The following is a 142,444-nucleotide window of genomic DNA, read 5'->3' on the forward strand; positions in this document are numbered from 1 at the left end:
ACCAGTTTTGTTGCCAAATGATATTTTAAAACTGAATTCCCCCTCTAGCCCAGGTGTATACAAATGAAGGTGTTTGCGAAAAGAACCTTTTTTTGTGGGGCTGTGCGCACAGGTAAACAAATACCTGCGCACATGCCCACAATGGTGTGTGGAAATGCTAAAGGTCGGTCCCTTCCAACTCTATGGTTCTGTCAGTCCCTGATGTGAATATACTCACCTGCATGTTCTGGTAGCTGCAATATACAGTAGCTCCTCCTTCAGCCACCATTGTGACACACAGGTATGAACAACTGCAAACAGGGAAGGCTGCTCTATGAGGGCAAATGGGGCACCGTCCAACCAAAATCTGCTGTCAGCCAGTCCCCACTGGCCCACCATCTTCCTTACAACCAGTCCAGAAGGTAGAACTGCTTGTCAGCTTCCTCCCTATTAGTTGGTAAACCTCGCTGTGAGGAAGATCTATCAGCAGTGCCGGTCCTACCATTGGGCAGACTGAGGAAGCTGCCTCAGGCCGCAGATGCTGGATGTGTTGCTGCGCCGAAAATTATCCCATGTTCCCGCCACCAATTCTCCCACCAATTAATAAGAAAGCAAACTCCTTTGAAAACTACCATAGGAGAAAGAAAACAGAATTATGAAATTCTCATGAGCGGGGGAAAATGCAGCAGAGAATCTTGGGAACTGTAGTTTGTTAAGGGTGCTGAGCTGCCAGAGCTACAATTCCCAGCACCCGCAACAAACGGCAGTTCACAGAATTCTCCGTGACTATTAAAACCGTATAAGAACAATTTAAATGGATAGCGGGAAGTGAGTTTCATCTGCAACGTATTGAAATGGTGTGTTGTACCTTTACGGAAAATAGTTTGGGAAAGACATGGGAGAGGCCATATTTTTCTGTAACTCCCATTATTGTGAAAAAAAGAAAGCGACTGGGTTTTCCTTCCCTTTCCTTTTCTCGACAGTTTGCAGGAGCAGAGTTTAGTTTGTTGCAAGCACAGCTCTGTCAGTTAATAAAAGAAGCCTGTGTTGAAGAATTCAAGCTTCCACAAACCACCATTCCTAGTAAGACAACCTTAGGTGTTGCAATAAAACCTGCCAATCTGGTCAGCTTTCCTATGTGGGAAGCCAGCGGGCAGAGAGGATAGCACCTTGCCTTTTGCTTCAGGCAGCAAAAAAAAAAGTGTCCTGGACCAGACTTGACTAGAAGGGAACAGCTTCAGCCTGCTGCACCTGCCTTTGATAATTAAGCAATGGTCTGGGACAGGAAAAAAAAACCCCACCCTTCCCATCCTTTGCAAGGAACAGACTTGCAGAGAGGGTGGGTGCTGGATCGGAGTGTGCATACGATCTCAATTAGGTCTGCAAACTTTTTCAGCAGGGGCAGGGCCATCTCAAGCAGGTCGGCCGCCCTGGCGCTGAGGCATGCAGATCGCTCCGGTGCCCTCGCCCTCGCACAGCGCAGCACGGTTTCCGTGCGGCTTCGCCGTGAGCCCGCCGGCCCGGCGCCCTGGCGCCCCACGCCACTGGGACCTTACCTAGAGCCGGGCCTGAGCAGGGGGCCAGTCCACTGCCCCTCAGATCTTGTGGGGGGCCGGAGTATATTTTGAAAAAATAAAAATAAAACAAATGAATGAATTTCTATGCCCCACAAATAACCCAGAGATGCATTTTAAATAAAAGGACACATTCTACTCATGTAAAAACACGCTGATTCCTGGACCGCCTGCGGGCTGGGTTTAGAAGGCGATTGGGCCGGATCCGGCCCCTGGGCCTTTGTTTGCCTACCCATGATCTCAGTGATCATGGTGGTTGAGCCATTAGGGCATTTTGCCCACAACCAGCCCTCTCCTGCCCACCACCTGACTTGTCACTGCTGTAGACTCTTTACTGCCAGTCTCCCCGCCTTCCCTGCCAGCCCCAATGGGCACCAACTACTACTGCTAACTACCAACTACTACCCACTACTACTGCTAACTACCAACTACTCCCTAACACCAACTACTACCCACTTTTCATCCAAGGAACTCTTCCTCCACTTTTTCTAATCCTCACAACAACCCTGTGAGGTAGATTGGGTAGACCCAGGGATGAACTTTGCCGGTGAGCTTCAGTGGGGAATTTGAACCCTAGTCTTCCAGTCCCAACACTCAAAACCACAACACCACACTGGCATCGACTGTGAGAGGCAGTGTGGTGTAGTGGTTAGAGTGTCAGACTAGGATGTGGGAGGTGCGGGTTCAAATCCCCACTCGGTCATGGGGACCTCGAGCCAGTCACTCGTTCTCAGCCTGACCCAACCTCACAGGGTTGTGGTGGGGATTAAATGAGGAGGCAGGGAACCATGGAAGAAAAAGGTGGGATTTAACGTAAAAAAATTAAATAGGCAGTTCTCCCTCCACTCTTCCTCAACATCTTTCAAAGACCTGAAGAACAGGAGGGAAGAAATAGGAAGCACACTTGTGCAAATCTCCTGTCAGGGCCCTTGCTGGGGGTCCACTTTCCTTCTTGGTCATTTCAGGCCTGCCCCACCCCCTGTGATTTGGCTCTTCAGACAGGAAATCCTCCATTGTCTCAATTCCTCAGCCCAGGCTCTGGGTCAGCCTGCAGCTTGCCTTGGGCTGGGCTTCAGGAAGGAAGCGTGGAGCCTTCGGTCTGTGCAGCCCTGGCCGCCCCCACCAGAGCCATGTGAATGGGAGGGCCCTTATCTCCTGGCGAAGCCTTTCCTGTGATGCAAGCAGGGGGCGGCGGGGAACGCTTCTGTGTTGGCCAGTAAATCTCAGCCCACAAATTCCCCACCGCCCGGCTGGCATCCTCCTCTCGCTCCTGAAAGGGAGGGCTCACGTTGGCTCCATGGCTCACTTTGTTGGTACCCCGTAGAAACTCTGCACCTGTTGATCCCTCCCTCCACCCTGTCACATTGAATAAAATATTTGAAGGGGGTAGGTAAGCCCCACATAATCAATCACATGACACAGTGCATGCACACCATTTGAATGACAAGGCCCATCAACTTTCGGGGGGGGCAGCATCCTCAAATATTTTATTGGGGGAGTGAAGGGACCTTGGCCCCTAGTAATTTGTTCCTGTGCCATCAGGCCATTGCTTATTCTTATTTCAACCATCTTCCGAGGAGGTCAAGGCAGTATCCATAGCGCCTCCGCTCGCAACAACCCTGTGAGGTAGGTAAGCTTGAGAGTCGTCAACTGGCCCAAGGTCACCCAGCAGGTTTGGTAGCTAAGGATGGGGAGGAATGAGGCTCAGGGCTCTCTGGTCTAAGTCCAACATCCTGATCCACTACACTTCAACTTCAGACTGTCCAAGATGCATAGAGTCTTATTGGCTAGACTAATGTTGCCTACTCTGATTGTCAGCAGCTCTATACAATCTCAGGCAGAAGAGCTGTGCTCCTCTGGATCTTGGGGTGAAGTTCAGCAAGTGACCTTGAACCACTGTATTCTGCTCTGGTCAGACCTCACCTGTAGTACTGTGTCCAGTTCTGGGCACCACAGTTCAAGAAGGATACTGAAAAGCTGGAAACGTGTCCAGAGGAGGGCAACCAAAATGGTCAAAGGCCTGGAAACGATGCCTTATGAGGAACGGCTTAGGGAGCTGGGTATGTTTAGCTTGGAGAAGAGAAGGTTAAGGGGTGATATGATAGCCATGTTCAAATATATAAAAGGATGTCATATAGAGGAGGGATAAAGGTTGTTTTCTGCTGCTCCAGAGAAGCGGACACGGAGCAATGGATTCCAGCTACAAGAAAGAAGATTCCACCTAAACATTAGGAAGAACTTCCTGACAGTAAGAGCTGTTCGGCAGTGGAATTTGCTGCCAAGGAGTGTGGTGGAGTCTCCTTCTTTGGAGGTCTTTAAGTGGAGGCTTGACAGGCATATGTTAGGAATACTTTGATGGTGTTTCCTGCTTGGCAGGGGGTTGGACTGGATGGCCCTTGTGGTCTCTTCCAACTCTATGATTCTATGATTAGATGAACCACCTGTTTTCTTCCTCTCAGCCTAAAATCCATCGCAGGATAGTTGACAGCATGCAGTGGATGGCAGAGCTATATTTCCCAACTTAGCTAAGGCCTGAAACTCAGACCCGGGGGCCAAATGTGGCCCTCGCAGCCTTTTGATCTGGTCCTCAGGACTCACCGCGCACCACACACCTGCTCCCCTGCCACACCCCTCACTGGCCCCTTTGCATCCTGGGTATTTTTTGCCTGGCTGGAATGTGCCATTGAATTCTGCTTGGCAGGGGGTTGGATTGGATGGCCCTTGTGGTCTATTCCGACTCTATGATTCTAATCCTGATTGTGCCTCTTACTTGCCTGGATGGAGGACAGAGTCAGGCTTACAGGTAGGTAGCCGTGTTGGTCTGGATCGAAGTAAAATAAAAAAATTCCTTCAGTAGCACCTTAAAGACCAACTAAGTTTTTATTTTGGTATGAGCTTTCGTGTGCATGCACACTTCTTCAGAGTCAGGCTTGTGTGTGTTTGTGTATAAACTAGCCTACTGTACAAAGGTAACGCTTGTGGTCCATGCCCCACCTGATTTTGCCCCTGATGCCATCCATGTGGCCCCTGGAAGAAGGGAGTGTGGCTCAAACAGGTTCCTGACCCCTGCCTTAGGCCACACTTTGGAAATGCCTTCCTGAGCCTCTTGGAGGAAAGCTAGCAAGAAATAGCATGCAGTCATATAGCAAGTCAATAATAAAGAAACAGAAGCCAGCCGTTGAACTTGAGACTTTTCGTTATACAGCGCACAAGCTTTACCTCTGAGCTCCTGTTAAATTCCTGCCAGGGGAAAATAATAATAACAATAATAACCTAGCAAGTCTATTTCTCTCCACCGCCCCTGTCCTTGCACAGACGATCTGTTCTGACGTGCGTCGGTCCTCCTGACCACCGGGCCCGGCGAGCAAAGGGTTAACTCCGGGCCCACTGGGGCTGCTGATATATGCCAGTCTGTGAAGGGCGGTTCATTAGAAAGCCTCATTAGCTCCTGGAAGGGCAGGCAAGGGGAACTCTCTGGGGCCTGTGTGTGGGCAGCGAGGACGCTAATTAGCGACACAGGAAGATGGGTGATTGATGGGAAAGGAGAGAGCGTGGGTGGGCGCGAGAAAGGAGCAGGCAGGGATGGGTGGGAGGCAAATCTGTCGAGGGGTGCACCCTGCTCCCCACTTCACCAACCATGCCTTGTATTTACATCACTATTTGAATAATAGTAATAATACTCCCTTCTGGGCCAGATGCGATTTTGACATCCAGCTGGCGTGCTTGTTATCCAAAAGTACGTACATTTGTATGAACCAAGTAAAGAAGCTGAAGTGGGTATTGTAGGAAGCTGTCTTCGGTACATCTAGCTCATTATTGTTTACACTGACTGGCAGCAGCTCTCCGGGGTTTCAGAAGGGGGCAGTCACAGCCCTACCGGGAGATGCCAGGGATCGAACCTGGGACCTTCTCCTTGCAAGGCTCTACTACCTCATGGAGGCGAGGGCTAGCGATGGCCATTATCCATGATGGTAAAAAAAAAGGTAAAGGACCCCTGGACGGTTAAGTCCAGTCAAAGGCGACCGTGGAGTGGCAGCGCTCATCTCGCTTTCAGGCCAAGGGAGCCAACTTTTGTCCACAGACAGCTTTCTGGGTCATGTGGCCAGCATGACTTAACCGCTTCTGGCGCAACAGAACACTGTGACAGAAACCAGAGCGCATGGAAATGCTGTTTAACTTCCCGCTGCAGTGGTACCTATTTATCTACTTGCACTGGCGTGCTTTCGAACTGCTAGGTTGGCAGGAGCTGAGACAGAGCAATGGGAGCTCACTCTGTTGCGGGGATTTGAACCGCCAACCTTCCAATCGGCAAGCGCAGGAGGCTCAGTGGTTAGACCACAGCATGATGATGGCCACAGCTCCATGCAACTGATGAAATGCTTGGCTCAGGGGCCACCAAGAGATGGCCAACCGAGTGGCAATTCGCTCTGTGCTTTCAGCAACTGGGCAAAGAGCAGTTGCAACCACCGCGGTAGCTGCTGGCCCTATCTTTGACCATTTGTTCTGTCTGTAGCAGATAGTTTACTCTTTTTTTTTTTTTGCCTCTGAATTTCTTGCTGCGATAGCACAGGCTCTCTCAGAGCCACTTTACCCAGAATGCTTCACCCTGAAAAGCGACACATACACACACACTGCTTGGTCCTTCCTAGAGCAAGTCAACTAGGCGGTGGAGAGGCTGGCAAAAAGATTTGCCAGGTGGGTGGGCAGTTGGCAGCAGTGGCAGGCAGTGGTGGCTGGTGCCACAGGGCACTGGCGTAGGGGGGGAAGGCCAGGGGCCCAAGTGTAGGGGGCACCAGAGCCAATGAAAGAGGGTTCTACAAGGATAATACTGAGGCTAAAGAGGAGGAAGCTGGCAGCCAGGGCCACCCCCTGGAGATGGGGAGGTCGCAGCGGACTGAAGGCAGACTGAAGAAGGTAGAGCTTTGCTCCATTCCTAAAAGACCACTCAGCCTGGCAAAACCATGAGGCAAGCAAGGCCTTGGGGCACAAATTGGCCACTGCTCTGCACCTGCTGCCTGAGGCAATTGCCTCAGCTTGCCTAATGAAAGGGCCTCTGGCCCTCCAAGTTGCTGCTGGACTACAGTTCCCATAATTCCTCCTGCCCATTGGCCATGCTGACTGGGGCTGATGGGAGTTGGAGTCCAACAACATCTGCAGGGCACCATAGTTGACTCCCCCTCCTTTAGACAATGTTGAGCTAGAATAGATGAACCAACTGTCCCACTTGGCGTATACAGTGGTACCTTGGTTCTCAAACTTAATCCGTTCTGGAAGTCCGTTCCAAAACCAAAGCATTCCAAAACCAAGGTGCGCTTACCCATAGAAAATACAGTGGTACCTTGCAAGACGAATGCCCTGCAAGACGAATTTTCCGCAAGACGAATGCGTTTTGTGATTTCAATGAAGACTCGCAAGACGAAGTTTCCTATGGCACGCTTCGCAAGATGAATTTTTTTCGTCCCATAGGGTGCCTCGCAAGACGAATTTTTCCCCCTGTCTTGCGAGGCACCCTATGGGAAACCACACTTCAATGCGTTCCTATGGGAGCCGCTTTGCAAAATGAATTTTTCACTATACGAAGCGACTCGCGGAATGAATTAAATTCATCTAGTGAGGCACCACTGTAATGCAAAATGGATTAATCCGTTCCAGACTTTTTAAAACAACCCCCAAAACAGCAATTTAACATGAATGTTACTATCTAATGAGACCATTGATCCATAAAAGGAAAGCAATAAGCAATGTGCTGCAGCCACACCATCAATCAGTCAGTAGCTGAACTGGGTTCCACACAGTCACAAAAACAAAACAAAACAAAGCAAAAGAGCCACAAAAACTAAAACGCAAAATAAATAGCAAAAACACACAGTGTAACACTCAAAACAGAAGTGTGGCCCTCAAAACGGAAGTGTGGCACTCAAAACGGAGCATGTTCAACTTCCAAAAAAAGTTCGCAAACCAGAACACTTACTTCTGGGTTTGCAATGTTTGGTTTACAAGTTGTTTGAGTACCAAGGCGTTTGAGAACCAAGATAGCACTGTAATGTCGGCTTTCTAATGTCAGAGAAGGTGCAGTAAGAATTTTTTGGGGTACGGTGGGTCTCTGGATATGGCTCGGCATAAGGTCCCCATGTCTCCCAGAGTTTATTCCTCTCTCACCATTCCACAGCAGAAATCCAGGTTGTGTTTGTTGGTCTCCCATTCAGACACTGATCAGGTCTGAGCCTGCGGAGCTTCTGCAAGTTTGCTATATCCGTTGCCCTCTGACCTCACCCTGGAGCCAAGTCACCCAATTCTCTCTGCATGAATCCTCCAGCCGCTCTCCTCCGTGGGTGGAACTCGCCAAACAAGCTCTCCTCAACTCAAGGCCTCCTTCAAACTCCAGCTTGTTCCTAGAACCAGGGCGAGGACATGAAAGGGAGATCTCTATCCCCTCCACTGCCTGCCTCTGCTTCCTACTCCTCCCTCGCCCAAACATGCGCTTGTGTTGTCTAGTGAGGGTCACGGCGGAAGCAAGGAGGAAAGGAATTCGAGAGGGAGAATGTGGCTGAACCGAGCAGCTGGGGAAGGCAGGCGTCTTCTGGACTAAAGTCCTAGTGGGAATACAGAGAGCAGAAGAAGAGGAGGTAAGAGGCTGTCGTTTGGTGGTCTCTGGGGCAGAAGGGTGGGGGACATGCCCTGAGTGAAAACTCATATAAGGGGAAAGGGTGTCTTCTGTCTTCAGTTCACCAGCCTGTCCCCTCCACGTTTGGGGCATCCTGGAAATGCCTGTGTGGGCAAGAGAGAAATACAGTCATACCTCGGTTTACAACCGCCTCGGTTTACAAACACTGCGGACCCATCTGGAACGGATTAATTCACTTTCCATTACTTTCAATGGGAAAGTTCGCTTCAGGTTAAGTACGCTTCAGGTTAAGTACAGACTTCCGGAACCAATTGTGGTTGTAAACCGAGGTACCACTGTACAGACCTAGAAGAAGCTAGCGGACAGAAACAAAGGAAGAACATAGATCTGATGGTAGGAGTTAGACAAACATTCACAATTTTATGGATAGGGAATAGGTAATGTAATAAAAGGAAAAAGTATGAGATTTATAGAAGATAGCAGAATATATAAGGAGGTAAATAAATCAGAAACGGAAGCCGAGGGAAATCCAAAAGGGGGGAGGGAGATAGGTTTATGTAATTTGTATGTTATAAGTATATTTGTAATGAGAGAAAAGAAAAATTAATTTTTTTAAAAAAAAAGAAAGAAGAAGCAGCGGATTTGGCAGAAATTCCCTTGTTTGATTCTGCCAACAATCTCGCCATAGGCAAAGGATTCTGGGAAGCTGTCTAGGCCAGGGAGATGCTGCAGGAAGGAGAAGAGCAGGTGTTTCACCTTCGCCGTGCTTCTAATTGGTGTTCTGCATTTTGAGCTGGCTGAATCCAATGCAGGTTGCAAAATGAGGACAAACCCTTAGCCTGCTCCCGCCAACCCAATTGCCACCAATATACTTCTGCAATGCTTCCAGCCTAAGGCGGCAATGTCTTTTTAGCACAGCACAGCGATGCCCTGAAGGCTCCCAAATTATGAGCTGGGGGATTGCTTCATCTGCCTGGCATTGCTTCATGGAGTGGGGGACCAGATGTTGCTGAACTCCCATCATTCCCAGCCAGCACGGCCAAAGGTCTGGGATGATGGAAGCTGGAGTCCGGGCACACCTGGAGGACCAGGGATTAGGTGCTCCTCATCTACACAAATGAAAGTTCAAGGCTCAGGGCTTGGGTTTTCCAATGTAAAAGGCTGTGAGAGCCATGAGCATGCAAGCCAATGTGGGCTTGCAGGGGCGTACCAAGCATCAAAACTAGGGGGGGCAAGGGGCGGGGCCAAGGCATGGGAGGGGAGGGGCCACAAAGTGGGAACATGGGCGAGAGCGGCGCTGCCGGCGGGGCTGGTGGGCAGAGCCGGAGGCGGAGCACAGACCAGCGGAGCGTGAGTTTGGCGTTCCTGCCGGCACGGCGCGCCCTCCAGCTTTCCTCCACGCTCTCTGGTTCCCCGCCTTGCTTGGCCTTGCTGGAGGGCGCGATGGGGAGCTGGAGGGAGGGCGCGGTGCGGTGGGTGGGAACGCCGAACTTGCGCTGTGCTCTGCCTCCGCCTCTGCCCACCAGCCCCGCCGGCAGCGCCGCTCTCGCCCACGGCTGCACTGGCCCTGCTTCTGGGGGGGCAGCTGCCCCCCTGCCCTGCGCTGGGTACACCCATGTGGGCTTGTTAGTTTTGTCCCTGTTCCTTAGCTGTTTTCTTTCTTTTTTTACAGCGCCTTGTGACATTTGGGGTGGGGTGGGTGATCTCCACAGAAGCCAGTGTCTGGGGGAGGGGGCTCATAATTTTACACCTGGGGCCACAGTCCCCCTGGCCCCCCATGCCATGCCAAATGTCCCTATTTTCCAGGGACATCCCCCAATTTACAGAAGCCACCCCAGTTTCTGATTTCATCGAAGAATGTCCCGCTTTTCCTTAGGACGTCTCTATTTTTACCAGAGAAATGCTGGAGGGTATTGAGTTACGCAACCCTCGAGCCAAGGCGATAAGTAAATATGCAACCTTTAGAAGACACCTGAAGGCAGCCCTGTATAGAAAGTTTTACTCTGTTTTTATATCTGTTGGAAGCCGCCCAGAGTGACTGGAGCAACCCTGTCAGATGGGCGGGGTATAAATAATAAAGGTAAAGGACCCCTGACTGTTAGGTCCAACCATAAACAACTCTGGGGTTGCGGCGCTCATCTCGCTTTACTGGCCAAGGGAGCCGGCGTTTGTCTGCAGACAGTTTTTCCGGGTCATGTGGCCAGCATGACTAAGCCACTTCTGGTGAAACCAGAGCAGCACACAGAAACGCTTTTACCTTCCCGCTGGAGTGGTACCTATTTATCTACTTGCACTTTGACGTGCTTTCCAACTGCTAGGTGGGCAGGAGCTGGGACTGAGCAACGGGAGCTCACCCTGTTGCGGGGATTCGAACCACCGACCATACCTGCTAAGTTGCTGTCAGAGAAATAAGGGACCGGGCCGGAAATAGCAGACCGGAAGTAGCGCTGCCGCCATTTTGGAACTGGGCGGAGCATGCTCAGAAGTGACTTTTGATGCTGCTTTGCCCAGTTCCAAAATGGCCATCGTGCCAGAAGTCGCACTGCAGCCATTTTGGAATTGGGCAGAGCAGCACCAAAAGTCGCTTCTGAGCATGCTCCGCCCAGTTCCAAAATGGTCGCCGCGCCAGAATAAACAGGGGAAAAACAAAAAAAATCTGTTTTTTCAGCTAGGAACAGCTGGAAAAAACATGGATTCCCCGGGGAAAACGGGAGACTTGGCAGCTATGCCACCGACCTTCCGATCAGCAAGCCCTAGGCTCAGTGGTTTAGACCACAGCGTCACCCACAGCCCTAAAATTGTAATAATACAATTGTTATTATTAGGGAATAGGTTGTCCCTATTGTCACTTGAGAAATCTTGGAGCATATGGAATCATGAGATCTACTCTGTACCCTGCTACGTGTGTGTATGCCGAGAGTGCAGAACCTCAAGAATGGAGGCTGAATGTGGCCCTCAAGGCCTCACTATCTGGCCCTCAGAACTGCCCCATTCCCCCCCTAGCTGGAATGTGTCATTGGATTCTAATAATGCCTCTCTCTTGTTTGCATGGAGGATAGAAAGGGGGGTGAGAACAGGTGTAGAAACTAGCCTGCTGTACAAAGGTAACATTTACACTTGCTTCTTGGCCTACTTTTGCCTCTGGCCCTGCCTACCACGGGCATGTGGCCCTGGGAAATCTGCCCAGAAAGGAATGTGGCCCTCAGGCAGAAAATGGTTCTCCACCGCTGGTGTAGGTTCTTCACCAGAACTTGCTGCATGTAGACTACAGACTAGATCTTGCAGGGACTGGTCCATAGACCTCAATAACAATAACCTCTGTTTCGCTCTACGCTTCTGCGTGTCCTCAACCCACATTGGCACCTACAGCATTCAAATTTCGTTCCAATATTTCTCTTCGGCTATGAGCGATTGACCTTAGGGTGGGATTGCCTGGTTCAGCCAGTCGATCCAGTCTACTGGTGTGTTCTGGAACCTGGCCTTATCAGTGGGCGCCTATAAAAGGTGAAAGGGCTTTGCATAGGTATGCCTGTGTCTTTGGGGTAGGGAGGGAGGAGGAATTGGAACCTGTAACGAATTGACATAGTTTTAATTTTTTTCCCCAAGCCTGGCTTTGCAAGGGTTAAACCCACATCCAGCCTGATTGACTGGACATTCTAATGGAGGCGGTTCTGCTTGGAGCTTAAAAAGAGGGAGGAGCCATTCTGTCCATTGGAGAGCACAAGGGAGTGGGAGCGTGGGTGGTTGCAGGGTCAGGGTAGGGTAGGGTTTAGATGAGGAATAAGCAAGTTCCATGTTACGTGTTTAAACATAAGCAATAACTTATGACAGTAACGAAGCTTGTACACGCATGAATCTTTAAAGCAACCATTATGAATTTAAGTTAATAAACTTTCATCGTTTATGTGCCAAGGAGAAATCGTCTTTCTTATTTCCAGCACGGTATCGAAAACAGTATAGGTAGAGGCTCTTTAAACTTCCCTCAAGAGTGGCGTCGATAGTTTGTGTCCTTGAGTAACACGGTATAGGCTGAAGGTGGACAACCCGGGGTGTCACTAAGTTGCCTAAGTGGATAGGCAAGCTTTTAGAGCAGAGGCTTGACAGGCATATGTCAAGAATGCTTTGATGGTGTTTCCTGCTCGGCAGGGGGTTGGACTGGATGGCCCCTGTGGTCTCTTCCAACTCTACGATTCTATGATTCTATCTATGAGGGATTTCAAGCTGAGGGAATCTCTTCACTGGGGACAAAGGGGTTAGTCGCACAAACAGCCTCGAGTTTCATAAGATACCTGGCCACATGTGTTGGAAGCAAACTCCACCTATTAGTAAACCCAAGATTGAAGAGGGGTTTATAAATGATCTGTAGGGAAATAGGGAGGTGGATTTTGCCTCAGGATTCCCTAGGAGTTCCTTTAGTAAGTGAGAGAGAAGACGGGTTCCCCAAGTGCTCTTTTAATAATAGAGTAAGAGGGACAACCATCACACCTTTTTAGCATTAGGTAGACGGGATCCGTCGCAGAACCCATCTGCATTTGAAGGTGAACCTGCCTAAGCCACACTTTCCCATGCAATGCAAAAACTGAAACACAGACATTCTTCAAAATTCTCATTTCTCCAAATTTGGCAATGCCATAATCTATTTCTGGCCAAGTAATGTATGCAACATTTAATATACTAGGTAGGGTGATGTATTGGGTAATGCATGTATTGGTGAAAATAACATACCCCAAATGCATTATTATAGGGGAAATGGAACCTGATGGATATCCAGGCCAATGGTCCCTGTTCTCACAGTATCCAACTTGATGACTGTGGGGAGCCTGCAAGTAGGACCACTTCCCCCTCCTGTGTTCTCCAGCAACTGGTGTTCAGAAGCATTACTGCCACCTGCTGTGGAGGTAGAGCATAGCCATGATGGTTAGTAGCCATTGATAGCCTTCGCCTCCAAGTTATTTGTCCAATTGTCTTTTAAAGCCATGCCTCCTGTGGCAGCGAGTTCCGCTGACCATACGCTGCATGAAGAAGTACTTTTATTATCCTGAATTTTGAAAACTTCTAGTGTGTCACCTCTTACTTAGAGAAAACTAAAAAGTCCCGAAAGCGGCAACCTTTCTTTTCCGAGGAGTTGCTCTGTCCTCTTGATCCAATTCAACAATATCCATTTTGTGGGTAGGCGACCAGATTCCAGCATTCCAAATGTGGTTGCGGCGTAGATTTGTACAATGGCATTATGATATTGACAGTTGTATCCTGAGGATACAAGCTTTTCACAGCGGCTTTGAAAAAAAAAAGTGCATAGAATCATAGAATCATAGAGTTGGAAGAGACCACAACGGCTATCCAGTCCAACCCCCGCCAAGCAGGAAACACCATCAAAGTATTCCTGACATATGGCCGTCAAGCCTTTGCTTAAAGACCTCCAAAGAAGGAGACTCCACCACACTCCTTGGTAGCAAATTCCTCTGCCGAACAGCTCTTACTGTCAGGAAGTTCTTCCTAATGTTTAGGTGGAATCTTCTTTCTTGTCGTTTGAATCCATTGCTCCGTGTCCGCTTCTCTGGAGCAGCAGAAAACAATATTTCTCCCTCCTCTATATGACATACTTTTATATATTTGAACATGGCTATCATATCACCCCTTAACCTTCTCTTCTCCAGGCTAAACATACCCAGCTCCCTAAGCTGTTCCTCATAAGGCATCGTTTCCAGGCCTTTGACCATTTTGGTTGCCCTCTTCTGGACACGTTCCAGCTTGTCTGTATCCTTCTTGAACTGTGGTGCCCAGAACTGGACATAGTACTCCAGGTGAGATCTGACCAGAGCAGAATACAGTGGTACTATTACTTCCCTTGATCTAGCTGCTATACTCCTATTGATGCAGCCCAGAATTGCATTGGCTTTTTTAGCTCCTGCATCACACTGTTGACTCATGTCAAGTTTGTGGTCTACCAAGACTCCTAGATCCTTTTCACATGTACTGCTCTCAAGCCAGGTGTCTCCCATCCTGTATTTGTGCCTTTCATTTTTTTTGCCCAAGTGTAGTACTTTACATTTCTCCTTGTTAAAATCCATCTTATTTGCTTTGGCCCAGTTGTCTAATCTGTTAAGGTCATTTTGAAGTGTGATCCTGTCCTCTGGGGTATTGGCCACCCCTCCCAATTTGGTGTCCCAATCTAGCATTAGGCTAGATTGCAAATGCCTCGCACTCTCCACCACCCAGGCCCGGCCAAAGAAGAAGCTGGATAACAGGGAGGGTCAAGACTGCATACAGAAATAAGTAACTTAAGAGAGATTCGCATTCAAATGCTTGCGAATTTTCACGAGTTTCATTTCCCTCCACGTTGCTGTGGAAATGTGGAGAACTTAACTTCAGATTTTGGAAGAAAACGGGAAATGCCGATAAACCGACAATTGACAGATTCGCTCACCCCTGGTTGGGGATGTGAGGCCAGTTTCATCCTCCAGGTTAAAAAGGGAAAGTGATCCAGGATGGGGGTGGGGAAGCAGCATCTTGTTCCATTACGGAATTCCCTGGGCAGCGAATTTCCCATCAGCCCTATTAGTATAGCTATTTTGCGGTTCCCCTTCTTCGTCGCCTCCAAGCCAGCTGGTAATAACTTCTCCGCAGGTCTCCGTCCAAGAGCAAGCAGCTCTGGCGGCCCCGAAGCACTCGGCTACGACTCGGGAGTCGACAGTGTAGTAATAATGAGTTTTCTGGGCCTCGGCCAAGTGCCTAATGGCATCTGCGCCGTGGCGTCTTTATTGACTGCGCTGAGTGCTGCTGACTTATACAGTATATAGGAATGGCGAGGAAGGCTGGCGGAGGTGAAGAGAGCTGAGCATTGGGGGAGTTCGGAAGAGGAGAGAGGAGGGCGAGGCTGGAATTGTGTGAGGTGGGTGGGTTGGGGTGGAAAGGGGCTTTAAGTTCCTTCCCTGCTCAGTTTAGGTCATAAGATCATTCTCCATTAAATGTCAAAATACTTCCCTCAGTCATCTTTAGTCCCCACTCAGGCCCCATAAACCAGCACTGGCGGCAGCAGCAGCAAAGAGTTTTTTTTGGAACCATGAAGACTAAAGCACAACTGCAGGAATCTCAGGTTAAATGCAGTCCTCCATTCCTCTGTTTCAGCCCTCCAGACTCTCCTCAGGCCGCTACTCTGACAGGCCCTGCCTTAAGCCCTTCTTGCATACTTCTGTCTGCCTGGAATGTGTCTTTGAGCCCTGTTCATTCCTCTTGCTTCCCTGGATGGAAGCGCAAGACAAGAGGAATACGTGAGTGTGTGGGGAAGCTAACCCACTGTGCAAAGGTAAAGATTACATTCGCTGCTCAGCATGCTTTTATCTCCGGCCTCATCCAACCACTGGCATACAGCTCTCGTAAAAATATATGGCCTTTGGGCTGAAAAAAATGTTCCCCCGCCCCGGATGACAGCACAAGCGTTTGTGGAAGCAAATAGTCTCGCGACTAACTACATTAAGCGATTTGAATGCGCTATAAACATGCAACACCAGATGGCGCCAGAGAGCAGGAAATTCTAAAACATGCTTTTCCATAGGGATTTTTTCTTTTGTTAAAGTGATCTAATTTCTGACTTATTTATAGCATTTTCCCCACCTGTGTTTAGATCCACCCTAGCTTTAACACATGCATGAATGGCTGTTGGGATTCTGTCATATATCTCTGAGGAAGTGGGATCATTCCCACAAAAAATGATGCCGTAATACATCGTACTTTCTAAGATTTCAATTTGCGCTAGGGGGATTGCTAGTCTGTGCTTTCAGAAAGCGCTTGTTTAGTATGTAAACCTGGGAGCAGCATGGGAGCTTTCCAGTGGGTGAGGAAGAAACCCGGCCCCTGCATTTATCATAGGAGGCCCTTCTCACTGTGTTCCCTCTGAGGGAGGGAGGTGCAGAGGGTGTCAACAGAAGAACAGGCCTTCTCAGTGGTGGCTCCCCGCTTATGGAACACTCCCCAAGGAAGCACATCTGGCACTATCACTTTAGGGGCCAGGCAAAAATTTCACCAGGTGTTGACTCTTAATTATCTGTGGCTTCCTTCAGTGGGTTAGATGCATTAGTCTTGCATTTTTATACTGTAAATACAAATGCATTTTTAGCTTTTACTCTCTTTTAGTTTTACCTTGGTTTTAATGTATGCACTATTGCTGAGTTACTTTAGATAAAAAGTGCAATGAGTAACAAGAACAACCACATTCCCTCCACCATTTCTCCGATGAAAATAGGGACATCCTATTCCATAATAATAATAATAATTTTACTATTTAAACCTCACACATCTGGCTGGACACTCTGGGCAGCTTATAAAAACATAATAAAACACTAAACATTTTTTTTAAAAAAAAATCCTACGCTATACAGGACTGCCTTCATATGGCTCAGGAAGTCACATAACTCCATACCCTCCAACATTTCTCCAATGAAAATAGAAACGTCCTAAAGAAAAGTGGAACATTCTGGGATCAAACCAGAAACCGGGACAGCTTCTGTAAATCTGGGACTATCACTGGAAAGTAGGGACACTTGGAGGGTCAGCAACTACCTCAGACCTGGAGGCCAAGTGTGACCCTCAGGCCTCTCGATTTGACCCTCCTCCTTAGCCAACTCCACATCTCTCACGGCCCCACTCTTGCTCACCCTCCTTGCATGTTTTTGCCTGGCTGGAATGTGTCCTTAAACTCTGAGAATGCCTTTTGTTTTCCTGGATAGATGGAGAAGGCCGTGTGAGTGTGAATAGAAGCTACCCATGCAAAGAGGCAGGGCCGTCTTAAGCCCACCCCTGGCGCTAGGTCCCTCCAGCGCCCCCCTCCAGAGCCTCTCCAAGGGCCCGGGAGTGCCAAGCGGACCGCGGCAGCAGCGGGAGGCCACCTCCGAGGACTCCGCGCTGTGCCTCCTTCTCGTTTCCCCAGCGCTGGGTTCCGCTCAGTCAAGCTTCGCCACCAGTGCGCGCACCACGGGACCAGCAAGAGCTGCTTGGGCGCTGTGCGCGCGCTGGTGGCGAAGCTCGACTGAGCGGAACCCAGCGCTGGGGAAACGAGAAGGAGGCGCAGCGCGGAGTTCTCGGAGAAGGAGCGCAGTCCTGGCCAGATCGCCGGAACCCTGCACTCACTTGGCGCCCTTCCAGTGCCCTCCAGCGCCCGGCGCCGTGGTTCTCCGCGCCACTAGCCTCTATGGCTAGGACGGGCCTGCAAAGAGGCACACCTCCCAGGGCAGGTGGTGCAATCTTTCTTCTCGGAAGGTTTAGGCTTTGTCACTTTTTGATTTAAAAGCAGAGTCTTGTCAAAGGACCGGACCTAGGGTGAGATGTCGATTTCTCCTCCTCCTCCTCCTCCTGCTGCTGTTGTGAATCAGCAAGGAAAAGGAGGGGCAGGAAATTTCACAATTTCCGCTCTCATCTCATGCAGCTTCTGCAGAGAGAGGGGGCTGGGATAGGAAAGCAAGGGGGCAAGAGAGTGGGATGCAAGCCTCTTTGGCGTGGGTGATTTTCTGGGTTTAAATATTATCGTATTTTTTTTCCTCAGGAGGGAAGGAGCAGTAGACGCTGCACCCCCCCCCCCCACCTACCTGCCTTTTTTACTCGCAACAACCAGCACTGCCTGTCAGTTTCCTCCTCCTCAGGCTGTGTACACACCACCAGAGTGTCAATGCACATGTGAGTCACACAGATCTGATTTTCCCCACGTGCGCTTTTGGGGAAGTTTGTCCACACAGGACCACTTTCCATTCAACTCTGTCTTAATGTTTCCAGTTACAGGTAGGTAGCCGTGTTGGTCTGAGTTGAAGCAAAATAAAAAAAATTCCTTCAGTAGCACCTTAAAGACCAACTAAGTTTATATTTTGGTATGAGCTTTCGTGTGCATGCACACTTCTTCAGAAGTTTCCAGTCCATGCAAGTGGGCAATGCTTGATGGGTTGCGATCAGTGTCGGATTTATGTATAAGCTAAACAAGCTATAACTTTACAGCCCCACTCTCTTGGGGGCCCCACAAAAAAAAAATAAAGGAAAAAAACCTGGATGTACATTTCCAAAATGTAAGATAAAAAAACACTTTGATAAAATACATATTTTGTTATGTATAATGGCTTTAAATACCTATTAGGCCCAGAAATTACCATATAGCAGGCACATCCAACAGGTAGATTGTGATCTACCAGTAGATCACTGGGTGTCTGTGGTAGATCATTGGTAGATCACTGGCTCCCCACCAAAGAAGCTCAACAACTTTGACCTGAACCCCCCCAAAACAGGGCTTTCCTTCCTAAAAAAGCTCAACAACCTTGACTTGAATCCCAAAAAGGGGGGTAGATCACTGCCAGTTTTTAACTCTGAGTAGATCACAGTCTCTTGGGAGTTGGCCACCACTGCCATATAGCATATATTCAACACAAAAAAACAGTGGCAAATTGTTGTTGACAAAGGACAGTTGGGCATATAAAGGGCCCCATTACCTTCAGTAGGTTAGGGCCTCATCAAACCTAAATCCGGCCCTGGTTGCGATACCACCTTATGGCTTCCTCCAAGTCATTCTGGGGGCTGTGGTGTGTTAAGGGTGCTGAGAGTTGTCAAGAGGCCCCCATTCCCCTCACAGAACCACCATTCTCTTTGCCAATTCATTTCCGGGTTGCTAATTCAAGATGCTGACATTAGGGTTTACAGAGGCCCCAAATCTCTGGAAAACCACCTCCTTCCCTACAAACCCTCTCAGGTGCCTTCAGAGGCTTGGGGTGGTGGCAGCCCAGAAGAAGGCATTCTCTGTTGTTATAAGAAGAAAAAACCTACTCTTTTTCCCTTATGGGGTATCCAAGAGCCCGTATAGAGTCCTTAAGTGGGTTCCCTATTGGTAGGAGAAAATAACAGAGGCCAACCACTGGTCCTGTTAGCTAGGGATGATGGGAGTTGTAGTCCCAAAACATCTGGAGGGCTGAGTTTGCCTATGCCTGATTAAGTGGGGTTTTGTTCCTGACATACCAGACTTTGTGGAATCCAGCTACCAATTGTCTGAGGGCAACATTGTGTGGATGAACTAAGCAAATGCAGACAGAAGGTGCATCAAATCCACTTTAAACTACTTCACGTACACAGTCTTAGTCTCAGGTTTCCCCCTTGTATAACTCAGCAGGGAGGAAGATGGGGACAAAACTAGAATTAGTTGGCCCCGCACTTGTGCTTGCTTTTGGCTCCACCTGTCACATGTTCGGGCTCCACCTCCTGTTGGCCTCTGAAGCCTTCACAGCTACCTGTCCCGATCCAGCAGCCGCCACCACTGGGAGCTGGCTAGGAATTGTGGTGATTCCACACCTTGTCCTTGGCTTGTCATCATGTCCTATTAAGCCCCAGCTTTCGCATCATCAGATGCAAACGAGGGTGGCCAGATGCAAAGGAGGCTTCAGCTCTCTCACAATAACCTTTCGTTATTGTGCAGAAGAGGGGAAATGTGCCAGGTACGGTTTGCCGTAAAGTTCAAAGGTGAGAGAAGCCTGCTTGTACTACAACCCTTAACCGACTCATATTCTCGTGTATGTATAGGAAGGGTTGATTTTGTCCCTCTGTGTTTTTTAAAATAAAGTTTCAGGTTTCTAGTTCTCAGAGTTACAAGGAATGTCCAGGACAAAAAACCCCACAGTTCCCCCTTTTAAAAATGTCTTTCTTTCTTTCTTTCTTTCTTTCTTTCTTTCTTTCTTTCTTTCTTTCTTGCTTGCTTGCTTGCTTGCTTGCTTGCTTGCAGGGAAGTTTATTTATTTATTTATAGTTTTCAAGTTTATACATTTCACTATTTTTTTACCTTTCACTAATTTTACAATCATTTCGACGGTTCAAAACTTGACTTCCCTTTCCCCTCTTTCTGTGGTTCCTTAAATTTATTTTTAATATCTTCTGCTTATCCAAATTAACTCAATTTACTCATTTATTCATCTTCTTTAAACATATACTCTTATAGAACTGCAGGTGCCAATGTTTTCATCTGTTTATAATTTATCTGTAAATATTCAATAAACCATTTCCATTCTTTGGTTTTTTTTTTAAAAAAATGTTATCTTGATTTCTTATTCTCCTGGTAAGTTTCACCATTTCTGCATATTCCATAAGTTTTTGTATCCATTCTTCCTTCGCTGGGATTTCTGCTTGTTTCCATTTTTGGACAAGTAACATTCTTGCCGCTGTAGTAGCATACATGAATAAGTTTCTATACTGTACATTCTAGGCAGTTCTGTCCCTATAATTCCTAAAAGTACACACACACACACACACACACACACACACACACACACACACACTTATCCTTCCACAAAAAATGTCAGGATGGCATAGATGAGGACATGTTCTCATTTTAGCCTCGCAACAAGTTGTGATAGTGTATCTGAATCCAACCATTACATCCCAACAGCTTCCCTGTTGGTACCACCTCTGTAGAGAGATGTAACTGGAGTCTTTCAGGGTACTCCTTGCCATCAGGATGCTAAGAAAAGTTTTCTCTGTTGAATTTCTACTATTGCTAGCATTCATTCTTGAAATGAATAAATAAATCAATCTAGAATTTGAATGGCAGGGCCCTCTCGATTTGGCAGAGCTCAGAACAGGTCTGGGGGGGTTGAGGCAGGAAACAGAGACTAACCATTTAGGGGCAGATCTGAAGCTGGGATTTGTTCAAGCTTGAGTGGTGTAGCCATAGCTGTCAAGTTTTCCCTTTTCTCGCAAGGAAGCCTATTCAGCATGAGCAAATTTCCCTTTAAAAAGGGGAGAACTTGACAGCTATAGGTGTAGCTCAGTACAAAATCTGTCTGTTTACCAAAAAATTGCAGCAGTTTTTCTTTTAAAATGCATTTTTCAAAGCAGCGACTGGATGGTCACTTTATCAGGGATGCCTCAGTGGTGGGTTTTCTTCATCGTCAATGGCCTGGGCCATATGATTTGTGGGTCCCTTTCATCCCTTTTTATGTGACTCCTAAGCCAGGTGGTATATTTCTAGTGACACATATAATAAGAATGCAAGTGCGCCATCACACAGCAGTAGTTTGTGTGGCTGCCAACAGGTGGCGCTGCAAACCATAGCAGCTTTGCTCCTCCTAGCCCTCTGCTGTGGAAGCCCAAATGTATTTATTGGCCTGAAGTGGTTGGTATGAGTGCGGGGGGAGGAGGCCCAAAGTGGAGGGTGGTTTGAACAAGCTATAAGGGAGGCAGTTGGCAAGGGGGTTGGCCAGGGGAGTGAGCAGGGGCACAGCCCCTAGTCAACACTGTCAACACCTCCCCAATCTCTGATGAGTGAGAGACTCCATGGCTTCCAGGTGCTCACCCAGGTTCAGTTTCCTTGGAATGAAGGACAGCGGATACTGTGGGGTCTTTAGGATATACGTATATAGAACCTGAGCATGGGATGGAGGGGCTCACAGCAGGGGCGTACCCAGGATCAAAACTGGGGGGGGGGTAAGAGAGGGGAAGAGAGAGGGAAGGAAGGAGGGAGGGAAGAGAGAGAAGGAAGGAAGGAAGGAAGGGAGGGAGGGAGGGAGGAAGGGGGGAGAGAGAGAGAGAGAAGGGAGGGAGAGAGAGAAAAAGGAAGAAAGAAAGAGCAGGGAAGGAAGAATGGAAGGAAGGATGGAGTTCCCGCCCCCCCCCCAGCTCAGGCTGCTCCTCCCCCCTCCCACGTTCCTGTCACTGGCTGCAGCTGCGGAGTGGGCAAAAACAGCCCTATTTCAGGCTGCTTCTTGCCCTCCCCACATTCCTGTCGCTGGCTGCAGCCGCAGAGGGGGCGAAAACAGCTTGATTTCCATAACCCGCAGTGACTTTTCCCCTTCAGTTTTCTGATTGAAAAAGTGCGAGTTATGGTCCATAAAATACGGTATTATTATTTTTTGCTTCTGGGGGGGGGCAGCTGCCCCCCTGCCCCTCGCTGGGTACACCCATGGCTCACAGCATCAACACCCCAAAAGATCTTGCTTCCCCACCGGCTGCAGCTTCGGATGCAGCACAGATCAATGATGGCACTGTGTCTCCAGCTTCCAGCATGCTTTAAGCTCAGCTCTCCACCCACTCTGCCTATTTTTCTTCTATCTACCTGTCACGTGAGGTTGGGTTCCATGTTCTATGGCACAGAGCAACTCCTATGGTTATGCTAAGACTTAACTAGCAAGCCACAACTCAGACTGACCCTGCAAACTTACACCAATACTTTTCTAACACCATCATGGCTATACCTGGAGTTTTAGAAAGCAATGGAAGAACAGAGAGACAAAGGATCAAATACGAAAGCCTGGCTGGAGACAATATTAAAAATAATGCGAGCCGCAGTAAACCGCGTGAGAAAATAGCAGAACAGAAGAAAGACAGGCTCTAACATTGGGAAGAACTTCCTGATGGTGCCAGCTGTTTGAGAGTGGAACAGTCTGCCTCGAAAGTGGTAGACTCTCCTTTGTTAAGCTGAGGTAGGATGGCCACTTGCCAAGGGGCTCTGTGCTAGATTTCCCTCGCTATGGACACTGGAGCCCTGCGGAGGGAAAGCGGTGGCAGTATTCCTTAAAGCAGGCAGATGTTGAAGGCCCAGCCAGGTTCTTCTGTGAAACGACTGTCTGTTGGTTGTGTTTGGGGAAATTGATGGGCCATCTAAATGGGACGAAACTGTCTTGCGACCGCGAGGAACAGGATGACAAGCGTGAAATGACATTAGCTGTACAGCTCATTAGTGGCTCTAAATCTGTCAGGAAGCTGCCGGTTCCCTCTGGTCTCATAAGCAGCCTAGTTCATGCAAATGTTTATTATTATTATTATTATTATTATTATTATTATTATTATTATTATTATTATGCTTTTTCGTTTCCAGCCTACTTTCCCTTTCTTCTGGGCCCTTCCTCCTCACCAGCTTCCTGGTGGGATCGTCGCAAGCACATACATACACTACAAAAACCGTTTATGTCTCAGCAGTTGAAACAGGTTCTGCTATCCAGTATCGGTTTCCCCTTTGTCGCAAAGAATCACAGCAGGTGGAGGAAACAGATGCTTTTGATGTCTCGGCTCCCAAAAGGGGCTCCGAAATGATCAAGAGGACTAGAATTCTGAGCTGAGAGTAAACAATGGGAATTCCGCAGCCGATTCTGTGACTAAGCTTCTGTTGGGTAAATGGGTGCAATTCAGAAACTTGATTTCTTTGAAGTACAGTACTGAATTGGAAAAGAATAGCTGAGACACTGTGTAACAACTGCGTCATGAGTTATATGGCCCTTACGGACAATGCAGCCTCCCTTTTAAGTGTTTTGTCGGAATTGCTTGGTCTTTGATGTGGACAATGCAGAAAGCTCTAATGGACGTTTGTTTGCTCCAAGCCCTTGGGATGTGAGTCACACCTGCATTCTATTTCAGGCACGGTGAATGTAGCTCGCGGGCACCAATCCCTGCTCCTTTCTTTCCCTCGGTCTAGGGCAGAGGTGGAGAATCCTTCTCAGCCTGATAACCACGTTCCCTCATGCAGAATCTTCCAGAGGCCGTATGCCACTGGTGGGTGGAGCCAGAGGCAAAAGTGGGTGGAGCAATAGCTGTGCACAGGAAGCTGAATTCCAGTGACACACAAAAGTCAGAGGTCTCTGCACCTCAGACCTCACAGCTCTCCAACAGTCATTCAGAAAAGCATCAACACAGCTCAAGGACACATTTCAGCCAGACCCAAACATTCAAGGAGGGTGTGGAGCAGGACTAATGTAGCCTGGAGTGGGGGAGGTGTCCTGGAAAGGGAGAATGGCCTAGCAAAAATCTGAAGGGCCAGAAAGAGAGATCTGAAGGACCACAGTCAGGGCTAGCCCACTCACAAGGCAAGGTGCCCACTCACTGCCTCAGGCGGCAAGATCCACAAGGGCAGCTGATGGTGATCTGCACCCGCCCCACATGCTCCTGATGTAGATCTTCCCTCACCATAGCTGTCCACTTTTGGATTTGAAAATAAGGGATCAGCAGGTTCACCTGTCCTAGGGACAATCTACTGCAGGCATCCCCAACTTCGGCCCTCCAGATGTTTTGGACTACAATTCCCATCTTCCTCGACCACTGGTCCTGTTAGCTAGGGATCATGGGAGTTGTAGGCCAAAACATCTGGAGGGCTGCAGTTTGGGGATGCCTGGTCTACAGTATATCTAACAATCCAGGATAGCAGCGGGAAACGGCGCTGGAATAAGGAAATTTCCGGCAAAAAAAGGGAAAGTTGACAGCTGTGGCTTGGAGTAAAGGAGTTTCCTGCAAAAAGGGGGAGGGTTGACAGCTATGTCCCTCGCCCCTTTTTCTTTCTTGGGGAGCAGGGTGCCATTTTGGCAGTCAACATTTGGGCCTGAGATTCCCTCCCACCAATCTAGGCCAAACCCTGCTGCCAGGGAATTGTAATAAACCCTGTTTAATAAGCCTGCTTCATTAATAATGCCTACACATGGAGCCTGAATGATGACTCTGGGGTCAGAACAGCACAAGAGATACTTAGAAGAGGCTCAAGCTGGTTCACCAGGTGGGTTGGGAGGAGAGCCATGAGGATCTGCCTTGGATTTTGTTCAAAATTAAAGCATCCTCAATTAAAATACACAATAAAACAGCCAAACAAAAATAGGGCGGAATATAAAGTAGTGCTGAGAAGAATGTCAGCGTAATAATTTCGGCTGGCCTGGTGGAAAAATGTCTCCTCTCCCCCTCTCCTCTACTGGTGCTGCTCTGGGGGGCGGGGGGTGTTTCTCCCACCCCACAGAGCCAATTGCAGGGAGGGAGAATTGCTCTAGCGGAACTTGTTGCATTGCTTTGTGCAACTATTTAGTTAAATATGGCTCTTCCCATTAAAACAGGGGTTGGGGAAACCCAGTTTAAATGATAAAACCTTAAGTTCAGTTTAAGGGTTTGTTGGTCTAAATGTTTATGACTTTAGGAGCGAGGAGTACGGTAAGTGTTGTTATAAGTCTCCAGTAAAGAGTTGGATGAACGTGTAAAGTTGGGGGGGGGGGGAACCACTGCTATGCTTTAAGAATTTGAAGGGAACATTTAGAAAGTAAAAGGCTAGGGCTTGTGACAGTTTACTGCTGTGGGTTTTATGAGGTCCAAAGATGGAAAACTAAAACAAAATCAAGTGCTCTTGTGCAATGCGGTGTTCTTCAACCTTGGGGCCCCAAATGAAAAAAAGCCTCCATTTGACAGTGGCAAAGGCAAGAAAACCGAGCTCCTTTGGATCAAGGTCTTGCATGGGCCATAGTGAATCCCAAAGGGCTTCCAAGGTGTTGACATTTTGAGGTGGGATTCCATTGCATAAGAGCAAATCCAAGTTGTGCCACTCAAGGATTTCCCACACTTGTTTAGGGAAGCTTTTAATGTTTGATGGATTTCTGTATTTTAGTATTTTGTTGGAAGCTGCCCAGAGTGGCTGGGGGAACCCCGCCAGATGGGTGGGGTATAAATTATTATTATTATTATTATTATTATTATTATTATTATTATTATTATGCCACAAACCCCACTTCCCCCCAAAGGTGGATCACTTCCAACTGACTTGTTTATTGAGCATTCAACCTGATTTGTTTGCTGGGAGATCAGATGATGTCAGCTATTTTAACAAACATTCAGTCTGGGTTTTTATGTTTGTTTTTATGTTGTTGTTTCTTTTGCGGGGAGCTTAGATGATGTTGCATCAAGCAAGTGCTCTCCCACACTTGCCAGTGCATTTTCTCACCTCTTTCCTTACTGCAAGAAGTTCAGTCTTTTAGGAAAGCAGGTTTGCTGCAGCCGGTTTTAATTGCACAACCTAGATTTGTCACTATGTGATTGACTCGCACCACAGATTGTGACACTCAGGAAGCACAATCAGACTTTTTACAGATAAGGAAATTAAGGGGGAAACGCACAGGAAAGTGCCGGGTAGCCAATCTTTGATGCTACATCGTCTAACCTCCCTGCAAGCATATTTGAAGCAACCATATTCAGTGCATAGCTGCTGGTGTCCAGCCTCTCTGCAAACTTTGTGCAGGCAAATCTGGATGAGTGCTGAATAGAACAGGCCACCTGGAAGCAACCCAGGAGGACTGTGCCCCCCCTCTGCCCCTTGGGAGTGAAAGTGTTAATCTTGCCAGGGAGTTTTTAATCTCAAGTTCAGCTGGCTGGGCTGGGCTTTGGGAGGCAGGCAGACTGACTTCCTGCAACTGCGTGAGAGAAGTCGGAGCATGGTGAGTGACGGGAGAGATTCCAGGCTGCCTGCTCCGATGATGGAGCTGCCGGTGGTTGTTAGATCAGGTAAGAAGCACCCGCTTCCTCGGCGTTTGGGCACTTTGTGAGGTGGCAGCGGCTGCCTGTTGTGTGTCCAAGGGAGGGGAAGGCTGCGCAGGGGAGAGATGGAAGACTGGATGGGTTTTTGCATCTTGCCTTTTTAAAAAACGTGATGATCGGTGAGCAGGCAAGAGGGGTTGGTCAGTTAGGCATGGAATCAGCAATCCATCGTTCTTGGGCATTCTTCACCTGCACAGAATGAGGGAGGTGAATATTTGTGGCATGGGGTGAGTCCGGGATTTTGTGAAATAGCACTTTCTTAGAGGGAACTGCTCAGAAATATAGGCACTCACCAACCAGAGTGTGTGGGAAGTGCGTGCATTTATGCCCCACAAAGGAGCACAGCAGAGGTTGACGGATGCTTAATTTGTTGTGGCACTTTGACAGTTTATATCAAAGCTGATTGATTTCCCAAGTGGGCAAGATATCTATCGGTCTATCAATCTATCTATCATCTATATCTATCTATCTATCTATCTATCATCTATCTATCTATCTATCTATCATCTATATCATATCTCTCTCTCTCTCTCTCATCTATCTCTATCTATCTATCTATCTATCTATCTATCTATCTATCTATCTATCTATCATCTATCTATCTATCTATCTATATCATCTATATCTATCATCTCTATCTATCTATCTATCTATCTATCATCTATATCTATCTATCTATCTATCTATCTATCTATCTATCTATCTATCTATCTATCTATCTATCTATCTATCTATCTATCTATCATCTATATCATCTCTCTCTCTCATCTATCTATCATCTATCTATCTATCTATCTATCTATCTATCTATATCTATCTATCTATCTATCTATCTATCTATCTATCTATCTATCTATCATCTATCTATCTATATCATCTACCGGTATATCTATCTATCACCTATCTATCTATATCATCTATATCTATCTATCTATCTATCTATCTATCTATCTATCTATCTATCATCTACCTACCTACCTACCTACCATCTATCTATCTATCTAAAATATTTATTTCTGTGTGTAATGGAGGGAGAGGGGAAAGAGAGATGTATTTCACTTTTTGTTATCATCCCTGAGCTCCATCCATCCACCTGAATGGGTTATCATTTTGTATCCCTAAAAATCGGATCTGCCTCATCTCTCTCATATGGGCTACGTGGATAGATAGTCAAGCTTGGTTTCGGGAGAGGTAGCTCTGAGTTCCAATTCCAGCCCAGCCATAAAGCTCTCTGCACTCCTAGCTCCACTTTCATGGGAGTAAGCCCTACAGAATTTAGCAGGACTTACTTTTGAGTAGGCATGGTTAGGGTTTCACCATAATCTACCTCACAGAGTTGTTGTGAAGCAAAATATGACAGAGCACATTAGAGGAAGGTGAGATAAAAATATGGTAGTTGATGTTATTGAGGGGAAGAATATATAAAATTTCTAGTAGCCAACATCAAGTCTTTTAGTCAGCCATGTATCTTCTCTTCTCTTCTCCCCTCCCACCCTTCACACTTTGTTTTATCCCCAGACAACTTTTTCTGACTTTTCTACCCACTCTTTCTATCTGACCATCTCTGCACTCATTCACTGAGGGTGTGAATTCACACGAATTCCAGCATGGCTCTTTCGCATGTTATTAATATACCACTTGCCAGAGCTCATAGATTAGATGATGAGAGGTTCTTTGTTTGTTTGTTTGTTTGTTTGTTTGTTTCTCCTTTCCTTTCCTTTCGAGGCCACAATTATTACATCCTTGTGTTCAAAACGGTCCTTACAATAATTAATAATAATAGTGGTAGTGATGATGATGGCAGTTACATTTATATCCCACCTCTCGAAGCTCAAGGTGCTAGCCATGGTGCTTCTCAGTCATAGCCACACAGTATGTTTAAAGAACATTTGAAGCACACAGATTTCCCCAAATAATCCTGGGGACTGTTGTCTATTCCTCACAGAGCTACAAACCTGAGAATCCTGGTGTGGAGGTGACTCGCCCTTTTATCCTCACAACAACCCAGTGTGACAATTCAGGCCGAGAGAGACCCAATGTCACGTAGTGAGCTACATGGCTGAGTGGAGATTGGAACCTTGGTCTCCCAGGTCCTAGACCAGGCATCCCCAAACTTCAGCCCTCCAGATGTTTTGGACTACAATTCCCATCTTCCCCGACCACTGGTCCTGTTAGCTAGGGATCTTGGGAGTTGTAGGCAAAAACATCTGGAGGGCCGCAGTTTGGGGATGCCTGTCCTAGACCGACACTAATCACAGCACCATACGGACTCGGTGGATGATGATGATGATAAAAACAGCCAAAGGGTCCCCAGATGTTTCCAGACTACAGTTCTCATAATCCCCAGCCAATTTAGCTTACGGTCAGGTGTAGTCCAATGACATATGTGGTTCCAAGGTTGAAAAATACTGATAACTCAGTTAGTAGAGCATAAGACTCTTCATCTCAGGGTGGTGGGTTTGAGTTAAACATTGGGTTAAAAAAACTGCATTGCAGGGGGTTGGACTAGATGACCCTCGTGGTCCCTCCCAACTTGACCATTCTATGACAACATTTGTCTTTTCATGAATACTTATTCATTGGATGTAGCTAAAAAAAACAGATTGTGGAATTATAGAATTGAAGGGGATCTTGTTGGTCATTTACTCCAAGCACTCTGGGCTTCAATATATGAAGTTCAGAGCTAGAGCGCCCCCTACAGATGTCCCTTCAGTTTCTGCCTGAAGACCTCCAACAAGGTGGAACCTTTGTACTCGTTATTACTAAGGAGGAATAACCAAGATAACAATTCTCTGGCATTTTCAGTACTAAATTTATGTTTTACATTTTAGAATATTCACTTAAACAACCTTAACATATCAATGACTTCCCTTTCTCTCTTTCCATGGTTCATTTTGCACAACATAAATCCCTGCATATTTTATATAGACTAAACCCTTCAGTATTCCATTATAACATCCATCAAAACTTATTTACACTGTTGAATTTATCTTAATGCTGCCCGCTTTTTCAAATACACACAATTTTCCTATATTCCATAAACATTTTCCAATCTTCTTTAAACATATGTTCTTCTTGTTCTCTTATTCTATATGTTAGGTCCGCAAGCTGCATATATTCCATCACTTTAAGTTGCCATTCTTCTTTAGTTGGGACTTTGTTCATTTTCCATTTTGGGCTAACAGAACACGAGAAATACTAGTGAAGTATTCAATAATAATAATAATAATAATAATAATAATAATAATAATAATAATAATAATATATACCCCACCCATCTGGCTGGGTTCCCCCAGCTACTCTGGGCGGCTTCCAACAAAACATTAAAACACAGAAATTCATGAAACATTAAAAGCTTCCCTAAACAGGGCTGCCTTAAGATGCCTTCTAAAGGTCTGGTAATTATTGTTCTCTTTGACTTCTGGTGGGAGGGCATTCCACAGGGCGGGTGCCACTACCAAGAAGGCCCTCTGCCTGGTTCCCTGTAACTTGGCTTCTCGTAGCAAGGAAACTGCCAGAAGGCCCTCGGCGCTGGACCTCAGTGTCTGGTTAGAACAATGGGGGTGGAGACACTCCTTCAGGTATACTGGACCGAGGCCATTTAAGGCTTTAAAGGTCAGCACCAACACTTTGAATTGTGCTTGGAAACGTACTGGGAGCCAATGTAGGTCTTTCAGGACCGGTGTTATGTGGTCTCGGCGGCCGCTCCCAGTCACCAGTCTAGCTGCCGCATTCTGGATTAATTGTAGTTTCCGAGTCACCTTCAAAGGTAGCCCCACATAGAGCGCATTACAGTAGTCCAAGCGAGAGATAAGTAGAGCATGCACCACTCTGGCGAGACAGTCCTCGGGCAGTATTAGTCTATAAGTGTGAATAAGGACCATTTGTTAACCTACTTTTAATTTCTTTCCCCAGGGCCTCATGTTTCAGACTCTCTGTATTGACGATGCCCGCTTTACCTGACTTTGGTGGTTTTTGCTGAGAACATCGTTCCACACTGAGATCATCCACCCCAGGTTTCATGCTCACTGCTCAGTTGGATTTCCCTATGTCCCCTGTCTGGATTAATACACCTGTTTTTTTCAAGATGGGGCTCCGCAGCCTTGAAGTGCAAATGGGTATCCTCGACAGCTTCAGCAAGAGGTGCTGATTGACTTTCCCTTACTCTCCTTGGGAGGAGTGAGCTCTCCTTCTCTCCCCTCCAAGGCAGGAGTTTGTGGGAGCAGGAGAGCCATGCCCTGCCAGCGTCGGCCGCAGTCAACCAGTAGCGACACCCCACGGGAGGACCTCTACTATCAAACGTATTACAGCTTGAGCCAACAGTACCCCCTCATCCTCTTGCTCCTCTTCATTGTGTTGGGCATCTGCGTGGCTCTCGTTGTGACATCCTTTGCCAGTGGCCGGGTAAGCATGTTTGCAAGGAGAGAGAGAGAGGGGGGGGGAGGGAGAGGGAGAGGGAGAGGGAGGGAGGGAGAGAGAGAGATGGAGTGTCTATGGGAGTCAGGACAGAAAAAGAATTGCTCCCACAAAAGGCCACCAACGGGATGGCTTTCAAAGAGGATTAGACAAATTCACAGAAGATGCGGATATCAACAACTCTTGGCTCTGGTCATTTTGTTGTATGTCCTCTTTCAGAGGCATTATGCTTCTGAATACCAGTTGCTGGAAACCGCAGAAAGGGGAGAGTGTTGTTGCATTCAGGTACTGCTTGTGGGCTTCCCACTGTTGGCCATGGTGAGAACAATACTGGACTAGCCTGATCCAGGAGTCCTGTTCTTAGGTTCTAAGAACTTGGTTAGGGGTGGGAGAGCTTGTGGCCCTCCAGATGTTGTTTCAACTCCCATCATCCATGCTGATGGGTTTTGGAGCCCAAGAACATCCAGAGGACTACGCAGGCCCCCCATCCTTAGACGAGGTGGTTGGGAGAAAAGTTGAGCTTGGTGGAGGGACCATAGCTCAATGGCAGAAAGTCCTCGGTTCCACCCCTGGCACCTCCAGTTTAAAGGATCTGGCAGCAGGCAATAGAGAAAGCAGAGTAGACCTTTGTGGGCAGACTGCAGGCTTGCAAGATCTTTTTTTGGGTCCTTCCAGACATCCTCTTAATTTTCCATGATTTGTAGTCATGATGGTTCTAGGAAGGATATATGTCACGCGGCTTTCATTTTTTTAAAAAATAACTTTACTTTACAACACATACACACATACACTCATAAAAAGGCACAATCAAAAACAAAAAACAATGAAATACAAATAAAAAAATAATAACATATGCAAGCTTACACATATAAAATAATCAACAGTATATATATCATATTTCAATTCTTCTTTTCTTCCAATTGACTTCCTTTATACTCAACATGGTTCTCTTTTCGTTTTTGGTAAACTGTCTCCTTAGTTCATTATTACCCCTTTTTCTTTCTATTTTTAGCTTTTATACTATAATTTATTTTGCAGAAGTTAGTCGAAACAAATCCAAGTATTAATTTGAGGACACTGCTTTTTCAGGTATTCTCTATATTTATCCCATTCTTTTTGAAATTTTTGATTGGGCTGACCCCCAATGGCTCCTGTCAATCTAGCCAATTCAATATAGTCAATAATTTATAATGCCCCTCTTTTTTGGTCGGCATTGTTTCTGTTTTCCAATTTTTGGCAATTATTGCTCTCGCAGCTCCTGTAGCGTAAAGGAATATTCTCTTGTTTTCTCTGGCTATATCTGTGTCTAATATCCCCAATAAAAAAGCTTCTGTTTTCTTAACAAAGTTTTGTTTGAACATTTTCTTTAGCTCTTCACACACCATGCTGTCATGCTGCTTTCAGTACCATTTGTGCCTGCAAACATTTTGAGGCAGACAAACTGCTTCGTTTCCAATCGGTGCATGCCCCATGACTTCCTGTTGCAATCCTCTAACTTCTCATTTGCATATGTGTAGACCCTTTAATCTTCCCCAAATAAATTCAGACAAGACTCAAATTTTAGGTTTGGTTTTTGGCAGGATTTAGGCCACAACTTTATTGATTACAATCAAGTGACTGGTTGCATAGGCTCTGGTTCGACTAGCTCCCTGCACCTTTGCAGGCAGAGCTGACCCAGAGCACACTGTAGATCAGCCTTGGGTAAACACCTGGCATAGTGGAAGGCGGTGTTCAACCAGTCCGCCAGCCAGATGCCCCCCTGGACTCTGGCTCTGGGCACAACCCCTCTCAGGGAAGACCAACCAAGAGTCCCACGATCCTTTTAGCGGAATACCCATTGCATAGGGATGGCCAGAGCGCTCTGCCACCCCAGTCACCTGAACCAGAGCCTATCCTCAACCTTACAAGTTGTGACAATTTGCTACGTGGCAGGCGAAACCCAAATGGCACCAGCCAATCAGCCGAGTGGGGAAAATTCCTGCCGTTCTCCTGTCCCAACGACAGGCGACACACGACGGCACAGCAAGGTCATGCGTGCAAGCCCTAAATATAGGGAGAGGTGGGCGGGTATTCTGATTTACTGGCCCCAAAGAGGAAGCTCAGGGACACACGCATGGGCTTAAATAGAGGTCCCTCAATACGAATTTGCTGGCATCCCATTGGCCTGATTGCTCCCAGCATCGAGGAACCTCCAATAGGGTGTTGTGGCCATCCAAATGTTCCCACCCACAACACAGGGTCTGGTTGCCAGCTTACACCACAGCATGTGCCCTCTTCTTAGGGAGGACCCGATATCACGAAAGATCTGGATTGTTGTTGTTCCCAGTCCCACTTTTGTTGCACTACGGCTCTCAGCACTCTTAACAGACTACAGCACTCATGATTCTTTGAGGGGAAGCCATGCCGCTGCTTTAAATGTGCAATGCAGTTAGGGGCTTCATTTCCTATCAGTGCATGTCCTGTAACTTTCTGCTGAAAGCTTCCTGGGCTTTGGGAAGGATTGTGCCAGTCCTCCGACAGGATGCTGGAGCCCTCCTTCCTCCTTCCTAAAGTCGGGCCGGATTTGGGAAGGTGGAGGAAGGACTCTTGGACCCTTTAGGGGGACTAGCCTAGTCCCCTTAGTCCACAGACCGCACACCCAGGGCCAGATTTAGGTTTGATGAGGCCCTAAGCTACTGAAGGTAATGGGGCCCTCTTATATGTCCAGCTGTGCTTTGTCAACAACAAATGGTCGCTGGTTTTTGTGTTGAATATATGCTCTGTGGTAATTTATGGACCTAATAGAAGAAGAAGAGTTTGGATTTGATATCCCGCTTTATCACTACCCTAAGGAGTCTCAAAGCGGCTAACATTCTCCTTTCCCTTCCTCCCCCACAACAAACACTCTGTGAGGTGGGTGGGGCTGAGAGACTTCAGAGAAGTGTGACTAGCCCAAGGTCACCCAGCAGCTGCATGTGGAGGAGCGGGGGCGCGAACCCGGTTCCCCAGATTACGAGTCTACCACTCTTAACCACTACACCATGTCTCTGAGTATCTAAAGCCATTTTCACATAACTAAATATATATTTTATCAAAGTAATTGTTGAACTGAAATACAATTAATAAGTATATTATTAGTGAAATACAATTAAGAAGAAGTATATTTATTTGGGGGGGGAGAGAGAGGGTCCCTAAGCTATAGCTTGTTTACCTTACGTGTAAATCCGGCACTGCGCATACCACTGGCCCTGAAATTAAGAGGAGGAAGCTGACAGGTGGTGCCAAACTCTGGACTGTTTGAAAGTAAGAAGGCAGGCAGCTGTGGGATGGCAGATTGAGGTGATGGACACCGTTTCCTTTGCCCTAATGGGCCAGCCTCCATTGAGCCATAGCACGAAGTCCAAACTGCCAGCTGCACCACTGTGTTTTCTGCTGTGTTGAACATACAGAGCTGCATTATATTGTGCCTGAGCATTCCTGCATCTGCCCGGGAATTCTGTGTTCCATTCAGAGTCCCTAGCACTCATGTTTCCCATCCTGGTGTCCTGACCCTCTGAAAGGGGATGCTGCTGGCCTAAATTTTTCTTTTTTTGCGTTCAAAGCATTTGCTCTCCTATTGAGCGCAGTGCCCCCCTGGTGGTAAAACTCAAGTCAATGCTGCAAAGCCAGGCAAACAGAATTGCTTTTTTAATTCCCTTTCTCTCTCCAGGATTTCTCCACCAACCTGGGCTTCCTGATTACATTATTCGTTGCCCTGGCAATCTTCAGCCTCATCCTGATCCTCGTGTGCATAGAGAGCTTCTTCCAGCAATGCACCCGGATCTTCTCCGCCATCATCTGGACCTGCCTGATGACCATGGGCTATGTCTTTGTCTTCACCGGAGGGGTGGTCAGTGCCTGGGATCAGGTAAGGGGCTCAAGCTGCATCCTTCACTTGCCGGCCTGAACATTGAAATGGAGGAGCCTTCAGAGACCTGACTGTAGGCTTGAAGTGGCCTCTGCGTAGTGGTCTTTGAACCCACCCACCCCTTCTGCATTAGTAGCCCTCTTCTGATTGGCATCTGTGTAGAGCTGGGAGCATGCCGTTATAAATTTCCCACAAGGCCCTAGTGCTATGCTTTGTCAAGAGGTGCAAGGCAAGCCTGGGAGCAAGCAATATCCCTCTGGTTGGAAATCCTTTACAATCCAAAGGGAATGTTACCTCATTTCCTGGCCGCAGTTCCCTGTCCACCCTGGCTTATGCAAATAACTAACAAGATCAAACAAATTGGCCTAAATCCTGAAGATCTTTTTAATGGAACTCTGAACAAGGCAAAAATAATTATTACTCAGAGACTTGACGATGTCGAATTACAACAAGAAAAGATGCCTTACTCCCGGAGAATTATAGATGTCTAAAATCGTGGCCCAATTTTACAGCTGCCCCTTACTTATCTAACATCACTAACGAAGCTTATAGATGGACCTTCTCTAGAGCCCGCTTTGAGGCAATGCCCTCAGCGATGCTGTACGGCAAATTTATGCGGGTACCAATTCATGAGCGCCTTTGCCCTTGCATGTCTAACAAGGTAGAATCTGTGACTCACATTCTTTTATTTTGTGAATTTTATAGTGAAGAACGAGCTCGACTTATTTTACCCCTTTTATCAAAATCTACACCCTTACAATATTATTTGAAATTTCCCCCCGAAATCTTACGAAAATTCCTTCTGGAAGATTCCTCAAGCCCAGGGTCATATGACGTGGCCAAATTGTGCACTTTAGCTATTAAGAAACATAAATTTCTTCTGTTGAATGACACATTGCATTTCCTTTTGTGTAATTGTTCTATTTCTGGTGATGTTATTGCTGATTTTCTTTTGTTTGGAATTTTGATATTCTGTATTGCTGGCTTTTGCTGTAATAAAAATTGAGCTTGAACTTGCTGCAAGGCACTGTGGGAAATGTAAAATGCCATTCAGTCCCGTGGGGAGGAGGCTTCATGGCAGGTAGCAGTGCTGGGGACCCAGAAGACACCCAAAGATGCTGAGGGGGTGTGATGCTGAGTCTGGCCAGGATTTTGCCTGTAAGGGGGAAAAAGTACAGAGAACCGCCCCCTTGCATCAGAAGTAGCTCCTCCCCAAGTAGCGAGGGAAGCGAGGGCTCGGAGGAAGTTAGTGAGGGAATGGAGAGAGAGGGCCAGGGCTCCAGCAACATGAGAGAGCCCTGGTCACACAGGAGTGAGGAAAGGGAGGGGGAGAAGGGAGAAAGCGAAAGCCTGGAGCGTAGACCCCTTCCTCCGGTTCCGGAATTACGCAGAAGAAAGAGAGGGAGGAGATTCACTGTCCCGAGACTACTATGCTGGAGAAGGTCACGTGGGGGGGGGGGCAGTGCCGGATTCTGCATCGGACTGAGCAGACATGTTGTACATACCCAGCTCACTGTAAATAGCCTGCACTAAATAAAAACTGCTGAAAGACAAGCATGCGGAGCGTCGTTACTCTAGAGTAGTCACAAGAACCTCTGACAGTGCAATTTCAGAATGCAGGAGTCTGCACTCTGTGGGTTGGGTTGCACAACTGAATGATGCTCCATTTAAAAGTAAATAAAACTTCTTGAGCGTGACAATAATAGTTAATCTCAGGCCCTTGGTCCCTCTTGCCATGGCTGTTTTAAGCATATGCGGCGCCGGGGTGCAAAGATCCGCCCAGCGACCCCCCCCAGGTTGCCCAGTCCCAGGCGCGCAGGAAGGCGAAGCCGGCTGCCCGCCTAAGCATCTCGTTAGCTTGGTCGCCGCCGAACATGTGGTGCAGAGCTGCCCACAGCAGAAGAACCTGCCGCTGTGCTCCGACCGACGGGTGGGCTCTTCCCCGGACTCAACTCTTGGGCCCCGGACTCTTGGCCTGGTGCCCCTGAGAGCCCGGCGCCCGGGTGCCCCTGCACCCCTAGCGCCTATGGGTAAGACGGCCCTGCCTTTAGCTCACTATTGTCTGTACTGGCTGACATGGATCCTCCAGGGTATCAGGCAGGGAACATTCGCAGCCCTGCTTGTAGATTGGTGACTGATATGGAAGAGACAGACGGATATTATGTGTGGGAAAACTGGGAGTAGGCAAGTTCTTTACAATGGGTCTGAGGGATACTTGTTCCAAAATCAGCATGAACGTGGCAGAAAGCATTTAAGCAGATTCCCTGACCCCCAATTTTCTTCCCCCGACTAGTGGAATTCACACATTCCTAATTTCCCTCCTATCACAAGGAGAACTGACGCTGTGTTCTTTTCTCCCAAAGGTCTCCTTCTTCCTCTTCATCATCTTCACTGTCTACACCATGTTGCCCGTTGGCATGAAAGATGCCGTGGCTGCCGGCTTGGTCTCCTCCCTCTCCCACATCATCGTCCTGAGCGTCTACCTCTCTCTGGGCCACAGCTCACAGTCGGAGCTAGCGCTGCAGGTCAGTGGGGCCCTGTCACCCCATCCGTGCTTCACATCACAAGGCAGGCCAATGGGACATTCCTGGGAATTCCTGTTGTGTGTGTGTGTGTGGGGGGGAATTGCCTTTGAGGGACGCTCACAGCAAATTCAGGATGAGTCCGACCTCATTCAGTAATGCATTACCGGACAGAGTCCAACAGAGTCTGTGAGAGCATTTCCATTAGCACACACCCTATATAGGAAATGTACATCATCTTAGCTGCTTCATCCTCTAACCAACCAGCTTCTGCCACCCTGGCATCTCGCCATCTCTTCACAGTCCTTGAAATCGCTTATTCAACCCAAGCTTTTTGCCATACATTCAGAGCCTTCCTTGCACTTTTTCTGGAGTTGCTTTTCACTCTAACAATCAACGTTGGGCTCCTCTTAAACCAGATCTGTGGTCAGGCTGCACTCTTGCGTGGTGATGCTGGCCTTACTGATACTGTAATGGGCTTTGCAGAATTTCTATCCTGAGGTATTATTACATTTGTATCCCACATTCTAGGCTGTAGGTACGGTTCTCCCCTTAATCCCCACAACAGCCGTGCGAGGTAGGCTAGACTGAGAGTCAGTGACTGGCCCAAGGACAACCAGGGAGCTTCGTGGCTGAATGGGGATTTAAACCTTGGTCTCCCACAGTCCTATGGCTCATCCACACTTCCTTTTGCGCCATGCTTTCCATGTCTAAGCAGGTTTTTTGTTTGGTCCCTGTGCTTTCACTGGGTAAACCTGCATTTTACTGCTGAAAACCTGATTGTGATTAAGCAATGAAATGTCGGTTTTCCCAGGGACAGCTTGGGGACCAAATAAAATAAACACGGAGCTTTAAAGCCCAGATCTGGGCCTAGAAACATGGCACAAGAGGAAGTTGGATGAGCCCCTCGTCCGACACACACAAAAAGTACACCACACTGGCTTCTTTTTCCGGCGCTGCACTGTGTCACGATCGCCTCCCAGTCTTTCTTCGCCTTACATCAGGCACCCCCAAACTCAGCCCTCCATATGTTCTGGGACTACAACTCCCATGATCCCTAGCTAACAGGACCAGTGGTCAGGGCTGATGGGAATTGTAGTCCCAAAACATCTGGAGGGCCGAGTTTGGGGATGCCTGCCTTACACCCTCTCTTTTTGCACCTGGCTCCAGCTCCTGGCCAATCTCGTCATCTTTGTCTGCGGGAACTTGGTGGGTGCCTACCATAAGCACTTGATGGAGGTGGCCTTGGGGGAGACCTTCCACGAGACCTTCAACCTCATCCAATCCCGAGTCAAGCTGGAGTCTGAGAAGAGGCACCAGGTGAGTATGGAGAATGGCTTTGCGCACAGAAGGCTCCATTCCAGGTAGGCATGGAAAGGATTCCATCCCAAAACCTTGGACAGCAGCCTCCTCCAGATACTGCTTGACTACAACTCCCATCATCCCTCACCATAGGCTGTGCTGGCTGGGGCTGATGGGATCGTAGTCCAAAACACCTGGAAGGCACCAAGTTGGGGGACGCTGTAGATAATATTGAGCTGAATGGACCGACCGTCTGGCACAGTAGAGCAGCTTCCTATCATCCTATGAGCTGGATCATGGCCTTCAGGCCTGCACCCATTCCATCAGGCCTTTCATTTATGCACAAGAGAGATGTCAGAGCTTAAACCTTCCTGGAGGTTACCAGTAAAGGTTGGATGTTCTTCTGCCCATGCACAGAGGAGCTATTTTCCTCTCCAATCACAGACAAAGAAAGGCCCCTTCAAGCTCATTGCATGGGGAACTCCTAGGTTCTGACACTTGTAAAAAGAGCTCAGCAACAAACCAATTAATGCTGAAGATTAACAGCCTTCATTCAGTATTGGAAGGGTACTATAAACTGACGCGGTTGTTCCCAATTCCTCCCACCACCACCTTGCTGTGCTGATCCTCCTAGGAGCATCTTCTTCTCTCCATCCTTCCTGCCTACATCGCCTTGGAAATGAAGGCCGAGATCATCGAAAGGCTCCGTGATGGAGGCCAGGCCCAGCACCGTCACGAGAGCACCAATAATTTCCACAACCTCTACGTCAAGCGCCACGAAAACATCAGGTACTTGCTCTTGAAGCCACCTGTCATCTACAAGATTGCCTGACCTGACGTATGTGGATTAGGGCTGAACAATTGGGAGGTGGTTGGAGGAATCTCACTCCACCGCACGGTTCCACACAACATCTTTCGTTTCTCTCTGCCTCACCCTCTCGCAGCATCCTGTACGCCGACATTGTTGGGTTTACACTCTTGGCCAGCGAATGCTCCCCAAAGGAGCTAGTCCTCATGCTCAACGAACTCTTTGGCAAGTTTGACCAGATCGCCAAGGTGAGTATGAGAATATCTCCCCTCCATAAATACGCTTCCCGTGCCTTAAAACAGTTTGTTCTCCTTCGATTGGAGTCGGGGAATCTGATGTTGTAGGAATACAGCCCCCATCATCCCTGGTCAGGGGCTGATGGGAGCTGGAGTCCAGTGACATGCAGGGAGATCTTGTACACAAGAAGCTGGTGTAACATTAAGTTAAACTGGCATAAGAGATAAGACTGTGCTATATCCAAACTCCAATCCGGAGCAGATCTGCTGGCGGAGCTGGACTAAGCTTGTCAGAGAGAAAACAAGCCTTTAAACAGAGTTTGTTGTTGTTTAGTTGTTTAGTCGTGTCCGACTCTTCATGACCTCATGGACCAGAGCACGCCAGGCACTCCTGTCTTCCACTGCCTCCCGCAGTTTGGTCAGACTCATGTTGGTAGCTTCGAGAACACTGTGCAACCAACTTGTCCTCTGTCATCCCCTTCTCCTTGTGCCCTCCATCTTTCCCAACATCAGGGTCTTTTCCAGGGAGTCTTCTCTTCTCATGAGGTGGCCAAAGTATTAGAGCCTCAGCTTCAGGATCTGTCCTTCCAGTGAGCACTCAGGGCTGATTTTCTTAAGAATGGATAGGTTTGATCTTCTTGCAGTCCATGGGACTCTCAAGAGTTTCCTGCAGCACCATAATTCAAAAGGATCAATTCTTGGGCGATCAGCCTTCTTTATAGTCCAGCTCTCACTTCCATACATCACTACTGGGAAAACCATAGCTTTAACTATACGAACCTTTGTCGGCACGGTGATATCTCTGCTTTTTAAGATGCTGTCTAGGTTTGTCATTGCTTTTCTCCAAAGAAGCAGGCGTCTTTTAATTTCGTGACTTCTGTCACCATCTGCAGTGATCATGGAACCCAAGAAAGTAAAATCTCTCACTGCCTCCACTGCTTCCCCTTCTATTTGCCAGGAGGTGATGGGACCAGTGGCCATGATCTTGGTTTTTTTTGATGTTGAGCTTCAAACCATATTTTGCGCTTTCCTATTTCACCCTCATTAAAAGGTTCTTTAATTCCTCCTCACTTTCTGCTATCAACGTTGTGTCATCAGCATATCTGAGGTTAGAACAGAGTTAGAACACCCTTTCTGCAGGCTTAACCAGGTTCCCAGGTTACATGACCCAGGTGAACAGGCTTAGGATGCAGCCTAAACCCCCCTTTCCAGGACTTATGCCAGCTCTCCCCCCAAAAAAAACCCCTGGGTGGTGCAGTTAGTTAAGGGTTCTGTGATTTGTTAGAAGACCCCCCCCCTTCCTACACCCCCCGAGCCACAATTCCCAGAGCGGATTAACAATCAGTGCCTTTCTTCAGGGAAATTTGGGGAAATTGTGCTGTGGTGGCCATAGAAACATTCTACCCCTCTGTGCGGAAATGGTACCCTAGCTGTGCTGCCCTAAGCCAGTGAGTCACGATGTGTATGTTGCCAAGGAAACCAAGATGTTGTCTCAGGTGGCAAACTTCATCCTCAACCCTGCTCCCTCCCAGGATAACGAGTGCATGAGAATCAAGATCTTGGGCGACTGCTACTACTGTGTCTCTGGGCTGCCTGTGTCGCTGCCGAACCACGCCCGGAACTGCGTCAAGATGGGCCTTGACATGTGCCAGTCCATCAAGTAAGTGGAGTGGGGGAGGTGAAAGGGGAGGGAGGAAGGGAGAAAATTGGGGGAAGGATCCCAATCATGAATGAGCTCTGAGCAGCAGCGACATTGGGGTGTTCTGGTTTGGCACATGTGCCCTTCAAGATCCACAGCTCCATCCTTGGGTCTTTAATGTTAAAGAACATATTGGTAAGCTATATTCCCACAGGTGTAATTCACCTTTAAAGTCCTAAATGTCCTGGGCCCAGGTTACTTCAGGGACTGTTTCTGACAGTATGAGCCTGCAATCTCTAGATCAGTGGTCCCCAAGTTTTTCAGGCCATAAACTCATCCCCGGTGCTCCACTACCCTACCCTACAAAAATATATTATTTAGAATAGGGCTTTGCATGGCCCACTAAGGAAGATAGTAACACAATAAAATTCAAAACAGTAACAATGAATTGCACGTTTATTCAAAACCCAGTTAAAACTATTTAGTTTAATTAATTCAACAAAATCAATGAACTCGATATAGCGATACCAGCCATGACTAATGGCTATCTTTCAACAACTTAGAATCGTACATACAAATGTGACCAAAGGACTGAGCTCTGGAAGCAACAAGAGCCATAAAACTTTACATATGAACAGGAAGGTGTTTTGCTCCATCTCTCGCCTGGCCAATCATGAATAAGAGATCAAAGCACTTGGAGGGAGCCACCTCCAGTGCCCCATTGCCATACCTTGCCTCTTAGTGCCCCCTAGGTAATCCCACCTCCGGGGTGGGGACAATACCACCCACTTTGGGAACCATAGCTCTGGATCAGACTTCCTCAACCTGATTCCCACTTACCCATCTCAGATCTTGTTGGACTCCAACTCCCATCAGCCCCAGGCAGCATAGACAACAGGCAGGGTTTAAGAGAGATGTAGTCCAGCAACATAGAATCATGGAATTGTAGAGTTGGAAGGGACCCCAAGGGTCTTCTAGTCCACCCCCCCGCCCAAGGTGGGGCTCGAACTCAGAACCCCAGGATTAAGAGTCTCATGTTCTACTGATGGATATTTAATCACTCCCTGACCTCTTTTAAAATAAGGCTGGTAGAATGTTACTGGCTTGTTAGGGATGTGGGGGAGCCTCTTGGGCTTGCTGATCGGAAGGTCAGCAGTTCGAATCCCCACCACAGATTGAGTTCCTGTTGCTCTGTCCCAGCTCCTGCCAACCGAGTTTGAAAGCATGGCAGTGCAAGTAGATAAATAGGTACCGCTGTGGCAGGAAGGTAAACGGCATTTCCGTGGGCTCTGGTTTCCGTCACGGTGTCCCATTGTGCCAGAAGCAGTTTAGTCCTGCTGGCCACATGACCCGGAAAGCTGTCTGTGGACAAACACCAGCTCCCTTGGCCTGAAAGCGAGATGAGCGCCGCAACCCCATAGTCGCCTTGGACTGGACTTAACCATCCAGGGGTCCTTTACCTTTTACCTTTACTGACTTGCTATTTTAATTTCTGAAATACGGAGATGTGTCCCTCCCCTCTCTCTCACTTTTAATCGCTTCCATTTATTTCGTTACTAATTCGGATCAGGCATTTTTAATAAAATGCAAACTTATTTTGTCCTGTTTGTTCTCTCACAAATAGGAAACTGCGTGATGCCACTGGAGTGGACATCAACATGAGAGTCGGAGTCCATTCGGGGAACGTCCTGTGTGGGGTGATTGGGCTCCAGAAGTGGCAGTACGACGTCTGGTCCGATGATGTGACGCTAGCCAATCACATGGAGGCAGGAGGTGTGCCAGGGTGAGGGAAGCGACATGGTGAGAGGGGATGCTTCCACTTTGGTCCAGGAAAGGCTTTGGTTCTTGTGTAGGGAAGATTGGACGCTGGCCCCTAGTGGCCTGGCAAGGAATCTCAGCAACAGTCAAACAAATACAGTGGTACCTCCGTTTATGAACTTAATTCGTCCCGGAGGTCCATGCTTAACCTGAAACCGCTCTTAACCTGAGGCTCGCTTTCACTAATGTGGCCTCCTGTTGCCGCCATGCTGCCAGTGCATGATTTCCGCTCGCATCCCAGGGCAAAGTTCGCTCCCCGGAACACCTGCTTCTGGGTTAGCGGAGCTCGTAACGCGAAGTATTCGTAAGGAGGACGTTACATAACATGAGGTTCCCCTGTAACTGATGATACACATTTTTGACTGTGTTGCTATTTGTGGACAGAGTGCAGACTCTGCTGCTGCGGCAATGCTATCGAGCGACAATGAAAGTAGCGACCAAGCAGACCCTGGTATATTGCGGTAGTTCTAGGGCAGGGGCTAGACCCAGAATCTTGTCGGTTGGGACTGGAAGAATCAAATTCAAAGACAGTGAAGGATCTGGTGGGCTGGAGGTGGTGAAGCTTAACAGTTTAGGGGCAGAGCCTGGATGGAATTGGTAGGTAGCCATGGGCTTAGTTAGTAAAAGGGTTAGGGGTGGAGCCAACTAGGATAGAGGTGGAGCCTGACTGAAATTTATAGGTGGGGCTTAGTGGAATGTGATGGATTGGGGCGGACCCTGCCTGAAACTGGTGGCTCCACTCCTTGGGAGAATAGGATGTGGTGAGTTTCGGCTGGAGACTGCTAGGTTAGGGGCAGAGGCTGGCCAAAAATGGTAGTAAAAGTTGGTGGGTTAAGGGTAAAGCCTGGGAAAATCTGGCTTTTGTTGGCTTTTCAGATCCCAATACTCGTTTCCTGCCAGAAGAGTATTTTACTGCTCAGACTGGGACAATACTGGCCAGTTGACCACTTTACTGCTATTTATTGCCATAGACATTGCAATTAAATTAGCTATCAGTTCTCCACCTCCATTATAAACTATATGGACCCCCCCCCAAAAAAATATTATTCCAACACAATGTCCAAATGCTCCCTTGAAAAATAATACCTTTGGTTGCTTTTCAGCGGTTAACTGAAATATGTGGGCACTGCTGCTCCCTAGAGGCAGGGAAAAGGAATTACATTAATTTGTGTGACAGTTGTTGTATGATGAACAAGTGGCCCCTCTCTGTCCGTTCTGTTGTATACATAGATAGGACTCCATCTGCCACCTGCATGCAGGGAAATGTCCTAAATTGGGGGGGGGCTGTACCTCTATATCCTTGGCTAACCTCTTCTGTATTCGTCTGCATTCCCATCTATTTTCCCTTTCAGGAGGGTTCATATAACGGAGGCCACATTGCTACACCTGGGTGGTGCCTACGCTGTGGAGGAAGTTTGTTTCTGGCCACGAGACTCTTACCTGAGGGAGAACAAAATCAAAACCTTCCTGGTTATTGATCCCAGGGTGAGGAGATCTGCTTTGAAACTGGAGCTGGTGCAGCCACCTTTTAGGGGAGGAGAAAAAAAGAGCAAAAAGCTTGACCCGGACTTCCTAGTCCAGGCATCCCCAAACTTCGGCCCTCCAGATGTTTTGGACTACAGTCCCCATCATCCCTGACCACTGGTCCTGTTAGCTAGGGATCATAGGAGTTGTAGGCCAAAACATCTGGAGGGCCGCAGTTTGGGGATGCCTGTCCTAGTCTGTTAATAGTTATCAGCCAGTTTCCAACACATCATTTATTGGAAAGGGGATTGAGATGGTTGTGGTGCCATCTAGACCAGCCTTTCCCAACCTCAGGTCCCCAGATATTGTTGGAATACAACTCCCATCATCCCTAGCTAGCAGAACCAGTGGGCAGGGATGATGGCAGTTGTAGTCCAACAACGTGGGACCCATGGTTGAGAAAGGCTAGTCTAGACCCATATTACACTGGTTTGAAACCTGGTTTTGGAACCCACTCTGTCTTGGTTGCCCTTATCAATGATCTCTATTGGGATAAGGACATTCAGAGTCCAATCTTGCTTCTTTTCCTTGATCTCCCCGCAGCTTTTGATAACATTGGCCTCAGTATCCTCCTGGATCGGCTTTGTGAGACGTATGCTCTAGGGCTGCTATACGTCCGGGATTTCCTGGACATATCTTGGATTTGTCCGTCGGAAATAGTGTTCGGGTGGAATTTGTGAAAATCGGCAAAAATGTCCGGCCACCCATATTGGAAGTGTTGATTTTATGTTAAATTTCCTTTAAAACAGCTCAAAAACTTCAATTATTTAGGAGATTTTGCAGAAAAAGCTCAGCAGCTTTGCCCTCCCCCCCCAAAAAAGCTTTGAAATATGGCAACCCTATTGGCAGGGGCGTAGCTAGCACCTCTGGCACCTGGAGTGGTGGGGGCGGGTCGGCGATCCGTGCATGGGGGTGGCGTGCCGATCCTCCCAGGGAGGTGGCGTGGCGATCCTCCCCGGGGGGGGGGGCACGGCGATCCACCCAGCAGGGCGGCGCAGCAAGTTGCCCACAGAGTCCGCCTGGTGGACACATGCCCCACGCTGGCATTTTGGGCAGCGCTGGGCCCTAAGCCACCGGGTCACTCCCAGGAGAGAAGCAGGGTTCGAGAGCGCTGCAGGCCAGGCCCCGCGGTAAGTACCGATCCCCACAGTGTGTCATGTTGTCACCCCCCCTCAAAGATGACCCCAATTTGTCCCCAATGCTATGTAGTATCTATGTCAGGGGTCAGCAAACTTTTTCAGCAGGGGGCCGGTCCACTGTCCCTCAGACCTTGTGGTGGGCCGGACTATATTTTGGATAAAAATATGAATGAATTCCTATGCCCCACAAATAACCCAGAGATGCATTTTAAATAAAAGGACACATTCTACTCATGTAAAAAACATACTGATTCCCGAACCATCTGCGGGCCGGATTTAGAAGGTGATTGGGCCGCATCCGGCCCCCGGGCCTTAGTTTGGGAACCCTAATCTATGTGAAGCCATTGGGAGCTGTCATTAAGGGATATGTAACAAAGTGTTGCCAGTGTGCTGCTGACACACAGCTTGGTTTCTCCATCACATCTGAATTGGGAGTGGTTGTGCAGGCTCTAGACCACTGCCTAGCCACAGTTGTAGTTCCCTCCACCTCAGGCAGTGCAATGTGTTGGCCCTCAGTGCGATTGTGTCCTTGTATGTAGTCCTCAATGTATGGATGCTTCTGGCTGGGGTTTGTCGCTCAAGACTTCCACCTGCTCTTCTGGTTCCTGTTGTCTTTAGGCTGAAGAAGAGACCCCCAGCGGCACCCTCTCACCTGCGCCAGGTGAGGGCTACAAGATGAGGGCTCCGGCACGGATGACTCGCTACCTGGAGTCGTGGGGGGCAGCCAAGCCCTTTGCCAACCTCAAACACCTCGACAACCTCCCCGCAGAACCAGCAGGGTTTGTCCGGAGCAATTACTCGGTACGTCCAGCAGGTTGTGCTCATGTTGATTCAAAGACATGTGCTGAGAACTCTTAAGCCGTTTGAGCTGCCCCATTTCAGCTACCATGTTTATTTTAGAAAAACGGATTATGGAGAAACTTCTACTGCTCTCTCTAGTCCACCTGAGCTTGCGTGCAAAGGTTCAATAGCATGTTTTTAGACAGGAGAGCAGAAATAAGATGATCTTATCAACCGCAATCTTTGAAGCAAGATACAAAATGCAGTGCGTGTTAAAAGCTCAAAGGTTTCTCATTGTTTCATTGCATGCCTGTTCCTCCTTTCCTCCAAGGAGCTCAATGTGGCATGCCTCGTTCATCTCCTCCCCATTATATCCTCACAACAGCCTTGTGAGGTAGGTTAGGCTGAGAGTGAGTGAGTAGCCCAAGGTCACCCAGCAAGCTTCATGGCTGAGTGAGGATTTGAACCTGCAGCACTCTAACCACTTGTGGGCCAGGACTGTCAGACATGAAGGGCTTTTTCTGCTACTTGCAGTTCTGCAACCAAGCACAAAATGTAGGGTTACCCAGGCAGGGGGCAGGGGAAGGTGTTAAGAGTTCACAAGTACATTTTACATGGAATGGGTATCGATAGTGGAGGATAAGAAAACCATCTCCCTGCCGTACAGGGTTTTCTGAAGGATGTCTTAAAACCACAGTTGCTTTGCTGGAAATGTTGCTCTTTGGGGGGGAACCCAGGTGCCGCAATTTTCTCTTCTGCGCTTTGAGAAAAATAGGGAGGAGAAGGTGAACTGCAGAAGTTTAAAAGCACCTTTCCTATGGCCATTGAGATCTGGGATAAAATAACCTCCTCACCTGTACACGCAATTCTGGGAACCTCTGGTTTTTGGGGGAACGGTAGGGGGAGGGCTGTAGCTCATCTAAAGGGGGGCAAATTCAACCCCTGGCATCTCCAGGGTGGGCTGTGAGAGACTCCTGTCTGAAGCCCTGGGGAGCCTCTGCCACCCACTGCAGACAATACTGAGCAAGATGGACCAATGGTTTGACTCAATATAAGGCAGCTTCCTAGGTTCCTAAGTTCCATTTAAGCACATAGTGTAAGCTTTGTGATCTAAAAAGACAGAGCAGGGGGAAACAGTTGTGTTGCAGATGCAAGGCAGAAATGGCAGAGGCGCAAATTGGACCCAATGTACCGTATTGGCCTGAATATAAGCCACCCCCCCAATTCTGATCGTTAAAAGTTAAAGTGCGGCTTATATCCACAACCTTACGCCAACGACAAAGCAGCACAGCTCCTCGCCCCAGGAAGCAGCCTGGGAGCATGGGGCAACGGCGTCCAGCCTGCCTGCCTCTGCCAAGCCTTCCCCGAGCCGTTGGAACGAAGGGGGAAGCTGCTGGCAAATTGGTGCAGCTCACCACACACACACCCCCGAGCAGCTCGGGAGTGCAGGGCAATGGCGCCCATCCCATCCGCGGCTCCCAAACTTCCCCCAAATTGCCGAATTATAAAGGTGCAGCTTACTTGCGGGTGTGGCTTATATTCGGGTCAATACGGTATTTGCAGGAAGTGTGGAAAATGAGGGGGGAGGTGCATTAGAGGTGTGTTTTTCTAGACTCTCACAACCTCCCCCCATAAAAAAGTCATAGGCACCCACAGAAAGCTGTCCACAGATCTCTTTCCAGATTTTCCAGATGTATCTGAAGAAGTGTGCATGCACATGAAAGCTTATACCAATGACAAACTTAGTTGGTCTCTAAGGTGCTACTGGAATGATTTTTAAAAAGTTTGCTCAGATTTTTCCAAGGACGGGGATTTTGCAGGAGAAAGTCTGGGACAGCAGCTGTTTCTGGTGAACATTGCATGGCCAAGTGGGGGGATTAAAATGCACAAGGGGGGTGCATTTCACATTAAGCAGAGATGTTGATGGGCCCTAAGTCGTCTTCTCTCTGCTGCTAGATGCTGTCAGTGGCATGAGAATTAGGGTCTAGCTAGATGCCATGCCCTCGCTGCATGACAGAGCATCTGCTTTGCATGTTAAAGGTTTTTTTTTTTTTCCTTCTGGTGGGTCTGGTAATTTCCCCAGCCTGAAACCCCAGAGATGCATTTCCAGTCAGTGTCAAGAATACCGAGCTAGGTGAGCCCCATAGTCTGACTCAGTAGAAGACATCTTCCTGTGTGTGCCAAATGCATTGTTAGCAATGATGTGGGAGGAATTTGCAAATGAATGGCAAGTGTGGGCGCCCATCTCTTGCTGCAGGAGGAAGGACCGTGGCTCCGCAGTAGAACTTCTGCTTTGCACACACAAGGTCCCAGGTTCAATCCTCGGTGTCCCCAGGAAGAAATGGGGAAGATTCCTTGTCTGAAACCCTGGAGAGCTTTTCCTGGTCAGTGTAGACAGTAGTGAGCTAGATGGTCATCTGACTTGGTATAAGGTAGCTTCCTACTTTCCTAAATACACCCTCAACTAAAGGCAGAACCTTTAGCAGTCCCTCTATAACAGGCACCCCCAAACTCGGCCCTCCAGATGTTTGGGGACTACAACTCCCAAACTCCAAACTCCCAGCCAGGGGTGCCTGCTCTATAATGTCAATGTGCTCTAACTGTGAGATGAAGATTGCAGGCTGTTCATTTGGCAGCACTGTCTAAGGGAGCTTCCAGGCTGTCATTTCAATCACAAATCATCAAATTTAGGTTTCAAAATTAAAGTTGATCTGGAGGATTTGCCCCACGAACCTACTCTCCCCCTCCGCAAAAAAAAAAGGATTGTATTGTTTTGCAATAAGGAAAGTGATAGGAAAATGCACTGGAAAATGTGGGATAAGGTTTGCTTGATGTAGCACCCTCTTATTTCCCTGCGCAAACAATTTGCTCAATAGATATTCGACGTTGTCTAGCTTCCCTGCAAACAAATCAGGACAGAAGCTTGGCGAAGAGGCTCCTTGGGAGCATTTAGGCTCTCAGCGGTGTCTCTAGAGTTGAAGGGGACAAGTGTTTCTGTTTCCTTGCAGGAGATCTCTCTGGGGTCCTTGAACCAGCAGAAGACCTTGGAACGGTAACAAGGGGGTATCTTGTTTAGAGGGGGAAAGGAGGAAGAGGACACAAGCAAACAGATTACTGAGAAAAGAAGGGGGGGGGAGGAAGAGATAGAGCAAAATGTACATTGTGTCTGGTGTTATCACACTGTGGATTAGAGCCAGGATGTTGTGGTCTAGCTTCTTTCTGTGGGTACTGTGATGTTCTGCAGATCTGTGGGGTTAGAGTTCTTCCATGGCTAGAATTTCATGTTAAGCCTGCGGTTCCGACAGCTGCAAAGCCACCCTGGGATGGAATGGGAGTCCAATAGAACCTGCCACAATTCCTTAGGCTTCTGTTGGCATCTAGGTAGGTCTCCCAATGTATGTGAGCCATAGAACAAGGCAAGGGTGCTCTGGGGCCACCTAAATCACCCCTCATCTCCAGTAAGTTTTCTTCTTCTTCTTCTTTGGCGATCACTCGTAGCCGAGTAAGATTGTCTTCCATAAACACGGTTTTAACAATGGGTCCGTAAGTGACTGTGGAGGCCAATTCTGGATCCACACGTCCTTCCACAGTGGGGACATAGGTTTCCAGGCGGGAGTTGATCACGGTGTGGATTTGCCAAGCGTGCCTTCCTCTTAGCACTTTTCTCCCTTGCGTCCTGAGATCGAGTTTCTTCAAAGCCCACAACACTTTTGGTAAAGGCTGTTCTCCAACTAGAGCGCTTGCAGGCCAGTGTTTCCCCATTGTCAGTGTTTATACTACATTTTTAAAAAGATTTGCCTTGAGACAGCAAGTTTAGTGGCACAGTGGAGGGCTGCAGAATTAATCTTGGGAGGGGAAGCAGTGGAAAGCTGGCAGGCAACTGGGTGAACATCCTGAATTGACCAGACACCTCATTTTTATTTTGGGAGTGGAACCTAATGCTGGTGTTGGACCATTCTACACCTCACCTGATTCTGAAATGCTAAGCCCCCCTTTTCCCAGCAGTGATGAGCTCCAGAGGTTGCTGGATTCCAGCTTCCTTCATCCCTGGCCATTGGCCATGCTGGCTGGGGCTGATGGGAGATGGAGTCCAGCAAAATCCAGAGGGTACCAGAATGTGGAAGGTTGTGCTAAACACTTTCTAAAGCCCCTCCTGTTTCCCATTGAGTTGAGGTGAAGAATATTGTTGTGACTTAAGATCCGTGCCAGAAGTGGGGTTTGCAAGTTCCGCTGACCAGTGTGCCATGGTGATGCCAGGTGATTGACAAGTGAATGGCCCCACCCATCTCTCAAGATATGGGGGTTGGGAGAAGTGAGGATCTGGCCTGCCAGCTGGTAATTTAGCCCCCACTTCCCCACCTTAGATACTGAGCATTGGGAGTCCAGTTGCTTACTCAGTTGCGCCCTCTGCTGTCCGCTTGTTTTATTCTCTCTGTTGTGCTGTTTGGGCATTTTGTGTGGCGTTTCTTTGATTTCTGTGTGGTTCCTCAATACTCTGCTCGCTCTTTCTCCTCTCCTGGCTGTATGACAGGGGACGTGCCCCCAGGAGCCCAGATGAAGACCTGGAAGGAGTGGACGAGAAGTTCTTTCAGCTCATCGAACAGCTTAACTCGCAGAAGTGCGTCAATGAGACTGTGCGAGGGGTGGGGTGGGGTTGGGGGTGGGGAGAAGAAAACAGAGGCACAGGAAAGAAGCAGGGATAATTACAAAATCAGATGCAACAGAAGAAAGGGCTTCTGCTAGCATGAAATAATGGCACACAAGAGGGCATTTTGGCGAGTGCAGCTTTGTCATGTCATTGCATTGCAGGAATGACCGTTCCCCACTTAAAAGGGGAGGCGCATTTTGCGCGGTCGCACGCAGCCCCCTGGGATCCCTAAGGCAGCCCTGGAAGTTCGGAGGCCGGCGCTGCCTTCCCGGGCTGGATACTGTCCAATCCAGCTTGGGGAGGCGTTGCCGGGGGGAATGGAGGAGGAGGAGGTAACCTTACATGCACACGGCTGAAGCAGAGTCATTCCTGGGAAGCAGTTGAAGGCTCCAGAGCTTTCCCACGCTCCACTCCCCCAAAATGATTGCATTACAGGTTATTTTCTTCCACAGGCGTACACGCACACAGGTGCTGCTACGACAAGGCTGCTGTTGAAGGGCCGGAAAGGAATTTCCCTGCACAGGCAGGTTTTGCCTTTCCCGTAGCAATTCGTCACAACTTTGGCGGATGCAGGTCTTGCGTGGAATCCTTCAGTCATCTACATAAATGGGGGGCGGTGACCCCCCACCCCCATTGCGGCAACGATAACAGGGTTCCTGTAAATGGGGCTAAGGGGGAGGCATTGACCATACGCAATTGGCTGTCATTGCCCTCCCCCTCCAGCGGCTGCGATCGAGGGGGGGGGGCTATCTGCTTGAACATATGTTCTCCAGAGCTAGCCCAACCCCCACACATGCTGGATAACCCTGAAATTACTCAGATCCCCGGCTGGGGGCTGGGAAGGATATATGCCCAATGCCTGAGCCAAGGACTCCCTACATCTGAATTCTTAATAAAGTTGTGGGAAATTTTAATCCCATAGAACATGGTCTTGTGTCATCATTCCGCTCGGGGGCTGCCTGGGGCTTTGGGGGACTCCGCCTGACCGCGCAATAAGAGGAGCTGCAACTTCAAAGTTTCTGCCTCCTGCACCACTGCCACAAGAGTCCTGTTTCCCGTTGCAGTGGATCACACCTAGCAAGAAAAGCAAAACAGTAAAGAAAAAGAAGCAAGGGAAAAGGAGAGGAGGAGAACCTACCTCTTCTCCCCCAGTCACAAACAGCGCTAGGAACCAGTTTGCCTGCTGTTTGTTTTTACTGAGTTTTCGAGTTTACTGGAGCCTCCCAGAGTGGTTGGGGCAACCCAGTCAGATCGGCAGCATATAAATAAGAAGATTATGTTATTATTAAGTTATTACTATTAACTGTTTCCCAAGCCCTTTACCTACCTGGTATTACGTGAGATCCCCAATGCCTTCCTTGGGCCACATTCACTACTGTAAAACAACCATGCCCGTCTCCCTGCTTGACTATGAGTTTGTGGGTTGCAAGGGAATCTGGGGCCAAATCCTAATCTCCATTTTAAGGAGAGGTGAATTGGTGGAAGTAGGTGGGAATGTTGCCCAAGGAGAAACCTCCCATTTTTTCCTACACTTCTCCCCTGCAGGCAATGGAAGGAATCAGAAGATTTGAATCGCATCACACTGTACTTCAAGGAAAAATCCCTTGAGAAGGAGGTAAAGGACTTGGGTGTTTGTTTGTTTGTTTGTTTGTTTGTTTGTCGAATGCTCCAATATGAAGTCAGGCTCGCCCCTACCATTAGGCAGAGTGAGGCCTCAGGTGCCTCAGGTGGCAAATGTAAGAGGGCAGCAGGGGCAACCCTCCTGCTTGTTCTTCACCGTTGCGCAACCTTCACCGTTGCGCCCCTGCGGGGTGGAGAGAGACGTTGGCACAGGGTCAAGAGAAGCAGCTGACGACGAGCCACACCGCGAGCCACCGCGAGCCACCCCGGCCACTCCTGGCACCTGGTGGTGGCGGCGGCTGCTCTGAGAAGGAGGAAGGTCGCCCGCCGGCACCGCGGAGCGAGAGGGACGGAGAGCCGCGGCCGCCGCCGCGGCGCAATGAAACAACTCAACAAGCCTCTCGCCGCTTGCCAAGCAGGGGAGAGGCTGTGTCATGCAGGGGCTGTGGGAGCTGCAGCAGGGGTCTCCACCATGAAGCGGCTCGGGAGTCTCCACCTGCCTCCTCCTCCGCAGCCGCTGTTGCTGCTGCTGCTGCTGGGAGACCTTTTCTACCCATGAGGTAAGACCGGAGCGCTTCCGAAGGGAAACCCCCCCTCCGGTTTTCAGCCTCCTTAAATGAGCACAGCGCAGCGTTTCCCATTGTCAGGAACGGATTAATCCACTTTCCATGACTTTCAATGGGAAAGTTTGCTTCGGTTTATGAACACTTCGGTTTATGAACAGACTTCCGGAACCAATTGTGTTCGTAAACCGAGGTTCCACTGTAAAGAGACTCTCCTTCCAGCTCAGGTGGCCAGGTATCAAAAAAATAATAATCTCTAGGCTGTTTGATAGAATAACCTCCTGCCACCAGTAAAGGGTCTTTCTCGGCTTGATTCCCCCTACTGCAAAAGTTTGCCCTTTCCACGCTGGCAACTTGTTGACACCCCAGGTTATCTTTCTAAACCTCCTCAGTGTTACTCTAAGACACAAACTTTCACCTCTTTTCCTGGGGTAAGTTTTGCCCTCTAATGAGTTACCACTTCTGTGAGTCCCGATACCTTGCTGGAAAAATAATGACGATACTTCTTGGCACAAAAGAGAAGAATTTTATTAACCTTAGAACATAGTTGTTTCTTTAACGTTTCATGTGTTTATAAGCTACGTTTCGGTTGTAGATAATCTCTGTCAAACATTTAACATCGAGCCTTCCTAAACCCCATCTAGATCCCCACTATCCTGGCCTCTCAACGTTCTTCTTCACACCTACCCTCTCCCACTCCCTCTCCTCAACTGACAAAACCGCTGCTCCCTCCTTTTAAACTGGGAACAGTCCCGCCCCCACCAGAATGTTATGTCAGTCAGGCTAGAGGTGGATTAACTCTTTTCCAGCCAGGTAGGAATAAATATTTCAAAACCGTGTCAATCCGTTACACTGTTCTCTTGATGATTTTGCTGTCTGCTGGCTCTCAGCCAGCAGCACATGGGCTCATTTCCCTACATGGGATGCACCAACTCTCTTTTCTGTGACTACAATGTCTGCCTTCAGGGAACCTACTGTGAACTGAATGTAAGTAAACTTCTTATCATTACTTTTAAGAAAAGACTATTGTGTCTTTATTCGTTTTGAGAGGGAACAAAAGGGATTTACCAGGAATAAACCCAGCTCTGGACAAGCCAGATTGGATTGCTTAAGTAAAGAGATTCAAACAAATCTTCTTGCAATGTACTGGGGAATGTACTCTGCTACTGACTCACTAGTGTGAGTGAGGAAGGATAATATGTCATCAATATATCCTTTCCTACTATCCACTTCATTCCAGAAAAAATGATGCAGAACAAAGCAGGGATGTTGTGCAGAGCAGCCCTTGCCCCTGTTTTCACAGTTGCTCACCCTGGGTTCTCTCTCTTTCTCTAGTATCGTCTCTCTGCGCTCCCGTCTTTTAATTACTACACGGCCTGCACCTTCCTGGTTTTCCTCTCCAACTTTCTCATCCAGATCCTCGTGGTTTACAAGTAAGCAGGAAGAGGGTGAGGAGAGGATGGGTGCGTGGGTGAGTTATTTTCGTAGGCAGGACTGGGCCCCAAAGCAGGAGATGACTTTTCCTATTTGGGTTAGGGATTTAGAACCATCCCTTGTTTGCATAGCTGGTTAGTTTTTTTAAGGGTTCCCCTAGAGGACCTGTTTATTGAGTATTCATCCTGATTTGCTTGCACAAAGCTTATGCAGCGGTTAGACTACTTGGCCCACCAGATGGCTCTTTTAATTGTGCATTCATGATGCTCAGGGTGGTATATCCAGCTTTTAATACTGTACACCTGCAGAAGTTTGGGGAAGAGATACCGTATTGTCTCAAACTGATGCATGTCCCATAACTTTCTGAAATCCTGTGTGATTTTTATATCATAACTGTTCTGGTTTGTTTTCCCTACTGCTTTTTGTCGCACAAGAATTCCCCTCCAGGCAGCAAAGGTTGGGAAAGCATTGCAAAACATCTCACAAAGTGAAATGATGTCTGGACCGTCCAGTATAAATCTACCACTTACGCATCAATGCATGGGGGCAACACTCCAGCAGCCTAGAGGGATCCTGCATCCAATTATTATTGAACATTTGTTTTGATTAGTTTGTGGGGGCAGTTAAAAGACAACAAGATTTGCTTGCAGGGTGTTTAATTAACCCACCATTTTCAATGCATTTCCCAATCACTTTCCTAACCACAAAAAGTCTGTTTTTATTTTCAAAGTGGATTTATTGGGCTGGGGTGACAGAGCGCTTTAAACCACTGCGCAAACCTCTGTTTCCTGGTATGCTCTCGAATTCCTCCCCCAAGCGATAGCCAGCATGGAGGGGCCTGACTTGGAATGGGGATTGTAGAAAAGAGGGTTGGAGGGGAGATGTTCCCTCTGGGCACAATGGAATTCCCCGTCTGTTGTTTGTAACAGCCTAAATTTGGAAAGAAGGAGGTGCTTTTCTTTTTTAAGTTGGGCAACGTACCCATAAGTGTGTTTACTTGGATATTATGTGTGACAGAGATCTGTGGGGTTTACCTCCTAGTAAGTATGTTTAGGTGTTCACCCCAAATTAGATTAGACCAGGGCTGTTTCCAAACATTGGACTACAACTCCCATCTTCCTTGGACCATTGGCTGTGCTTTCTGGAGCTGACTGATGGGAGTTGGAGTCCAACAGCATTTTCTTGGGCTAGACTATCTGAGGCAAAAGGTTGTCATGCGGCTGGAACGATCAAAGCCTTGGTTCCCTTTTAAAACATCAAAGCAGGCAGTTCATTTGAATCTAGCACTGACTGGAACCAAGCATGAGTTTCTAGTCCTCATAGATGCACAGATAAGTCAGGAAACGGTGAGCAGTGCCTTGTGGGAAATGACACACTTGTAAGAGGCTGAGTATGCCAAGGGGTGCAAAGCACGCTTTAGTACTTTTGTGAACGGGGTTCAAACTGCAAGAAAGGGGATTTCTGCTAAACATTAGGAAGAACTTCCTGAGAGCAGGAGCAGTTTGATAGCAGCAGCAGACAGCTTTGGGAAGTGATGGACTCTCCTTTGTTGGAGATTTTTTTCAAAGTACAGCATGAATGGCTACCCATCAGAGATGGGGAACCTGTGGCTCAGTCGGAAGAGCATGAGACTCTTAACCTCACGGTTGTGAGTTCAAGGCCCACACTGGGCAAAAGATTCCTGCATTGCAGGGGGTTGGACTAGATGACCCTTGAGGGCTGCGGTTGTTGGGAACTGGGGTCCAACAACACTTGGAGAACAACAGGTTCTTTATCCCTCCTAAGAGCGCATTTCTCGTGCCTGAAAGATGCTGGATGGCGTCTTCTGCATGGTCCATTCCAGCTCTATGGGTCTAATGCCTGGCTCCTTCCCAGAATCAAAAAGTTTAAATGCAAAATGTATGCCATATTTGGTTGCCTTGTCTGCTCTTTCCATCCAGGACAGAAGCGTTGGGGATATCCTATGGAATTTCCTTCTTCCTCTTCCTCCTCCTCCTCCTCACCTGTTTTGCAGGCCACCTGGCAGTAAGTCGTGCAGATTTTACTTCTCAACCCCCTCCCCCGGTCATGCAACTTGCCCAGCATCCCTAAGGAATGTGGGATGCAGCCTTGGTACCCAGTCAACCCATTGGCCCATCGAGCTCAGTATCACTGACACTGGCTGCCAGCAGTTTCAGCTGGGGTGTTTTTCTATGGAGGGAGGGAGGGATAGATGGATGCCAGGGATCAAATCACAGGAACTGAGCTATGGCCCTTTTGCACTTCCCTTTTTTTCCGGGCTGTCGGAGCACGGATATGATGAAACACTGTGGTTGGGTGATTCTGGGGCCCTGTTGCTGCTACAAGGAGCTTGGTAGCCCTGCTTGCGGAAGTTATTCATATGGTTAAAGTTTGCAACTGTATTGTCCGCGCTAAGCGAGGACACCGTTGAGAGGAAGCGAAATGGCTTGACCTCAGCTGTTTTCTGCCAGCAGGGTTCTTCGACCAAAATTAGCCACCTGTGAAACCAGCAGAGCTAAAGAGGTTTTAAGGTGCAAAAGCACGGGTGAGGGAATCCTCCGCTTGCTGCCCACACTGCGCTTTGTGTCACCTTACTCCAGAGGTGGGGGACCTCTTTTTTTATTATTAAAGCCCACCTCCCTATCCTCCATCCAGCAGGAGGCACTGCCAGAATGCAAGGACACGGACCAGGCAAAGCAATGCATCTGGCTGGCCACTGCGAGAACAGGATGCGGTGCTAGGTGGGCCATTGACCTGATCCAGCAGGCTTTTTTATGCCCTTAATAGAGCGTGAATTGTAAAAGATGTTTAGGTATACCTTTCCCAAAAAACCGGAAGCTTTTCTATTGGGACTAATAGGGGAGGAAATAGCAAAAAGAGACCAGAGACTATTTATGTATGCTACAAGGACTTTATTAGCCCAATACCTAAACATCTTTTACAATTCACGCTCTATTAAGGGCATAAAAAAGCCTGCTGGATCAGGTCAATGGCCCACCTAGCACCGCATCCTGTTCTCGCAGTGGCCAGCCAGATGCATTGCTTTGCCTGGTCCGTGTCCTTGCATTCTGGCAGTGCCTCCTGCTGGATGGAGGATAGGGAGGAAACTACAAGAGATACCGACGATTGAGGAGTGGCAGGCAAAAATGATTGACTATGCAGAGTTAGCAAAGTTGACCTCGGGATCCGTGACCAGGGAGAGACAAAGTACCAAAGGGAATGGAGTAAATTCATTGACTATATGGAGAAGAACTGTAGAAGTTTAAAGACTCTTGCAGGACTGAAATAAATCCTACGAACTGGTTTAAAATGTGGGTAAAAAGGAACTGCGAGATAAGAGTAAGAAATAAAGCCGAATGACGGGAGGGAGGGAAGTCACAGCTCGGCAGAGCGAAATGAACTGCGATGGGTGAATATAAGATGAATTGTATATAATTTTTGTTTTGTTTTGTTTTGTTTCTTTATTTGGAAAATTGAATAAAAATTACTTAATCGAGCTTATTAAATTGGCACAACCCAGTTTTGCTCCATGATGTTTAGGTGGCTCCTAAGATGCAATAGAAACTCATAGCTATCTGATTAAGAATCTAAAGTGAGGAGCGATGAGGGTAGAGAAATAAGAAAACGGGACAACGGATGTTCTTGACCCTTTCTTCACCCCACTCCTTCTTTTGCATCAGAAGTGCTTCCTGAAAGGTCCAAAAGCCTTATCGTGGGTCCCGTCCATCTCAGCCAGCATCTGCACCCAGCCGTGGCTGCGAGTCTCTTTGGGCATCGTCACCATCCTGGTGGTCCTCACCATGGCAGTGCTGAATTTGGTAGGAGACATTTTTGGCTCAGCGCTACTCGTGTGTCGCCAGCCTGTGCCTCGCCTTATCCCTTCTAAAGCTCTCCTTCTCTCTCCTTTCCTGGGTGGATTATTAGTTCTTCATGCCAGAGACGTCCTGCTTTTCGAAAGCTCAGAATTCCACTACGGGGGGATTGAACGCCACACAAGAGTTTGCTCGCTTTAACTCTCTCTTCAGTGTGCCAGTAAGTATGTAACCCAGGCATAGGCAAACTCGGCCCTCCAGATGTTTTGAGACTACAATTCCCATCATCCCTGACCACTGGTCCTGTTAGCTAGGGATGTTTCTGTTTTTCTTGTTATGTGTAGGGGTTCGGCGTCAGCGTCGTTTATGCAGGTTCTCTGTTGTTTGTTCGTGCTTCTCTGTTGGTGAGAGAGGTCGGGATTCGACTTAGGATGTGATTGCTCATTTGTGGTTGGCTGTGATGATCTTCACACCCAACTCCCCATCCCACCCACCTCTTTCCCCCCTTCCTCATAATGTCTCAACAAGTAAAATTGATGTGTAAAAATGATGCATGAGACACTGCACTACCTTTGTAACCCAAAAAAAGCCTTAATAAAAACAATTATTAAAGATTAAAGCTAGGGATGATGGGAGTTGTAGTCCCAAAACATCTGGAGAGCCGAGTTTGCCTATGCCTGATGTAACCCTTCGGATGCAATTGTTTTTCCTTTGCTGTTGTTGATGAGGTCTAGCCCTCGTTCTGTTTTTTACTGCCCTGCCCTCTTCCCCCTCCAGTATTACATCTACTGCTGCATCTTGGGGTTCCTCTCGTGTTCCCTCTTCCTGCACATGAACTTTGAGCTCAAGCTCACCATGCTGACCCTCTGCCTCGTCGTCTACAATGTGCTGTTCCTCCACACCCACTCGTGGCTCTCCGACTGCTACGTCTCCCGCCTCTACCCCAGCCAGACAGCTCTCAGGTAACTAGTCCTCATGGAACTGGCGGCAACGTCCTGGCATAAAGGCAGAAACCAAGTGGAGGCTACCCAAGGTATTTGCAACGTTAGTGAGTGAGCGTCATGGGGGCTGCTCCCTCTGGACTCCATATCCCCCCTCCCCACCCCCTGAGTAAGAAATAGAGAAGATAAGTGTGCACAGTCCTTTTTTTTCTGGGGGTACGCATACCCCTAAACGTCTTGTGAATCTAAGTTTGGCCTCATTGAGGGGCAGTATGGCGCTGTGGGTTAAACCACAGAGCCTAGGGCTTGGTGATCAGAAGGTCGGCGGTTCGAATCCCCGCGACGGGGTGAGCTCCCATTGCTCGGTCCCAGCTCCTGCCAACCTAGCAGTTCGAAAACACGTAAAAGTGCAAGTAGATAAATGGGTACCACTACAGCGGGAAGGTAAACGGTGTTTCCGTGTGCTGCTTTGGTTCACCAGAAGTGGCTTTGTCATGCTGGCCACATGACCCGGAAGCTGTACGCCGGCTCCCTTGGCCAATAACACGAGATGAGCGCCGCAACCCCTAATAGTCAGGGATCCCTTTACCTTTATGTCAATATGAGTAGGAAAATTAGAGTACCCCTAAACATTTTTTTCCAATGGAAAAAGCACTGAGTGTGCCTATACACCCCATCTCTCCAAGTGTTCTGGGTCGGTTACAGCACAGTCTGAATCTTGCTGAACACATGAGAGCTGAAAGAGGAAGTGGGAAATAGAGCCACTCTACCAACTTCCTCCTTCAGCTCTATGTGCTTTTCAAGGGAGGAAAATGTCGCCACCTCAAGGGGGCAGTATGCGCTTGTGTTTAAAGACTTTGCAGGCACTAGGGGAATGCCTTAAAGGCACTATTGCACCTGTGGGCACCGTCTTGGCAACCCCTGGTGTAATCTGTCCAGAAGCAGCCCGTCCTGACCCACCCTAAATAAGGTGACTTGACTGTGTTCCTGTGAATCACGCCTGAGGAGAGTGCTTCTTATTGTAGCTTCCTGTGAACATATTGGGTTCAGATGCGAGACCTGGAGGATTATGGGAGAGGGCTGACTCAAGAGTGATCTTCTCTTCTTCCCCTTCTTCTTCTTTTTAATCCCCCCCGCTTCTAGACCTGGGGTGCTGAAGGAGCCTAAGGTGATGGGAGCATTCTCGTTCTTCGTCTTCTTCTTCACCCTCTTGGCTCTGGCCAGGCAGGTAAATTGCTTTCCTATCCCAGCAGCTGGGCAAGGCAGCCCTGAAGAAAGCGAGCATCCATTTCAAGAAGAGCTCATTTCGCTGTTCTCTGTGGAGATGTTCTCCACATTCATTAATAATAATAATAATAATAATAATAATAATAATAATATATTTATACCCCACCCATCTGGCTGGGTTTCCCCAGCCACTCTGGGCAGCTTCCAACAAATATTAAAATACAATGGTCTATGTATATAGTTTACTATTAACTTTTTTAAAAAAAGGAGATGTGGAGAACACGCTCTATACTGCCAGGCTTCCAATCGAACAAGACAACAGCAGGAAAGGAACATGGATTGGGAGGGATGAGGAAGTAAGCGAGCTCAGGTTCAAGTTCTTAGCCCAAGCTTTCAAAGATTGGATGGAAAAGTTCAAGGAGGTTTCCCAGCTGTACTGTTGGGGTGGTCCTGCAGCCCATCTCCCTCCCTCCTCTACTGCAACCATAATGTAATAACATCTGCTAGGCAAGAGTTGGTGGAGGGAGGATTCTGGTGTTGGCTTTCCGGCCAGGATTGCCTGCCTGTCTTCCATGGAACAACTTGTGCATTGCAGTGGATTGTCTGTGCATTGTCCTATACGGGCTGCAAGGGATAAGCAATTTTGCAGACGAAGGATGGCGTTACTTAGGTATTGCATCCTTCACAACCATCTGCTGTGGGTTGGGTGCCTGTTTGCTTTGCTGTGCCATGCAAGAAACCACTGTTTCCTGTGTTGCCTTCTAGGTCATCTCTCCCCCCACCTCCATCTGAGCCCCAGCAGTTTCCCCTTCTGATTGTGGTTTGATTGTTTGCGGTCCATGCCTATGCTAGTCAAGCAGAGTTTGACAGCATTATTCATGTGGTAGAAGTGGGAAAGAACACTGAAGGAGGCCGTATCAACACTCTTCTTCTTTGGTGATCACTCGTAACTGAGTAAGATTGTCTTCCATAAACACGATTTTAACAATGGGTCCGTAAGTGACTGAGGAGGCCAATTCAGAATCCACACGTCCTTCCACAGTGGGGACATTGGTTTCCAGGCAGGAGTTGATCACGGTGTGGATTTGCCAAGCGTGCCATCCTCTTACCACATTTCTCCCTTGCGTCCTGAGATCGAGTTTCTTCAAAGCCCATGACACCTTTGGTAAAGGCTATTCTCCAACTGGCGTGCCTGGCATGCTATGGTCCATGGGGTCACGAAGAGTCGGACACGACTAAACGACTAAACAACAACAAATTCTCCAACTGGAGGCCAGTGTTTCCCAGTTGTCAGTGTTTATACTACATTTTTAAAGATTTGCCTTGAGATAGTCTGTAAACCTCTTTTGTTGACCACCAGCATTACGCTTTCCATTTTTAAGTGGTCCATGTTTCACAAGCATATAGTAAGGTTGGTAGTACAATAGCTTTGTAAACAAGTACTTTGGTTTCCCTGTGAATGTCCCTGTCCTCAAACACTCTGCACTTCAATTGGGAGAAAGCCACACTCACAGAACTCAGGCAATGCTGGATTTCAGCATCAACGTTGGCCCTTGTGGAAAGGTAACTGCCTAGGTAGGAGAAGCAATCAACATTTTCCAACGTTACACCACTGGGTTGGATTTGTGGTGCTGCAGAGGGGTTATTTTGTACTTGTTGGTGCAGCACTTTGGTTTTTTGGATGTTGAGTGATAGACCAAGCTTTTCGTAAGCTTCTGCAAAGATATTTAGGATAGTTTGGAGGTCATCCTCTGAGCGTTGTCATCAGCATACTGAAGCTCTATGATGGAAGTTACGGTAACCTTACTTTTTGCTTTTAGCCTGTTCAGATTGAAGAGCTTTCCATCTGTTCGATATATGATTTCTACTCCGGTGGGGAGTTTCCCGTCGACAAAATGTAGGATCACGGCAATGAAAATAATGAATAGAGTTCAACACTATGCACTTAAATCACTAGTAAGCTACTTTAAACACTCATGGCTCCCCACAAAGAATCCTGGGAACTGTAGTTTTCTAGGGGTGCTGAAAGTTGTTAAGAGACCCCTAATCTCACAGAGCTAAATTTCCCATATTTCTCAGAGTTCCTAGAATTAGAGATAGATTGTTAAACCACTCTGGGACTTGTAGCTCTGTGATTAAGTGTAGCTCTCAGCACCTTTAACAAGCTACAGTTCCCATGATTCATGGAGGGAGGGTTATTTAAAGTGGTGTAACAGCATTTTAAGTGTAAGGTCCAGGTAGAGACTCTCATCTTTTTGTCCAAGTTGTGGTTTTCTCACTTTGCATATTTGATTTGGGAAAGAAGTGCAGGTCAATGGAATTACTTTTCTTCATGTGATTTTTTTTTAAGTTGGGGAAGGGTTTTTGCAGCAAGCCAAGATTCATTCTCTGATATCTTCAGATGGGACTGGGAAAGGTTTCCTACCTAGAATTATGGTGAGCGGCTGCCAGTCAGAATTTACAGTACTGAAGTAGATGGACTGACTTGGAATAGGCAGAGGTTTAGTGGTCTGGTGTCTCAATAGAGTATCTCCTAGGAGAACCTTTTAGCCACTGAGAATAAGTCTTTTCACCTTTTGTGCTGATTGGAGCCAATCAGAGCGAAAGGAGGATTGGCTCCTAGGGTCACTCTGGAGGAGGCATGTAGGAAGCGACTTGTTCTGTATGCTCCAAAATTGAGCATTCAGGAGCAATGAAAACACACGGTGCTTCCCTTTCAAGAGAATGGTGTGCAAGTTCTCAAACTTCAGGGAAAACACAACTTAAATCACTCCAATAGAAGATATTGAATATGATAAAGGTAAAGGGACCCCTGACCATTAGGTCCAGTCGCAGATGACTCTGGGGTTGTGGTGCTCATCTCGCTTTACTGGCCGAGGGAGCCGGCGTACAGCTTCCGGGTCATGTGTCCAGCATGACTAAGCCACTTCTGGCAAACCAGAGCAGTGCACGGAAACGCCGTTTACCTTCCCACTGGAGTGGTACCTATTTATCTACTTGCACTTTGACGTGCTTTCGAACTGCTAGGTGGGCAGGAGCAGGGACCGAGCAACAGGAGCTCACCCCATCATGGGGATTCGAACCGCTAACCTTCTGATCGGCAAGCCCTAGACTCTGTGGTTTAGACCACAGCGCCACCCGCATCCCTTATTGAATATGATAGCCATCTTCAAATATCTAAAGGGCTGTCATGTGGAAGATGTAGCAAACCTGTTTTCTCATGCTCCAGAGGAAAGCATCTGCACCAATGAATCCAGATTACAAAAAGGAGATCCCAACTAAACATTAGCCGGAGCTGTTCAAAAGTAGAATGGGCTACCTCGAAAGGCATGTGGAGTGTTCCACATAATTTCCCCGTGTATGTGCACAGATCTAGCTGAAAGGCAACATGTGAGGATCTGCATTGATGGTTGCAATGCACCACATATTATTATTATTATTGTCTCATTATGAGAGTATTGTATACTCCTAGAAGGGTGTGTGCCAGTGGGCTTGTCTGTGACTACTTATGAATTTGCCGCTACACTCAGGGCCAGCCCACCTAGCGGGCAAGGTGAGGCAACCGCCTCAGGTGGCAGAATCCACTGCGGCAGCAGATCCGGCCTCCAAGGAATGAATTGCTTGCTGCTGCTGTGGTGGTGGCAGAGATGCCAGCTCTGATACCTCCTTGGCAGCCCGGCAATGCCATCTCTACAGCAGCCTCTTGGTGAATAGAAGACACTTCTGGTCCCCTCCCGCCCTTCTTCACGATGTAGATCTTCACTCGCCCCTTCTTGCCTGGTGGCAGTGGAGAGGGGTGTGTGCGCCATTTTGTGGTTCTCCTCAGGTGTCAAAATGCATAGGGCCGGCCCTGACTACTGGGTATAAGGCAGCTTCCTATGTTTCTGTGTAGCACTGGGTGAGGTTTCAGGTTTACTCCATATTTAAAAGTGAATCAAACTGGCACGACTTTTTGCTAAGAGCGTCTCCATCCCCATCGTTTAGCCCAGACACTGAAGTCCAGCTCCGAGGGCCTTCTGGTGGTTCCCTCCCTGCGAGAAGTGAGATTGCAGGGAACCAGGCAAGAGGGCCTTCTTGGTAGTGGTGCCCGCCCTGCGGAATGCCCTCCCATCAGATGTCAAAGAAATAAACACCTGGATTTTAGAAGACAGTTAAGGCAGCCCTGTTTAGGGAAGTTAAGGCAGCCCTGTTTAGGGAAGTTTTTAATGTTTGATGTTTTACCGTGTATTTAATACTCTGTTGGGAGCCGCCCAGAGTAGCTGGGGAAACCCAGCCAGACGGGCAGAGTATTAATAATAAATTATTATTATTAATATCAAAGGGGTATCCTTCAGCTTTCCGCTCCCTTCCTAATCCCCCTTTGTCTTTCTCTCTCCACCCCTATCTCTCAGAACGAATATTACTGCCGTCTAGATTTCCTCTGGAAGAAGAAGTTCAAGGAAGAACGTGAGGAGATTGAAACCATGGAGAACCTCAACCGTGTCTTGCTGGAGAATGTGCTTCCCGCTGACGTAGCTCAGCAGTTCATTCGCCAGAACCGGCGCAATGAGGTGAGCCTTGAAGCTTGATGGCCAAAGACCCAGGGGAGAAGAAATAAAGGGGTGTCTAAGCCAAGGACCAGAAATGCTTTGGTACTGAATCGGTCCGATCCAAAGGGACATCTGAGAAAATCAGTGGAGGCATCAACCCTCTTTGTTGTACGAGTGACTAGGTTGCAGTGCTTATCACTGCATTTCAAGAGGAGGTCCACGAAAATTTAATATTTAGGTCAATTGCAAACTTACAGATATAGAAACTCTGCATAACCTTAAAAAAAAAACCATTGTGATAATTTCCAAAACTTCAGACTGGGTCCTGAACAAATCAAAAATAAAATGTAAATATTATTTTCCTGAAGATAAGGTGAGGACCCAGCTGCAGTTTGTTTGTTTATTTATTTAGTTGGCAAGATTTAAGTGTCACCGTATCAAAAAAAACTATGTGGTTTGCATGAAATAGTTTAGAATAGTCATTTAAAAATAGCTTTTGGTTGTCGCTAGAATGACAGTAACACAGATGGTCTTTTCCATTGAGAACTGAACTGGCACAATTGTATCTGGCATTGATGGAGAAGCTGACTCATAATTTAAGCAGACACGTATGGAAATGTGTGGTTTCCATTTCTGACTTTTTTTTAAAAAAATCTACTTCTGAAGCTTTTAAACCCTCTCCTTCATATGCTGGTTTTTGAAGAGACTCTATAAATTGACATGACTTGTTCCTCTTTTCCTTTTCATGCATTCTGCATACAGATATGATACTTGTATGATTTTCTTTCTTTCTTTCTTTCCAATTTCATTGAAAAAAACTATAAAGACAGATCTACAGGTACAGATATAATAAATTATATAGCCAAATACAGAATTTCACAATAAATCTGATTTCGGAATTCCATTAAGCCAGGGGTCCCCAGACTTACCGGGCTTTGGGCCGGTTCCCACCTCGCCGATCGTGCGGCGGGCCGGAGGGCGGGGGAGTGCGCACCCGTGCGCATGCGCACGGGCGCTTACTGGCGCGGCGGCGCGCTTCCAGGTCGAAAAAGCGCAGGAAATCATTTGTGCGCATGCGTATGGGCCTCCCCCGACCCGGAAGTGCACCAGAAATGACCTCTTCTGGGTCGGGAGAGGCCCATACGCATGCACACAAAGGATTTTCGGGGCTTTTTTCCGACTTGGAAGAGCGCCGCCGCGCTGCGCGCAGTAAGAGCGGCGGGCGGCGGCGAGCGGCGGGGGTCGTCGCGGGCTGGATTAGGAGGCCAATTGGGCCGCATCCGGCCCCCGGGCCGTAGTTTGGGATCCCCTGCATTAAGCCATAGCCTTTTGTCAGATGGCCTTCAATGTATTCAATGCAACATTTATTTTATGTGATAAGAATTCACATATTCTGTATGTTGCCCCCTGTTACCTCCCACTACCCACCCTAAAGGAACGAGTTGGTTATTATAAGGTTCCTCGAGACCACTACATGCCCAAATGCTGGAGCAGTAGAGACTCGGGAGACAAAGGCCGAAGCCTCCACTCTAGGGCCGGGCTGTTGAGAGGATAAAATGGAGAGAGGGGAGAATTATGTTTTGTGTGCCACCATGAGCTCCTTGAAGGAAAAGTGGCATAGAAAAGTAATGTATAAACGAACAGATTGGGTGGGTTGGGAATTTGCCTCCATGTCATGAATTTTTAAAGGGTTGCCCTGTCTGCCGAGGTCTGATAATGCCCCCCCTCTCCCCCAGCAGGATCTTTACCACCAGTCGTATGACTGTGTCTGTGTCCTCTTCGCCTCCATCCCGGACTTCAAAGAATTTTACTCTGAATCGAATGTAAACCACGAAGGACTCGAATGCCTTCGACTACTCAATGAGATCATAGCCGACTTTGATGAGGTATCGGGAGTTCTAGTCCTTATTTAAATGTTGTTATTGTTGTTTAAACAGCTTTTCTTTTCTAAAAATTTTTATTTGATTTTACAAGTGTAGAGTTATAACAATACAAAACAGATTTCTTATATAGAGATTTCTCCGAATCTCTGGGCTTCCCACCTTCCCCTCCTTGGGTCCTATTGTCAACCTTTTCATTCTCTAGTAATCCATATTTTATCCATAATATTTGCTACATTACAAGCATTATTGCAATTCTGCTCATGTTTTCATCTGCTTACAGTGGTCTCCCAGGTAAATTATAAATTCCCCCCATTCCTTATTAAAGTTTTGGTCTTCTTTGTTCCTGAGCTTTTCCAGTCAGTTTTGGTATTTTGGCATACTTCAACAGCTTAGTTTGCCATTCCTCTCTGGTAGGGACTTTGTGTTCTTTCCATCTCCGGGCTAGTAACATCTGTGTGGCTGTCGTTGCATTTTTAAACAACTTTTCAAGGGTTGCTTACACAAGAAAAGGCTACTGGATCAGGCCCATGGCCCATCAAGCCCTCCAGTATGGTGTAGTGGTTAAGAGCGGTGGACTCGTAATCTGGTGAACTGGGTTCGTGTCTCCACTCCTCCACATGCAGCTGCTGGGTGACCTTGGGCTAGTCACACTTCTCTGAAGTCTCTCAGCCTCACTCACCTCAGAGTGTTTGTTGTGGGGGAGGAAGGGAAAGGAGAACATTAGCTACTTTGAGACTCCTTCGGGTAGTGCTAAAGCGGGATATCAAATCCAAACTCTTCTTCTTCTTCTTCCATCCCATTATCATGGCAGCCATCCAGATGCCCGGGGGAAAACGCAAGCAGGATCTGAGCACAAGAGCACTCTCCTCTCCTGTTGTTTTCAGCAATTGGCATTCACTTGCAGTCTCCAACTGTGGAGGCTGAGCATTGCCATCATGGCTAATGGCAACTGATTGTACATATTTACACCCCCACCACATGTGAAAATAATTCCCTGTTTCCTGGCATCCCCTCCAACATAACACCGAATATTCCTTGTTCATTGTAATCTGACTGGTATTAAATACCACCTCCAAATTAATTTATAATGATTTTCTTTTATTCTTATAGACAACATTTTCAACATACATTTCTCCCATATGAGAAAAAAACATTTTAAGACAGTGGGATGTGGGAATGTGCTCTAAATGACCTAAGCATTATAATATTGCCATTCTCTTCTCCCTCCTTTACATCCTATGGTGCGGATGTGATCACTGACAAAATTCTGGACTAGATGGAAAAGTCTTCCCCAACCTGATGCCATCCAGATACTCTCAAACTGCAGCTCCCATCAGCTCTAGCCCTTAGGGCTCATGTGCTGCTTATGCGCCAAAATGATATCTGATTATAGAAGTTGATGGGAGTTGACGTCTGAAATGCCCAGGGGGAAAGTTTGCTGGGGGAGATTGAGAAAGACTTTTGATGTGATCCAACAAGATGTTGAGATGCCTCCCACCTGCCTGGACGTGGGTGCCTTTGTTTCCACAGTAAAAACATAGTTTCATGTCCAACCACAAAAGTGGCAGACTTTCTGTTGACAAAAAGGATGTGCCACTCGATAAGCAACTTCAAGGGATAGGGTAAAAATATGTGTTGAAGTGCCAAATACTTTTAGTCCTGTTTTGTGGGATAATTCTTATATTGGTTGCCTTCGTCATACAACCTGCATACTGTATACTTAAAAATAAAACTTAAAAAAGAGAGGAAATCTAAAAGTTTTCCCTCCCTCCCATATATTATGTTTTTATCATCATTGGTGGAAAGGTGAGGAGAATGGTTAGGAGACCCCTCCCTGAGTTTCAATTCCAAGTGCCCATCACAAACTACAGTTCCCTGAATTCTTTGGGGGGAAAACCATGACTACTAAAGTGGTATAAAAGTGTTTTAAATTATGCAACCTGCTTTACTGCTTTTTGCCACCTCTCTTCTTTCTTCTTTGGCGATCACTCGTAGCTGAGTAAGATTGTCTTCCATAAACACGGTTTTAACAATGAGTCCGTTAGTCTGTGTTATCTGACAAAGTCCGTATATTCCATGTCCCATAGTTCAATTGTCTTTTACGACTGCTAGGTGGTGACCCCACTTGGTGCGGTAATCCAGTCCGGGAAAAAGGGAGACAGACTATGTTTAGGGCACATTTTCTAGCCCCTCCCCCTTCTCGGGGTGAGCAGAGTGGATCCTAAAAAGGGCTGCTCAGTCATGGATACAGCTGCCGAGCTGCTCAACTGCCTCATTCCTTGAGTCAGAACGACTGAATCTGTATCCACCGCCCATGTGCCAGTTAATGACTCGGGGCTTCCAGATTTCACGATCCTGCCCCTGTTACCATTTGCCGATCGCCATGGGACTTTGGGGGTTTGGGTTGGGTTTTTGGAAGATGCCTGTGTGTGAATTTGTTTTATGTGTGTAGATCAGTGCACGCTGACCAACGCACAGTCTTCGCAGTAGGGCTCTGTTCCGATGGCATGAAGTAGTCAGGACAAACCAGTAGATACCTATCTGCTGCTAGATTTTTTATAAAAAAAAAAACGCCGTCAGCCCCAGAGGATGAACATGTGTAGGAACTGCAAACAACCTATCAATTCCCTTTTCCCTATGGCCACTGCTCTGATCAAAATCTCTCCCACACCCTGCCCGTCCGCCAAGGGAAGTGTTTTGCAATAAACAAGTAGTCTGGGTCACCAGGAGTGGAACAGATGAGGAGAGGAGAGAGTTGAATCACCTCCCATTCAATCTTTCGCATCTGAAACCCTTTGAATCACCCAAGTGACTTAAGCAGCATAAAGCTGTCCCTCCCAACACTATAATTCTATTATTCTTTCACAAGATCGAAGGTGTGGATGTGATCGTAACATTCTGGACTAGACAGAGATTTTTCCAACCTGGTATCCTCCAGATATTGTTGTCCTCATTAGCACACATTAGCCCCAGCCATCATAGCCAAGGGGCAGGGCTTATATACTGCTTTTATACCCAAATGCCTTCTGATGATAGGAGTTGCCACCCAAAATGTCTGAGGGGAAACCGTGTAGGCAAAGGTTGTTGTGATCCAACAGGAATGTTCTCAAGCTGATAACCATTGAAACAAGCCTTTTTCCCCCTGTCTCTGTTTCGGCAGCTCCTCCTGAAGCCCAAATTCAGTGGGGTGGAGAAGATTAAGACCATTGGCAGCACTTACATGGCAGCCACTGGCTTAAATGTGGTGGCTGGACAGGACAACCAACAGGTAAGGCCCTCCTTTCTTTGGCATGACTTTTTTGTTTCTCAAATCTGCCTGTGGCACCCTGATCCCATACTCCTCAACCCAGCCAGATGGAGGGGGGTACAAATACAACAACAACAACAACAACAACAACAACAACAACAACAACAACAACCACCTGTCCCGGTAACTGGGACATCCCATTTTTTCGTACAAGAGCATGGCGGCCATTTGGGGGCCCTGTGCTCTCATGCAAGAGCATGGTCCCAAAGAAAGCACACCTTGGGTGCCGCAATCTTGCACGGGTCATGTGACTCATATGGGAGCACAACCCTGGAAATGTGCATCCTTGTTTTTCACACTTCCGGGGGTGCGCTCCCATGTGAGTTGGAGGGTATGTGATCCCATGGGGTGGCTCCGCAAGACCACTTACACTCGTGTTAACTATGTACATCGCGGGTCACCAGTGTGGCTCTCATGAACCCATTGAGGTTGCCCTCCAATGCGCATGTACCCTCCCCTGCTCTTTGGTTATGAAGTTGTGAGGGTAGTTACCTCTTTGTCCCTTAATAGGTACATTGTAGTGCTGAAGGAGGAACTTGGAAAGTGACATTCTTTCCCATTGCCTCTCCGAGCTCCATGTACTTTTCAAGACGTATTAATTCCGTTGGATCTGGAATCTGTTGGATAGAATCAAAGAATCGTAGAATGGTAGTGTTGGAAGGGATCTTGAGTTTCAGCAAGTCCAACCCCCTGCAATGAAGGAATCTCAGCTAAATCATACATGACAGATGGCCACCTAATCTCTGCTTGGATTCCGTAGAAAAGCAAAGTGACCAGAGTTTGTAACACCAATGGTACTTGCTTAAAAAATCTAAATGTGCTCATAGGCCTCAGACGACAGGCCTCCTGCCAAGATGAACATCTTCATTTTATTGTTTGGGGGGTTAGAGAATCCCCACTTTTCTAACGCTTCCGCAGCTTTCCTCCTGTGGTCCTTGGCCCCCTGATTGATTTTATATACCTGAGTTCACTGCAACCAAATTCCAAGGTTGTTGATGCCTCCCTCCTGCTGGAAAGTGAGTGTCTTTGTTCCTACAGCTTAATGAAAATGCAGTTTCATGTCAAACCGCGAAGCAGGCTTTCCGCTTGACACAAATGATGTGTGGCCTGATAAATAACTTCTGCAGATATGATCAAAATATGCTTTGCTGTGCCAAAACCAATAGGCCCTTTTGTGAGATGGTTATTATTTGTTGCCTTTGTATGTATTTGAAAATTATAATTTTCAAATACATACAAAGGCAACAAATAATTTTTTTTACCCCCCCTCATGCATCACAACCCATACCAATCAATCAAAGAGAGTTTTAACCAAATGCTATAACAAGTTCCTTACAATTTGACAAACTGCAAATCCTAACATGCGACATACAATTACGCAACACAAGATGTCAAGGGTTTAACACAAGGGAGTCAGAGTTCAAAAGTTTCATCTGCTAACTCATCCTCAGCTAAACTTCCGTTAGACCTCCAAATCTCCAGCACAACTTGTTGCAATATTGTCTGTCTCTCCCTTTGCTATCTTTCTTGCGACCAGAGCAGAAACCCCCACTTTAAACGTCACAAAACAGCGTAACTCAAAAGAAAGTGAGCCGTTTCTGTCGTAGTAAACCTGCTTCCAGAAATTAGTGAAGGTTTTAGGAATCAGTCCCTATCAGGGCAGATTAACAAGGAATGTGTACTGTCTTCCGCCTGCTGTTGGGCCACTTGTACAGAGTCTGTCATCACATGGAACCCTATTTTAGCGGCCATCCAAGACTTTTGTGTGGGTATCACCTGAAATGCTCTATTTTCAGAAATGGGCAGCATTTTGAGAATATGGATACATTGCTGGATCACAGTGCCATATCAGCATTGACACTACATACACAAACACCCCCCCCCCATAGCTGTTTTGTAACAATGCATGTTTGCTGAATTGGTTCCTGTTCTGGAGATAAACACAAAGAATATGAGGGTAGAGGGCCTTCTCGGTAGTGGCACCCACCCTGTGGAACGCCCTCCCACCAGATGTCAAAGAGAAAAACAACTGCCAGACTTTTAGAAGGCATCTGAAGGCAGCCCTGTTTAGGGAGGCTTTTAATGTTTAATAGATTATTGTATTTTATTTTTCTGTTGGAAGCCACCCAAAGTGGCTGGGGAAACCCAGCCAGATGGGCGGGGTATAAATAAATAAATAATAATAATAATAATAATAATAATAATAATTATTATTATTATTATTATTATTATTATTATTATTATTATTAGTGTTTTTCTCCTGTCACACCTGTTGATTCAACTCTGTGCAAACTGCCATTGACAGGCTTCCCACAATCCCTGAGCCAGTCCTTACCCATGTATGAAATCTCTCATGCTCTTCAGCTCACTCGGCATTAGTCTGTCCTGTGAACAGCACAAATAGGAATGGGCCTTGCCGCCTCACTCCTGATGCAGCCAATTGGGATGGCTGCCGATGGAGAGGAAGGCAACAGCTGTTAGTTCCAGCCAGTCCAACAGCTTTGTTGTCTCAAGGCTGATGACTTACTTCTTTCTCCGAGTCGGAGGAAGCCAGGTCAACTTTTCTTGTTGTCTGAATTTGTATGGCCTGTTTTTTAAAGACTGCATTAGTGGGGGGTCCTCTCCTCTTAGTAATTATGGGTGGCCTCTTTAATTTTGCCTTCTCCACCCATCGGCACATGTTTTCCTTTTCTTTTCGGGGTGGTCCCTGCAGGACACTGAGCGGAGCTACACCCACCTGGGGACGATGGTGGAATTTGCCATGGCTCTGGCGGCCAAGCTTGACATGATCAACAAACACTCTTTCAACAGTTTCAAGCTTCGTGTGGGTGAGTGAGATGAGTGGGAGCTGAGAAGCCTCCTCTTCAAATATCACCCGAGTCAGAGGCGCCAACTTGTGAAGGAGATTGGGGTGGGAGCCACAATTCTTTGCCCATCCCTGGTAGCCAAGTAACTTCCATGAACACAGTCTTAACAGTGAGTCCGCAAGTGACTGTGGAGGCCAATTCTGGATCCGCATGTCCTTCCACAGTGGGGACATAGGTTTCCAGGTGGGAGTTGATCATGGTGAGGGTTTCCAAGCATGCCTTCCTCTTAGGATGCTTCTTCCTTTCGTCCTGAGTCCGAACGTCTTCAAAGCCCATGACACTTTTGGTAAAGTCTGTCCTCCAATGGGAGCGCTCACAGGCCAGTGTTTCCCAGTTGCTGGTGTTTCTACAACATTTTTAAAGATTTGCCTTGAGAGAGTCTTTAAATCTCTTTTGTTGACCATCAACATTATGCTTCCGTTGGGGGCATGTGATGTCATGTGACATTGCATGTGATGTCACATGCAATGTCCGTATGTGACATTGCATGTGATGTCACACGCATGATATCATGACGTCGTGTCAGGACATTGGAGAAGCCAGGGGGCAGAGCTGAACATGGTAGCAGTATGGCTTCAATGGCCGGAGGTGGCTCCTCTTACTCCTCCTTCTGCCACTGCCACCGGCCGGGGGCTGTTTCCCCCTCCTTCCCCTCTGTGGCAGCAGCAGGAGAAGAAGGAGCTGGCCACTGAAGTCATGCCACACTCGGCTCTGCACTTGGCCCTGATTTTTTTTTTTAACATTGGGGGGGGGCTGACCTCAAAAAAAAGGGCCCCCCAAAGGGTTTAGGCCCCCAGGAGTTGATGTCCCTGTGCTCAGCTGTGAATTCAGTATGTGATAGAGACAAATTATTACGTATGATAAAGACAAACACAGGATTTTTATAGCATTGTTCAAATGCGCTTATTCTTCTCTTTGATGGATTGTTGATGGTTCATTTATTCTTCACCCTCAGGTCCCCAGAGAGGGTTACAGCACTAAAAACAATCTTAAAAACAATCTGCAACAATTTACAACCATACAATTAAAGGCAAAGGGACCCCTGACCATTAGGTCCAGTCGTGACCGACTCTGGGGTTGCAGCGCTCATCTCGCGTTATTGGCCGAGGGAGCCGGCGTACAGCTTCCAGGTCATGTGGCCAGCATGACAAAGCCGCTTCTGGCAAACCAGAGCAGCACACGGAAACACTGTTTACCTTCCCGCTGTAGCGGTACCTATTTATCTACTTGAACTTTGACGTGCTTTCGAACTGCTAGGTGGCTCCTAAAAACATACACCTGGAAGTGCGGAAAGCCAGGGTAAAGAGGAATGTCTTCGTCATTCTCTGAAAGCTGTATAATGCAGGCTCCAGATGCACTTCTGTGGGAAGAGAGTGCCACATCTATGGGGCTGCCACAGAGAATGTCCTCTCCTGGGCTGCCTTGAGGATGGAGGAACTACCAAGGGAAGGAGGCGGTCTTTCAGATATTTGGGGCCCGCATCATTTAAGGGATTTAAGCATCAACTCTAGTACTGGGGTCGGAACATCTGGCCCCAAGGCCCATTTGGCCTGTTAGGTTAGGCCATTGTGACCAAGCCACGCCCACCTTGCTCACACCTGATGCGAGGTCTGTGGCAGGTAAAGTTGTGGCTGGGCCAAGAAGGGTGAATGCAGCAAGATGATTCAAACCCAGATTTATCAGTTGACATTTGAGCCTTCAAAGCATAGTTTAGGGCAAAGCACCAACAATTGTCAGTGGTTAGAGAGAACTCTGCACAGGCAAAGCCCCAACCATCCGATGGGATCAGCTGTGAAAACTCCCTTGTGCAACTGAAGGGGCTGCAGGAAACATTCGAAGAGCTTCCTCCTGTGCTTTGAATGCAAGCTGCTTTCTGAGAAAAGGGGAGGAGTACTAAAATCTCTCCTCCCCCCCCCTTTCCATGGAAAGCAGTGCCCATTCAATGCACTTCCCCCAAGGCTTAGAATGCAAGCTGCTCTTTTCTGCAGAAGGAAAAAACGTTCTGCGTTTCGGAGCATTTCCCTCTCTGCTGACACTTCAAACCGATTCCTGGAACTGCTGGTTAGCTGATCAGCAACGACAAGGAGCCTCTGTGAAGATATGCTCCTAGCAACAACCAGTTCATTGGCGCAGAAAGTGCATTTCTGGCAGCAGTTGCTGCGACCACCAATTGGTTACAGCGGCCTCCTTTGAACCGTGTCAGTCACCTGACATCATTATGGTATCAGGTGACTGAAAGGTGGGCGGTTTGCTGGCCAGGTCCAGATCCAGATCCAGTTGCCTGATCCCCATTCTAGCAGAAACTGGCTGTGCGCACAGCACTTATTGGCTGGTGCCTATGCTGTCACCAAAAAAAAATCCCTTCCCCAACCCAGTGCTGCAAAGTAAAGTAATGAATAAACCGCTAAACCAGGGGTGGGTTTTGGGAAACGGCAGCCCTTCAGAAAATGGAAGGGAGGCGTTCCATACACAACACGGAGGCTATAAACTATTTTGAATATTGCTCCGCAAACCCAGTATAGCCATCCCCCAACCAGGAGCCCTCCAAATGTGTTGGACTATGGCTCCCAACATCCCTCTCATTCCAGTTTGGGCTGATGGGAGTTGCGATTCAACATGTGGAGGGCCGCTACTTCCCCACTTCTGTCCTAAACACCCACAAAGCGATCTTAAGGATTCAAGGAGGGGAGTGTGCAGATGGGGAAAGGGCAGGATTAATAGATGAAACAGTGTTTGATTGGCTGGCACACCTGCCTGTCATTTCCCTTGTGAAGGCAATGGAGGAGGAGGCAGCAGCAGCAACAGGTGTGTAGGGCTACACAAAAAGCCAACTGATCACATTTGGCCCAGCATGACTCCCCCCACCCACCCACAGCCCTTGCTGAATTCCCACCAGCCCCCCCCCCCCAATAATTAAAAATACTTGCTGGCCATAGGTATGCAGTCTTTAATCCACTGTATATCTGTGTCCCCAACCTCTATGGTATCTTTTTTCAGGTATAAACCATGGACCGGTTGTGGCGGGCGTGATTGGAGCCCAGAAACCCCAATATGATATTTGGGGGAACACAGTGAACGTGGCCAGCAGGATGGAGAGCACGGGAGTGCTGGGGAAGATACAGGTAGGGCTATGAAAACACAGCCTGTGGCTCAGGCCCGCATATGTGGCCCCCAGCGCCACCTGAAGCTCCCCTGTGCTTCCATTCTATCAGTGTTCCTCACTTATTAAAAAAAGTTTCCTCTTTCTAAGTAGTTTCTGAATGATAGTGAAAAATAAATGGATTGTTGGGTGGCAGGCGGCAGGGCATGTGAGTTACTTCCTGGTTATATGGCTTGGGATAAAGGAGGTTTCTTTCCTAGCTTCCTGAGGACAAACTTGTGTAGGGCACTGAAGTCAGAAAGAAAATACATTCAGTTGCTTTCCAGAATAGTAGCTGGCTGTTGTCAGCTACAGCAGGTGTCCATTGATACTGGCAGGGCGGAAAGCTAGGAGCCCACCAGTAGGGGGAGCCAGAGCTAAGAACAGGCAAAGGCGAATGATTCTAGTTTTGTCTCCCCTCCTCCTCCCTGCTGAGTTCTACAAGGGCGGGGGATTGCCTCTTACACGGTCAGGCTTCAAGGAATCTGACCCCCCTCCCTCACGGCCGGAAAGACAAGAAATATTTACCAATGTCTTTTATTCAATATTCACAGAGAGAGGCTTAGAAAAACAGCCTCTTGGAATGATGTTGTTGCTCTGAGTAATCTCCTCCCCCCCCCCTCCTCAATTGTCAGCAGCAGCACCTCCCCTTACGGTGGCCACAAGGGGCCATTTGTCTCTGAGCCCTTTGCAATGGATTCAAACTACAAGAAAGAAGATTCCACCTAAACATTAGGAAGAACTTCCTGACACTAAGAGCTGTTCGGCAGTGGAATTTGCTACCAAGGAGTGTGGTGGAGTCTCCTTCTTTGGAGGTCTTTAAGCGGAGGCTTGACAGGCATATGTCAAGAATGCTTTGATGGTGTTTCCTGCTTGGCAGGGGGTTGGACTGGATGGCCCTTGTGGTCTCTTCCGACTCTATGATTCTATGATTCTATAACCTGTCATGGGTTAGGAATTATGACATCCACTAGTAAAGGACTACCAATGAACAAAATAGAAATTAGGGGAGTATTTCCATTGTGACCATTTTCACCTGACCCAACGAAGAGCAACCAAGTTTTGACCAAATTTCTGTATGTTTCGCTACCAGGCCATTCTCTTTAATGGTCTCCTCCTCCTCTCTTCTTTCCACATAGGTCACAGAAGAAACAGCCAAGGCCTTGGAGACGCTGGGTTACACTTGCTCCCTTCGTGGGGTTATAAAGGTGAAAGGCAAAGGAGAACTTCGAACATACTTTGTCTGTACAGACACAGCCCGGCCCGGCCCTCAAGCACCTATGCTCAGCTGAGTTTCTGGGAACGAAACTGTGACAAGCACTGGATTTCTTTTGGGGGGGGGCGCTGGGATGCCCTACAGACAGCTTCAGGTGCTTCTTCCAGCCACTTGGGGGCAGCAGGAGGCTTAACTCTAACTGACCTCTCTAGCACTGGATTTCCTGCAAGTCTCTGTGCTCCATGCTTGGGGTTCATGGGCTCTCACAAACTATGTGTCATAAATGGACTGGCTGCCAGAAGAAGATTGAACCCTGGGGGCTGGGGAAAGACCCCAAGGATGCACCACACATGTAAAACTACTGTGAGCTGGAGAAAGTTGCTCAAGTACATTTTGAAAAACAAACAAAACCAAAACCCTACCTCTGCAATCAATGACCAGTACACCTCCATGTTTTCCTGCTGTGACAAAGACAGACCTTGCTGTTGACTCACCTAGAACTCTTTAAGGGCACCTCAAATGGTCAAGTAGGGCTTCATCCCACTTCACGGAAGGAAGACAACAACTTCGCAATCAAGTTGGACACTTCCCAAACCTTATTTGAGGAACCTTCAGTCCAGCTGTTTGATCTAAACCAGTGGTCTAAGGAGCACCTTCAACCCTCCTTTAGCAAGGTTGCTAAACTAAACTAAGTTCAGCTCAGCTCCCAAGCCCAAAACATTGTGTCCAGCCATTTTATGGAGGTGCTTAATCCCCACTCAGTCTCTCAAGCAGGGGCCAATCACAGTGTGGCTTCTTGAAACTGGGGTTTGGCAGGGACTGGGTGTGGGTTGGGAGATGTCCGAACAGGCATGTTCAGCAGTGGGAAGCTTTCATCCTAGGGTCCTAATCAGACCTACCAGACATCCCCATTTGGCCTGAGAGGCTGTTTCAGCCAAGCTGAACACAGACTGGCAGCCATACCTTACAGGAACAGAGATGGAAGTAATTTGGGGAGCTGTGGGGATGCAGCCAGGACTGTGGTCCCATTACTGGGCTGCAGTCGTCCATTGTAGACAAGGAATGAGGCTGGTTGAGCATTGCCCGCATCACTCATCTGGTTCCTTTAGGTTGTGACACAAGAAACCAATATCCCCTCAGTTTCTTTCTAGGCCAGTTTCTCTTCTGCCCTGTCCTGCCCTCTTCCTCTCCTGATTGTGGCATGTGTCTTTAACCTCCTTTGCATGTGCAGGTGTTGTGGGGTTTGAAAGCCACGTCATGTCGGGGAACAGCTTCCCCCTTTTCATTCAAGGAATGGATTCTTACCCATGGTCAGTTTTGATTTCGTGGGAAGGGAGAGGGAAGCATACAGTACACAGTTTAAGGCCTTAGACCTGACAGAGTTGTTTAAAAACAGGAATGAGGTAGGGAGATCTACCCACCCCCCACCCCACCATGAGACCTGGGACACAGCTATTGCCAAATAGCTCAGAGGGGGCCTAATTCAGCTCTCCTCTCCAGTCACTTTACTTGTTAATGAGTCAACACTTCGACCATGCTTTCTGCCAAATCGGAACCCTTTATAGTATGCACCGCATCTTGCACATTGCTCTAGTGTTGCACTGGAAGCAGCATGTGTGAATCAGGTGGGGATACATCTTGTCCACAGGCCAGATGTTGCCCTTCAGGTCTCTCCATCCAGCCCTTGGGACTTTCCTTGGGTCACGCCCCTCTGTCCAGGCAACACCCCTCACTAGTCCGGCTCCACACCTTTGAATGCTCTTGCCTGGCTGGAATATGCCATTGAACAGTAACCATGTCTCTTGCTTCCTGGACAGAGGAAGGAGAGATTTAGGGGATAAAGGGAATTTAGATCAAGAGTTTCATATATATAAGGGCAAGAGTCTCACCCATTGCTCCACTCACTTTAGCTCCTGGCCCTCCCCACCACTGGTAGGTGGCCCTCCAATGAAGGTTACCCACAAAGGAACGTGCTCCTCAAGCTGCGAAACATCCCACGCCCCCCGTGTGAATCCTATTCCCCAGGATCTGACCAAAACCAGAATATCTTGCAAGTCCAAAGGCATGGCTGAAAATCCTCTGTGAGGTTGCAAGTGATTGTGAGCTGGACTTCCAAAATCCAGTGACGACTCGTCAGGCCATCAGGTGCCTTTTCAAGAGATGAGCTGCTCCCTTTTTGCTTGCAAGGAGGAAGAGGTGCAAGTGGAATCGGAGCCGACCTATTTAAATTCTTGCTGAAATAAACAGCGGGGTATATATTTTATTTGTAAATAACTGTGTCTCTTAAGTGTTTCTTTCGTTGGCTTTGTTCTGCTTTTTTAAAAGAAGAAAAAAGAAAACAGTGACACTTTCAAAGTTCTAAACTTTTGTCCTGATGTTAATTTTTGATCCTCCATGCCACTCTTGAATTCCCAAACAGTAGGGCTGGAGAATCCTAGAGTACGGCGAGATAAGCTGAATATGCTAAGAGGAATAATAGAACAAAAGTCTGCTGGAGTAGAGGAGAGCCATAACTAGGTGATCTTGTGCCTCTAGCAGAAATGTCTAGATTGTGCCCTCTAGCCACAGACAAATTAGCTCTTCTTTCCGCCTCTCCTCTAACTCCCCCCTCCACCCATTCAATTCCTTACACACTTCACCTTGTAATGAATTCTTTCACAGAAAATCCAATACTTAATCATATTTCTTAGCCGATTTTGCGCTCCCCTGTCTTTGCCCCTGGCGGGGGGCCTTCCTCACCACCCCCTAGCTACGGCCCTGGGATGGAGTCTTCCTTGCCTCTGAGAGGGCGGGAAAGGGCTTGACTTTTCCAAGACTCTATTGCCACCTTTTCAACGTAGGAATGGCATTTTTTTGTGAAATTGTCCTTGTTGTAGCACAGGTTTTTGTTGCAAATACAGTTCTTTCAGTAAGGGATAGAAGAGAAATTTGTTCATTCCATGCATTTCAGTCTACTGACCAACTGACCACAGATTAATAATATGGATCTGAATACTTACAGGTGAAACTCGGAAAATTAGAATATCGTCGAAAAGTGCATTCATTTCAGTAATGCAACTTAAAAGGTGAAATCAATATATGAGATAGATGCATGACATGAAAAGCAAGATATGCCAAGCCTGTATTTTTTGTAATTGTAATTATTTGTTGTTAGGCGGGTCAATTATAAATGGAATGTAATTAATGAAATGTAATAGCGATGTTTATTTTTGTATTATGGTAACTATTTGTTTTATTACTGTGGAATTTCCAAAAGAAAGCATTTGTAAAAATTAAAATAAAAATAAAAAATAATAAGTTGCATTACTGAAATAAATGCACTTTTCGACAATATTCTAATTTTCCGAGTTTCACCTGTATTTGCTAGAATTTGCACCTTTCCAAATTTTGCGACACAGATAGCATGGCTCAAAAAGTCCACCGAAACATGTTTTAAAATACATATTTTATTATAAAATGTGTTCAGCAGTATGTACATTGAGATAAAATATGTATTTAAATATGTATTTTTTGATATAATCATATTTAAGTGTGTATTCAAATACAGATTTCCAGACAGACTGGTTGCTTTTTTTAATGCCGATTCATGCAAACACAGCAAAGAAAGGATTTATGAATTAGCATGTGTAAAACTGAAAACAGACCCGAAATTAATGGTTCCATCCACCCCTACTTCAAAGGGACCGAGGGTTGCTTGTGAGTGTCCCTGCTTTCAATCTAGAAATCCACTCTGGTGATCTGCAGTCTATAACCTCCCCAGATGCCAGCAATCCCTGAAAGCCTTGTGATGTCCTCAGCTAGGCTTTTCTCTAAATGTGCAAAGCAGAAGTGACTCACCAGGTGGGACTATGCATAATTCTGGGCAGGTGCATCACTGTTGCTTATGTGGAAGGAAAATGGGGAGGAAGTGAGACAGCCGGGACAGTGCAAACTCCCTCCCAGTCCCCTGAAAATTTCTGTCCTGATTGGTGAGATTTTGCCTTATATACAACAAATACAGTCACATAGTACAATGGGGAAACTGGTTTTCCTAATGGTCTTAAGTATTTCCTAGGGCTGCTATACATCCGGTATTTCCCAGACATAGCTGGGATTCGTCTTTCAAAAATGGCGTCTCGGTGAAATTTTTGCAAAGCAGCTGAAATGTATGGGGAAACCGAGGCATACAACAACAACAACAACAACAACAACAACAACAACAACAACAACAAAAGTCAAAAACTTTTTTTAAATCTCCAGATTTTCACTTTTGGAAATATGGCAAGTTTGAAATAATATAAAGTCTCCATCGGATGCACTGCACTGTTTTTTTTTGTACTGTACTTCTATTATGCCTATTGAATTGATGGTGATGATTTTTAAAAAGCTTTTATTGAAGTAAACCAAACAAACCTAATTTTTATTCAGCGTAGACTCACTAGAATTAATGAATACAACTAATTTAGGTCCATTAATTTTAATGGGTCTGCTCTTAGTAAAGCTTAGTTAATTCTACCCACAAATACATCTTTTCACCTTTCACTGCTAAGATAAGCTTGACCCTCCATACCCACTGAAATCATAAATTCTAAAGCACCCTAGGGTGAGACAGAAAAACAGAAGCATATTTTGTGAGGTAAGAAAAACTTTTAAAAGGTTGGAGGCCAGGTTTCAGCATGCACAAAGAGAGAGGAAGTCCCAAAACAGCAATTTGGGTTTGTGACCAATTTGAGTCATATTCAGAGTAGACCCATTGAAATGAATGGGCATGGCTAATTAAGGCACCTTCATTTCAGTGGGTCTACTCTAACTTAGAGTACAGCTACAACCCCTAGATCAGGCATCCCCAAACTTTGGCCCTCCAGATGTTTTGGACTACAATTCCCATCTTCCCCAACCACTGGTCCCGTTAGCTACGGATCATGGGAGTTGTAGGCCAAAACATCTGGAGGGCCGCAGTTTGGGGATGCCTGCCCTAGATGCTTAGGTGGGATAATGTGGTATGTGAGACACTGCATATGTTCAATGCCCTCTCTTTGGCTACCTGTAGACCCTGCTTTTTAACCAAACAGTGTCCATTTATGATGCCTAAATGTTTGTACTGAATAATCAAAAAGCCCTATGTAGTTTCTGTAATGCATTTTCAGTTAGGGCTTCACAGTTTTGAGGTGCTGGGCTTGCAAAATTTCCAGGAAGCTGGTTGCTAGGCCTGAGAGCGAGCGGTTTGAGGGAAATCTCAGTATGACAGCTGTGTGCCTCCAAATGAAATCTTCATGCCACACAGCAGATGACAGATGTGTGGGACCTGCGTATCTCAGATAAAGGGTAATGGGGGGGGAAGAGAGATGGGAAGAGGGGCCATTTCTAGCACGCAATATGAAACCACGATGGGTCAGACAATCCATTTGTGCATGTACAGAATCCACTCCACTCCACAAAACAGTAGGCTTTCAAGGCGACTTGAGAGGTTTTAAAGTATCTTCGTGTTCTCGAGACGATCCGTTCTCCACTGGGTTAGTAGACATGGTAAAAGACTCGGGACTCACATTGTTTAAGGTGGCCATCTTGGCGTCTCCCTGTTGGTCCCGGCTGGTACCGCGCTTGTAGCTGGACACTTCTGAGGCAGTTCCTTCGAAGAGTTTGGCCATGAATCCGAAGCCGGCTGACCGAATGAAAGAGCTGCCGCTGAAGGCGTAAAGGATGGGGTTAACGCTACTGCTGAAGAAGGCGAGAGCCACCAAGGTCGGCCTAGCCATCTTAGCGGCATTTTTTACATTTGTCGAGTCGCTCCACACAGCAGCCACGTCCAGAAGGTTCACCGTGTGATAAGGGAGCCAGAAAATAACAAAGGCCAGCACGATAAGTCCAATGAGGTGGTTTGTACGGCGTTTCCGGCGGAAACGGGTCTCCTTCAGACGTAGGCCGATGGTTCCGTAGCTGTAGATCACGGCGGCAAAAGGCACCACAAACCCAGTGATGGTTTCGAAGAGATTGTGGAAGATCAAATGGTTGGTTGTGGGATGATGGAGGAAACAGATATACCTATTTTCCCAAAAAACCACCTTTCTGTAGAAAAGTACAGGGATGGCCAAGAAAACAGCAGCCACCCAAATTGCCAAAACCAGAAGCCATGTGGTACGTTTGGTGCGTATCTTCTGCGAGATGAAGGGCCTGGAGATAGCTAAGCAGCGATCCAAGCTCATGAGGGCAATGAGAAACACACTGCCATACATACTGACCCCACAGATGTAATGGCAGGCTTTGCAGACTGCCTTGCCGAGTTCCCAGTTGCCAGCGCTTAGAAACCGCAGGAATATGGGTGCCGTGAGCAGCACTGCCAAGTCAGCTATGGCCAGGTGAAGGATGAGGAGGCACGTGACCGTACGCTTGTGGACAACACAGCCTGCGCTCCAAACCACAAAAGCATTGCCAGGAAAGCCCAGAATGAAGGCCAGAGAGAGCACAGTTAGGCCAACTGCTGCGCCTGGCAAGGGTGATAGCGCCGATGTTGTATTCTGGGTGATGTTGGCAGCGCTCATGGTCCAGTTGGGTGGCAGAGGGCAGTGGAGGAACTGTGGAGGGAAGAAGAAAGGAGAGAAACATCAGCAGAATTCTATGACGGCGGGCATGCATTTTATTCTCGAGTCAAACTTGGACCAAAGCTTGTTTAGCATTTCTCTAATGCATTCTATCTCATCAAGCAGCTTTGAGGCTCTTTTTCCTTTCGTGCAAAGCGGCTGCTAAATGTAATCATGCACATGTTAGTGTTACCCGACAAAAGTCTGTTTTCCTCGGCTCCCAAAGCCGGTAAGGATGCGCAATGAGTGGAGAGGTTCAAGTCTTCATTGCTGTGGTGATAGTGGCTCGGTTTGGTTTGCTCTCCGAAAAGACTGAGCAAAACAACACTTGAGGCAGAAAACATTTCTACAGGGTTGCAGGGCATGACCGCACCCATGCCTGATTCCCTGCACCCCTCCCGAGCTTGCTCTTGACGCCAGGTGCTAATTGCTGATAAGCCAAATAAGCTTGCCTGAAGCCCTATCTGATTTGGTTGTTGCTCTCTACTTGCGGAGCATTGCTTTTAATATGAACTTTCAGCTTGCTGATGGGCTGAACTGGTGGCGTTTGGGCTGGAACCTGAGAAGTTAGCCCGCTCTATAGAGCCAGACCACTGGGTTCACCCAACCTGGTGGTTATTATTTCCTGTAGCACAAATGGATGAACTTTTGCCTATTAATGACTAAAATGAGGTATATCCCATTGAAATATTTAAAAAGGTTACGCACAAACCGTTTTTTTTTTTTTGGGGGTATGCCGTTTTACCATTTCATAAAATTGTATTAACAGTTCTATATATATTTCGTATCAAATTTGGACACAACACCACATTCCACAATGGGGAGTGTTCTTAGACAAATGTCACACCTGTGCAAGGTAAAAGCCCCTTTTTGGGACCTCAAAACTCAGCCAGCAGACCCTGCCGGGCATGCTGGAAAAAGAACCTACAGGGGAGGTAGCAAAACATCGTCCTCTAGCGGCATCTATACAGAGTGGCTGGGGGAACCCGGCCAGATGGGCGGGGTATAAATAATAAATTATTATTATTATTATTACTGCAGCTAAAAAAAGCTTCCCTGTGTGTTTGATGACCCTATATAATGTTGTATATATGTGACTCTAAAGCTTGGGTTCAATTGTATATCTGCTATATTGAACACTCTTAAGCTTCTGAGCTTCGCTTCAGGGAGCAGGCTTCAAATCTAGCGGAGCAAAATATTTCGTGATTGCTTCCCCCGTCCTGCAGCAATGGGCTTTCATAGAGGATGTGCCACCTGGAATCGACAGTGACGTCCGATGCTGCCAATGCGACTAAAAGAACAGAGACTTCTAGTTTCTTTAAAGCCAATGAAGCAACTTCCTTGCAGTTCTTACATAAACGGTGGGGCAACTGTTTTGCGATGAGAGAAAGGGGGAAGTGTGTGTGTGTGTGTGTGTGCATGTGCGTGTGCGCACAGGAGTGCATAGGGGGGTGTTTGTGCATGCCCCTCTACCAAGACTCTTCTTGGAGAGGAGCCCCATCATTTCCCATTTCCCTTTCTGTTTTGGCCCTGCAACAATGGAGCAAAAACATTGCATCAGTGGTGTCTTTTCCTCTCGGAAGATAAAAGCAGCTGGGGGGGGGGAATCTTGTTGGGTATAGATAACCCACAGTTAAAAAATTAAGAGCAAACACCCATTCTGGTCAGTGCTAGAACCTCAGTAGGTGTCTCTCACTCTGTGTGTGTGTACAGACAGATAAATATAATAGACATAGATATAGATTGTATATCTATGTATCACATTTGTATCACATTTGATTTGCACCATAATGGTTTTTTTGCTCATACTACCGATGTTCCAGCAAATATGTTGGGTTTACCTTGATAAGGTAAAGATAAAGGACCCCTGGACAGTTAAGTTCAGTCAAAGGCGACTATGGGGTTTCGGCGTTCACAGCGGCAAAGCTTCGTGCTCCGCCACCGGGGGCGGAGAACAGGCGCGCTGCCCCCAGGGACGTGGCACGCGTTCTGGGGGCGGGACATGCTTTTGGGGGCAGGGCGTGCCATGCGCAGGGGCAGGGCGTGCATTTTGGGGGCGGGGTGGGCAGCGCGATGGCGCCCCTGGGATCACGCCACTCGGGGGGCCCCGCTCCCACCGCCCCTATCTTCCTACGCCCCTGGGCGTTCATCTCATATTCAGGTCAAGAGAGCTGGCGTTTGTCCACAGAAAGCTTTCCAGTCATGTGGCCAGCATGACTAAACCGCTTCTGGCACAACGGGACACCGTGACAGAAACCAGAGCTCATGGAAACACAGTTTACCTTCCCACCGCAGCGGTACCTATTTATCTGCTTGCAGTGGTGTGCTTTCAAACTGCTAGGTTGGCAAGAGCTGGGACAGAGCAAGGGGAGCTCACCCCGTTGTGGGGATTCGAACTGCTGACAGGAGGCTCAGTGGTATAGACCACAGCGCCACCCGTATCCCTGGATAAGGCCTCCATGAGACATAGCACGAGACAAACACATTCAGGCAAACAAAAGGCATTATCAGAGTCCAAGGCCACATTCCAGCCAGACCAAAATGCTCAATGAGGGTTTGAAGCAAGATTGGTGTGGTGTGTGTCTGGGAAGGGTGTGTGGCCTAGAGGAGTGTATTTGGGTCCAATGCCTGAGGTTGCCCACCCAGAAGAGGGGTAATGTACACCAAACACCTGTAGCAGAACTTAAATGCGGGTTGAATTTGAGTTGAGGATGAGCTGCCCCTTGTGCTGTTTCTAGGGTCTATCTGTCCCAATGCTCTATGAGTCAAGACTGTTCTCTAGCTGTTTGCTGGCAGGAAAATTGTAGTATTCATGGCATATAACTTCCCTGGGGTTACGGTACGCCACGTCATGTAGTTCTTGTCGCATCCGTTCTTCTTTCTCCAGGATGTGTGGGGTTTTGTGGTTTCTCCAAGCAAGAACCAAAAATTCAGGGCATCCTCCCTTACCCCCAAATGATACTTGTCAAAGTTGAAATTGAATCAGGTTATCGTCACCTAGAACCTGCTTTTAGAAAGGCTAAGCCTTGCCAGCCCTGTGACAAGAGTGTGCTAAGCATGTAGCAGTAGTGATGTATGGAAGTGAGAGCTGAACCATAAAGAAGGCTGATCACCAAATAATTGATGCTTTCAATTATTGATGCTTTCAATTAAATAATTGATGCTTTCAATTATGAAGGGGACGACAGTGGACGAGATGGTTGGACAGTGCTCTCAAAACTACGAACATGAGTTTGACCAAGCTGTGGGAGGCAATGGAAGACAGGAGTGCCTGGTGTGCTCTGGTCCATGGGGTCACAAAGAGTTGGACATGACTAAATGACTAAACAACAACAAACAGCAACATTTCTGATGTTTATTCATTTGCGTGAAAATGCACGTGAAAATGTTGGACTTTAAGTGAGGTGAGGTCAGACTAGCAATAATATTGATGGTCAGTTCCATGTAACTTTTACTACTACTACTACTACTACTACTACTACAAGCAAACGGCCTTCTTGGTAGTGGCGCCTGCCCTGTGGAACACCCTCCCATCAGATGTCCAGAGAATGAACAACTACCTGACTTTTAGAAGACATTTGAAGGCAGCCCTGTTTAGGGACGCTTTTAATGTTTGCTGTTTTATTGTTTTCTGTTAGGGGCTGCCTAGAGTGGCTGGGGAAACCCAGCCAGATGGGTGGGGTATAAATAGTAAATTATTATTGAATTATTATATTATTTAAAAGCAAAGAAAAGTGAATTAAAAGCAGCCACTTCAATTAAAAGCGGAGGGTTGAGAGTTAGTAAACTTCCTTTTTACCCTGGCTTTTGACAGCTGAGATGTTTATATTTCAGGACCCACCCTATTTTTGTCACTATAAGTTGTTTTAAGTGTTGTTAGCCCTCTCTGGGACCTTATGGTGGAGGGAAAATATAATAAAACTGTCAGAGATGCAGATGCGGCTACTCTAGAGTAACGACTCCTCACAGCATTGTCTTTTTAGGCTTTTATTAAGTGCTGATTATTTACAGTGCTCGGACCGATCTATATACATGTTGTCAGTACCTCCGAATGGAGGTTGGCGCGTTTTCTTCCAGCAAAGAAGTTTGGGAAGACCTAATCTCCTCCCACGACGTTTCTTGCGTAATTCCGGGGTCGGCGGGATCGGCCTTCCCCCCTTGCTCCCCCCTTCCTGTCCCACCTTGTGCATGGGCTCCGCTACCTTGCCGGAGCCTCGGTCACCACTTCCTGAGTCTCCGCTTGAGGCATAACCCTCCCCGCTTACCCCAGCGCTTGGCGATGAGCTGGTACTTAAGATGGGAGGGACCTCCCGGTATCCCCTGTCCCTCACAAAAATGAAACAAACGAATACAGTCTAGGGATAGGAGCATGTGATTTCAACCTTTTAGGAGTACAGGGGTGTGACTTTAGTAGCATGCCAAATCCTCACCAAGGACTGGCCCGAGAGGAAGACAACAAGAAAAATGGGTGAAGACAGCTGCTGTGTCTAGCTCTGGCGAATTAAGGAAGAGGTAGACGCAGGTGGTGCTGCAGTCTAAACCACAGAGCCTAGGGCTTGCCAATCAGAAGGTCAGAGGTTCGAATCTCCATGACAGGGTCAGCTCTCATTGCTCGGTCCCAGCTCCTGCCCACCTAGCAGTTTGAAAGGTAAATGGTGTTTCCGTGCGCTGCTCTGGTTCGCCAGAAGCGGCTTTGTCATACTGGTCACTTGACCCGGAAGCTGTACGCCAGCTCCCTTGGCCAATAGAGCAAGATGAGCGCCGCAACCCCAGAGTCGGTCACGACTGGACCTAATGGTCAGGGGTCCCTTTAGCATTTTAAAATCCACAGCCTGATTAAAGCAGATATACATAATGGTATCATCTTTAAAAAACATTATATAAACATAGGACGCGGGTGGCGCTGTGCCATTTGGGCTTTCTGATCAGAAGGTCGGCAGTTCGAATCTGCACAACGGAGTGAGCTCCCATTGCTCCTGCAAACCTAGCAGTTCGAAAGCACGCCAGTGCAAGTAGATAAATAGGTACCACTCCGGCGGGAAGGTAAACGGCATTTCTGTGCGCTGCTCTGGTTCGCCAAAAGCGGCTTAGTCATGCTGGCCACATGACCTAGAAGCTGTACACCGGCTCCCTCGGCCAATAAAGCGAGATGAGCGCCGCAACCCCAGAGTCAGTCACGACTGGACCTAATGGTCAGGGGTCCCTTTACCTTTAGACAAATTGGAATGGCTTCAAAGGAGGGCAATGAAGATGGTCAGTGGTAAGGAAACAAAGTTCTCTGAGTTAAAGGTGACAGAGCTGAGCTTATTTAGCCTGGAGGAGGGAAGACTAAGAGAGGAGAGGAGAGTACTCTTCAGATTCCCGAGGGTCTAGGGATGAAAGGGAAATTCAATCCAGTTCGCATTTAAATCTGAATTTATCAAATTTGCACTTTCTGAAATAATATGAGAAGCAAAATACAGCCAACCTTCAAAATTCTCACTTATACAAAATGCACCATGCAGTTCTCCAACCAAAGAACATTCACAACAATGCATACAGTTGTTTTTTTTTGGGGGGGGGAGTATGGTGAAGAATGAATATATTAATGAAAACAAGATACAAAAGTGCACCAGGAGAATTTGCTTGCAAACATGAGCGCATTAGTCAAAACTGCATACAAACATGTTTATTAGAGAGAAATTCACACTAAAATGGTGGAGAATTTTCATGAGGAATTAGTAAAAGGAAATAGTTAGCAAATTTGAGGGTTTTTTTTTGGGGGGGGGGACACCCTGAGAAACTGAGAGAAGAGAATCTGACAGATCTTTCCACCTGTGTGAAGGAGAAGTTGTTCTCTGCTGATGCAAGAGGCTGGAGCTGGATTGTCATGTGCTTAAAGTTTCAGGAGGATAGACACGGCCGTCTTAAGCATATCTGGTGCCCTGGCGCCGTGGTGCGAAGATCCCTCCGGCGCCCCCCCCCATTTCCCAGCGCGGCTGTCTGGTGGGCGCAGCGCGGTGCCCCCTGGCGGCCCGGCACCCTGGCGCCTTGCGCCACCCAGCCTTGCCTTAGAGCCGGCCCTGAGGATAGATATCAATGAACATTAGGAGAAACCTATTAAAGGCTTAGAGGGGTGGTAAGTGAATATGTAAATTTTTGTTTCTCCCAGTTTGTCATTTTTTCCCCAGTCTTAAGGTCAGTTCTCCACATTTCCTTGTCAGTTTACAATATATATATTTATCCCGCCCAAAAGGAGTCCTCCTGAAAATGTTTCAGCATTCTTGTCTGAATTTTTCAATCTAGCTTAATAAACAATAATTAATAAACGGCCTCGGTCCTGTAAACCTGAAGGAGCGTCTCCACCCCCATCATTCAGCCCGGACACTGAGATCCAGCACCGAGGGCCTTCTGGCGGTTCCCTCATTGCGAGAAGTGAGGTTACAAGGAACCAGACAGAGGGCCTTCTCGGTAGTGGCACCCGCCCTGTAGAACACCCTCCCAGCAGATGTCAAGGCAATAAGCAACTATTTTACTTTTAGAAGACAACTGAATGTTTAGGGGAAACCCAGCCAGGTGGGTGGGGTATAAATAAATTATTATTATTATTAACATTTCCCCCAAAATGTGTTGGGTTCATGAATATAGGCATATTTTATCCAAGCACATACACTGATGCACACATTATGTGGCTGGATAAATGACATTGCTGGAGAGGTGTGCATTTTGGAGGATTACTGTTTCAATCTGCATATTGTTTTGGAAAATGCAACTTATGTAAGTTTGGTTTTAAATGGAAACAAATGAATTTCTCCGCCATCCTATCTCAGATGCATGTGTCAGTGATCACATCCACACCATCCATGTAAAACACATGGCTTCCCTCAAAGACTCCTGGGAACTGTAGTTTTGGCCTCACACAGAGCTACAATTCCCAGCACCCTTAACAAACTACAGTTCCCAGGATTCCGGGGGGGGGGGTCATGTGCTTTAAATGTATGGATGCAACCCAGTGTTGGTCTGGGGTTAGGGTATATAGGACTGAAGTAACAGTACAGATAATAAACAGGGCTGCAGATACTTAGTCAACTCATTAAGCCACAGATTAAGCCACAGAAAATAGTGGGGGAAAACCACACACCAATTAAATTTAAAATATTTTTGGTCAGATACATTTTGGTCCAACTAACTGAGCAGCAGATTAATTTGTTAGCATTATGGTTCATTAATTTTCCAGGTGGTGAGAACAACGGGGAGGGGGGGCACAAATCTAGCATGCTCGTCCCCACAACCCCTCACCCAAATCACTACTTTATTTAAGGCAATGTAAAGGGGGGGGGGTGCTGAAAAATTCTCTAAGGAGAACTATTCTAGTGAGCTGTGGTGGTAAAGAGTTTCGGATCCCTACATAACCAGGGGTGACTCTTTGTCTCAGCAGGCTGTCCTATCTCACAGGGTTGTTGTGGAGATAAGGGTGCACTTGGAGAAAAGGTGGAATAAACAGTCTAATCAATCAATCAATCAATCAATCAATCATAACATGCATGCCACATATGGTCAAAGGAACCCTTCATTTTTGTTATGGCTTCACATCTTCCAGAACCGCACCTGCCATTGAGAAAGGTCCCTGCAAATTCCTGCAGCAGCGATTCTGCCTGGTTTAAATTATGCCCTGTTAAGGACGCCTCCTGATTCTTGTCCCGTTACAGGGACATAGGAAACACTGCCGTGTACTGAATCAGACAATCTAGCTCAGTAGTCTCTCCACTGACATGCAGCAGCTTTCCAGAGTTTCCGGGGGGGGGGGGTCTCTCCTATCCCTAACCTAGAAATCCCAATGGATTGAACATGGGACTTTGTGCACGCAAAGCAGCTCCTCTCCCATTGACCTACAGTCCTTCTGCAAAGAACCCGCCAGCCCCTCTTACCCTTTCGGACTTTGAAATCTCTCTGTCTGCCACCGACTTCTCCAGCCGTCTATGCCCCGAGGCTCCTCTCGTTTCTATATTCGCATATCACCACTTGCGGAGGTGGTGAAAGTGGCTCTGTTTGTTTGTTGCCTGTCTTTCTTTCTTAATGACTTCCACGGACCCCCCCCCCCCCAAGAGGAAGTGAACTGACAAGTTTCACAAGAGTTGAGTAAGTGATGGGAGGAAACGGTTCTGGCAATGGGGTTAGCCACTGGGCCGGAAAGGTGAAGAAGTGAGAGGGATGGAGGTAGAGCCACCGGGTTCTACCTCTTTTGGGTGGCATTTCGCTCCTCCTCCTGCAAAAGAACGGGCTCGCAATCTTAGATCCAGCCTTGTGACTAGAGAGTCAGGCAGCCTCAGTCGTATAATGTGCATTTCACCAACTTCAGCTGGGGCTATTTCTGGGCAGGAGTAGCTTGGCCACAATGATCCACATTCTGGTAGCCTCCAGGTAGCCTCCAGGTAGATGACTGCAGTGTGATCTGCCTGAGGTTGTCCTTGAAAATGATGATGATGATGATAATATTTGTTATTTATACCCCACCCATCTGGCTGGGTTCCCTCAGCTGCTCTAGGCGGCTCCCAACAGAATATTACAAACATGATAAAACACCAAACATTAAAAACTTCCCTAAACAGGGCTGCCTTCAGATGTCTTCTAAAAGTCAGATAGTTGTTTACAGTGGTGCCTCGCAAGACGAAAGTAATTCGTTCCGCGAGTCGCTTCGTCTTGCGGTAATTTCGTCTTGCGAAGCGCAGTTTGCCGCAGCAAAACAAAAACCAAAACAAAACAAAAAAACCAACGAAAAACTTCGTCTTGCGAAGTGCGGCCATAGAAAACTTCACCTTGCGAGGCACCAAAAACATCGCAAAACGCTTTCGTCTTGCGAGTTTTTCGTTGCACGAGGCATTCGTCTTGCGAGGTACCACTGTATTTCCTTGACATCTGGTGGGAGGGTGTTCCACAAAGAGGGGGCCACTATTGAGAAGGCCCTCTGCCTGGTTCCCTGTACTTCTCGCAGTGAGGGAACCGCCAGAAGGCCCTCGACACTGGATATCGTATTATTTGTCCCACTAGCTGCTGTGGAAAAAAATACATCACCTACATAATTATTTGTGTTAACTGCAAACGTTGGCAGTTTCTGCTTGTGTTTCCATTTTCATCAGATTTCTCTGGCATTGCTATGCCTAGGGCAGAAAAGAATAGCTTTGGGTCAGCCCGGCAAACCTGGATAGCCTCAATGAATTATAGAACAGAATACAGTGCTCCAAATAAACTAGGGCTTTCCAACATCAGAACGTGTTAAAAATTTGTGACAAAACAGACACAGCACTAGGCATTGAGGAGAAGTTATTTGTTGACAATGTTGCTTATCAGTTGCTAACATACCTGAGTCAGATAAGATAAAATGTTTCCAGAGTGGTCTGACTAAAAAAGGCACAGTTAGCGAGCAGTTGTGCAAAACATGCTAGGCAAGTATAGGAAATAAACAGCAGTCAATTTAAGGCATGCTAAATTGCAGAAGTGTCAAAACGATAGGTTTCTTAAGCACAGCAGCTGGTGCAGAGAGCCTGGGAGTTTCCAAATATAACACATTCCTGAGGGTAGGGCCTTTTAAAACAACCAGGCCTCTCAGCAGGGGCTCCAATTACCTCCCCCTCTTACCAGGTGGGGTTGGTGGGAGTTGTAGTTCAAAGCATCTCAAGAGCACTAGGTTGGCAAAGGAGGTACCAGTAAAAAAAAACCCTTTCTAATGAAGATAGCAGAACACATTGGCTTCAGCTTCTCACCGTGGTATTAGCAATTGAAGAACAGGGGCTATTAGGTGCAAAGTCTCTCTGCCTGTGTTTTGTGAATGCTGTATGGAAAAGCACATGAAACTGACCTTTGAAGAATTTGTGAGTAAACCAATTTTTAACTTCCCAAACGTGTGGTCTTTTTCTCTGCTAGAGGAAGAGGGGAGTTTCGGCAGGAACTTAGATGGGCATAAAGATCTAACAGGCTATATTTCCATACTTTACCGTGCTGCATGTTTTGTGATTTTTAAATCTCTGCTGGGATTCTCTCACCTGGATTTTGGCATAGTTTTTCCATGCCACCAACACCTTTAAGTATTTGTTATATCTCAGATTGCACTGATGTGCAAACTAGATGTGATGTCTTGTTTTTTATTTATTTAGTTTTGAAAAAATAGATATTTGGGGTCTTAAAAAAATGATCAAAATGGGGGATGTGGGTTTACCCTTGCCTCATGGGTCACCTGACCAATCAGACGCACCCCAACCCAGCTGTTTTTCTCCCTCCAGAGGAAAAAGCACCCCTTATCCAATACTTTTGCCTCTACTGTGAAGGACAAATTAAAAAGAAAGAAAGAAAGAAAGAAAGAAAGAAAGAAAGAAAGAAAGAAAGAAAGAAAGAAAGAAAGAAAGAAAGAAAGAAAGAAAGAAAGAAAGAAAGAAAGAGTAATGCGATCCTCTCAAAGCAGAAACTTCTAAAATGAAGTCCCTTGGTAGAAGCCAGATGTTGGCAGCAGTGGGGGCACACTGACAATCTGTGTATGGGGGAGTGAATTCTAAATCTTCCAGTTAAAGGCACAGCTACAAAGCTAAGCAGTGGAGCCTGGCACCTATTGGGTCTGGTAGGGTGGAGGGCACGGAGGCCCCCAGTAGGTGGAGCCAGAGTCCATGACAGGCAGGCAGGGCTGTCTCAAGCATGTTGGGCGCCCTGGCGCCGTGGTGTGGAGATCGCTCCAGCGCCCCCGCCCTGGTGGGCAGGCGCAGCGCACAGTGCCCCCCTGGCACCCTGCGCCACCCAGCCTACCCCTAGAGCCGACCCTGCAGGCAGGGCCAAGTAATCCCAGTTCTGCCCACATCCTCCTCCCTATGGACTTCTATCATGACAACAGTGGGATTAAGGAAGAGGACGTTGACAACCAGTCCCTGGACTGGGTATAATTAAGAAAGCAGGCAGGTGAGGGGCGGCTGAGGGCAGTTTGATGTTGGTGGTGCAGCCGACATATTGCTAAAATAATATGAAGTCTGTGCCTCACACCAACTGCTCTTTCTCATTCTACTGCAGTCTCTACAGGTCCCAGCAGTGTTATGGGACCTGTGTGTGTGATTTTGTCAGTCTCTTTCCATGCCCTGGATGTGGAAACCGTTCCTTTGCAAATTCCTGCCTGTGAGGCAATTTATGTATATATTTAGGCCACCCAGATTGTTTCAACGGTGTGGAGCTAATTCCTCTTTTGGTCACACAAGCCTTTAGGCAATAAAGATTAGGAAACATTGTCCCTAGAATGACCCAACCTCGAAATCCCTTGGTTGCTTGCAGCAACGCAACCAGTTGTCTCTCCAGACTCTTCTGCTACAGCACCCCCTGGTGTTGGGCCAGGTCTCTGCCAACAAATACCTGACTCATGGCTGACTCATTTCCTGTTCCCTTGGCAAGAACTCTTGGCAAGAAATCGAATCCTGGTTTTGTCATGATCCAAGCAGGTTTATTGCCCGTGGAGAACCATGTTGGGCTGGCTGTACTTGAGGGATGATTCCAACAGATTCCACATGAAAAACACTTATGCCCCTGTGGAGATGGCAGTACCGAATCGGTGGCACATGCCCTTCTGGCTTGCACTCTTTATAAAGACTTGAGGAATGAGATTATCACCCCTCTTTTATTGTCCATTCCGGGTCGCCCAACCACTGCCACAGTGTCCTTTCTCTTGGCAGATCAAGATGAGCAGGTGACAGCAAAGGCTGCAGGGTTTTTAGCTGGGGCAGTCAGAATAAGATCCACCATCTGAATATTCATTCAAAACCCTAAAATGTCTTTCATATAATTGACTTTTATTTCTATTCTTTGTATATCGTATTGTTGTTTTATTGCTATGGCCAATGGCTGACACAAATAAAGATTCATTCATTCATTCATTCATTTCTATGCTGGGCAAAAGATTCCTGCATTGTACAGGAATTGACCCCTTCCAGCTCTTCAGTTCTATGATTCTGTGATTCATCCACTCCAGTATAACGCCCAGTAAAGGCACACTGACCCTGTTCTCACACTGGCGCTCTTCACACAGCAGTTATCCAGATGCTTGCGAGAAGCCTGCAAGCAGGACATGAGTGTCACAGCGCCCTCCCCACTTGGGATTCCCAGCCTCTGGTATTAAGCGGCAAACTGCCTTCACCAGTGGAACAACTCCTCACCCACAATAATACAACCACCAGACTTAACATGGACACTGGTACCAGAGCCTGCAATAAACCCAGATGCCAACTTTGCTGCCACATACACCCGGACAACACTATTACTGGCCCCAACAACATCCAACATACCATCTCAGGACTATTTAATTGCTCATCTTCTAACATTGTGTATGCCATCAAATGCCAACGGTGCCCTTCAGCTCTGGACAAACAGGCCAAACCCTACGCCAAAGGATAAATGGACATAAATCTGACATCAGGAACCATAAGACTGAAAAACCAGTAGGAGAACACTTCAATCTCCCAGGACATTCTATACAAGATCTCAAAGCAGCTGTTTTATTACAGAGAAATTTCAGGAACAGACTGGAAAGAGAAGTTGCTGAATTGGAAATCATTACCAAGCTTAAAACCATGGAAGCACCTGGGATGAATAGAGACATCGGATTCTTATCTCATTATGCATGATCAAGCTTTCTTTAGCACCTCAGCCCAGGACTAATTGCAGCCATCAGCAGCCATTAACAGCCATCTACAGGTTTACCACTCCCATCAGCCCATCACCCATTCCCACCCACCCCCACCACGCTCTGTATATATATAGGGTCTGACACTTCTGTTTCTAGTGTATCTGAAGAAGTGTGCATGCACACAAAAGCTCATACCAAAATATAAACTTAGTTGGTCTTTAAGGTGCTACTGTAGGAATTTTTTTATTTTGCTTCACCAGTGGAGTTAGAATATAGCCATATGCAGCCTGTGTGCATGTGCACACCATCCACACATGGGATGTGAATGGGACAACACTCCTTCTTGCAAACTCTCACTGATTTCCTCCAAGGCTCTTCTTCAAGCACCACTTCACCAACTCACATTTGAGAGTCTCTGAAGGTGCTCAGCCCAGTGAGGCTCGGCACCAAAACAGGCCCATTGCTGAAAAGAATGCAAATATTTGGCTGTGCCTCATCCCTGCTAGGGATGGGGAAGAAATCCTATTCAGTTCACACGAGAAAACAAACTTACTTAATTCATACGTTCCAAAGCAAGAGGCAGATTGCAAGCCAGTCTTCAAAATTCACTCTTTTTTTCCTGAATTTTGCAGGGCAGTTCTCCAGCTACATTTAACGTACAAATGTGCAAATACCGGGGCACAGATTAATGAAAATGACATAAAATCGCATTGTCTTTGGGAAAGTTGCTTTACGGAAATGTGCATACTGGGCAAAATTGCATGTAAAAATGTGTGCATTGTCAGCAATTTGCACCAAAAGGTTGGCAAATTTTCACGGGGACTTTAAAAATGAATAAATTGCAAACTGATGTTGCAATATGGAGAACTGAGCTTCAAACTGGAAAATTTAGAGAAACTGAAATCAACATATTTGCCCAGCCCTAGTTGTAGCACTGCTTGTATTTCATTGCTCAGATTTGGAGTAGGGTGGAAATGTAAGGGCCCTAGGTGAAACAAACGAACCCCAAGTAGCTGACTAAATCCAGTTTTGCCAAATCATACATTCCCCCCACCCAACCACATGCTTCTAAAGTAGCCAAGGGAACAGATCCCCCATGAATCTCAAGGGGACCTGCAATGGGGAGACGGGTAGCATGGAAGCTGAAGGAGTTCAGTAGATAGAGACAGCATTAGATCAGGCAGACCCTCAGCTCAGTGTAAGGCACTTGGTTAAACCTTGCTAGAACATGCCAAAGTCCTGTTTCCTACATAAGCCAGCAAGTCACCAAGGGAAGCCAGAGCACGAAGGGAACCGCCATCCTTTATCCTCAGTAACTGACATTCACAGATATACTGCCTCTGTCCCTGGAGGTTTGATATATGGTCATTTAATTGCATGCTTTGGCTTTAAGCTCCTCTATATGCATGTGGCGCTGTGGGTTAAACCACCAGAAGGTCAGCGGTTTGAATCCCTGCAATGGGGTGAGCTCCCATTGCTCGTTCCCTGCTCCTGCCAACCTAGCAGTTCGAAAGCATGTCAAAGTGCAAGTAGATAAATAGGTACCACTACAGCGGGGAGGTAAAACGACGTTTCCGTGTGCTGCTCTTGTTCGCCTGAAGTGGCTTAGTCACGCTGGCCACATGACCCAGAAGCTGTACGCCGGCTCCCTCGGCCAGTAAAGCGAGATGAGCGTCGCAACCCCAGAGTCATCCACAACTGGACCTGATGGTCAGGGGTCCCTTTACCTTTACCCCTGAAGCTGAGGCTCCAATACTTTGGCACCTCATGAGAAGAGAAGACTCCCTGGAAAAGACCCTGATGCTGGGAAAGATGGAGGGCACAAGGAGAAGGGGACGACAGAGGACGAGATGGTTGGGCAGTGTTTCTGAAGCTACAAACATGAGTTTGACCAAACTGCGGGAGGCAGTGGAAGACAGGAGTGCCTGGCGTGCTATGGTCCATGGGGTCACAAAGAGTCGGACACGACTAAACGACTAAACAACAACAACAAATATGCATGCGTGTGTGTGTGTTGATGGGATATGGATCTTGACAAGAAAAAAGTAGGTAATGTTGATGGGCATACCTTCCATAAGTGAGTCTTTTACGAATAATCCCTTTGCAACTGAAGTACATCTGTCATGTCTGTTCAAGCTCTTGAGCCCAATAAATTGTGATCTGTGCCAGTTGCAACTGGAAGGTCTGAAGAAATGGAGGCAAACAGTAGGTGGCGCCAGAGTCAATGACAAGCAGAGCCAACTCCTACTAGTTTTATCCCCATTCTCCTCCCTGCTGAGTTCTACTTGGGGATCAACGCTGAGACTCAGGAGGAAGAGGCTGACAGCCAGTGTCACCCACTGGGCTGAGCTGGATGTAAATAGGAAGGCAGACAGTGAGGATTGGTTAAGGGCAGGTTGGGAATGGTGTAGCAGTACCCCATTCAGTCTAACAAAGCAGTCTCCACTTATTTCATTTAAAGCCGTGCAAGACATTTTGCTGCCTGAGGCATACTGCAAGGTGACAACCCTCCCTTCCACATGCAGAGGTACCTTGGTTCTTGAACTGAATCGATTCCGGGAGTCGGTTCGACTCCTGAAACCATTCAAAAACCAAGGTGTGGCTTCCAATTAGCTGCAGGAGCTTCCTGCACTCTTGCAGAAGCCAAACTTGGCTTCTGAAAAACGTTAGCAAACCAGAACAATTACTTCCAGGTTTGCGGCATTCAGGAGCCGATTTGTTCAGCAGCCAAGCCATTCAAGTACCAAGGTATCACTGTACAGAAGTCGATCAGACTGACAGCTGAGTCTTACACTGTCAACAGCACCTGAAAAGCATCTGCCTCACTCTGCCAAACAGTAGCGCCGACCCCAATTCTAATATCATCCATATATTTCTCTCTCTCTCTCTCTCTCTCTCTCTCTCTCTCTGGCTTAAAATGCCTGAAATTTTCCCTGACATTTCATTTAAAACAACAACAAATGGGCACACCTCAGCAATTCACATGAAATCCTTAGTTTATTATTGCAAACAATCCAACACAAATAAGGATGGTCTATTTATGTACTTTGGATTTTTACTCCTCTTCAGCATATGGAACGGAGGTTTCACATGCAGAATAACTGTTTCAAAAGTGAGACCTGCAACAAAATGTGTGGCGTGGAGTGCTGCTGTTCACATCCAAATTCTGATTTCCTTCCGTCCTCCAATTATGAGCTGGCATTCCCTGGCTACTGTACATGCTTAGTCCTCATCGGACTGATTTTGGAGTTCCCCCACTTGGAGTTTCCCTCCCTAACCCTTCTGACAACCTTGCAATTGCTCCCTGCTTGTTGGCAACAGCTGCTTCTTGGCTGTGCCCATTCGGCTGCAAAAGCAATGACGCTCACAGCATGAACATTGGAAATAGAGATGTGTTTGTGTGTAGAAGTCCCTACTGGATCCTGCTACCTTCAGAAAACAAGAATGAATTCACCACTCTTAACTTCCAAAAATGGGCACTTACGCTGTAGGCAGATAGTGAAGGAATGCTATGCAGGTTTTTGTCAGAGTGGATCTACAGATCTCTTTCCTTGTGGGCACACCCTAGCCCATTTTAGCTTATTAGAAAAACAAAACGAAACCCTGCCGTAAGTTTAGAAATATTCCACATCAAGATGGATAACATGCCCATTTAACAAAAAAGAGAGGCAGAGGGAGAGAAACTGTACAGAAAACAACAACATAACTTACATTGAAATATAAAAAGATCAGTTCATCCAACCACCTTTGGTTTTCTTAAAAACAACAACTCAACAACAATTTGGTAAAATGCGGCAACCTTAGTTGAGTTGCTGATTAGAAGAACACTGATCTCCTTCACACCATAGCAAACTTCAAAAATGTGGAATCTCCTTTGTCATCAGTGTGAGCCCAGCCGCAAGGAGCAAAGAAAGCTTAGAAAAGGGCTTAGAAAAAGAGATGGATTTAGAATTAAGGAACATCTGGGCTCACCTGAGCCGAGGAATTTGTTTTCAGCACCAGAACTAAGCTCACATTTCTTTTCTGTGCAAAACCGGTTGTTGGTTCCCCACCTGCCCCAAAACTTTCCTCATTTCAGCAGCCTATTCAAGCCTGATTTCATCAGCCAAATTTGGGGAAGGGCTGTCGCTAAATGGTGGAGCATATCGTTTGCTTGCAGAAAGTCCGGGATCCCCAGCTTCTCTTGGTAGGACTGGGAAGAGAATTCTGGTCTGAAATCCCGAGGAGCTGTTGCCAGTCAGTGTAGACCAGGGGTAGGCAACTGAAGGCCCATGGGCCACAAGCGGCCCATGGGGGTTGTCTAACCGGCCCATGAGCTGCCCCCAAACCAAGCTGTCAGCTCAGTGAGTCCCCACCTGATGTGCTAAACCAGTGCAGTGCAGGGACTTGCTTCCGCAGTGCCAGAAATTGCGTCTGCACAGGTGCAGGTGCCGGAAATCCCAGGTGCATGCTCTCACACGCGTGTGCAAACCGGCCCACAGAGGGATCTCCGCTGGAGTGAACCGGCCCAGGCGAGGTAAACCTTGCCGACCCCTGGTGTAGACAATACTGAATGAGATGGACCAAAGTCCAAGGCATATTTCTGTGTTTCCTAGGGTTCCCAATGACCTGACTCAGTAAAAAGCAGCTTCTTATGTTCCCATTTTACTTAAAACTGGTCTGGAAGATCCAGTTGGTGCAAAATTTCATAGCTAGACTGGTTGACCATATGCTAGTGGGCCAAGTTCATGGTTCTTGGAGTAGTTTACAAGGCCTTTAGCAATTTGTGTCCATGAAACCTCAAGAGCCATCTGATACTTTACATGCCTCCCTGATCATGGAGATCAGGCATCCCCCTTTGGCCCTCCAGATGTTTTGGCCTACAATTCCCATCTTCCCTGACCACTGGTCCTGTTAGCTAGGGATCATGGGAGTTGTAGACCAAAACTTCTGGAGGGCCGTAGTTTGGGGATGCCTGATGGAGATCTTGGAGGGACTTGTTGTTCGTAACCCCTCTCCCCCATGGCTCAGAGCCAGGTTTGCATCCACCAGGAGCTTTGCATTCAGCATTGTGCATCCATTTCTGCAGAACTTCCTCCTGACTGAAAGGCCCCTTCCCTTAGTGAAGCATTTAGTGAAGACAATTTTAGGAGGCATTTTGAGGAGGCTTTTCTGATTTTATGGTTAATTCTAATCGATCTTGTGCTCATGTGGTGGGGGTGTAAGAAATCTAAGGAATATTGAAAGAATTTTAAAAGATGCTAAGGATGACATTCCCCCTCCCCCCCAAAACCCCCACCAGAGATGTTCCTTTGGGGTATAATAGAGGGTGAGATACCTAAGAATGTATTAAATCTTTTTCTTTAAGCAACTGCTGCGGCCAGAATAGCCTATGCACAAACGTGGAAGCACAAAAACAGTCCAATAAAAGAGGATTGGCAGAAGAAGTTAATAGAACATGTGGAGTTAGCGATGCTGACTGCAAAGGTAAGAAACCAGGATGAACATACCATAAGAGAGGAGTGGGAAAACTTTAGGGAATATTTAAAGAATTATAGCAGTTGCATAAATCTCCAAATACGCTACGACTAGACATAGGAACAGCAGCTAAATCAATTAGAAGGTGTAGAAAGATATGTAGCACAACTAAGAATAAAAAAGAACCTATGGACAGGTGTGTGGGGAAGTCAAATAAGGATAACGAAGAATATTGTGAAATGGATGTACCAATTTACTGTTAAAGCATAAATAAAGTCGAAATGAGAACAAAAGCCACGGTGCTAAGTGGTATATGATCTCTTGTAATAATAGAATGATAATAATTTGGAATAAGAAAGGCTGTTGCTATTGTTAAACAAATGGGACTCAGAAAATCTTATTGATCTACATCAAATCTCCCAGCAGTTCTTCACCCACATTCCCCCCACTTCTATACTATTGCCCTCCAACATTTCCTGAATAGAAGTTGTACTTAATTTAAGAACTGAGAGGTGTAGCTCTTCCCTGCCTCTAACCCCCAGGTGTAAATTATTTATTGAGGAGGGAGACACTCTGTATATGCCCAGAGTCACCCTTTGTTTTATAAGTTCCACGTCTGGCCCTGAAGGCAGAAACATATACCAGCATATGTATTTTGGACTAAGCTTAGTGCAACAAGTATCAGATCTAACCCGACTTAGGTTGAAGGAACAATAGCTGTGAAAGTAATTTAGCAGCTTTGTAGTGTGGACATGGTCTCAACGAGTTTCCTAGAAGCCAAGTTTCCAAAAACAGAGTACAGTGGAACCTCGGTTTATGAACACCTTGGTTTACGAATTTTTGGTTTACAAACGCCGCGGACCCATCTGGAACGGATTAATCCACTTTCCATTACTTTCAATGGGAAAGTTCGCTTCAGTTTATGAACACTTCAGTTTATGAACAGACTTCCGGAACCAATTGTGTTCATAAACCGAGGTACCACTGTAGCTAAGGCAGCCAGGCCTAGCAGATAGAGATGTGGCCTGGCTTAGCAGTAGAGGACACTCTTTGTGTAAAGAAGGTCCCAGCTTGAATCCTGAGCATCTCTGCCAGGCTGGGGTAACACACTGTTATAGACCCTAGGAAGTTGCTGCTAGTCAGTGAGCTACTGGTCTTCAACTGGTGGGTCAGGCCCCATTAGTGGGTTGAGGTTCGATCCAAGATGGATCACACCAGGAGCACTCCCACCATGCAAATTTATGGTAAAAGGCAAAGAAACGGGTCCCCAAATGCATGTTTGCATTATAAGTTGGTCCTGAGTCTGAAAAGGTTGAAGATACCTGGTGTAAACAATACTGAGCTGGCGGGACTGACTCATAAAGCATAAATTACATCTTGTGTTGAAACTTGGCATGATTCAGTCTAGGAGTGTCTGTAGCCGAGTTGCTCTCTTGTGCCATCAAGACCCGGCCCTCTGTCTTGCTCCTTGTCCAGCCCGTCACAACTCTCCAGGGGTTGCTGGTCCATGCCCATGGCAGCCCCTGCCACCACCACCAAGTCTTTGGCCAGGTTCTTGTGGGACTGGGATCTTCTGCCGAGCCCATCGGATGCCCCCTCAAAGAACTGGGCGATGAAGTTGGCCCCCGAGGTCTTGATGAGGTTCCCAGCCACGAAGACGTAGAGCACAGGGTTGATGCTGCTGCTGAGGAACGCCAAGGCTGTGGCACCGGCTCTGCCGCTCTTCCAGGCCTGCCCCAGTTGTTCCGCCGTCCGCCCTGACGACAAGTTGGAAGCTACCTGGAGCATGTTGACGATGTGGTAGGGCATCCAGAGGACAGCAAAGCAGATGACAATGGCGACAATGAGCTTCTCGGTCCGAGCCCCCTGTCTCCGCTTCACTCCCCTGAGGCGGATTAAAATGGCAGAATAGCAGCCGACGATGAGGGTGAAGGGTATCACAAAGGCCACCACGGTTTCCAAGGTGAAGTGGAAGATGGTCAGGCTCGGCCTGGGGTGGCAAGGCTCACAGATGTACCTCCCCGAGGGATCCTTGACTACTTGTCGGAAAAGGAGGGCCGGGATGGATAACAAAATGGCCGCCACCCAAATCCCTGACAGGATCTTGACCACCAAGTGCTTCTTGCGAATGGCTTGGGAGAAGTAGGGCTGGTTGACTGCGAGACACCGGTCCACGCTCATGAGGGTGATGATGAAGATGCTGGCAAACATGTTGATGCAGCACAGGTAGTAGACCCCTTTGCAAACTGCTAGGCTGAATAGCCAGTTCTTGAAGATGAGGAAGATGATGAAGAAAGGAGTGAGGAGAAGCACGACCCCATCGGCCACTGCCAAATTAACGACTAGGAGGCAGGTGACGGAGCGGTGGCTCGGCTTCATCTTCCAGAGGATACTCCAAATGACAAAGAGGTTTCCAGGCAGCCCGATAAGGGCAGCCAGGAGTAGGAAGACAATGCCAGTCACACTGGAGGTCGAGGAAGACAGGAGGGTGCTGTTTCCAGAGGTGTGGGTGCAGTTGTTGGTGGCACCACTGGAAAGAGGGGCTGGGGACTCCCTGTCAGGAAGGAAGAAAAAAAGAAAGCGTGAGCCAGGAGGAACTGAACTCCGCCTTAACCGCTGTCAACCTGGGCTGGGAAAAATTGCTCACATTTTTTGCTCACAGCCATCTCGGGCTTTATTTGCACCTCTCTTTCCTGCTGTGATCTATTACACTCCCTGAAATTTATATTGTAAGCTCACTGGGGCAGGGGCCTCTCTCTTTTATGTATGTGTTGTAACTTTCAAATGCTTTGATTATTGGTTGCGTTTTTATGGCTTGCAGTGCACAGCCCCGGGTTCCTTTAGGAAGGAAGGGATGACGACAACAATGATAACACTAACAATATTAGTAATATCAATGTTAGCCTATGAAGTGATGGTGGTGATGTTTCTACTACTCCATCAATAGGGCAGAGAAACAACTAGAGGAAAATGTTCCTGTCCCAAGGAGGTTGCAATTTGGAATTCGCCAAAGCTGGGGCAACAGAAGGAAGGGAGGAAGATGATCGAAGCAATTGCCAATGAAGCTTCAGAATCAGGGATAATGATTTGGTGTGCGCGTGTGCTAGACAAGGCCAGTTGTATTCTCCTCCCTCCCTCCTATCCATGCACCTCCATGCCAGAGCACCCCTACCCTGGAAAAGGATGCCTGGCTGCCTGGCTGCAGAGGACGGAGCTGAACTACTTATCTCCCTGCCGACGTTTTTCATTGACTTTGCGGTTGCCTGGCCCCCACAATTATAGCACTTATGCTCCTACCCCTCCCTTGTTTCTTGGTTCCTTTCAGCTGTGTCCTAGTCTCGCATTTTATTCGGTTTATGGTATCATACAACACAACGGCTCCCAATGAGGAGAATGCCACCCCCTAGGCAACATGGTCCACCCCTTTCATCTGCATCACTGTCCTTGGTCCCGTTTCTTGGCCACACCCTATGTAGCAACGTAAGAACGATCAGGTCAAAGGACCACAGAGTCCAGCATCTTCCCTCTCCCAACATTGGCCTGGCAGAGGCCTTAAGGAAGCCATCAAGCAGGGCAGGAAGACAACAGCCCTCCCTCACAGTTGGATCCCAGGAGCTATTATTCAACTGCAACTGAACATGGAAGCTCCATTTAACCATCAAGGCTAATAATACCCATGGACAGACCATGAATTTGCACCATCCCCATTTCAAAGCTCCCTAGCAGCAACTTCCATTCAAAAGTCATAATTTGAAACAGTTTTCTCCTGCCTTTCCTGAATCTCCTGCCAGTCAATGTCAATTGATTCCCAAGCTCCCCAATTTCTACGAGAGAGGGAGAGAGAGCGAGAGAGCGAGAGAGAGCATGCCTCTCTCTAACCACATTCCCCAGAGGGTGCAGAATATTTTAAAAAACCTCCATTATGTTTCCCCTCCCTTAGTGGCTTTCAATGTTCCCTCGTGGGCAAGCTGTTCTACCACCACATTCCCTAATCCAGGCATCCCCAAACTGCGGCCCTCCAGATGTTTTGGCCTACAACTCCCATAATCCCTAGCTAACAGGACCAGTGGTCGGGGAAGATGGGAATTGTAGTCCAAAACATCTGGAGGGCCGAAGTCTGGGGAAGCCTGCCCTAATCACTTGAATTGCCCTTTTCTGTCCCTTTTCCAGTTCTATGATATCCATTTCATCATACGTTGACCACAACTATAGACAGGTTTCCAAGCGCAGTCTCCCCGTGAATTTGTATGAGGGCATTATCATCCCGGGCTGTTTGACTTCCAGCCCTTTCCCCTGATAATGCCTGGAATTTTCCACTGGAATTTTCCAGAGTGGTGCAATGTTTCTGTTCCTTTATTTTGACAACAACCATCATGCAAAATACGCAAAACAATATTTTGTCTCGTGTAACTCAGAAAAAAAGAGTTTTTTTCTGGCATCCTTCTTACACATTACCCCACATACTTCCAAACTGTCAACCTTGATTTCGGTCTATCCCAGATCTGGGCTACTTCCTACCCACTTCATCTACCCCAAACTTCCAGCCTGAACTATCGCAATGCGGTCTTCTTCTGAATCTGCTTATGGTTCTGCACCCTGAGTGAACCTGCAACGCAATGACTTACATGGGTGAGTTGGTCTCTGACTGGAGCCCAGCGAAGCTTCTCTTCCTCTGGCTGCCTCTGTCCTTCCTTCACATCCTTTCCCTGGGCTGCGAATTATCTCCTTCTCCCAGAGCTTCTGAGCTGCTGCTTCTATTGCTGCTTTGCACGTCCAGACTGGAAGCTGGAATGAGGTTGAGTAATGGAAGAGGAGGGAGTGGTAGCAGGACTTGCCTTCTGCACACAAACGCCCCCCCCCCGCTTCTTCCCTAGATCTCCAAGTTGGGACTTGCTGGCATTGAGGAAGACCACACCCAAATACATTTGTGCCAAGAGGACCCTGGTTTTCTCCGTGTGTTTCTTCTCTTTCTCTCTCCCCCTTGCCTTCTGGCCCCTCTGCCATCCTTTTTCTCCTTGTCTCATCCTTTCATTCAGAGAAATCCGCCTGGACGTTGCTTAAAAAGGAAGCAGCTAGACGGCATGAGGCTGGCTGTGGAGTGCAGATAATGGAACCCACAAAGCCTCTCGAGGAAGAAAACCTAACATTAGGCAACAGCAGCTTGTCTTCTTTCTGGCAGGGGGAGTAACAGAAACATCCTAGAATGGCTGGTTCTTGTAATTCACCTACATAATCTCTCTCCACCCCTCTATGCCCCACAAATAGGCAGGAAGCTGCCTTATCACTCAGTCCACACCTAGCTCAGTAATGTCTACACGGACAGGCAGTGACTCTCCAGGTGTCTTTCCAAGCCCTTACCAGAAATGCTGGAGACTGAGACTGGGACGCAAAGCTGATGCTCTTCCCACTGAGGTACAGTCCCTTTCCTGCTTAAAGCTCATTCATAAAGGACCCCCAAACAGTTAAGTCCAGTCAAAGGCGACTATGGGGTGTGGCACACATCTCCCTTTCAGGCCAAGGGAGCCAGTGTTTGTCTACATACAGTTTTTCGGGTCATGTGGCCAGCATGACTTAACCGCTTCTGGCACAACAGGACACTGTGACGGAAACCAGAGCACATGGAAATGCAGTTTACCTTCCCGCCGCAGTGGTACCTATTTATCTACTTGCACTGGCGTGCTTTCGAACTGCTAGGTTTGCAGGAGCAATGGGAGCTCACTCCGTTGTGCAGATTCGAACTGCCGACCTTCTGATCAGAAAGCCCAAATGGCACAGCGCCACCCGCGTCCTATGTTTATATAATGTTTTTTAAAGATGATACCATTATGTATATCTGCTTTAATCAGGCTGTGGATTTTAAAATGGTAAAGGGACCCCTGACCATTAGGTCCAGTCGTGACCGACTCTGGGGTTGCGGCGCTCATCTTGCTCTATTGGCCAAGGGAGCTGGCGTACAGCTTCCGGGTCAAGTGACCAGTATGACAAAGCCGCTTCTGGCGAACCAGAGCAGCGCACGGAAACACCATTTACCTTCCCGCTTGGAGCGGTACCTATTTATCTACTTGCACTTTGACGTGCTTTCGAACTGCTAGGTTGGCAGGAGCTGGGACCGAGCAACGGGAGCTCACTTCGTCGCAGGGATTCAGACCGCTAACCTTCTGATCGGCAAGCCCAAGAGGCTCAGTGGTTTGACCCACAGCGCCACCCGTTGTGCTTTATTTCCAGTTTTCTTTCACTTAGAAATGTTTTGATCAAGTGGGTTTGTAATTTTTCCCTAAATAAATACATTTACACCTCAAGCCTCATCAAAAAATTGGTAGCACTCTCCCCAGCACCAAGCCTTCTTTGAGTGGCCAACCAGCTGGGAAGATGACTGCCTCCTCTGCCCTTCCTCCCTCCCTCCCTCCACCAATCCTGATTGCATCGTGCTCTGTTCATTATGCAATACAATTTGCATTAGTGAAATCGGAGAGATGACTGTAAGGCGTGACCTTGGATGGGGATTCTTTTTCTGCTTCATCATGGCTCTAGTCACACTCTTGAGACACGGCTGGTTCCAGTGTCATTGTCTATCCCTGTCTCAGAAAAGGGACTCCGAGCTGTCCGTCTGCATGCTGGCCGAAATATCACAGGGTTGAAAGGTAAAAAGGGTGCATTGCAGGTCAGGAACCCCCCCCCCAAAAGCAGCTTTTCCTTCAAGGCAGGTAGATCCATCTGCCACCCGCTCAACATACACCACCCAGATGGTCAATTTTGGCTTAGCAGTGTATTACCGTATTTTTTGCTCCACAAGATGCACTTTTTCCCTCCTAAAAAGTAAGAGGAAATGTCTGTGCGTCTTATGGAGTGAATGTGTGGTCCCTGGAGCCAAATTGCCCAGGGGCAAAAGGCAGATTGTGTTTTTTTCATTTTTAGAAAGAGCTAAAGGCTAACAAGAGGGAAAGAGAGCTTTGAAAGGAACCCGCTCAGCAGCTGATTGCAAGAGATCGGGTGTGAGAGATAAGGGAGCTAGCTCCCTTGATTCCTGGCCCGCCCAGGCCCCTTGCCCAGGCCTCAATTGTTGTCTGCAGAGGGAGGCTGTTTGTTTCCCCAGCGACATGTGACTGGCTGATTAGATAGTCCTAGAGAAGCTGCAGAACTGTGAGTTGAACCCCATAAAAACAGGATTTTTTCCCCTTTGCAAGGTAAGCTCAACAGCTTTGAGCTGATCCTCAAAAAATGGAACTTTCCCCCTTTGCAAAAAAGATGCACAACTGCGAGTTGACCCCCCCCTCCCAAAATGGGGCTTTCCGCATTTGCAAAAAAACTTTGACCTGATCCTCAAAAAAATGGAGCTTTCCCCCTTTGCTAAAGAATCTTCCTCAAATATTTAATTGGGCAGGGGGCAAACAAAGGAACCTAGGCCTCTAGGAGTTGGCTGCTATGCCTAGGACAATTCAAGAAAGCAAAATAAAAAATAAAAAATCTTGCTTTCCTCCTCTAAAAAACTAGGTGCGTCCTATGGTCAGGTGTGTCCTATGGAGCGAAAAAAAATACGGTATTTTCCTCCCCTCTCTGAGATCTTAGCTCTCAGTGGTGGTGGACCTAGCTCAATGTGGCTCTGCCATTGGTAACGGGGGGAACCCAGACCCTTCAGCAAAATAGGTGTGAACTCCTCCAAAATGTACTTTCTCTACAATATGCTGAAAGCTGTCGGTTTCACTTTTGTGTAGGCATCTGAAAGTGAAGCTGGGTCAAAGTTCCCTCTCCCTTCTTCAGGGGGACCATTAGTTTCCTTCAAAAGTGTACAGTGGTACCTTGGCACTCAAACGGCTTGGCTCCCGAACAAATGGGCTCCCAATCGCCGCAAACCCGGAAGTAAGTATTCCGGTTTCCGGAGCGTTTTTCGGAAGCCGAACTTCCGACGCGGCTTCTGCTTGAGTGCAGGAAGCTCCTGCAGCTCCTGTAGCCAATCGGAAGCCGCATTTTGGTTTCCGAACGGTTTCGGGAGTCAAACGGACTCCCAGAAAAAGATTCAGTTCGAGAACCAAGGTACCACTATATGTGTGTGGCAGCTTTTGGCAATGCCAGCAAATTTCAGGTATTTTCAATTTACCTTAAAAACAAGGTGGCCAAAGCCGCCGCCTCCTCCTCCTCCTCCTCCTCCTCCTCCTCCTCCTCCTCCTCCTCCTCCAGACAAACATAACAAAACCTGGCTGCTGCTTGAAGGCCGCATTCCTGGGACAGAATGCCCTGGGGAATGATGCTGAGTCACACAGCCAGTCCTAGGAATGTGGACAGAGCAGCCAAGCTGCCACTTGAACTGACCCAGTCCTACCGTTGGACACAGATGGCAAGTCTGTGGGGCAGCACCAACAGTACCCCCAGAGACCTCTCCCCTTCCTCTCTGTTGTCACACAGCTGGACCTGGGCTTCATATTCTGGCATACTGTTGCAAGTGCAGTAGAGTTGAATTCATATAAAGTGGTACCTCAGTTTACAAACACAGGTGGTTCCGGAAGTCTGTACTTAACCTGAAGAATACTTAACCTGAAGCAAACTATCCCATTGAAAGTAATGGAAAGTGGATTAATCCATTCCAGAAGGTCCTTGGAGTACTTAAAACTGAAGCGTACTTAACCTGAAGCGAACTTTCCCATTGAAAGTAATGGAAAGTGGATTAACCTGTTCCAGACGGGTCCACGGAGTACTCAACCTGAAGCGTACTTAACCCGAGGCATGAGTGTAATTGGTTCCGGAAGTCCGTACTTAACCTGAAGCGTACTTAACTTGAAGCGAAGTGGATTAATCCATTCCAGACGGGTCCACGGAGTACTTAAACTAAAAATACTCAAACCGAGGTGTACTTAAACCGAGGTATGACTGTACAACTTCCAGTGTGGCTAGTGTCAGACTAGGACCTGGGAGATCAGGGTTCAAATCCTGCTCAGCGATGAAGCGTGATCTTGGGCCAGACACATTCTCCCAGCTAAGTTTACTGCACACATTTGTGGTGAGAAACATTTATGTCTCCTTGAGCTCCTCGGCCAGCCAGCCAGATGTCTTTGGTCGGCCCTGCATTCCAAACAGCGCTGTGACTTTTTAAATACTGTATTTTCCATGTATAAGACGCTCCCATGTATAAAACGCCCCCTATTTGGGGGGACTCCAAATTAAGAAAACACCCTCAGCACTATCCGTGTATAAGACAAGCCTCAATTTTAAACCTAATTTTTTGGTTAAAAAAACACACCTAGTCTTATACATGGAAAAATACAGTAGTTTTTTTTTAAAGAAAGATGGACTGCATGTTTAAGATAAGTCCAGAAAAGGCAGAGGGGAGGTTAATTCAGTCACAGAGGGACATTCTCCACCCCCCAAGTCATTCTGCGAAAGTACTGAAGCAGCTGGTTTAAACACTGTGACTCAGCATTAGCTGAAACCCATGACTCAGAATAGACCCATTTCAATGAATGAACATGACTAATGTAAGCCCATTGAATTAAATGGGTCTAATCTGAGCATGCCTTTGTTGGAGACAACTTTCAACACATGGTTTGGTGGCCAGCATTGCAAGTCATACAGTGGCCCAGAGCAGTTTCTCCCTTAGGCACAAATCGGGTCCTCCCTAACAAAAGTGTTGCGGTGGGACCCGGCAATCTGTATTTTAATGTTTTGTTGGAAGCCGCCCAGAGTGGCTGGGGGAACCCGGCCAGATGGGCGGGGTATAAATAATAAATTATTATTATTATTATTATTATTATTATTATTATTATCAGGCCTAGGTGTTGGGGCGGGGACATTGGAGCAGCTACAACACCCTGTTGGTGGTCCTTCTAACAGGGAGGAATTGGGCTGTGGGCATGCCAGTCAAAGTACAGTCATAGCTCGGTTTAAGTACGCTTCGGTTTGAATACTTTCAGTTTAAGTACTCTGCGAACCCACCTGGAACAGATTAATCCACTTTCCATTACTTTTAATGGGAAAGTTTGCTTCTGGTTAAGTACGGACTTCCAGAACCAATTACACTCATACTTCGGGTTAAGTACGCTTCAGGTTGAGTACTCCGCGAACCCGTCTGGAACGGATTAAGCCACTTTCCATTACTTTCAATGGGAAAGTTCGCTTCAGGTTAAGTACGCTTCAGGTTAAGTACAGACTTCCGAAACCAATTGTGTACTTAAATCGAGGTACCACTGTAGTTAGAAGGACCACTATTTAATCTGCTGCACGTGACCCTGAGTATCTCTTTCGTGTCTCAGTGCACTGGAACACCCACCTACCTCTTCCTATCTTTAGGGCTTGCGCTTGACCTTGCTATGCCGTCTTTGGGACAGGGGCATGGCAGGAATTTCCCCCATTTGGCTGATTGGCTGGTGCCATTTGGGTTTCTTGTAAGGTTGGCGGATAGGCTCTGGTTCTTGTTGGTAGGGGTGGCAGGATGCCTAGCCATCCCTATGAGATGGGTATTCCTTTAAAAAAATCAAAGGACTCATGGTCTTCCCTGAGCTGGGTTGTGCCCTGAGCCTGAGTCCCAGGTGTTCACCCAAGGCTAACTTATGGTTGCTGCCCAGAGTCAGCGCTGCCTGCAATGCTGTAGGACAGGCATCCCCAAACTTCGGCCCTCCAGATGTTTTGGCATACAACTCCCATGACCCCTAGCTAACAGGACCAGTGGTCGGGGAAGATGGGAATTGTAGTCCAAAACATCCGAAGTTTGGGGATGCCTGCTGTAGGAGCTAGCTGAACCAGAGCCTATGCAACCACTCACTTGATTTGTAATCAATAAAGTTGTGGCCTCAATTCTGCCAAAAACCAAACCAAAAATTGTAGGGATCATGTAAGTGACTGCATCTCAGGGATTATATTGGGAATCATGCATTCATAGCTTTATGTGCGGTTTGAGGGGAATGTTCTTGAGCTGGTGGCTCCACCTGAACAGACTACTCCTGCCTGGGTTATGGAATGTGTGGCTTCTTGGTGCAGATCCTGTTGGATGTATGTACACTCCATGATCCTCTACCTGGCAAGCACGTTTCAGTCTGGGTTGCAAGAAACAGGCATTTGTTGCCATTTGTTTCCTGCCTGGTTGTAAAACATTTGGTGTCTTTGACCAAAAGGGCATTCTGCATTCCTCTCTGGCAAACATCCTCCCAAAGTGCCTTTGATGTAGATCTACTATCTTTCACAGGTTTCTGTGTGTGTTTACTGCTTTTACAATTTCCTGCTTCTGCTCCTGTTCACATGCTTTGTAGTGTTAATCAGGGGAATGTGAGAAGGGGGTAGGATTTCAGGATAGTCTCTGTTAATTATTCACTGTACTAGAATCTTATTGGAGCATTTGAATCTTGGTGTCACCTTAATTATAATAAAAATGGCCTGGAGAGGAAGGAAGGGAGATTCATTCTTTTCCTTCTCTCTCTCAGGCTACTTGCTGGTCAAGAGCTCTGTTCCTTTGTCTTATTTCCAATGTGGTTTTGCCACAAAAAAATTGAGTCCTGTCTGAATTTATTTCTAGGCCAGGTTAAAGGCTCTCCACATGCATGCAAACCAGCCTTGGCTTGTGGAGGATTTGCAGGGGCAGAGAGGAACCCAAATAGGATTGCTTGGTAGGGGGTTGGACTAGATGGCCCTTGTGGTCTCTTCCAACTCTATGATTCTAGGAATCCTGACAAAACTGTGAGACATCTGTGTGTTTACTTTACACTCTTTCACCCACCTTGTGATGGGAGGCGGTTAAAAACTGGATCACCATTGGCAGCCAGGAATGTATCTCTGATTGTGGAATATAAACTGTATTTATTAGTATGCAGATTTAGAAATAATTCATTAAAAAGAAAGGTTTGATTGAAAGAGAGCATGCTAGTTTCCCAAAAAAAAGCTCAAAATCTATTTTAATTGAAACTACTGTGGTACTGTTAATTTTTCCTTTCTCTCTTTTTTTAAAAAAAGAATATTAAAATTGTTTTGCTCAAGTTAATGGAATTGGTAATATGCATTTACAAATGTAATGTACTAATGTCCGTAAAATGCAACACCATCAAAACAATCTCTCTTCATGATGGGAGGATCCAGGCTTTCCCTCTGTGAAATGTGATTTGCGGGGGAAGCGGGTTCATTTGATGAATGAAGCAATAAATCGCAATCTGATTGAAGAGAAGTTGATAAGGGTAGGACTGCCATCAGCCAGGCAAAGGGGCTATTTCAGTCCTCTGCAGAGGAGACCTGAAAATGATTTTTAAAAATAGCAAATGATAAGAGACTTTCCTGGATCATAACATCAGAGCAAAAATGCAGCCCAGGCAGACCCTTTCCTTCCCTGACTCCAAATCCCGTGACATTTGCAGTGGAATGAGTGGGAGTCAGACCAATTCAGACAGATTTTGACAACAAACAATAGCAAGAATAATAACGTGAAGAGAGGGGGGGGGGCTAGTTTGGAGTCTGTGGTTTTCCAGCTACAGTCAAACCTTGGATCCCGAACACCTCCATTTTGGAATGGTTTGGCTCCCATACGCCGAAAACCCAGAAGTAAATGCTCCGGTTTTTAAACGTTTTTCAGAAGCTGAACGCCCGACGCGGCTTCCACTTGAGTGCAGGAAGCTCCTGCAACCAATCAGAAGCCACGCCTCGGTTGTCAAACATTTCAGAAGCCGAACGGGCATCCGGAATGGATTACGTTTGACAACCAAGGTTTGACTGTATTACTGGGATTCATCAGCCCTAACAACTGGCAATGCTGGCTTGGGGGGGGGGTGACAGATGGAGTTCAACTAGATCGGGAAGGATTCCAGGTTCCTCGCACCTGTTTCATGGCTCTCTGCATCAAGATCGCCAATCTGAAATGGCTCTGGAAATGAAGAGGCGGCCCCCGGAGACGAGACAACGCCATGCTGTATCCTTCCTATCAGGTAACAATCTGGCTCCTACGTTCTGAAGCAACTTTTCCAGACACCTGGAAGTCAGAGTGCAGTTTCCAGACTCAGTAGCATGTGCTACAGTGATATAATCTGGATGTTATGAAGATCTGAATAACTCTTGCCACGTATGTGTGGTGTGTGTGTGTGTGTTTGGACTGGGGTGGCAGTGACGCCATTCTCTCCCTCGCCCACCCCAACCATAAAAAATGTTTTGGGCCACACCTGACCCAAAGTACTCTTCCTAAATCCTTTAATCCATGGGGATTTTCTGCAGGAAGTGTATTACTTACCTGCGGTTTAAAAGCACCAGTGGGAGATGAGGAAGATGAAGCTGTTGATGGTGAAGAAGGACCCGCCAACAGCCAACATCCGTTCCCATCTGGCACCTAAGTAGACAAGGGGAAACGAGCTGTTGGCTACAGAGCACAATGAAAAGTTGCCACATTTTGCTGAGTAGGTCGGGTGCCATTTTTCCCAGAATCAGATAAGGCTTCGTAATTCCGGTTTCGCCCTCATAATGCCTATTAGTCATTTTGGCAGACTCCTATCAGTGAGATTGTTATCAAAGTGCTCCGTGTGATTCATTGTTCCTATCTAATCCTGATCTCAAAACCTGAGAGTTACGTGAGCGTGAGAGATAGCATTCCGTCAGACACATGCTTTCCCCAAAGACTGCCTGAGAAATTCAAGCAGCAGAAGGGAAGCGTTTATGAGGAATTACGGTTTGGGAGGAGCTACTCCGTCGTCCTGGATGGAACATGGTCACCTGCTTTGCTCCTGAGTCTGGGGAGGGTAGGTTGTTTTTCAGGAGGCCAAAACCACCACTGACATTAGTAAGGGAGGAGGGTAAATGCATCATTATATGGATATGAATATTATTATTTATCTGTGTAGCTAAAGCCATTATAAAAAAAATGCATTACGAAGAATAAAATACACTGCACAGTTAAAATAATTATTAAAGGCAGGCATTCTGTCAGATAAGATTTTGCTCCCCTGAAGAATTTAGCTTACCTGTCCCACAAACATTTCTCCTTAAAACTGCCACCCTAAATGCAAAAAAAGCCACTTTTTCAGAGGTGTAGGGGGACCTGTCCCCTAATAAACAGCTAATCAGACACCTCTCACATGGGATATTTACATTTTTGAACAAGGCTGCTCTTAAATCCTTGTAGATTGGGCAAACTGCATTATAAGAGCTGCAACTTTAGGAGCATTTGCTTACGCTTGTTTTTCATGTGCAGAAGGAGCCTCCCCTGGCCGGTAAGTAAACCGGGGGAAAACAAAAAAATCTGTTTTTCCTGCTGGGAACGGCTGGAAAAACGGGGGTTTCCCGGGGAATACGGGATACTTGGCAGCTATGATAACTTCCCATTTCTGCCCTGATGGTGTCATTTTAGCTATATAAGGACCCACACATGGAGAGTGATGTCACTGTCAGCATATACAGTGGTACCTCTACTTACGAATAACTCTACTTACGAATGTTTCTACTTACGAATGGAGCTCCGTCCGCCATCTTGGATGCAGTTTAGATAGGAATTTTTTGACTTACAAATTTTTAGATAGGGTTGCTTCGACTTACGAATTTTTTCTCCCAATGCATTCCTATGGGATTCGACTTAGAATTTTTTTTGACTTACGAATGTGCGTTCGGAACGCATTAAATTAGTAAGTAGAGGTACCACTGTAGAATTCTGTTATAAACCGTCCTGGGAATTAGAAGCTTTCTACAGTCTCTTCATGGAAAGCTGGAGCAATATTGCACAAAAATGAGGAGGAAGACTGAGGTGGTGGGATTTGGGACTGTACCACTTCAGACTACAGGTGCGGACAGTCATATTTTGGAATGTCCCCTATAAGCACTCGCTGAATGTACTCATCCAGGATACAAGAGTGAAAACTGTGGTAAATGAATTGACCATACACTGTTCTTTTCCTCACCTCACAACAACCTTGCAAAGTAGGTCAGGCTTAGAGTTAGTGCATATCCTACAACATTTCTCCAATGAAAATATGGACATCCTAAGGAAAATTGGGACTTTCCTGGATCAAATCAGAAATCAGGATGGCTTCTCTGAATCAGGGACATCCCTGAAAAATAGGGAATGGCTGGATAAGGGATTTGAACCTGTATATCACAAGTCCTACTCTAGGGGTCAGGCAAAAACTTTCTGGCTTCACAGGCCAGGTCTTTATCAGTATCGGCCTTATGGGTCTAATTTGACACGTGGAATTTGATTTTCCTCACAGTGTGATTTCTGCAATTCACTACTTTTATGCTGTATAACAGCCATAGGTAAAATTGTCCCTCCAGATGTTTTGAGACTACAATTCCCATCATTTCTGACCACTGGTCCTGTTAGCTAGGGATGATGGGAGTTGTAGTCCCAAAACATCTGGAGGGCCAAGTTTGCCCATGCCTGCTGTATGGGCAGGGGATAATGAGAGTTGTAGTCCAAAACAGCTGGAGGGCACCAGGTTGGGGAAGTTGGCTCTAAGAGTTGAACAAAAGAAAAGAGTTCTTCTCTAGAGACACTCTTGTCTTCTCCACATCAATAACTCATCGTGGATATGTTGGAATGTTACCTGCAGATGATGCTGGCTGTGGACCAACATGCAGGAAAACTGAGAGAGAGAAATAAAAAGGAGGCATGAAGCATCTTAAATAGGCCTGGAAGTTTGAACTGATTTGATTTGAAGATTATTTATATGTTACAGTGGTACCTCTGGTTGCGAACGGGATCCGTTCCGGAGACCCGTTCTCAACATGAAAAGGCCACACCCTGAAGCACTGCGTCTGCGCATGCGTGTGACGCAATTTGATGCTTCTGCGCATGCGCAAAGCGTGATTTAGCACTTCTGTGCATGTGCGCGTGCTGAACCGGGAAATAACCCGTTCCGGGACTTCCGGGTTCGGCGCGTCTGTAACCTGAAAATACACATCCTGAAGCGGATGTAACATGAGGTATGACTGTATATTTATCTCAAGGGAGCACATGTAAGGTTCATTGGTAGGCTCCCATCCAAGCACTGACCAGACTCTGAGACCTGCATAACTTCAGGAACGCTGCGGCATCATATCCCTATGCATTATTTAGCCCCCACAAAACAAAACTACCGTATGTTGTCAACATTACGGGGGGGAAATATCATTATGGTGAAGAGCATAAAATGAACAAAAATCACATTCATGAAATAAGTAAAAAACGCATCACAAATCAGTAGGTCTGATAAATTAAATGTCAAGTATGCTGGATCACGCTCAGCCCCCCAGGAAAGCTGGACAAGTTTTGATGACGCTGGAGGTGTCTGCCTGATGTTCTCTGGAAAGGCACTTCGAAAGGGCAGGTATCACCACACTCAGATGCCCTTTTCTCAGCGCATGTAAGATGACCCTCGTGAGCATAAGGCACTACTAAGAGGGCCTCTCCCAAGTATCAAAGTGACTGGACATAATACAGGAATGGTCCGATTGAGAAGTTCAACTTTGCAGGCTTTGGCCGCACCATATGGGCTACGGTGTTGCGAATTAAAAAAGTGTTAAAAGCACACACCCAAGCCTTATCCACCAAGGCAATCCTTACACACTTTTGCCCTGATGTTCCTAAAAAAGAAGAGACCTCTAGCCAGGCTCTTGATGTTTTTTAGGAGGGATGAGCAAATCTCCCACAGTGCCCCCTTATGAACTCTCTTTCTCCTCCTTTATGGGAAGAGGGTGTCTCTCAGTGGGCTCTCTTCCTCCCTCAGTCTGCCCAAAATCACTGCTGCCCATTCCAGTTGCCTCTGAGCCTCATCCACACAACCACCAAGAGGAGAAGCACGAGGCAGCTGGGAGGCGCTGTTGTCAACCCCTCACTGCTGTTGCTTGCTTGTACAGAGATAGTGGGTGAACACAGGCCGTGATAGCAAGGCAGAGGACGGCCAGGTATGCTGAGCCCTCTGGAGAATGTCAAGTGTAAGAGGCTCCATAGCGCTCTCTCTCTCTCTCTCTCTCTCTCTCTCTCTCTCTCTCTCTCTCTCTCTCTCTCTCTCTGTGTGTGTGTGTGTTTATTATTCTGACAGAAAAGACGACGAGGGTAGAAATAACAGACTTGTATATTTGCATATACACCATGACATAGTCCAGGATGAGGGATGAGCTGCTTCTCATTACTCAGCTGTTAAGTTCTGCTTCCCACATTTCCACATCTGTTTCTAGCTTCCCCCCCAAGTCCTCATGAAATTTCAGCAGTATTTTAGTTTCTCTTAATTTGCAGTGTTTTCTGTATCCAATTAGCTTAATATGCCTATTTGTGGGAAACGGTTTTCAATAATATGATGCATTTTGCATGATTCCTCCCTCCATCCATGTACATTTTTATGAATTCATAATAATAATAATAATAATAATAATAATAATAATAATAATAATAAGTGTTTGGATTCGATATCCCACTTTATCACTACCCGAAGGAGTCTCAAAGCAGCTAACATTCTCCTTTCCCTTCCTCTCCTACAACAAACACTCTGTGAGGTGAGTGGGGCTGAGAGACTTCAAAGAAGTGTGACTAGCCCAAGGTCACCCAGCAGCTGCATGTGGAGGAGCGGAGACTCAAACCCGGTTCTCCAGATTACGAGTCTACCGCTCTTAACCACTACACCACACTGCACAGCATACTGCACGCATGTACTTTTGCACATGTAGCTTGGCTGGAGAACTGTGCTACAAAATTTGGAAAATGTGAATTTTGAAGGACGGTTGCGTTTCTGTTTCGTGTCTTTTTTTGGAACATGTGAATTAGGTCAGTTCACCTATTAACATGAATTGAATTAAAATTCTCAGCTATCCCTAGTGAGAATGTAACTGAGAAGTCTGTTTGCCCTCCTCCTCTTTGGACAGGCGGGCACTGTATCTCACTTGTGAACTGGCCTCTAGCAGGCTGGATCTTCCTCCTGCTGCCGTAATGGCCAATTTAGGGGGCAGGAATTTAGGGAGCGTTCTGCTGGGCGCAGTGCCAACTGGCCAGTAGTGGCACTCGACGCCACGCCCAGGGAAAACTTAAATATCCGGCCTGCAGGGCCATGATATGGTGCATGCACACCACTTGAATGTCAATGTCCATCAACTTGGGGAGTGGCCCCCTTAAATATTTTGTTGGGGGGTCCAAAGACCCCTCACCCCCTAGGAGTTGGCTCCTATTTATCAGCGCGTGTTCTCAGCAATTGCTAGCCCTGAAGCCAGTTTAAAAATTTATCAAGATGATTCTTTTATTATGGATCAAAGCTGGAATTAAAACCCAGGAGAAAGGAGTGGTAGAAGAAGAGGTTGGGGAAGAAAGAAAATAGCAACATACCTAGCATGGGAACCAGAAGAAGGATCTCTTCTCCACCTGGACTGCACCTCCTTGGAAACTTGGCATCGCCAGTTTTTATATCACCCTTCCTCTCCAAGGCAGACCCTAAAAGAGTCTTTTACAGGAGGGCAGAGGGACATCAGTGAAGCCCATATTTGCATAATTACCCAGAGGGGAAATGCAATCATTATTGGGGAAAGAGCCATTGGACCAAGGGACTTTGCTGTTTAAAATAGAAAATGGAAATAGGTCTGGCCAGAGGAGAGGAGTCAGCACTTGACCTACTAACTGCTTTCATAATTCCTGTTTTGTTTGTATGCGCAACACATGATCTGCTCCAGCCAGCAGAGATGCAAAGAGAAGAGGTTTTGTTGCAGGAGAGAATTGGAGCCAGTGCGAGGCTGGTGCATTGGGGCAAATGGGTCACTGCCCCACCAAACTTACCTTGCTGTTAGCCAGGCACCACCTGCCTGCCGCCTCAGTTCCAAACAATCCAGGGGGAGATCCATTTTTTGACAGAGGACTAACTCAGTCCGACGCTTCCAAACTCACTTGTTCCAGTCCAGAACACAACCCCCAGTCACATGACACATTTTTCCAGATTTCCAGATTTTTCTTGAGTGTGTGTGTGTGTGTGTGTGCATAGTAGACAATAGTGAGACGGGTAACATAGTATTTGGTGGAAAGTGAACTGCTGCAGAATGCTAGCAACACTGAGTGTGATGAAGACAGGGCAGGCATTACTTTTAAAACTTTTTCATATACAATGAAAAAGGGGACTGAAGAGTGGATCACCAAATAGCAGCCAGGAATATGTCTCTGATTGCAGAATACTATCTGTATTTATTCGTATGCATTGTAAACTACCCTGGGATCTTTGATAAAGGGTGGTATACAAATTTTAATAATTGTCGTGTCCGACTCTTCGTGACCCCATGGACTATAGCACGCCAGGCACTCCTGTCTTGCACTGACTCCCGCAGTTTGGTCAAACTCATGTTCGTAGCTTCGAGAACACTGTCCAACCATCTCATCCTTTGTTGTCCCCTTCTCCTAGTGCTCTCAATCTTTTCCAGCATCAGGGTCTTTTCCAGGGAGTCTTCTCTTCTCATGAGGTGGTCAATACTATTGGAGCCTCAGCTTCAGGATCTGTCCTTCCAGTGAGCACTCAGGGCTGACATGACAATGCCTTGTCGTGGCGAAGGGGCTTGATTAACTCAGAGAAGCTATGAGCTATGCCATGCAGGGCCACCCAAGATGGACAGGTCATAGTGGAGAGTTTTGACTAAACGTGATCCACCTGGAGAAGGAACTGGCAAGCCACTCCAGTATCACTGCCAAGAAAACTCCATGGACATATAATAATAATAATAATAATAATAATAATAATAATAATAATAATACTTAGAAAGAATCCAGAAAGCGATGTGTTTGATTGATAGAGAGCATGCTAATTTCCCATCTAGTTTCATTGTAACTATTGTGGTACTGATTTTTCTTTCTTTGTTTTTTTGTTTTTTAGCAAAATGATTATAATAATAATGTAAAAAACAACAACCACGTTTTTTGAGGGAGTGAAATATATTTACAAATGCTGGTACTTTGTTAGTCCCTGGGCAAAAAAAATCCACTCCAAAATTATGTCCTACGGATTGTTCCCATCGGACCTATTGAAATTAGATCTTCCCTCAGCCAAAAGAACTATAATTCAAAAACTAGATAACTATGATTTCCATCAAAATATTATAACGGGAGGTGGAACATGTTCCCCGCTGAATCAAGGCATACAGCCCACGCATCAGATTCCACCGTACCTGTCTTTTCTTTCTGTCGCAGCCCACAGATTCGCCTTCACCAAAGCAAGATTTAATGTTTTCCCATCCAATGTCCTGGGGCACAGGTTTCCCAAAGGCCAAATCTCAGTTTTATGCACGTGTGACAACAGAACAATAGAATCCCTCTACCACATACTGTTCTGTTGCCCCCTGCATACGCCCGCTTGGACTAAAATCTTGTACCCTCTAATTCTGGAAATCACGGACAAACCGCTGGAGACCCAATTAACATACCTGCTGCAAGATGATGATACGACCAAAACATTACTTGTAGCAAGATATTTGATTTCAGTTCTCTCTTACAAAAAACAGCATAACTTACTTAACGACTACTGACACCAAGATACATCATTCAAGTAACCTTCTGAGCTGAGTAATGAAAAATGAAGGCCTGCAATGCACTAACGTTTTAACCATAGCTAAAAGCCCCACAAAACTACTTGAAACGTTTTAAAAATGTTGTACATAAGTTCCTTGTATGAGGGACTAATTTTGCCTGATTGTTCTGATACTTTTATGTTTTTAATTTGTCTGATTGTTTTTATGTATGTCGGTTTTATACTGTTTTATTCTTGGTTGCAGTACATTATGGGCCTTTGGCCGAAATAAAGTTTATCTATCTATCTATCTATCTATCTATCTATCTATCTATCTATCTATCTATCTATCTATCATCTATCTATCTATCTATCATCTATCTATCTATCTATCTATCTATCTATCTATCTATCTATCTATCTATCTATCATCTATCTATCATCTATCTATCATCTATCTATCTATCTATCTATCTATCTATCTATCTATCTATCTATCTATCTATCTATCTATCTACAAATGCTAGGGCTAATCTAGGTGTGCCAGACAGCCACTAATACTGAGAGGAGAATGTTGAAAGGAAAAGCACAAGTCTCAAAGCAAATGTCCCAAAGGGCGGAAGGACCTGAGTTGTTCTTGTTCTTGTTGCTGTTGTTTCTTTCCTCCAAAGATTTTTTTCAACTGATTAGGAATCTGCTTTTGATGAATTGGGTTTTTTCCCATTAAAAAAAGGGGGGGTCAGCATGTTAGAGCAGGGATCAGGAAACTGGCTGAAGCTGATGGAAATTGAAATTCAGCAACATTGCAGAGCCAGAATCTCCTCATTCCTGTGAAAGGTTTACACAACAAAATGATTTTGCGGAGCCATCAATTTACCTCCTCCCCTGAAACAATTGCTGCAGTATGGGATAAAGTCTGTAAAGACAGAGCAATCAAAATGATTTCCGCTGCAAATGATATGCCCCAGAACTTGGTTTCCACCCCACAGCCCTCTGTTTGTGCTCTTTTGTGGAAGATGGATTCAGATTTTTCCTCCTGGTTATGTGATCTATGGGGGAAGCTGGCTCATTTGGTGAATGAATCCACAATCGGGTTGATGAACAGCTGAGGTCAGACTTCTGTCAGTTGGGCAAAGAGGACTATTGCAGTCACCTGAGGAGGAGACCTAAAAATGATTTTAAAAATAGCAAGAGACGAGAGGCTTCCCTGGATCATAACTTCAAGTCAAAGATGCAACCCAGACCAACCATTTCCCTCCCCAACTCTCAGTTTTGTGACACTTGAGGTGGAATGCTTTGGGAATGGGACCAGTTCGGACAAATAAATAATAGAGAGGTGGTGGGGCCCAGGCTAGTTTAGATATAACTATCCCTATAAGTCATGATCCTGAATCCATTGCCACACAGAAAGCCTCAGATGCAATGCCCCCACGCCCCGCAGCCTCCAGAGGTGGTGAGAAAGTGATCCTGGAATGTCATGGCCAATCAAGGAAGACAGCTCTGGGTTCAGTCAGGGATGGATAACCTGTTGCCATCCAGATGTTGCTGGACTTCAACAGCCAGCAAAGCCAATAGTCTGGGATGGTTGGAGCCATAGTCCAGCAGCAGTTCCTCATCTCTGCTCAAGTCTCAGAAGGTCTCAAGGCCATCATCACACATCTAACATCACAGTGGATTTCAGTGAAACTGAATCATCTTAAACCAGGCATCCCCAAACTTCAGCCCTCCAGATGTTTTGGACTACAATTCCCATCTTCCCTGACCACTGGTCCTGTTAGCTAGGGATCATGGGAGTTGTAGGCCAAAACATCTGGAGGGCTGCAGTTTGGGGATGCCTGTCTTAAACCCTTACTTCAGCCACAAAAAATTGTATTGGGCCACACCTGCTCCAAAGTACATGTCCGAAAGGAATTTTTTAGTCATTCTAAAGGAAATCCTTAAATCCACAGGGATTCACTTACCTGTGGTTTAAAAACACCAGTGGGAGATGAGGAAGATGAGGCTGTTGATGGTGAAGAAGGAGCCACCAATGGCCACCATCCGTTTCCAGCTGGGAAAGTTGATTAAGTTCCAGTTGACTAAGAAAAAGAGTTTCTAGTTACAGAGTTCTAGTTACAGGTAGGTAGCCGTGTTGGTCTGAGTCGAAGCAAAATAAAAAAATTCCTTCAGTAGCACCTTAAAGACCAACTAAGTTTATATTTTGGTATGAGCTTTCGTGTGCATGCACACTTCTTCATGTTCAAGTTCTGAAGAAGTGTGCATGCACACGAAAACTCATACCAAAATATAAACTTAGTTGGTCTTTAAGGTGCTACTGAAGGAATTTTTTTATTTAGTTACAGAGTGTAATGGAAAGATGTCACATTTCACCGAAGTTGAGTCCTCTTAATTTTGAATCAGATAAGACTTTGTGGATATTGGTTTGGACCACCCAATGCTTCTTAGTCATTTTGGCAGACTCTCTGAGTGTTATTTCTACAGAATCTCACCATTTACCTTTCTTGTCAATTCCTGATCTCGCAACCAAATCTATGGAAGATAGGTTTGGAAGGGAGATAGCATTGCCCCATTCCCTGCTTTCCCATGGCCAGCTGGAAAAATCCAGTCAAAGGTTTGTGCATCTGTGATGGAAGGGAACCATTTCCAGTGGGGTTTGTCAGATGCAACTCAAGCAGCATGTCTGAGAAATAACTGTGTGGTAGAAGCTGCCCTCCTGGCTGGGCATTGGCTCTGCTCTCACATGTGATCTGTGGAGGAAGAGTGCTTCAAAACAAAGTGTGTTCTTTATCAACGAGAAGACAACAAGGAGCCACCAGTGAAGAATTCCTTTTGTTAACTGCGCAATAAGACCTGCAACTTTAAGAACCTTTACTTCAGCTTGCATTTTCCTTCTCCCCCCGACTCCCGTTTTCTTTGCATGTTGTGTCTTTTTTGTTTTTGGATTGTAAGTCTGGGGGCAGGGCCCATCTTAATATTGATCTTTCCCCCCCTAAGCAGCCCTGAGAGCCTTTATTGGCTAAAGGCAGGTAAATAGATAAATTAGATAGATGATAGATAGATGAATAAATAAATAAATCTGGAGATTACCTGTGTGAACAATGGTGACAGAATTACTCTTCTTTGAAATAACCTTTCTTCCAAAAAGATGCACTACGTAGCCACACCTGAAGCTCCCCACATCTTTGGGTTCCATGATGCTCATGTTGTGAATGTAGATGTTGCCATATGGAGGCACAACTGATATTTCCTCTTTGTCGCTATAAAACTGGAACTCCTTTACTTCCTTTCTTTCAGGCGGAGCTGAGCACACAAGGCTGACATTATCTCCCAGGTTGTACTCAAGGAGGCTGGGGCTTGAAGAGAGGGAGGGGGCTTCCGGGGCTTCTGGGAAAGAAAGATAAACACCCAGGGTTGAGATTGCTTCGTGTAACAGAGACAGCGGCGGCTAGCTAAACTCCTCCACCCTCAAGTATGCTTGCAATGGTTGGTTGGGTGGAGAGAGAGGGTGGGAAGAGAGAGAGAGATAGGGTGAGGGCAGGGAAGCATTTTTAGACATCAGATTTTAGGCTTGCAATGAAATAACTGAAGGGTGGAGGAGAAATGTGATTTAGTTCCCATTTAAAGGTGAACCTAACTGATTTGCACTTTCTAAAATGACAGAAAAACTAAAACACACTTCTCTGAATTTTTCAGTGCAGCTCTCTAGCCAAGGGATGTGTACAAAAATACATACATTAGGGCAAAGTGTGCCTAAAGATGCTGATAAAGACCAATATCTTGGGTCAGGATGTCGCTAGCACTCCATGCATCAGCACTGGTGACCACACACTTGAGGTGGTAGACAGTGTTGGGTTCCATCTGGGTTCCACCATAACAAGCGTACTGGCAAGGCAGCTATGGCAATGGCTTGCCTCTCCAAAAGCGTACCAAGAAAAAGGTCTATCAGGCTTGAGTGTTGAGCATGGTGCTTTATGGAAGTGAGCCGTGGGCAACTTACAGCCGTCAGCGGTGATGCTGTGTCAGGAGGATTTTGGGTACCACATGGCAGGATAGAATTCCAAACAAAGATGTGCTCTCCCAAGCCCACATTCCCAGCATGTTCACACTCCTGTCTCAGAGTTGCACTAAAATGTTCCTATCCAGCTTTGTACATACAATGAAAGGGATCTGAGGGTTTTATTCAACGCTAGTACTACTCAGAATAGCTAATTAACACAGCTCATTGGGGCTCATTAAATAGTTGGCCACAACCCGGAAATCTGAATTTGAAGCTTAGCAGGGAAGAGTCAAAAGCAGCATTCAGGTTGCGCTTTGCTGCCCCTTAGTGGCTTTGGTGCTCCATTCCACATTTCCCCAACAAGTTTGGTTTCTTTTCACCAAAACTGATAACTAAGAATGAAAGTAATTGCCTAAACATTTTTTTATTTGGGCAGCCGGGAAACTTTCTGCGAACTCAGTTTTTCTTCTCTGCAGTAAAAAAAAAATGAAAATATAAAAGGGGATAATATTCAACTAAGTCATAGTGTGCAGAGGCCATTGAGCTCTTGGAGAGATTGTTCCAGTTAGAGAAGAACATATATATACAGCAGAGCTTCCTCCCCTCCATCATATTGACTGGGGGCAACTTGCAGGCACAACACTTCTGCACTGTGTTTTTCTGCTGAAAATAGCCACCTGAAGCTATAATTTTCCCAAAATGTGGTGGTTGTTGTTTTGCTTTATTTTTGCAGCAAATGAGTGCATTTGCAATATGTTTGCTCAGTCTACAATTTCAGGGCTACAAAAGTACAAAAAAGATCTTCCTTATAGCGTGTTAGATAACAGCAAGAGGTTTCCCCATCCGAAAGCTAATAGTGCTGAGACTGTTTCTAGGAAGGGAAAGATTAAGCTGATGGGTGTCACCTCCCACCCAAGGCATTTATTTTGTTCTTTATTTTAAAGCTGTGATTTGCTAATCATGTCATTTGTATTTTGCATAGTTATCCACCCCTACCCTGCCCTGAGCAAGGCTGTAGATTTTTAACACTGGGGTCCCCAAACTTTCTGGGTCCAGGCTCACATTGGGAAACGGCAGTTTCTTAGTCATGAGCAACATAAAAAGTATCGCATTTCACAGGGGAGGAATGGTCAAAGTCTAGACAACGTCTACCTCCCCCCCCCCCAAGCCATGCAAAAGAAACAGGCCACCGGCTAGCAATGAGGACACTCCCAACCAAACAACCCACTTAAAAAAGAAAGAACGATAAAATTGGGAGGGCATGGGCCCTTGCCAGTCATCAAGAGGGGTGTCAGAGGACATCAAATTGGGGACTCCAGGTGTAGCAAGTGGCAGTGGAGAAGAAAATTAATCGGACAGACCATCACTGAGGCTTCTCAGCATCGGAACAGACCACCAAAATCCCAGGAACTACCGTAGAAACCTACCTTTCACTTGAAGGGAGATGGAGTTGCTCCGTGTAGATGTGACCTCTGTATCAGCTTTCCCCATCCAGTAATCACAGCTGTAATTTCCCATCTTGCTCATTTCAGCCCTAAAAACCAGTCTGCCCTTTTGATAAGGGTCGGCAGCCATTTTGACAACCTGTTGCCCGTCCTGATCGAAGAACCTGTATCCCTCCACCGTCCCATTTGGGAAAGCTGAGCATATGAGCACCACCTTCTCACCTTCAAAGTATTCAGGGTACTTTGGCTGTACCGAGAGTTCGGGGGGAGGGAGAGATCCTGGAAGAAAAGCAGAGGGATCTCAGTGGCAGGCACACAAGTGGAACCTGAAATGAACTGTCACAGAGTGGGGTGCTCTGTTTTAGCCTTGCCCTGTTCCAGGTTACTCCACCCCACCCCACATACTTTTTAAATTTATTCTGTGTGTTTCTGCAACCTGTGTTATTCAGTCCAGATCTGTTTCAGGACTTTCTATCCCCTCCCCTCATAAATGATTTTTTTTTTGTACAGTGGTACCTCGACTTACGAACGACTCGACAACCGAATTTTTTGACTTGTGAATGGGGGTAATGGCCGCGCACTTATGAATGTCTCGACATCCGAAAGCAAACCGCGGTGGTTTTACATAGGGATTTTTCGACTTACGAATTTTTCCGTTTTCAATGCATTCCTATGGGAAATTGTGTTTCCAATGGCGTTTTTCGACTTATGAATTTTTCGACCTACGAAAGTGCCTTCAGAATGGATTAAATTCATAAGTCGAGGCACCACTGCACTTCTGCAAACCTTGCAGTTTTCCCCAACCATGCCAGTAACTTTGCTCCTAAACATGGGTGTGTGTTTCATTTTACCTACATAAGGATCCACCCTTAGAGGGTGACTTCGCTTTTGTAATACACAATGGTGTTGCAAAAGGGGTGGGAAAGGTGGCACTGGGATATGTAAGTTTGCTACAGTTTGCTCCTGGAAAGTACCCACGTATAAGAGCGGAGTTACTACCATACTTGGGGGAACCACAAGTCAGCTGGAGGGGAGTGTTAGATTGCTAAACAATAGCACAAAACAGACAAGCATTCTCCTCTAGAGACACTCTGGTCTTCTCCACATCAGCAACTCACGGGGGAAGAAGATGGAATGTTACCTGCAGGTGATGCTGGCTGCGGAACGAGATGCAGGAAAACTGAAAGAGAGAAATAAAAAGGAGGGATGGAACTGGTTAAATAGGCCTGGAAGTTTGAACTGATTTGATCTGAAGATTATTTAAAGGTAAAGGGACCCCTGACCATTAGGTCCATTAGGTCCATTAGGACGACTCTGGGGTTGCAGTGCTCATCTCGCTTTACTGGCCGAGGGAGCCGGCATACAGCTTCCGGGTCATGTGGCCAGCATGACTAAGCCGCTTCTAGCCACATGACCCGGAAGCTGTACGCCGGCTCTGTACGAACCAAAGCAGTGCACGGAAATGCTGTTTACCTTCCCTCCAGAGTTGTACCTATTTATCTACTTGCACTTTGACATGCTTTCAAACTGCTAGGTTGGCAGGAGCTGGAACTGAGCAATGGGAGCTCACCCCGTTGCGGGGATTCGAACCGCTGACCTTCTGATCGGCAAGCCCTAGGCTCTGTGGTTTAGACCACAGAGCCACCCTCACCACCTGAAGATTATTTACATGTTATATTTGTCTCAAGGGACCATATGTAAGGTAGGCTCCCATCCAAGCATTGACCAGACCCCTGACCTGCATAGCTTCAAGAAGGCTGCATGCAACAATATATTGCTTTAGACCTTAGGTCTTCAGCCAATGGGGCTGTACCCACAGATGAGCTGCACGGCCATGCCAGGCGGGTCACAACAAAACTGCCATCACCACGCAAACCCTTCAGTGCAACCTGGAGGCTGCAATCTTTTATTCCCCTGTCTTATGTCTCACCTTCCAACTTCTTCCGATGCAAAACTGGAATGTGCATCTTCCAGGACGTGTTCCTGGGAGACTCACATGACATGCGCCTCTCAGGATATTGTGCAGTGTCTCCAAAGCATGCATTTTGGGGAGCTATGGCCCCGGGAAAAGTGCTTCTTTGAGCTGAGAGCGTGACAGATCACGACACCCAAAATGGCCACAGGGGTCGTGTGAGAAAATACGGGATGTGCCGCTTTTTCCAGGGCATTTGGAAGGTATGTTATGTGAGAGAGTTTCCTCCTCATTTTGCACCAGCCCAGCCTTGCTCCCACGTAGTGGAAACATACTGCCTGGCTTGAGAAGAGGCTATCTACCTGACTATTGCAGCCTCGCTGAATCACATAAAGCTGGTTATGGTGTGAAGCCTAGAAGCCACAGGACTCCTCTGCATAGAAAAGAAGCACCAGAATGGCTGAAGAGCTGCTGCTGGTGAAACACTCAGGGAGGAATGAATCCAGGCAGCCCCAATTCTAGAGAGGAAGCCTTGCAATGTAAGGACTGCTATTCCAGGGCTTCTATTTGCTTGGAATAGAAGGACTGGGCTGGGGAAAATGGTGTGAGGATTCTAGCTGAACTTAATGGGCAAACATGCCTAAAATACTGGATAAGATGAAGTGTGTTTGTTTGTTTGTTTGTTTGTGTAGATATGTATGAACTCTACCTATGTTCAGTTCTGTTGAGGTTTTTATATCTCCTCCCCTCTCCACTTCTGCCTATATTACGTTCTGAGGGTGCTAAGAAAAAAATTAGATTCATTTTCTGTACATCTGAGTTCTGATACATGGAGAGGGCAGGTAGACCAGCAGCTGTGAGAAAGGGAAAGAAAGGCACCCACAGACGGTAGCAAAAAGGAAACAAAACCTTCAGGAAAGGGAAAGGAAATGCAGCTGACCAGGGAGAGAGAACCATAGTTAACCGTAATTAAATTAACATGCAAATCCTATGCATGTCTACTCAGAAGTAAGGCCCATTTATTTTAATCGGACCTGTTCTCAAGTAAGTTTGCATCTTTAATATTTCAATGTTGATTTGGATTGAAGGTTAGTTTTATTTAGTTGCTATTAAAAAGAATTATAAAAAGGTGTTATTTAGCAAAAGAAAAAAGAAAAAAAGTTTTTTTGTTTGTTTGTAACAGATCTACAAGAATATGTTGCTTCAGTGTAGGAGAATCTGGGAAGTTTCCTCAAACTTCAACCAAGGAGCAACAACTAACAACTGCCGACTGTATTAGGTGCTGAGGGCGATGAACCTTCTCAGAAACCCTGTTCATTTTTATTTCAGGAAAGCTGATATTAGGAGAGGACCTAAACGACAGAGAGGTGATTTAAAGGCAGCAGTGAAGATGACACGAGATGGAAGAAAGTGAGCAAAGGAAGAAGGGGAACGAGAGGGAAATAAAAAGGCAATAATGAGCAGGTGAATTGAAGTAGAAGGCTGAAGTACAGAAAAGTTTGAGAAGGTAGAGAGAATGTAGAAAACAGTATGAGTGGAGAGGGAGAGGAAACAGGAAGATTGTGAAAAGTGAGATGACAGTAAGTGACAACAGAGAAAGAACAGAAGAAGTGGAAAGTGAGAGGAGAGAAAAAACAAAGACAAAGCTGGTGATGAAGGACAGAGAGTGAAAGATGATAAGTAAAGAGAAAGATGACACCAGTTGACAGAAAAAGAAAGGAAGTGATGAAATTGATAGAATTGATAGAATTGATAGAATTGAATTCTGGTAACCGAATGCAAGCATAAATGCTGACAGACAATGACTTTCCCTCTTGCTCAATATAAGCCACAGCTTAACTCAGGAGAAAACCTCCAGAAATCAAAGAGAGGATACGACTAAGTATAAATAAGAAATGAACATGTGAAAGCTGGTCTCATGTTCCTGGCTGGGATTTTTCTGTCTGGACTTAAGATCATGTATTTGTTTGAAAAAATCATATACAGCCAACATTAAAGAAAATAAATCATCGTAGTGGTGAAAAACATAAAACAATAATAACATTTCATTCCTGAAATAAGTACAAATTGCATCAAAAATCAGTAGCTCAGATCAATTATACATCAATTTAGATCACACACACACACACACACTCGCCTGGGCACACTGATGAGTTTTAAGCATGCAACTATACAAGGCACCACTGCCCAAACCCTTTTCCTCTGAGGCAGCTGAAGAAGAAGAGGAATAGGAGTTTGGATTTGATATGCCGCTTTATCACTTCCCGAAGGAGTCTCAAAATGGCTAACATTCTCCTTTCCCTTCCTCCCCTACAACAAACACTCTGTGAGGTGAGTGGGGCTGAGAGACTTCAGAGAAGTGTGACTAGCCCCAGGTCACCCAGCAGCTGCATGTGGAGGAGCGGAGACGCGAACCCGGTTCCCCAGATTACGAGTCTACCGCTCTTAACCACTACACCACACTGGCACACTGATGTGTTTATTGCTGCTGTTATCGCTGATTCTCACCAATGCTTCTCTATTCAGATATGGTAAGTGGACAGAACAGAGTAGAGAAAGTAGCAAGACATACCTAGCACAGGAATGAGAAGAACTTCCATGTTGAGAGGGGTCTCTATCCACCTTGACCCCACCTCCTTAGAAACTCTCCTTAGATACCTCTAGCTTTGAATTTGATCTTCCCCCTCCAAGGCAGCCTCTACAAGAGTCTTCTACAGACAGTCACAAGAATAGGCAGAGAAGCACGTATTTTCACAATCACCTTACTGGGAAGTCTGAACCAATCTCGGCTGCTGGACCATGGGAACTTACTGCTCAAAAGAGAAACTGGAAATGGTTTGCCCAGATTGGAAGAGTCAGCAGACAGTATGAGCGGTCAGCCACTTTAGTATTTCCTGTTTTATTGCTACACCCAGCAAATTGGGTACTGCTCCACCAAGCTCAGCTTGCCATCAGCCAGCCCCCACCTTACTTCCAGCTGGCTGTCAACCTTTACCTCCTTAGTCGCAGTGTAGTTATCTCCATCTATTATTGGCCCTGGCTTCTCCAGCAATAGACTCTGACTCCACCTACTGTTGGTCTCCTTGCTTTCTGCCCTATCAGTCCCAATGGGCGCAGACCTTCACTGACTGAGACAGTTCTACATACCAGCTGTAGATCCAGGGCATGTGAGAATGTCAAAGTGCTGGATCAGACCCAGGTCAACCAGACCTTGCACTTTGGAATGGGGTAGGAATATGTTTGGCTTGTTTTCCATAGAGGACGGCCTTGATCCTATGCTTATTGTGGATCAGAACACAACCCCCAGTCAGATGATGCACTTCTGCAGACTACGGAATGTATTTTCAATGCACAAAACAAGGTATTTTATATAGAAGATGCATACAAAATGCCTGTTTTAATGGTGAATGCTTTGAAAAGTGTATACCTTGAAACTTTGAGCTGTGAGGACTGTAACGGATTAGCCCTAGTATGGAAGATTCATGGATTAGAAAGAGTTCATCCATCTCCAACTTAACGGACAGTGCATCTTTTGGAGGCGGGACGCTTCCCGGTTCAAAAGAGGAGGGAATAGCCATTTGGGGGGAGAGTGGAGGGTGTGGGGACAAAAGGAGGGAAGGAGGAGGGTGTGAAGTGAGGTTAGTGGTGGTTTGGGTTAGGCTTAAGTTATCTTGGAGTTAAAGTTTGACAGTTAGCATACAGCTGTAACTCAGTTTGTAACCTTATGAATCATTAAGAAAAGAAGAAGAAAAAACTATGTTCTCAAGAAAATAAAATTCATCTTTGTTGTGCCAAGGAGAATCGTCTCAGTTGTTCCAGCAGCGTATAAAAAGGTGGAGACTCAGAAGAGGGCAAAACTTACCTTAGGGAAAAGGGGAATAGTTTGTGTCCTAGAGTCACACAAAAGGGGCAATAGGGTGAAAACCTAGTGCCACAAATTTGCCAAGATGAAAAGGCAAACTGATACAGTTGGGATCCTGGCTGAGGGGCCCCCCTTTACTGTAGGAAAGAGGTTGTTCATTTAAGGAGCCCTGAGTTTTTATGAGATCAGGCCACGAAAGCTAGAATTAGACTCTCATTACTAAGAAGCCCAGAAGTAGTGAGGGGTTTATTTTAAGGCGAAAGGAGTGGAGTGGGGGATTGCTCCATCCCCTGGACCCCCTTCGTCTCATAATTTATTGACAGCGCTGGAGTTTCGTCGCAAGGATATGCGACTGCTTTTACATGCTTTAATTTGTATATTTTAAAATCTGTTTACAGGTAGGTAGCCCTGTTGGTCTGCCATAGTCAAAACAAAATAAAATTTATTTTATTTTATTTTTTAAATTTTGTTTCGACAAACTTAGTTGGTCTCTAAGGTGCTACTGGAAGGATTTTTTAAATTTTGTTTCGACTATGGCAGACCAACATGGCTACCTACCTGTAACTAGAACTATGGAAGGCACCACATTGAGCATGAAATGGAAGTCCATCAACCTCACCAAGAAACTTGCACAGGTACAGACTGATATCTTCACAAACTTAGTTGGTCTCTAAGGTGCTACTGGAAGGAATTTTTTATTTTGTTTAAAATCTGTGTTGTTTTATCTCTGTGTTGTTTGCTGCCCTGGGCTACTTTGGAAGGAAGCACAGGAGAAAAAATTACCAACAGTGGCAAGAATAATAAACAGGGCTGCTTAAGAGGAAGATAATAAGCCTTAACAGAAGCCCCACCATAAGACTCCAGCAGGGAAGTCTGCAGAAGGCAAAGGCACCTAGAACCTGCCTATTTCACTACAGCCATGCTTTGGGACTGCATCAATTTATGTGCTTTGAGACCTGAGATTCGACTTGAGACCTTGTTGGACTTCAGATGAGATTCATAAATGTACATATGAAGAGGAAGTCCTCCCCCCCCCCTTAATACCTGGCTGTCAGTGTTTCTCTGCTTGTTCTTCTACTTTCTATTTTATGTTAGGATCCAGATTCCTCTCCCACCTCAGGTTCTAACACAAATTCTTTAGGTCTTGTATGATTTGGTTCAGACAGTATTGCTGTAGGTTTGGAGGAGTCAGTCCACATGATAGCCTGAGTTCCTTGGAATTCTTAGGGTCTAGTATCTAGTAAGGGTTAAAAGCGGATAGAGGATTCTATTGTTAAACAAGGCAATTGTCATTGCTGGCCACTTAAGTACCTTCATCAGCATAACTAAAGAGGTTGCTCTGTGCCATAGGGCAAATGGGTGGGCTTTCCCCCCTCTCACCTAACTGCCAGCTGGAGAGAATTATAGGAGAGTATGTTGTGAGTATAGTTAAAGCTATGGGTTTTCCCAGTAGTGATGTATGGAAGTGAGAGCTGGACCATAAAGAAGGCTGATCGCTGAAGAATTGATGCTTTTGAATTATGGTGCTGGAGGAGACTCTTGAGAGTCCCATGGACTGCAAGAAGATCAAACCTATCCATTCTTCAGGAAATCAGCCCTGAGTGCTCACTGGAAGGACAGATCGTGAAGCTGAGGCTCCAATACTTTGGCCACCTCATGAGAAGAGAAGACTCCCTGGAAAAGACCCTGAGGTTGGGAAAGATGGAGGGCACAAGGAGAAGGGGACGACAGAGGACGAGATGGTTGGACAGTGTTCTTGAAGCCACCAACATGAGTCTGACCAAACTGCAGGAGGCAATGGAAGACAGGAGTGCCTGGTGTGCTCTGGTCCCTGGGGTCACGAAGAGTCGGACACGACTAAATGACTAAACAACAACAATGTTGTGAGTGAGCTGAGCAGAAAGCAGGCTGAGAAGCTGGGGAGGCAGAGACATGCCTGATCAGTGCTGGATCCTGTTGTTGTCATCCATCTATCTTGGGAGACAATGGATCCAAAGCTGTGACTCTAATTGAGAAGCAAGATCTGTTGAGGTGGTAATGCTGAGAGCCGTTCCATCTTAGCTAGGGTTGCCACCTGTCCTGTGTAATACAGGATTGTCCGGTATTGCAATGTAAAATGCTAAGCCCTGTATTTATGCAGTTTTGTCCTGTATTTCAGGTCTTCTCCCCCACCCCCCCATGCCAAGTTAAGAATCCTCTCCAAATGCAGGTGTTTGAAAGGGTGTGTTAAAGGTCATGTATTTAAGTTCCAGGGAGCCAAGCACGGACAGAGTTACAAATGTGTGTGTGTGTGTGTGTGTGTGAGAGAGAGAGAGAGAGAGAGAGAGAGAGTGAGTGTGTGTGAGAGAGATATATTCTAGAGGAGCCCTCCTGTTAGGGTGCCACAGATTGTAATGGATTGCTTTGAAGTCACTTCAGTACAAGATGGAAGTAAAAATAATTGTTTGTTAATTATTAGGGTTGCCATACACCTGGAATTTCCCGGACATAGCCGGGATTCAGCTGTCATAAACTATTTGGGCAGGAATCGCTGAGATGTCCGGGAAAATCCAGACATATGGCAACCTGTGTTGGTAGTGTAGATTTGGGCGAATTTCCATCCAATTTTGACTCCAGTCCTGCTCACCACTGATGAGTGGCCCCCAAGAAGGAGAGGAAATGAGGGAATATGACCCTCCTCCATTGTGCTTTCAAGTTAGCTTATGAAGGTTAGCTGACAATAAACTGAAAATTCCGAATTCGAGAGGGCACCATTGACTCCCTTGGTCTGCCCTAGTTTGCTAAAAAGTGGAACCTTCTGGTAGTACCCAGAGGAGGACAGTCACCACAGACTGCCTAATAAGGGCACTAGTCTGGGACACCTTCTCTTGGTGCTGTGCCTAACTGCAGTGTTTTTCATCATGCTTCTTTCTGTGTGAGGACATGAGAAGAGACAGGTGGCACTTCAGGTCAGTTATTTCTTTCTCTTTATTAGCTGTCCTCTGTTGTTCAGCTCAGGCCTCATCATAATGACAAAGCATTTGGGGAAAAAGATACAGCTCAGCAGTCCAGCCCCAGAGGCCAAAATGGAGAAGATCTCTACTGCCACCATGTATTTCCCCTTCGTGGTCAGGTAGGTTGGAACAAAGGATACCCAAACACTGCAGAAAACCAACATGCTGAAGGTGATGAACTTGGCTTCGTTGAAAGCGTCTGGAAGCTTCCTGGCTAGGAAAGCCAAAGTAAAGCTGACGACAGCTAGCAAACCCATAAAGGCCAGTAGGCAGTAGAAGAAGGTGGCATAGCCTTCATTACATTCCACTATGACCTCACCTGCCAATGAGTGCATGTCAAAATCTGGGAAGGGGGGAGCCGATCCCAGCCATGCTGTCGAAATGCCAACTTGAACAAGGGAGCAACAAAGAACAATAGGAGTTGCTATCCTTTTCCCCACCCATTTGCTCATCCTGGAACCTGGTTGAGTGGCCAAGAAGGCAAGAAGCACTGTCATGGTTTTGGCCAAGACAGAAGAAACAGCCACAGAGAAGGTGATACTGAACGATGTTTGCCTGAGCATGCAAGTCACTTTCCCAGGTTGGCCAATGAACAGCAGTGGGCAGAGGAAACAGAGCAGGAGGGAGACGAGGAGAATGTAGCTGAGGCTCCGGTTATTGGCTTTGACAATGGGTGTGTCCTGGTGTTTAATGAAAGTTCCCAACACTAAGGAAGTTACCAGGGAAAAAGAGATGGCAAACAAAGCCATGCTGATCCCCAAAGGTTCTTCGTAAGAGAGGAAGCTTACAACCTTAGGGATGCATTGATTTTGAGCCTTGTTTGGATGCTGATCTTCAGGGCACTGGAAACAGGAGTCCGTGTCTGGGAAAAGAAGGAGTTGAAAAGTCTCAGTGACAATTCATGTATTTACATATTTGTAGAAGTGACCAGGGAGGGACTTCCCTGGTTGCTACAAGCATAGCTGTAGGGTGACTGGGGATAGGGTGGGGATTCCTGCATTTCCCTGTAAGTGCCAGAAGGTGCTAGAAGGGAGCAATTACCTTTTGGTGACCTCTGCACAAACTCATGCTTGCTAACTTTATTATTATTATTATTATTATTTTATTTTATTTTAAATAAACTTTATTGATTTTCAAAATGTACATTACATAAAAACAAAACAATGTAACATTGATGGATAAATAAAACTTCAATACATATTATAAATTCATTGTCTGAATCTTTATTTACCTCCCCCCTCCCCTCCAACACTGTCTCTCCCACTACTTCTCAGCCTTCACTACACTATGCAATAGATTTTCTATTTTCGTCTGCACACTATAACTATTTTTTTGGTTTGTTGTTACTTTTGGTCCTACTTGATTCTTTCTTAAACTTTGATTTCATTTCATTTCTTTTTCTTTTCTTTTTCCTCTTTTCTGTCTCTCATTTATTTGGGCCTTTAATATTCTGGAAAGAGATTGGGCTTTTCCACCTGGCACTTAATATAGTCTATAAACAATTTTCAATTTTTCCACTTTCTTCTTTCTTTATCCCTTTAACTTCCTCATATTTTATTCATGCTTGCTAACTTGATAGATAACTTGTTAAATCCAGCAGGCTAAGCCCATGCCAGAAGAAACTATCCATTTGCCAGTGGTGTGCTTACATTGATTGATTTAGAAAATCCATATGGAAAGAAATCTCAAAGTGGTTTACATGAAATATAATCGGGATGAGGAGGAATCAAGTCATATTAAAATACAACAACAAGGTAATCGAAAATTTCTTGTATGCTGGCCATCCTCATATTCTTTTGAATTCTTTCTGTGAAGGCCAGACAGATTCTCAAATGGGAAAGAATGGGTTCCAAAGCACCCAAGAAATGTTCTCCACTGTCATCATCTATCGTGATGAGACCTACCCATCTCCACCCAAAATGCAAAAGCAGGTGGGCAATTCCTCGATATTGAAGTGCTTCATTGGGAACCATGTGGTAAAAGGAAGGAAAATGAGATTCACCAACAACAATCTAATAAAACTTCTTAAATGAAAACATAAAGCAAATATTTACCTTAGATTTTTTTAAAAATAGTTTGAAAAGAAGGAATCTGACTCCAGGAAAGCATATGTAAGCATATATGCTTTTAAAGAGGCATTTAAAGCTGGTTACTGTAGGTGCCTCTCAAAAAATCACCCAGGGGAGGATACAAGGGTGGGTGCTACCACCAAGAAAGTCCACTTCTGTGTTGCCACCAAGCAGAGCTGGCAGGGTGAGGGTGCTGCATCTGGTGGTAGAAGATCCCCAGGTGGCACTTTTATGCCTTTGCTAGCAGCGGAAAAGCGCCATCGCCATTGGTGCTGATTTGGGGCCAGATTGCATCTACTTGGGGTGAGATCTAATGCAAACTGGTGCTGCCTGGAAGGGCACACAGTAGCAGTAGAGCGGGCATTGTTGGCAGCACTTCCCTCTTCACCTCTAGTGGCAAAAGAGGACACTAAGCCCCACCCACCAAGCTGATTGTGGAATAGCCAGCCATGGTTTCCTTGGAAGATCTTAAGACTGAACTTGGTCTGCACTGCCCCTTGAGGTGTTGCTGGACTACAACACCCCTCACCCCTGACCATTGGCTGTGCTGCCTGGGCCAGATGGGAGTTGGAGTCCAGGAGAATCTAGAGGGCCACAGGTCCCCCATCCCTGCCTTAAAAAAGGTAAAGGTACCCCTGACTGTTAGGTCCAATCGCGGACGGCTCTGGGGTTACGACGCTCATCTCGCTCTATAGGCCGAGGAGCCGGTGTTTGTCCGCAGACAGCTTCCGGGTCATGTGGCCAGCATGACTAAGCTGCTTCTGGAGAACCAGAGCAGCACACGGAAACGCCGGTTACCTTCCCACTGTAGCGGTCCCTATTTATCTACTTGCACTTTGACCTGCTTTCAAACTGCTAGGTGGGCAGGAGCTGGGACCAAACAGCGGGAGCTCACCCCGTCGCAGGGAGTCGAACCGCCATCCTCCTGATCGGCAAGCCCTAGGCTCTGTGGCTTAGACCACATGTCTTCTCACAATGATGGTTATGATTTGACAGGCTGGAGTTCTGGGGTTGAGGAATGGTGGCTCCCTCTATGCAGATGTGAGATTTGAGTGCCTCTCAGTTTTCCGGACATCTTTGGTTCTCACTTTTCATTTGCTTAAGAATACTGTGTTCTTTGTCACTTACCCTCCAGAGCTGAAATTTCCCCTTCTTCGCATGGAGAACAGTCGTAGCAGCAAGATGGTGCACCTTCCTTTGTGATCTTCTGATAACCAGGCTGGCAGCAGTCATTGCACACAGAGACGGGGGGCAGCTGTCCATAAACAACAGAAAACTGAGGAAAATGGTATTTTGTTTTCAAGCTGGCATACAGTTGTGTTTTTTAAACAACAACCACAACCACAATGTATTTTTATTAAAGATTTTTTTGTTTACAGAAGTATTTGCAATGTCTCTTTTTTCAAGTTACATTTTCTACAGATCAGTTTCATTTGTTGAGACATTAGTGGTACATTAGGAAGAAAGGAGGGAAAGAGGTGGAGGGGGGAATGGTGGGTGGGGTGGGGTGGCAATGCTTCTATTCAGCTTAGTGTATGTGTGGGGTTTTGTATCAGCATCGCTTGTGTAGGTTCTGTTTACTATTCACTTGTATTCCTTTGGTGGTGAGAGAGGTCAATGGCAGGTCAAATGGTTATTTCTCAAATGGGACAGTGTGACTGTCCATCTGTCCATCAAATTTGGGTGCGACTGTCCACCTGTCAATCACCTAACATCATAGCGATATCAGATGCTGATGCTGTTTGTCAGGACTATGAAGTACAACACAGGAATGTTTGAAACCCTTTTGCAAGCAGCCTCACCCTGCTCTTTTAAACCTCCTAATTCTTATTTCTAATTGTTATTACCTTGTTGTTCTCTTCATGATCATCATTGCTAGTTGCCACCACAACTGCTTAATTTTTTTAAAAAAATTATTTACCTGGCAAAGGATGAATACATGCTTCATTTCACCCACTTTAAATCTGTTGTCCACCCATTTTACGCTGCAATCCTCTACTCACTGACCTGAGAATGAGCCCCGTTGAATTTGGACTTAAACCTGAATAGATACAAAGATTGTGCTGCTAGTGCATAACCTTTCTTTTCATATTAGAGAGGGTGTGTCTCTAATTTTCTTACCTTGGTGAATTCTCCATGCCACTGGATTTTTTCCTCATGAATGATGAACACTTTCTCTGGAGGAGCCTGAGGATCCAGACTTCCTACTTTGATCCTGACATAGGAGTTATTTGGGAAAGTGACCAAGTTGGTAACATCAAAACCAGCTTCTAATTCTCCACATTCATTAAATCTAATTTCATCTCCAGCACTGTTGTTGAATGAGATTCTCTGAAGAAATGAGTGGAGCTTCGCATGAAAGAATTGAAGAACCCTTTAAGTCTTGGAATACACTCAGTGATATATCCCCCCCCCCTGATAATTTTGTAACATGGCATGCTAGTCATAGGGATGGGGGATTCAGTTTAATTTGGATTTTAATGCGAATCTCCCCAAATCACACTTCCTAAAATAACATATAATTCGAAACACAGCTTTTCTTCTAAATTTGCTCTTCCTTGAATTTTGCAATGCGGTTCCTCCCAAAATGTGTGTACATTAGGGGAAAGTATGTGCAAAAATTAATATATTAGTGTACATTATATACAGAATGCTTCTGTCAGGGGAAATCATTTGCATGTGTAGACCTTTTAACCACCTCCCCCCCCCCCAAATAAATTCAGATAAGACTCAAATTTTTGGTTTGGTTTTTGGCAGAATTTAAGCCACAACTTTGTTGATTACAATCAAGTGAGTGTTTGTGTAGGCTCTGGTTCAACTAGCTCCCTGCACCCTTGCAGGCAGCGCTGACCCTGGGCACCAACCATAGGTCAGCCTCTGGTGAACACCTGGGACAATGGCAAGCAGGACCCTGCTAGACCTCCACCCAGATGTCACCTGGACTCTGGCTCCAGGCACAACCCCTCACAGGGAAGACCAACCAATGAGTCCGTGGATTCCTTTAGTGGAATACCCATTGCATAGGGATGGCCAGAGCGCTCTGCCACTCCTATCACCTGAACCAGAGCCTATCCGCAACCTTACAAGTTGTGACGATTTGCTACGTGGCAGGAGAAACCGAAATGGCACCAGCCAATCAGCCAAGTGGGGAAAATTCCTGCTGTGCCCCTGTCCCAATGACAGGCAACACACGATGACATAGCAAAGTCAAGCGCGCAAGCCCTAAATATAGGGAGAGGTGAGCGGGTGTTCCGATGCACAGAGCCCAAAAGAGAAAGCTCAGCGACACATGCATGGGCTTATATAAAGGTCCCTCGATCGATTTAACTGGCATCTCATTGGTCAGATTGCACCCAGGATTGAACGACCTCCAATAGGGTGTGGTGGCCATCCAAATGTTCCCACCCACAACACAGGG

At 46.7% G+C, this 142,444-nt stretch overlaps 5 protein-coding genes across 9 annotated transcripts in view; 1 reads left to right on the forward strand and 4 right to left on the reverse strand.

Moving 5' to 3' along the window:
- Positions 1 to 8,071: 8,071 nt before the first annotated feature.
- On the forward strand, positions 8,072 to 79,135 carry ADCY4 (adenylate cyclase 4). Of its 3 annotated transcripts, none has more exons than XM_035102707.2 (26): positions 8,072 to 8,179; positions 30,379 to 30,867; positions 34,568 to 34,765; positions 37,129 to 37,290; positions 38,458 to 38,607; positions 39,224 to 39,378; positions 39,534 to 39,645; positions 41,166 to 41,293; positions 42,897 to 43,055; positions 44,443 to 44,575; positions 46,372 to 46,554; positions 49,542 to 49,585; positions 51,065 to 51,151; positions 52,727 to 52,796; positions 54,700 to 54,797; positions 56,739 to 56,823; positions 58,479 to 58,616; positions 58,723 to 58,830; positions 59,388 to 59,572; positions 60,695 to 60,779; positions 65,170 to 65,328; positions 67,044 to 67,193; positions 70,351 to 70,458; positions 73,211 to 73,325; positions 76,362 to 76,486; positions 77,643 to 79,135. In XM_035102707.2, the coding sequence occupies exons 2-26, from the start codon at positions 30,697 to 30,699 to the stop codon at positions 77,793 to 77,795; spliced, it is 3,261 nt and encodes a 1,086-aa protein (XP_034958598.2). In that variant the 5' UTR covers positions 8,072 to 8,179; positions 30,379 to 30,696; the 3' UTR covers positions 77,796 to 79,135. The 3 variants fall into 3 exon arrangements, with proteins under 3 accessions (XP_034958598.2, XP_034958595.2, XP_034958601.2); XM_035102704.2 differs by lacking the exon at positions 8,072 to 8,179 and adding an exon at positions 25,690 to 26,430; XM_035102710.2 differs by lacking the exon at positions 8,072 to 8,179 and adding an exon at positions 25,690 to 26,430 and having other exon boundaries at positions 67,047 to 67,193.
- A 1,722-nt stretch (positions 79,136 to 80,857) lies between these two features.
- Positions 80,858 to 92,449, reverse strand: LTB4R (leukotriene B4 receptor). 2 transcript variants are annotated; one of them, XM_035102721.2, is made up of 2 exons: positions 92,184 to 92,449; positions 80,858 to 84,270 (listed from the first exon to the last, which is right to left on the reverse strand). In XM_035102721.2, exon 2 carries the CDS (start codon positions 84,235 to 84,237, stop codon positions 83,149 to 83,151), a length of 1,089 nt encoding a protein of 362 aa, XP_034958612.2. In that variant the 5' UTR covers positions 84,238 to 84,270; positions 92,184 to 92,449; the 3' UTR covers positions 80,858 to 83,148. The 2 variants fall into 2 exon arrangements, with proteins under 2 accessions (XP_034958612.2, XP_034958614.2); XM_035102723.2 differs by lacking the exon at positions 92,184 to 92,449 and adding an exon at positions 84,470 to 84,729.
- A 7,289-nt stretch (positions 92,450 to 99,738) lies between these two features.
- Positions 99,739 to 107,216, reverse strand: LTB4R2 (leukotriene B4 receptor 2). Its single transcript, XM_035102720.2, has 2 exons — positions 106,987 to 107,216; positions 99,739 to 104,915 (listed from the first exon to the last, which is right to left on the reverse strand). Coding segments are annotated over exons 1-2 (1,152 nt in total). The 5' UTR covers positions 106,989 to 107,216; the 3' UTR covers positions 99,739 to 103,765.
- Positions 107,217 to 121,744: 14,528 nt separating this feature from the next.
- On the reverse strand, positions 121,745 to 132,899 carry LOC118078724 (uncharacterized). Of its 2 annotated transcripts, XR_009558489.1 has the most exons (7): positions 132,675 to 132,899; positions 129,332 to 129,370; positions 128,173 to 128,469; positions 125,836 to 126,132; positions 124,710 to 124,826; positions 123,267 to 123,914; positions 121,745 to 123,222 (listed from the first exon to the last, which is right to left on the reverse strand). XR_009558489.1 is itself a non-coding variant. In XM_035102717.2 (6 exons), the coding sequence occupies exons 1-5, from the start codon at positions 132,700 to 132,702 to the stop codon at positions 124,717 to 124,719; spliced, it is 771 nt and encodes a 256-aa protein (XP_034958608.2). In that variant the 5' UTR covers positions 132,703 to 132,899; the 3' UTR covers positions 123,253 to 123,914; positions 124,710 to 124,716. The 2 variants fall into 2 exon arrangements, 1 of the variants encoding a protein (XP_034958608.2); XM_035102717.2 differs by lacking the exon at positions 121,745 to 123,222 and having other exon boundaries at positions 123,253 to 123,914.
- A 4,018-nt stretch (positions 132,900 to 136,917) lies between these two features.
- Positions 136,918 to 142,444, reverse strand: part of LOC118078716 (vomeronasal type-2 receptor 26-like) — a 7,581-nt gene continuing 2,054 nt past the window's right edge. Inside the window, exons 2-4 of the mRNA XM_060281295.1 lie at positions 141,148 to 141,357; positions 140,155 to 140,281; positions 136,918 to 137,819 (exon numbers count right to left, since the gene is read on the reverse strand). Of these exons, the coding sequence (XP_060137278.1) occupies positions 136,918 to 137,819; positions 140,155 to 140,281; positions 141,148 to 141,357 (1,239 nt within the window). The remainder of the gene's footprint in view (positions 137,820 to 140,154; positions 140,282 to 141,147; positions 141,358 to 142,444) is intronic.

This window comes from Zootoca vivipara, chromosome 13, assembly GCF_963506605.1.
Source record: "Zootoca vivipara chromosome 13, rZooViv1.1, whole genome shotgun sequence".
NCBI classification, from domain to species: domain Eukaryota; kingdom Metazoa; phylum Chordata; class Lepidosauria; order Squamata; family Lacertidae; genus Zootoca; species Zootoca vivipara.

What these genes read in the sequence shown, in the direction of transcription:
- ADCY4 (XM_035102707.2), top strand. Translation starts at nt 30,697, where the DNA reads ATGCCCTGCCAGCGTCGGCCGCAGTCAACCAGTAGCGACACCCCACGG. An exon ending in AGTCTGAGAAGAGGCACCAG is followed by an intron (nt 38,608 to 39,223) that starts GTGAGTATGGAG and finishes TGATCCTCCTAG; the next exon opens with GAGCATCTTCTTCTCTCCAT. An exon ending in CAGATCCTCGTGGTTTACAA is followed by an intron (nt 54,798 to 56,738) that starts GTAAGCAGGAAG and finishes CTTTCCATCCAG; the next exon opens with GACAGAAGCGTTGGGGATAT.
- LTB4R (XM_035102721.2), bottom strand. Translation starts at nt 84,237, where the DNA reads ATGAGCGCTGCCAACATCACCCAGAATACAACATCGGCGCTATCACCC.
- LOC118078724 (XM_035102717.2), bottom strand. Translation starts at nt 132,702, where the DNA reads ATGGAAGTTCTTCTCATTCCTGTGCTAG. An exon ending in CATCTCCCTTCAAGTGAAAG is followed by an intron (nt 126,133 to 128,172) that starts GTAGGTTTCTAC and finishes TTTCTTTCCCAG; the next exon opens with AAGCCCCGGAAGCCCCCTCC. An exon ending in TGTCACCATTGTTCACACAG is followed by an intron (nt 124,827 to 125,835) that starts GTAATCTCCAGA and finishes TCTTTTTCTTAG; the next exon opens with TCAACTGGAACTTAATCAAC.